The following is a 144,179-nucleotide window of genomic DNA, read 5'->3' on the forward strand; positions in this document are numbered from 1 at the left end:
TCAACAAAATATTTTCGCATTCGGAGGAGAAAGTTGGTGATTGGAATTTCGTGAGAAGTTTCCGTCGCGACGAAAAACACATTTCTTTTAATGATGTCGAGCCCAAATCCTGTATCATTTCTGTGACACTCTCTCCCATAATACAAAACGTGCTGCCCTTCCTTGAACTTTTTCGATGTACTCCGTCAGTCCTATCTGGTAAGGATCCCACAACGCGCGGCAGTATTCTAAAAGAGGGCGTACAAGCTAACTGTAGGCAATCTCCTTAGTAGAGCTGTTACATTTTCTAAATGTCCTGCTAATAAAACGCAGTCTTTGGTTAGCCTTCCCCACAACATTTTCCATATGTTCCTACAAATTTAAGTTGTTCACAATTGTAATATCTAGGTATTTAGTTGAATTTACGGCTTTTAGATTAGACTGATTTATGGTGTAACCGAAGTTTAACGAATTCCTTTTAGCACCCATGTTGATGACCTCACACTTTTCGTAATTTAGGGTCAACTGCCAATTTTCGCACCATTCAGATATCTTTTCTAAATCGTTTTGCAAGTTGTTTTGATCTTCTGATGACTTAATTAGTCGATGAACTACAGCATCATCTGCAAACAATTTAATACGGTCGCTCAGATCGTCTCCCAAATCGTTTATATAGATAAGGTTCAGCAAAGGGCCTATAAAACTACCTTGTCCGTGACACAATAACGACTCTTTTTCAAGACATCCAATGCGCAGGCGCTTAGAAATTACATACATTCATCGGGTGTAACGTTTAACAGAAGACGCACCGTATATGTACTTCTACCGAACACTTACAATGGCGTCAAAGCAGGAAGAGCGCGAGGCCCACGAAAAAGACAGGTGGAGGCGCATACGCCACAGCACGTGCTCTGCACGTCTTACGAGTGCCAGTAGTTGTCTCCGGTGGTGAGTGAGAAACTTTTCCAGTCGAGTTTAGTTTTCTTGTCTGCGTGTTTTTCCATTACATTTTGATTTCCCGTGGGCCCTCAAAGGAGCCCAGCTTTCACGAATTGTGGCGAACAAGCCTAGTTGTGTGATGTGACACGTTCCTTGTAAGACCCTTATATCTCTTTGGCGCCGACAAAGTTAACTAATTTGTCAGGTGTGCCGACGGCTTAAGGGCCCTATCACACTTCCTTGTGAACTGCGTAAATTACCTTTACATCTGTCGACTTTGTTCTGTTAAGAGCGACGTGCTGAGTTCTGGTTGCAAGGAAGTCTTGAGCACAGTCGCAAATACGGTCCGATACTTATTAAGCTCGTATTTCTCTTCAGTAAACGGCGGTGCGGAACGGTGTCAAATGCCTTCCTGAACCCAGGGAACATAGCATCAGCGTGAGCGCCGTTGTCCACTGCGATGTGGATCTCATGGAAGAACAGAGCGAACTGAGTTTCGCAAGATCTCTGTCTTCGGAATCCGTGCTGATTTTTACAGAGGTTCTTGAGTATAAAACATGGTGCATAATTCTACAACAGATTGACGTCAACGATATAGGCCTATAATTATGTGCATCTGATCTATGACCCTTCTTGTAAACGGGACTGACCAGCGCTTGTTTCCAGTAGCTAGGTAACTTCCGTTGCTCCAGCGAGCAACGATAAACTGCTACTAACACGGGAGCAAATTCCTTCGCATAATCTTTATAAAATCTTACAGGCAACTCATATGGTACTGATGTGCCTTTCCACTACCAAGCCATAATTACCCGTCTTACTAAATACCATTGAGCTTGTATGTTAATGTTGTAGCTATCTGTTGTGCATAGAACCAGTATTAATGACATTATTGAGACGACTGAGTTGAATAGATTCGAATATTTTGTACACACAGAGATCCAGCGCAAGCCCAGTAGCACGTGGAAGTCCGTGGACGAATAGTAATGAGCTCTTTTTAAATCATTCCACCACCTCCACCCACCCCTTTTCATCTGACGATTAAGCCTGAGATTTTTTTAAGCCCGTCGCAAGTGCTAAAGAATATTTCAACACAACCATCTTGGAATACGCCCCGTTCCCTACCTTTTTCATTGTGACTGCATTTTTGTCGAATTTAGCTCATCAAGAACGCTGCACGCAAGACTTTAATGCAGATGGGCGTTTTCAAATTGTGGAAGCTGTCAAGAGGCTGAACATCAGCGTTATCTGGCAGCGCGCTACCGTGTAACCCGATCGAAAGGGCAAGCGTCTCTAGCCGATAAGGAATGTATTGGCACTGTATAAGTAGGGGCTGGAACACTAACGGGGCCACACCGTGCGATCAGCTTTCCACAGCCTTTCAGGATGAGATTTGAAGCTGTCTTCGCAACTCTACTAGTGCTGTGCGCCATCTCATATTTACCAGGAAGCTTACAGAGATGTGCTGAAGGTAAGATACGGAAAATGGTGTAATTACAAATAAAGTAATGCTTCTGATAGGAAAATACGGCCGTGAATTGCTAGCAGATATTCCTGAGAAGCACAGATATCTCGCCTGTGTTATCATAGCCGAGCGGCCGCAGGATTCTGTTGCACCGAAATAGACAAATCAAGAATTTTAGAATTTCCTGAAGTTACTGGTTACATTTTTGGCCTCGTACAGCGGACTGATGCGACAAGAACTCGGAAAGTATCGGACCTTGTCCCACAGAATCGAATATGCGATCACAACATTATAGTTGTACACAGGCGAAATTATTTTGCACGTCTCCATGATTAATATTGGACGAATGTAGCCTCAGGTTCTCATATTTAAAAAGCCCACGATTCAGGAAATAGTCTGTCCGTTTTGCGCAGAGATGTTCCAGGGTTAACGCCATGCCGGAGTCATCAACTGATAAACGAAAATGCGTAACAAAATAAGATTTTATGGTTGTGATGAGATCAGTTCAGAGGCAATACTTTTCAGCATGCCCCAGCAGAGGTTGTTCATTTTAACTGAAGTTGGTGAAATACTACATCGGAGGTGGACGTCCAACGATACCACACTCGACCCGTCACCCCACCCATTGGGTAGGTAGTGGAGGACAGTTTTGAATTCTTCAACTGGGATTGCAAATTACGAATCTACGGCAACGTCTACAGACGTTTCATCTGAAACATTTTCTTCCTTTCGCCAGAGATGGCGCTGTAATCGGAAGAATAGAAAAGACCACACGATCGTAATTTACATACTACTCAATGGCACGTGGGATCCTACATCCTGGCTGCGGGCAGAGGCCAGGTACGTCTTTCGTAACTCATAATTGGAAGCGCCATTCGCAGCATTGTATTCCTCCGACATATAGAACAGGGGACTACTCGACTCACCACCGTGGCCGCGTACCGAACTACGACGCATCATAATAGACTGTACACTGCGACCCGAGCTCACGTATTGTGCAGACATAGAACATACGGCAGCATTTAACTCTTACAGTGCTTGTGCAGTGTTTATTGCCTGTTCACCTACGTATCAGCCGGAGAACAGACGTGCAAGTCGACGGCGAATGTCGCAACCACAGAAGAAGAAACTGAAATGATTCTGCTTTACGGAGAATGTAGGAGAAATTTTGAGATACTATTGCCTTGTATGCTGACCGTTTTCCAGAGAAAGCTCGCTCTCGTTCGTTCTTTTACAAGGTTCTGGAAGCCTTTATGTCTTAGAAGGTTCTAAACGCCTTTATGTCTTAGAAGGTTCTGAACGCCTTTATGTCTGATGGTGGCGTACAGACCGGCAAAAGGAAACGAAACAAATGTGTTACAGGAGAAGCTAATGAATTAGTTGCACTAAAGCAGTGCACCACAGCCCATTGATAAGCGCCTGGAAATTACTCCACCATTCCGGTGTGTCCGTAGGCAGTACTGTCACAATATTACATCGTTTTTAAGTATCATCCATGTCACTTGTCACTGCATCAAGAACTTCGTGTTGCCGATTTCTATACCGGGTAGTGTTTTGTGAATGGGCACATCAACAATTGCCAACGACCCCCACGCTCTTTGACGAGGTATTGTTTTCCGACGAATCTACATTCATAGATCATTAACTGGCATAACATGCATTAATGGGGTTGGGACGATCCTCACCGGTTACCAAAAGTTGACCATTAACGTCCATTGCCGATTACATAAGGTGTGGTATCATGAGGAACAAACTTATTGGTACATGACGGTAAAAAATAGCAACATCAAAAATAATTAAAGTAGAGTAATGACATTTCGGGAATACATTTGTCTAGGTGACATTTAACTGAATAGCGTTACAAGATTGGAACTTAATGTAGGAACGAGGTAAGTCATCGTAGATGTGAAATGCTGGTACATTAACAACCGATGTAACTGCCAGAATACTGAGTTCTACCATGAAAACGTGCATGTATTGTGTTCTACAAGTGCTGGATGTCAGTTTGTGGGCTGGAGTTAAATGTCTGTTGCACTTTTCGGTCGATACAGGGACGGTTATTGCTGTTCGTGGATGATGTCTCATATGTGCTCGATTGCTGACAGATCCAGTAGTCAAACAGGCAAAGACAATATGTCGACACGCTGCAGGGCATTTTGAGTTACAACAGCGTTTTGTGGACGAGAGTTTTCCTGACAGGAAGCACCCCACTGGAATGCTGTTGATGAATGTCAGCATGGCATTTCGAATGACAAGATGGACGTACAAATTTAGAGTCAAAGTGCACGGGGTAACCACAAGAGTTCTCCTGCTATCATACGATAACTTCATGTGTAGGTCCAATGTGTCTATTATAGTACGCTAACAGGTTGGTTGCAAGCCCTCAGCTGACCTCCTTCTAACTAACACAGGGCCATCAATAACAGTGAGGCTCGATCATCAACAGGAAACACAGCAGACCTGCACCCTGATCTCCAATGATCTTTCACTTGACACGACTGGAGTGGTTTGGGGTCCGTTGAATTCACGTTACATGGCGTCACGCTCGGAGCTGTCATTGAAGTAAACGATTTGTAAAAGTTTGTTGTGTCACTGCGGCGCCAGCTACTGTTAAAATTGCTGCTGCAGATGCAGAACGATGCCCCAGAACTGTACGCCGAACACTATGGTCTTCCCGCTCGATAGTACGGTGTGGACATTCGGAGCCTGGCCTTCTTGCGAACATACATTCTCGTTACAACCACTGGCAGTAGTTATATGCAGTGGCTACATCCTTGGCATGTGTTTCTGAAGTATCACAGAAGGAAGTTCCAGCTTCTCGTGGTCATGTTACACGATCTAGTTAACTCTGTCAGTTGTTGATAATGGAGTCTTTGTCACCTGAAAGGCATTCTTGACAAAGATCAACTCACCACGTCCAATCTCAAAAGTAATGATAGCTCGCGACCGTCACTGCGTGTATTTAAAGAAAAGCCGATTTGCATTCACATACAGGCGCTACTTGCCGTCAGTCTTTTGCGTCTGGTGCGAAATCTACGTCTTTCAGATGTAAAAAAAAAAGTCTACCAACTTTCATTTATTTCGCACAACTCCTTGATGTTGCGATTTTATGCGTCAGTACATATATAATGTTCAAAATCGATAGGAAGTAAGATATCGTAATATCTACTGACTTGACCTGCGTGTGTCGCGACGTCAGACAGTTTTAATTTTCAACGTCTTCTTGAAGCACACCTTTATTTCTCTGCAATTAAAACTGAAGTGTTTGACACTTGGTTCATAGAACTACTTCCACATTATTTATCTCTCTAATTCTCTAATACCACGTGGAAAAGATGAGCATCTAAACCTATCCGTGCGAACTTCTGATGCTTTGTTTTTCACGATGGTCACTGCTGTTTTTGTAGATGGGAGTCAACGGAAATGCTTTGTCATACGGAAGAGAAATCCGGTGATTGTGATTTCTAGATAGAATCTCGACATAACTAAAAACGTATTTTTTTAGTGGACCTGATCGTGAACCGATGGAAATAATTTAATCGCATTTTCTTTGCAAAAATTCCTTAAAAAATATCAGTTTTCTAGACCGATGAGCGTATCACCCGCTTGTTGGCATTGTCTCCTATTAGAAAAGGAAGATTACGTTTTAACGCCCCATAAATGACGAGATCTTGGATTGGCGAAGGAAGGGCAAAGTAACGACAGCGGGATTTGCCTCAAGTACTTTAGAGAAACCACGGAAAATGTTAACCTGGATGGGTGGATAACTTTTTTTATCTTCCCACTCCTGACTGCGCGCACGGTGTACCAACACTGCGTCCCTTAGCTTCCTTTTCTGTACCACAAAGCGGCTATGCAGTTGGACGCAACTTAATGTATGGGGAGAGTCATCGCTTCCTCTTCTGTTTATAGCTCACACTTAAGAGATCTGATTGCTCTCCTTCACAGTGCGATTATATGTAATCGTGATCATCTGAGAATGCATGATATGAGGCGAAACAGATATTAAGTGGCAGCTCTTCAGCAGTAAAATTTTGTATTACGTTAAGATAATTTTCAAGGGTGGCTGTGGCAGGAGATCTACTAGCGAGTATTGATTGAACAGAGACAAATAGGTAATTTAAAATGCTCGTTTGATGTATTAGCTTTTCTAAGGTTACACATGCCACGAATTGTAATTTATTTAGTTTCATAATCGGAAAATGCTCTTTCACGCACATATGTTGATCGAAATATTGTATCACACTTACAAACTCATTACGCAGATTTGGAAGATGTTGCTGAGAAAAAAAAAAAGTTGACGCCCTGTACAGTTTAATTTAAGAGGATTTGATTGTTAAGTGGGAGGAAATCACGTGAGGCATCAATCAGTTATATTTGCAATTTTACTGGGGCACTTTCTACTGAAATGACAAACGGTTTACAAAACAGCTTGAAAAAGGTATAAGATTTCCAGTGTCCTCGAAACGTTCAAACTACCCTTCTAACTCTTTCGAGGCCACAATGAGCTTTTCAGACCTCACGTATTCCTTAACGCCAATGAACTTCAGCGACTGAATTGTCTTTGTCAGAATCTGCTCCTTCTACATCGCGATTTTCTTTTTAAATACGTTCCCATCAAATAAGCTGTTACACACATTGCAGTGTCTCAGTGTGAGCAGTGTGTGGAATGTCGATTGTTAATTGTGAGATTTTGGTTGTGGTTGGTGCATACCTTTAGGAGGCACAATACTGAACTCTGGTGACCAACAGAGTGAGCAAAAAGCCACAAAAGATCATAAAATTAATTTAAAATAAGGATACTATCACGTAAAGGAAAACGTCTTATTTCAATTTATATTAAGGGGGGTGGCCTTATTAAGAATGAAACAAATGGGTTTCACACCATTGACACAGGCCTATTAACGGGAGAAAGGGTCTTCCAGCTAAGACTACAAACAAGTAATTGCTATAGAAATTCGTTTTATTATCTTTAAACATGAGAATCATGCCCTGATATTCATAAGGAACAATTGACAAACGGACAAGGGATTATCACTCTAAATTACAAACTTGGGACAGATCGATGGGAGTGATGAAACACAGTTACGTCTTGAACATTGAATAAATTGTCAACTGACAAGATCGCTAAAATCATTTATTCATACAGTGACCATTTTTGGCAATTCTCTGTCACCATCTTCGGATCTGCGAACGATGGGACCGAAAACGTTAGGATACCGCAGCTAACATAACAACACACATACTTGTAACCAAAATTTACAGTATGTAGTATACCAACTTAACTATGGTACATCATTACATATTCTTCTCCTTCGGTTCAGTAAGTGATGCTACACAATGTATGTACATGTTGATATCGTGAGCTCTAATAGAAGTTGGAAGGTCAATTTTAAAATAACAGCTATGTACACAGATATTACTACGCCGACCACAAGTGCTCACATTCATTACAATTTTCCAAGTGACAGATTTCAACCTAAACCTTCTCAGCGACACATAAAGGGAGCCGGAGATGGTCAAATCCAAAAAATTACGATTTTTTTTTTTGCTACCGAAAATTAATTGCAACACTCCTCTTTAATGTAAACTTTGAATTATTGTTCTACTCGCCCCAGAAGTGGAGTTATTACCATTTTCTCCCACGCCTGCAGAGGAAATGTGCGGCCGCTGAATGCATCTAACGCCCTCTCGTGACTTCCTGGCGAACTGCTTGGGATTTTCTCGGCCTGTTACGCATACAGCACCTTATGTTACGCATACAGCGAGTGTGCAAGGGTTGGCTACATTGTTTTCTGTGACAAATGAAGCGCTAAGAGCGCGGAACATCGTCTCTTTGCTGTTTACCGTTTCGAATTAATTCAGTATTGCGCCTGTTGTTGGTAGTATTATACTTCTTGTGTCAAGCATTGTTCTGGTTACGATGCCACGTTTTAGTAACCGTGTATATAAGAAGAGGAAGAACGTAGGGAAAAGAAAATTAACACTAATACCAAGTTGCGATACTACAATTACTGAAACAGTGCGTTCTTCTGCTAAGCAACACATGGCTGGCCATAGCCCTGTGACATCTTCTAGCAAGAAGCTGACTGGTGGAAGTGACAGATTTCGTGAATATGTTAGTGACAGCGATGATATTAACGAAGTACTGAATACTGGATTATTATCTTCTGTGCTGCAAGAAAGTGTTCTGTGCAAAATGTGTTCAAGTGTAGGAGTGGGACTAGAGATAACAAAGCACTTTGGTTTAGCTTGTGAGATGAAGATAATCTGTGCATGTTGCAAGTATCAAGTGACTTTCTACAGTTCACATGCCAGTCTCTTTGGTGAAAATGGACGATCTAGAGTGTTTGATGTGAATGTTCGAATTGTGTATGGTCTTCGATCCATTGGAAAAGGGTCTGCTGCTGGTAAACTGTTTTGTGGTATTATGAACTTGCCATCGCCTCCAAGCAAATATGGGTACTACTGTGAACTGGTAGGATCCTCTGTTGAAGATGTGGCATTGAAAACCATGAAGGAAGTAGTGGTGGAATCTGTAGAAATGAACGGTTGTTCTAGGGATTTGGTAGTGGCATTAGATGGTTCCTGGCAAAAGAGGGGTCATAAATCCCTGAATGGGGTTGTAACTGCTACTTGTGGTGATAGTGCAAAAGTGATAGATGTTGCAATATTATCAAAACATTGTAGGTGCAAAAATAAAATCAAAGGAGAGCACAGTGGAACCTGTGAGGCAAATTTTAGTGGATCAAGTGGAGCAATGGAAGTGGATGGAGTGCAACAAATTTTTGAATGTTCAGTTCCCAGATACAACGTTAGGTACAAATACTACCTTGGGGATGGTGACTCCAAAGGTTTCAAGACTATAGAGGAACTGAAACCATATGGAAATGAATTTGTAGTTCAAAAGTTGGAATGCATTGGGCATGTGCAAAAACGTATGGGTGCACGGCTTCGAAGGCTCCAACACACTTTGGGTTCAAGTAAGCTCAGTGATGGAAAGACAATAGGAGGGAGAGGCAGGCTTACTGATGAGGTGATTGAACGTCTACAGAGATACTATGGGTATGCTATAAGGCAAAATACTAGTAATGTTAGTGACATGCGAAAAGCAGCGTGGGCATTGTTCCTTCATACTGCCTCTTCCAATGAATACCCTCAACACAGCCTGTGCCCAAAAGATTCATGGTACAAATATACAGGGTTATTACAAATGATTGAAGCGATTTCACAGTTCTACAATAACTTTATTATTTGAGATATTTTCACAATGCTTTGCACACACATACAAAAACTCAAAAGGTTTTTTTGGGCATTCACAAATGTTCGATATGTGCCCCTTTAGTGATTCGGCAGACATCAAGCCGATAATCAAGTTCCTCCCACACTCGGCGCAGCATGTCCCCATCAATGAGTTCGAAAGCATCGTTGATGCGAGCTCGCAGTTCTGGCACGTTTCTTGGTAGAGGAGGTTTAAACACTGAATTTTTCACATAGCCCCACAGAAAGAAATCGCATGGGGTTAAGTCGGGAGAGCGTGGAGGCCATGACATGAATTGCTGATCATGATCTCCACTACGACCGATCCATTGGTTTTCCAATCTCCTGTTTAAGAAATGCCGATGGAAGTGGTGGAGCACCATCCTGTTGAAAGATGAAGTCGGCGCTGTCGGTCTCCAGTTGTGGCATGAGCCAATTTTCCAGCATGTCCAGATACACGTGTCCTGTAACGTTTTTTTCGCAGAAGAAAAAGGGGCCGTAAACCTTAAACCGTGAGATTGCACAAAACACGTTAACTTTTGGTGAATTGTGAGTTTTCTGCACGAATGCGTGAGGATTCTCTACCGCCCGGATTCGCACATTGCGTCTGTTCACTTCACCATTAAGAAAAAATGTTGCTTCATCACTGAAAACAAGTTTCGCACTGAACGCATCCTCTTCCATGAGCTGTTGCAACAGCGCCGAAAATTCAAAGCGTTTGACTTTGTCATCGGGTGTCAGGGCTTGTAGCAATTGTAAACGGTAAGGCTTCTGCTTTAGCCTTTTCCGTAAGATTTTCCAAACCGTCGGCTGTGGTACATTTAGCTCCCTGCTTGCTTTATTCGTCGACTTCCGCGGGCTACGCGTGAAACTTGCCCGCACGCGTTCAACCGATTCTTCGCTCACTGCAGGCCGACCCGTTGATTTCCCCTTACAGAGGCATCCAGAAGCTTTAAACTGCGCATACCATCGCCTAATGGAGTTAGCAGTTGGTGGATCTTTGTTGAACTTCGTCCTGAAGTGTTGTTGCACTGTTATGACTGACTGATGTGAGTGCATTTCAAGCACGACATACGCTTTCTCGGCTCCTGTCGCCATTTTGTCTCACTGCGCTCTCGAACGCTCTGGCGGCAGAAACCCGAAGTGCGGCTTCAGCCGAACAAAACTTTATGAGTTTTTCTACGTATCTGAAGTGTGTCGTGACCATATGTCAATGAATGGAGCCACAGTGAATTTATGAAATCATTTGTAATAGCCCTGAAATGCAAAAAAGGACTATGATCACAAACATGGTTTGCCAGCAGCTGTGATAAATGCATTAAAACCAATTTTTCATGACTTAGCACAGCCAGAATTGTTACACAAATGTCTACACGGAAAGACGCAGAATCCTAATGTGAGCGTAAACAATTTGATTTGGAAAGTGATTCCTAAATGGGTGTTTATAAGCATAAAAACACTGCACTTTGGCATTTATGATGCAATAGCAACCTACAACCAAGGGAACAGTGTGAAGTGTGAAGTTCTGAAGGCATTAGGATTTACAACTTGGGTGAACACTGTACAAGCACTAAGAAATATTGACAGAGAAAGGATAAGCGGAGCAGAAAGAAGAGAAAGGCACATGAAGTTCAAAAAATGGTTCAAATGGCTCTGAGCACTATGGGACTCAACTGCTGAGGTCATTAGTCCCCTAGAACTTAGAACTAGTTAAACCCAACCAACCTAAGGACATCACAAACATCCATGCCCAAGGCAGGATTCGAACCTGCGACCGTAGCGGTCTTGCGGTTCCAGACTGCAGCGCCTTTAACCGCACGGCCACTTCGGCCGGCTGCACATGAAGTATGATGGAACAACAGGCCAGAAAAGAAGACAGAAGAGGAAGCTTTTGGAGGATGAAGAAGAAGACCCTGATAATCCATCCTACAGTGCAGGAATGTATTGAGAAACTTTGATAGCCATTTCCCGCAAATTAGAATTTTTCGAATATAAGGAACATTTTCTAAAAATCCACTCAAGCTAGAGAGATGAAATCTTTATATAGCACTCCTAGTGGTCAAACTTGCATTGTAACACAGCCATTTGGCAATATGTTCAGTAGTTTCACTTCAGTTTAATTATAAAGCAATTATTTGTAAAAAAAATTTGGTAATTAATAAAAAAAATAATTAGAAGGAAACTAGAAAAGATAGTCCAAAATCCCTGTGACATAACTGCAATACTAAACCACTCTATATGTAGAAAAAATTCAAATTTTTCTATTTGGTAGTTTATTCATAAATATCCCTCAAACTTAGTGATTTTAACATGGGCAGCATAGGCACCTCCGGCTCCCCTTGCCGCATTCATTACAATTTTCCAAGTGACGGATCTCAGCCTAAACCTTCTCAGCGATACATAAGTATATCAGATGGCGCAGTGGTAGACAGTTCTATATTTTCACCTCCCATTAGATTAAGCCATGGATATACAATTCCATACAATTACAAATGCCTAAATTATTATCGTAATGTATACCCAAGTCAATTATCGACGTTTTGAAACAAAACTGTCTGTAAAATCATGCACAACATTCACGAAACGTAACTTACACAAAAACGTTTCTGGAACACTTAAGAAATTTTTTAAAATTAATATAAACTTTCTCAATAATTCCTGTGGTTTTGTATAAAGGAACATTTGCTAAAGAATTATTAAGAGTTTATAAAATGTTTTTAAAAATTTCTTAAGTGACATAGGAAAGCCTAAAGTGAAGTCATGACTTTCCAAAAGTGTATCGTGAAGTCTTTACAAAGCTCTGCAGCCAAGTATACTGTTTCAAATACTATAGTGTAGCGTTTTCCTTCTGTCTGCTCTGGAATTTTGGTATTGTTCGTCAGAGGAGGAAGTCGTCGGCTAATGTTGGCAAGATTGCAAGAACTGACCGGCAATACTCAAGTGAAGAAGTTTAACAATCTTCTACTCTCGTAGCTCTCGTAGATTTTCTCTAAGTTCAACCAGCAGTGCTCTTAAGTGTGGAGAAAGGCATAAAATCTCTCCTACTTCACGACATAATTCTGAAAAGGGCCTGTCCGATGCTCTACACGTAGCCACATTAGAAAGCGCAGTCTCTCCCTAAAAGACGACACTGCAACCCAATCAGAAGGCTGGACTCCGAAAGTTTTAAATGAACTTTTTAAATGAACTTTATTCCGGATCATCGTAACGAAAATTCAAACGGTCTTAGGGAATCGACATATGACTGGAGATATCTGATCTCACTAAAACCCTCCCATTCTTCTTCTGGCAGGAGAAAGTGTGTCCCTTGCCCCTCGCCGAGAGCACACTGGGGAACGAGAATGGATAGGAAAGCCAGCCTGGCTAGCTGCGGCTGCTCCTCTGCCCAGGGCTCTATATTTTTATGACAGTAAATTACTTTTTAAAGGGCTCTCAACTCGCGCAACCTTATTGTAAGCTTTCCACTCTTCTAAACCTCCATCGTATTATACAGGAAAAGGCAGAAAAACAAGCAGTGAAAAGAAATTAGTCACTGGCGACACTAATCTGGATCTGCAATTACGGAGCGGTGTAACTGAACGACTACTTAATGAAAGGAATTTGAATATCATCCCCTGAAATAATGTTACTGGACAGTTTCAGAGAATAATGGTTGCTTTCTATAATCACGGTGCAGGTTAGCTAGTTAGTAAGTTAATTAGTTTATGTTTCATGATCATTTTACGCAATAAATAAGCTGATGTGGAGAAAGTAATTTTTCATTCACATCACAAATTATTTTGTAAATATGGCTACATCCAGGACATATATAAGTCAATTTTTATTTTTTGTATTTTTTACTTATTTATTTTAAATATACACATGTGATCGAGTAATTTTAGTAATTCCTACACAACAGTTTCTACACATTACAAATTCTTCTACAGAATAAAATGAATTTTGAAGCAGAAACTTATTTAGAGGGTTTTCAAATTTTACTTTGCTAATTGTCAGATAATTTATATCACTGAGTTGATAATCAAAACTTTCATTTGCTGTAGTGTGCACCCAATTTTGTGCCAAAAAACCACTGTAATGTGCAGTAACTAATTACATTTTTCCTTATGGCATTGTAATTATGTACAGAATTGTTCCTTTTGAACTGCAGTGGATTATTTACAACCATTTTCATGAGGGAATAAATATACTGTGAAGAAGTAGTCAGAATGTCCCACTCCTTAAAAGATATCTATAAGATGATCGTGGGTAATCACCACATATTACTGTAAAGCACATTTTAGGAGAATCAGGACTTTATTTATTAACGCTCTTAGAATCACTGGGGTCAATGTGACCCCATAAGCAGACTGGAAACACATATCTACCTTGTTAGATGAACAATTGATTTCAAAATATATGACTTTCACCTTCTGAGACAATTGTATCCAGTAAGATTTTGTTAAGTTTTATATTTACAGTACATTAAAATCTATCCACGCTTTTTGTATTGATCGCCACTGTTATCACTATAAACCCATTATAAATTTGTTTTATTTCTTGTGTGTATTATTTATTAAACATTACTGTCACATTTAACAACTAGAAAGCATGGTTTATGTTGTTGTTGTTGTTGTGGTCTTCAGTCCTGAGACTGGTTTGATGCAGCTCTCCATGCTACTCTATCCTGTGCAAGCTTTTTCATCTCCCAGTATCTACTGCAACCTACGTCCTTCTGAATCTGCTTAGTGTATTCATTTCTTGGTCTCCCTCTACGATTTTTACCCTCCACGCTGCCCTCCAAAACTAAATTGGTGATCCCTTGATGCCTCAGAACATGTCCTACCAACCGATCCCTTCTTCTGGTCAAGTTGTGCCACAAATTTCTCTTCTCCCCAATCCTATTCAATACTTCCTCATTAGTTATGTGATCTACCCATCTAATCTTCAGCATTCTTCCGTAGCACCACATTTCGAAAGCTTCTATTCTCTTCTTGTCCAAACTATTTATCGTCCATGTTTCACTTCCATACATGGCTACACTCCATACGAATACTTTCAGAAATGACTTCCTGACACTTAAATCAATACTGGATGTTAACAAATTTCTCTTCTTCAGAAACGCTTTCCTTGCCATTGCCAGCCTACATTTTATATCCTCTCTACTTCGACCATCATCAGTTATTTTGCTCCCCAAATAGCAAAACTTCTTTACTACTTTAAGTGCCTCATTTCCTAATCTAATTCCCTCAGCATCACCCGACTTAATTAGACTACATTCCATTATCCTTGTTTTGCTTTTGTTGATGTTCATCTTATATCCTCCTTTCAAAACACTGTCCATTCCATTCAACTGCTCTTCCAAGTCCTTTGCTGTCTCTGACAGAATTACAATGTCATCGGCGAACCTCAAAGTTTTTATTCCTTCTCCATGAATTTTAATACCTACTCCCAATTTTTCTTTTGTTTCCTTTACTGCTTGCTCAATATACAGATTGAACAACATTGGGGAGAGGCTACAACCCTGTCTTACTCCCTTCCCAACCACTGCTTCCCTTTCACGTCCCTCGACTCTTATAACTGCCATCTGGTTTCTGTACAAATTGTAAATAGCCGTTCGCTCCCTGTATTTTACCCCTGCCACCTTTAGAATTTGAAAGAGAGTATTCCAGTCAACATTGTCAAAAGCTTTCTCTAAGTCTACAAATGCTAGAAATGTAGGTTTGCCTTTCCTTAATCTTTCTTCTAAGATAAGTCGTAAGGTCAGTATTGCCTCACGTGTTCCAGTGTTTCTACGGAATCCAAACTGATCTTCCCCGAGGTTGGCTTCTACCAGTTTTTCCATTCGTCTGTAAAGAATTCGTGTTAGTATTTTGCAGCTGTGACTTATTAAGCTGATAGTTCGGTAATTTTCACATCTGTCAACACCTGCTTTCTTTGGGATTGGAATTATTATATTCTTCTTGAAGTCTGAGGGTATTTCGCCTGTTTCATACATCTTGCTCACCAGATGGTAGAGTTTTGTCGGGACTGGCTCTCCCACGGCCGTCAAACTCTTCACGCAGTATCATATCTCCCATTTCATCTTCATCTACATCCTCTTCCATTTCCATAATATTGTCCTCAAGTACATCGCCCTTGTATAGACCCTCTATATACTCCTTCCACCTTTCTACTTTCCCTTCTTTGCTTAGAACTGGGTTTCCATCTGAGCTCTTGATATTCATACAAGTCGTTCTCTTATCTCCAAAGGTCTCTTTAATTTTCCTGTAGGCGGTATCTATCTTACCCCTAGTGAGATAGGCCTCTACATCCTTACATTTGTCCTCTAGCCATCCCTGCTTAGCCATTTATGTTAGCTCAATAAAATACTGCCAATATACCCTGTGTAAATTACTTGGGGTCTATATATTCCTGGTGCTACTCAGTGAGCCAAAAAATTCGGGTAGTGGAGGGGCTTTAGATGAGTTTCCTCAGAACATTATTCTTTATGATTTATTGAACAAAAATATTCAACATACTTTTGTTTATTTGCAATAATTATAATTGCAAATGTGGCTGAATTGAGTTGTTTTAGGCGTTCCAAAATATACTTTTTTCAGTTTTAATTCTCATCAATATGGACACCTAAGATTATTCAAATTTCCACCATATTTATTATTTCTCCACCATGTGTTACACTTATCATTTGTGTAGCACTTGTTGGTGGACAGAGCTGAATATGTTGTATCGTTTTGAAATTGAGAGTGAAACCATTCCCTGAATGATACTTTTAAGAAAACTGTTTATTTATTCTGTTCCTGTATGTATGCTTGGATTGATCACAATACTGGTGTCGTCTACAAAAAGAACTAATCCTGCTTACTGTACTTTAAACAGAAGACTGAGCATTGGGAAAGCCCATATATGATTTCTCCCTAGTCAGAATTGTGTCCCTTAACCATGCTGGTTTAACTAGTAAGTACAATGTTCTGCATTCTTTTGGGTGCATATGATATTATTCATATTTTAGCTGCACCATCATATCCATAACACATCAATTTATCGAGGAGAATACTATAATTCACACAGTCGAATGTCAGGTACATCATAGAAAGTACCAAGCAGCACTATCTTATTATTTAATGTTTGTGAAATTTGGTGGATGAACATACAACTGGCATTTGCAGTAGGACAGCTTTTCTGAAATCCAAACTTTGATTTGCTGAGGATATTATTTTTGTTCAGGTGTGATATTATATTCTCTAACACTTTGGAGAATGATGTCAGTGTACTTATTGACAGCTCTCCTATCACCTTTTTTGTACAGTGGTTTGACAACAGCATATTTCAGTTTCTCGGGAAAAGTGGCCTTTTTTAGTGATACAGACTGCATGTTAGATACGACTGGGCTTAATATATGGGGAAAAATCTAGTTTTCTATTGTCAGTGCATCATCAAAACCAGATGAGATTTATTTTCTTAATTTCAGAAGGAGAATCTGGTGATACATTCTTAAAACTTGATTTTATGTCAGTTTTCTCTTGAACTTTTCATCTGTTTTTAACAAATCGTTTGTTGTTCTTGTTGTGGTCTTCAGTCCTGATACTGCTTTGATGCAGCTCTCCATGCTACTCTATACTGTGCAAGCTTCTTCATCTCTCAGTAGCTACTGCAACCTACATCCTTCTGAATCTGCTTACTGTATTCATCTCTTGGTCTCCATCTACGATTTTTACCCTCCACGCTGCCCTACAATACTAATTGGTGATCCCTTGTTACCTCAGAACATGTCCTACACACCGATCCCTAATTTAGTGAAGTTGTATCACAAACTACTCTTCTCCCCAATTCTGTTCAATACCTCCTCATTAGTTATGTGATGTACCCATCTTATCTTCAGCATTCTTCTGTAGCATCACATTTCAAATGCTTCTATTCTCTTTTTGTCCAAACTATTTATTGTCAATCTTTCACTTCCATACATGGCTACACTCCATACAAATACTTTCAGTTACGACTTCCTTACACTTAAATCTCTATTTGATGTTAACAAATTTCTCTTCTTCATGAACGCTTTCCTTACCATTGCCCATCTTCATTTTATATCCTCTCTACTTCGACCATCATCAGTTATTTTGCTCCTCAAATATGAAAACTCCTTTACTGTTTTAAGTGTCTCATTTCCTAATCTAATTCCGGCAACATCACCCGACTTAATTTGACTACATTCCATTATCCCCGTTTTGCTTTTGTTGATGTTCATCTTATATCCTCGATTCAGGACACTGTCCATTCCGTTAGACTGCTCTTCCAAGTCCTTTGCTGTCTCTGACAGAATTACAATGTCATTGGCAAATCTCAAAGTTTTTATTTCTTCTCCACGGATTTTAATATATATTCCAAATCTTTCTTTTGTTTCCTATACTGCTTGTTCAATATACAGATTGACTAACATTGGGGAGAGGCTACAACCCGTTCCCAACCACAGCTTCCCTTTCATGCCCCTCTACTCTTATAATGTATGAGACAGGAAATATACCCTCAGACTTCAAGAAGAATACATCCGAAAAAAACATCCCAAATAAAGCAGGTGTTGACAGATGTGAAAATTACCAAACTATCAGCTTAATGAGTTACAGCTGCAAAATACTAACGCGAATTCTTTACAGATGAATGGAAAAACTGGTAGAAGCCGACCTCGGAGAGGATCAGTTTGGATTCTGTAGAAATATTGCAAAACGTGAGGCAATACTGACCCTACGACTTATAAGATGGTTTAAGGAAAGGCAAACCTACGTTTCTAGCATTTGTAGACTTAGAGAAGGCTTTTGACAATGTTGACTGGAATAATCTCTTTCAGATTCTGAAGGTGGCAGGGGCAAAATACAGGGAGCGAAAGGCTATTTACAATAAGTCGTTATTGAATGCATTTTCTACCTATCATTTGCCCTACCATTCTGTTTAATATTGAAGTTCCCCTGTTCTGTGGCCTGTTATTCCGTCCCTCGTTTCACTACAATCCATATAAACTTAAGTCTGTTGTCATAATTACTAATGTCTGGCATTATACGAATGTTTCTTGACCTTTTAATAACCTTCTTAGTAATTCTGAACAGTTTTTGTGGTGCAGGGTCTCTACTTCTCCTCGTCAACTCATACATTTCCCATTTCCTTCACAAGATACTTCAATCCTTCTAGTGATCAATGGCTTTTTACGTTTCTGATTACCTTACAGAGAAAGTTATCTTTTGAAACTGTTATCAAGTTATCATAGAATAGATTATATTTTGTGTTAGCGTCTGGTGATTATAAATTTCATGCCATTTCATCTCTTGTGAAGTATTCTTAAGAACATTTGTCCTGGCGTTATTATTCTCAGTGATTTCCACTGAGGAGTATCTATACTGTAAGGCACAGTGTTATTTATCCTATGTAACTATGCATGCTGTTCGTAGAGAGCAATTGTTACTGAGAAAACATTTATTTTCTTTAACTGAGCTTCAGTAAAGACAACATTATCAATTATGCCCCCACTCTTGCCCCCACTCTCTTTATCCATGTGTTGGAAAGTTAGTTGCTGAGACCAAATTGTAGGATTCAAATGAGGTTTCCAGATCATTTTTCCTACCAGAACCCTTTAGAAAATCTACACTCAGGTCACCCAAAACTAGTAACTGTTTGCCGCTTCCTAACAGACAAAATAGTAAGGAATCCAGTGTCCCAACAAACAATTAAAAATTTCTGAATGGTGATATTTATACAGTCACAGTTAAAATTGAGCTGCTTCTAACCACATATTTCTGTGTACTGATTACTACAGAATCTACTTGCCCCTATGTCTCTGAACTTATGTTGTGTTTTAATACAACAATTCCTCCATCTCTCATATTAGTTCTGCAGGTGTTGGCGAAACTGCTAGAGTGTAATCTTTCATATGCAACCTATCTAACCCATTTGTTATGTGATGCTCAGATAGGCCCAGGATATCTGTCTTTTCAGAGCTCTGTAAATTTTCAATACAGGAAGTACTTCTAGCTCATTACTTCATCCTCTCATATTTTGATGAAATAAACTAAAGTTACTTTTCTGTGCATTCTTAAGCATCTCATGGGACTCTTCTGTTATTTTGAATTTTTCCAGAAAGTTGCCTGGATCCTGATTCAACCCAAAACAGATACCTCTTCGACACCAGTAGCCACAGGGATCTTCCTTTGTGTGATGGTTGCCTTCTGCATGTAGCTCAGTCAACCTACCTTTCCCTCTTCTCTTCCCAATTATAGCAACAGTCAATGCACTCACAACAGCAAATGTTCTATTTTCATGTCTAATTAAATACTCAATCAACATTTTTATTCCACACTACTAGTGATGCCACAACTACTTTCAAAATCTTCATCTGTATGTACTTGTAGCAGTCTACATTAGTTCCCTGGTTTTGCCATTTTTTGATATAGATAATCGTTTACCGATATCTATGTCACACTAAACACAAAGTTGCACAAGTATGAGCAGTTACAGAAATTGTTTGCAGGATACCAATATCAGTTTTCTTTAATATAATTTAAACCTGTTCTATACTTGATTTACAGACTTCTACTTCCACACGATCATATGGTAACACTAGTTTCATAAGAATATGTTTTACATATGCTTTAATTGTTCAGAAAATATGTTCCTGTAATTGTTATTCGATTATCTTTCCACCGGTGCACTTTACTATATGATTATGATATAACAAAACTATGTTCATGTTCTTGTGTAAATATATTATATAATCTGACACTATATACTATGTAGCAGGTTATGGTCTGGACTGAATAATTTAGTTGAACCTGTAAAGTAAGTGGCGTGAACAGGGACATTTAAAGTAAATTGCAATGGGTAAACATTAATAACAACCCATCTTCTGTCAATGTTTGTGTGAATCTCTAAAGTCGCTGCCATCAAAAAAAGGATTATCAATGAATTATAGCATTAGGAAAGACCTAGATTAAACAGTAGTAAAAAGTATTCACACAAATGTGACTTTTGTGGAGGTTCTATAGCACCATGACTAGCCCTGGATTAACACTGCGACGATCCATGTGATCACTGAGTTGAGCAGGCTGCTGCTCACTGAAATGAAACCTCATATAAGTGAAATAACCGTAGCTACAATTGGAAGATGGGGATATACTAAACAGTCTGGCAGGAGAGGGAATGATAAAGTGACAGATTCTTACTAAAACTGCATGGGGTGCTACCATCAGATATCTTGCTCTCAGAGTAGCACTTGAAACCTTCGCCCACAATTACTAACTGGACGTATTCCAGTTTCAGTCTTCCCCTACAGTTTTGACCCTCTACAGCTCCATTATTCGATGATGTTGCAAACGATGTCCTATCATCCTGTCCCTTCTTCCTGTCAGTGTTGTCCATACATTCCTTTCCTCGCCAATTCTGCAGAGCACCTTCTCATTCGTCAACTTTTCAGTCCACTTAATTTTAATCATTCTTCTGTAGTACCACATTTCAAACTCTTAGATTCTTTTCCGTTCCGGTTTTCCAGGTATGCTATCTTTGCCAGCGCTAGTCAGTTTTTTATGTCCTTCTTGCTCCAGTCATCGTGGACTATTTTGCTGTCTAGGAAGCAAAATTCCTTAACTTCGTCTGTTTCGTGATCCCCAATTATGATATTAAATTTCTCGCTGGTCCCAATTCTGCTACTTCTCATTACTTTTGTCTTTCTTCGATTACGCTCAGTCCATACTCTACACTCATTAGACTGTTAATTTTCTACTCAACACATCCTGTAATTCTACTTCATTTTACTAAGGATATCCCAGGGAATGTTGCCACTGATATTCTTTCACCTCCCCCCTGCACTATGGACCTTGCCGAAGGTGGGGAGGCTTACGCGCCTCAGTGATACAGATAGCTGTACCGTATGTGCAACCACAGCGGAGTGGTATCTGTTGAGAGGCCAGAAAAACGTGTGGTTCCTGAAGAGGGGCAGCAGCCTTTTCAGTAGTTGCAGGGGCAACAGTCTGGATGATTGACTGATATGGCCTTGTAACACTAACCAAAACGGCCTTGATGCCTTGATGTGCTGGTACTGCGAACGGCTGAAAGCAAGGGGAAACTAGAGCCGTAATTTTTTTCCCGAGGGCATGCAGCTTTACTGTATACAATAATGATGGTGGCCTCTTGGGTAAAATATTCCGGAGGTAAAGTGGTCCCCCATTCGGATCTCAGGGCAGGGACTACTCAGGAGGACGTTGTTGTCAGGAAAAAGAAAACTTGCTTTCTATGGATCGGAGTGCGGACTGTCAGATCCCTTAATCGGGCAGGTCGGTTAGAAAATTTAAAAAGGTAAATAGATAGGTTAAAGTAAGATATAGTGGGAATTAGTGAAATTCGGTGGCAGGAGGAACAAGACTTCTGGTCAGATGAAACAGGTTTATAAATACAAAATCAAATATGGGTAATGCCGGAGTAGGTTTAATAATGAATAGAAAAAATAGGAATGCGGGTATAGTACTACAAACAGCACAGTGAACGCATTATTCTGGCGAAGATAGATACGAAGCCCACCCCTACCGCAATAGTACAAGTTTATATGCCAACTAGCACCGCAGATAACGAAGAGATTGATGAAATGTATGATAAGATAAAAGAAATTATTCAGATAGTGAAGAGAGACGAAAGTTTAATAGTCATGGGTGACTGGAACTCAACAGTAGGAAAAGGAAGAGAAGGAAACGTAGAAGGTGAATATGGAATGGGAGTGAGAAATGAAAGAGGAAGCCACCTGGTAGAATTTTGCACAGAGCATAACTTAATCATAGCTAACACTTGGTTCAAGAATCATAAAAGAAGGTTGTATACATGGAAGAGGCCTGGAGATACTGGAAGGTGTCAGATAGATTCTATAATGGTAAGACAAAGATTCAGGAACCAGGTTTTAAATTGTAAGACATTTCCAGGGGCAGATGTGAGCTCTGACCACAATGTATTGGTTATGAACTGTAGATTAAAACTACAGAAATTGCAAAAAGGTAGGAAATTGAGGCGATGGGACCTGGATAAACTGAAAGAACTAGAGGTTATAAAGCGCTTCAGGGAGAGCATTAGGGAACGATTGACAAGAATGGGGGAAAGAAATACAGTAGAAGAATGGGTAGTTTTGAGAGATGAAATAGTGAAGGCAGCAGAGGATCACGTAGGTAAAAAGACGAGGGCTAATAGAAATCCTTGGGTAACAGAAGAGATACTGAATTTAATTGATGAAAGGAGAAAATACAAAAATGCACTAAATGAAGCGGGCAAAAAGGAATACAAATGTCTCAAAAATGAGATCGACAGAAAGTGCAAAAGGGCTATGCAGCGATGGCTAGAGGACAAATGTAAGGGTGTAGAGGCACATCATATCAATAAGGGTAAGATAGATACTGCCTACAGGAAAATTAAAGAGAACTTTGCAGAAAAGAGGACGACTTGCATGAATATCAAGAGCACAGATGTAAACCCAGTTCTAAGAAAAGAAGGGAAAGCAGAAAGGTGGAAGGAGTATATAGAGGGTCTATACAAGGGCGATGTTCTTGACGACAATATTATAGAAATGGAAGAGAATGTGGATGAAGATGAAATGGGAGATATGATAGTGCGTGAAGAGTTGGACAGAGCACTGAAAGATCTAAGTCGAAACAAGGCCCCGGGAGTAGACAACATCCCATTAGAACGAATGACAGCCTTGGGAGAGCCAGGCCTAACAAAACTCTACCTTTTAGTGAGCAAGATGGATGAGACAGGAGAAATACCCTCAGACTTCAAGAAGAATACAATAATTCCAATCCCAAAGAAAGCAGGCGTTGACAGATGTGAAAATTACCGAACTATCAGTTTAATAAGCCACGGCTGCAAAATACTAACACGAATTCTTTACAGACGAATGGAAAAACTGGTAGAAGCCGACCTCGGGGAAGATCAGTTTGGATTCCGTAGAAATATTGGAATACGTGAGGCAATACTGACCCTACGACTTATCTTAGAAAATAGATTAAGGAAAGGCAAACCTACGTTTCTAGCATTTGTAGACTTAGAGAATGCTTTTGACGATGTTGAGTGGAATACTCTCTTTCAAATTCTGAAGGTGGCAGGGGTAAAATACAGGGAGAGAAAGGGAGAGAAAGGCTATTTACAACTTGTACAGAAACCAGATTTCAGTTACAATAGTCGAGGGGCATGAAAGGGAAGCAGTGGTTGGGAAGGGAGTGAGACAGTGTTGTAGCCTATCCCCGATGTTATTCAGTCCGTATATTGAGCAAGCAGTAATGGATACAAAAGAAAAGTTCGGAGTAGGTATTAATATCCATGGAGAGGAAATAAAAACTTTGAGGTTCGCCGATGACATTGTAGTTCTGTCAGAGACAGCAAAGGACATGGAAGAGCAGTTTAACGGAATGGACAGTGTCCTGAATCGATGATATAAGATGAACATCAACAAAAGCAAAACGGGGATAATGGAATGTAGTTGAATTAAATCGGGTGATGCTGCCGGAATTAGATTAGGAAATGAGACACTTAAAGTAGTAAAGGGGTTTTGATATTTGGGGAGTAAAATAAGTGATGATGGTCGAAGAAGAGAGGATATAAAATGTAGACTGGCAATGGCAAGGAAAGCGTTTCTGAAGAAGAGAAATTTGTTAACTTCGAGTATAGGATTAAGTTTCAGGAAGTCATCTCTGAAAGTATTTGTATGGAGTGTAGCCATGTATGGAAGTGAAACGTGGACGTTAAATTGTTTATACAAGAAGTGAACAGAAGCTTTTGAAATGTGGTGCTACAGAAGAATGCTGAAGATTAATTCGGTAGATCACATAACTAATGAGGAGGTACTGAAGATAATTGGGGAGAAGAGGAGATTGTGGCACAACTTGACTAGAAGGAGGGATCGGTTGGTAGGGCATATTCTGAGGCATCAAGGGATCACCAATTTAATATTGGAGGGCAGCGTGGAGGGTAAAAATCGTAGAGGGAGACCAAGGGATGAGTACACTAAACAGATTCAGAAGGATGTAGGTTGCAGTAGTTACTGGGAGATGAAGAAGCATGCACAAGATAGAGTAGCATGGAGAGCTGAATCAAACCAGTCTCTGGACTGAAGAACACAACAGCAACAACTGTTTCACCTTGAATTTCAATCCTACTCTTGAACTTCTCATTTCCGTCGTTCCCAGGCGTGTGGACTCAATAGTAGAAGGAAAAGACTATATCTCCGTCTTATACCCGTTTTAATTCGAGCACTTCGTTCTTGTTCTTCCACTCTTATTGTTCCCTCTTGGCTTTGCTACGTATTGTATTTTGCCTCTCGTTACGTATAGCTTATCCGTGTTTTTCTATTTCGAACGTCTTCGACCGTTGAGCGCTTTTCCCAGGTCGACATGTCCTATGAAAGGGTCTTGATTTTTCTTCAGTCTTGCTTCCATTACCCACTCCAACGTCATAACTGCCTCTCCAGTGCCCTTACCTTTCCTAAGGCCAGTTTGATTGTAATCTGACAATTCGTCAATATTTCCTTACTTCTGTATATCATTCTTGTCAGCAGCTTAGATGCATAAGGTGTGAAGCAGATCTTGCGTAAGTTGTTGCACCTATTTGCTCTTGCTATCTTCGGTATTGGGTGGATAATATTTTTCTGACAGTTGGATGGTAAGTCGCCAGTCTCATACATTCTATACACCAACATGAATACTTGTTTTGCTCCCATTTCCCTCAACGATTTCAAGAGTTGCGACGGTACGTTATCTATCCTTCTTTATTTGACCTTAAGTCTTTCAGAGCTCTTTCAAATTCTTACTCCAATACTGGATCCCCTACGTCTTTCTTATCAACTCCAATTTCTTCTTCTATTAAGTCATCAGACAAGTCGTCCACTATACACGGTGTTACAAAAAGGTACGGCCAGACTTTCTGGAAACATTGGCTCAAAATGGTTCAAATGGCTCTGAGCACTATGGGACTTAACTTCTGAGGTCATCAGTCCCCTAGAACTTAGAACTACTTAAACCTAACTAACCTAAGGACATCACACACATCCATGCCCAGGGCAGGATTCGAACCTGCGACCGTAGCGGTTCACGCGGTTCCAGACTGTAGCGCCTAGAACCGCACAGCCACCCCGACCGGCCAGGAAACATTCCTCACACACAAATAAACAAAAGATGTTATGTGGACATGTGTCCGGAAACGCTTAATTTCCATGTTAGAGCTCATTTTAGTTTTGGCCCCATGTTCTTCCACCTACGCTCAATGGAGCACATTATCATGATTTCATACGGGATACTCTACCTGTGCTGCTAGAACATGTGCCTTTACAAGTACGACGCAACATGTGGTTCATGCACGATGGAGCTCCTGCACATTTCAGTCGAAGTGTTCGTACGCTTCTCAACAACATATTCGGTGGCCGATGGATTGGTAGAGGCGGACCAATTCCATGGCCTCCACGCTCTCCTGACCTCAACCCTCTTGACTGTCATTTATGGGGCATTTGAAAGCTCTTGTTTACGCAACCCTGGTACCAAATGTAGAGACTCTTCGTGCTCGTATTGTGGACGGCTGTGATACAATACGCCATTCTCCAGGGCTGCATCAGCGCATCAGGGATTCCATGCGACGGAGGATGGATGCTTGTATCCTCGCTAACGGAGGACATTTTGAACATTTCCTGTAACAAAGTGTTTGAAGTCACGCTGGTACGTTCTGTTGCTGTGTGTTTCCATTCCATGATTAATGTGATTTGAAGAGAAGTAATAAAATGGGCTCTAACATGGGAAGTAAGCGTTTCCGGACACATGTCCACATAACATATTTTCTTTCTTTGTGTGTGAGGAATGTTTCCTGGAAGTTTGGCCGTACCTTTTTGTAATACCCTGTATAGACCTACAGTGTAATCGCACCACCTGTTCCCCCTTTCCTCTGCTTTAACAGTGGAATTTCCATTGCACTTGTACTTTTAATTTCGCCAAAGTACGTTCCGACTTTTCTGTAAACTGAATCAGTTCTTTCGACGAGCTTTTCTTTTTCGACCTCTTCTCAATTTTCCTGCGACCTTGGGTGCGCTTCACATCTCACTTATTTCATTCCTAGAATATTTGTATTGCGTTATTGCTGTGTTTCCCCAGTAATTTGTGTACTTCATCCGTTCGTCGATCAGTTGAAGTGTTTCCTATGTTACGCAACATTTTTTCAGAGTTACCTTCCTTATATGTATATTAGTCTGCTCCATGTCTGTGATTGCCTTTTTTAGAGATGTCCTTTCCACTGAACTGCATATTCTGGTCTTCCTTATAGCACTATCCTGAGCCTTAATGAATTTCAGAAGCGTCTCATCACCTTCACGATATCAGTGTCCCACTTCCTTCCACATTGGTTCTTATGTATGATTCTCTTAAAATTCAGTACGATCTTCATCTTTACTAAACGACGACCTGAGTATCTACTCCTAGGCACGCCTTACAATCCAATATTTGATTTCTGAGTCTCTATTTAAGCATGATGTAATCCAGCTGGAATCTTGCTGTGTCTCCAACTCTTTTTCAAGTAGAGCTCCTTCACTTGGGACTGTGACCAGAGTACTCCCTGTGGACATGTGGAATTTATTGAAGAATTAAGTGAGTCTTTGCTATCCCTCATTCCTGCTGCCTCTCCCGTATTCTTCCATAAGACTTTCCACTATCCTTCCACTACAGCCGCACTGCAGTCCATGGCTGTTAGATTTTTATCTCCCTTTAAAAATTGAATTGCTCGTTCAACATCCTCATAGACACGTTCTGTCTCTTCCAATTCTACTAGCCACATCAGCGTGTATACCTGAACTATTGTTGCTGCCGATTTTGACGAGAACAATGATATCACTTAAACTGTACACAGTAGGTCACCTTTCTATTCATAACGGTTCCTACTCTCGTTATGCCATTTTCTGCTGCTGTTGATATTACCTTATATTCATATGTCCTCAAAACTGTTTTCTTTCCATTTCATTCTGATAACCCCAGTATATCTAGACTGAACCTTTGCACTCCCCATTTTAACTTTTCTAGGTTTCCCACTACGTTTAAACGTCTGACAATACATGCTGTGGCTCGTAGAATGCTCTCTCTTTTTTGGCTATTGAATCATTTTCTCATAGTGAGCTTTTACTTGGCAGTCCCAACCCTGACATATGGATGGGTGCCAGTCCAGGATCTTCTGGGAATGAAGAGATCATCATGACACTTCTTCAACTACAGGGCACATGTCCCGCAGATGAAAATGATGTTTCTTTCATTCAGTGGTTTTCATTGTCTTATCACGACCTTCCCGTCGATCATCTCTGATTGTTCTGCCTTTTGGGAGAAATTGCTACACCAAGAGCAAGTGAGTGACCTGAAGCATTTTCTGCTCCTGTCCCGTCTCTGACAAGGCCGTTGGCAGAGCGAGAGGGCCTTCTTATGCCAAAAGTCTTCGGCCACCATTGATGACGATTTTTATTCAGAATTTAAGCAGTAGCTGGATTCAAACCCTATAACCACGACGTTTTCATTACTACTCAAAGTCGCTACCCATAGACGAGATCCTATAGAGCGAATGACAGCACTTTTGCCGAAATAATATCTGGCAACAGAAAATGATTATCAGATACATGATGTACGATTATCGTTTGTGGGAACCGATAATCAGGAATAACGAAGTGAATGAGAGAGGTATACCGAGTTGTTTGAACATATTCTCAATGCCCAAAAGAGCATTAACAGAAGAACAATATTCAAACTAATTCACAGTTTACCATAAAAAAGTTACACATACACACGACACAGACCCACTTAGACACATACACACACGGTGAAACACTTTCCCATTCCCAACCTCCCTCCATCCCTATCCTAATACCCAGCTCTACCCCACGCCTCTTGACTACACCGAAGAATAGCCCTAAAGCATGTAAACAAGATTATGCGCAGTACAGGTTATGTGCAAAGATGTGTTTAAGTGTGACACATCAATTGCAAGAAAGTGCATTATCTACATTTAGTACTAAGGTTGGAACTTAAATAGTGGTAACCATTTATTCACAGCCAATACAAAAGAGTTACATGTTTGCACCTGATACTATCCTCCAAAGTAGTCACCAGCGTTGCGTAGAAGCCGTTGCCAGCGATGTGGAAGGCGTAGTATACCGTTAACAGAGGCTAATCTGTTGATGGTGTGAATTGAGCGGTGTACTGCCTGTCGAATCTCTGGGACAATTCTGAAGCGAATGCTACAAAACCAAAACTGAAAGGCCAGTCCAACGAATGGCGTCATTATGGGTCGCTGCGAAGTTGAAAGTACGTCAGAGCCCCAGTATGGTGAAAGTTATGATGATTCTCGTGTACGACAGTGATGGTGTTATCCTAACACATTACGTTCCTTCACGGCAGACCGTCATTGCACAGTATTACTGCTTGTTTTTTGAGCATCACCTGCGACCAGCTTTGCGAGAGAAGCGGCGACATTTTCTGCACAACCCATCCATCATTTGGCACGACAATGAGCGGGCGCAAACAGCGCAAGCTGTGGGCTGCTCTGTTCGGTCGGCAAGACTACGAAGTACTGTACCATCCACCATACTCCCGGACTTAAGTCCTTGTGACTTTGGTTTCATTCCGAAGTTGAAGGAACCATTTCGTGGCATTCGCTTCAAAGCTGTTCCAGAGATTCGACAGGCAGTAGACAGCTCCATTCGCACCATGAACAGAAGAGGTTCTGCTAACGTTATACTACTCTTCCACATCGCCGGCAACGGACTCTACACAACGCTGGTGACTACTTTGAAGGACAGAAACAGGAGCAAACATGTAACTCTTTTGTGTAGGTTGTGAATGCATAGTTGCCACTATTCAAGTCCCAACCCTCGTATGTATACAGGAACAAATGGACGTATGAATATATAGAAATAAAAATATAGGTTTTAGTCTTACATTTTCTACGTTTATTTTTCAAACTAACGTATTTCAGCTTGTAATCACTTTGTTAACTTCAGACACGTTTTCATCATTTAACACTCCAATCGCTATGGTACATGTTTAAATTTATAGAAAAAGTTTTGTCCCGGACCAGTACAGTACCTAGATATTTGTGTGCCTGAAAGATACTAATACTTAATATGAAATTTTGATTAAGTTAGTCTTATTATACATGTAACATGGCTCCATTAACAATCATTAAAGAAATTACAGGAAGCGTACCAAATAAAGAACGTGTTCTTTTCAAAATGTGAAAACAAAATGTATTTAGAGAACTGTTTCGGTAATTTTTTTAATGAAATTTGCAGGCAACGTAGATACACACATGTCAGTTGGACAACTGAATGACGATGGGTGGTACGATTAGCTGTTAAATGGAGAACCCAAAGCAGAGACAAGTGATCCATCTGCGTCAACGACGTCTGATCCAGGGGAGACGACGACAGAAGATCCAGACGTGTCGACACCGCCGGACACGGCGGCAGCTCGGTGCTGACTGTGGGGGCGATACTCGTCACGCTGGTGGTCTCCTGGGGCCGGTAGGGGCGACCCCAGCGGTGGCGCGCTCTGTTGCCAGCTCTGCTCTCTCCATCACCACGAGCACCTGTGAAACCCTGATAACGCTACTTTCAGAACATTCATAGAAAGTCTCGTGCCCTCAATAAACCCTCTTGAATTCTGACCTGTATCTCTGCAGGCTCCTCAGGAAATCTTACACCTGCGCTTCATTTCAAATATTGTAAATAACTACTATTTAACGAAATATGTTTTTTATACATTAATGTCTACAGTCTTATAGGTGTGGCCACCTTTACTACACTTTTCAAGTGCCAGTCACTAACATTCTGATAGAACTGGTTTTCTTTCAAGGCATGTGAGGTGTGTGCCGCTTACCCTTGAAAATTAACGGATGAAATGACTTTTCCAACTTTTTATTTCTTTCTATTTCTATAGATTCCTTTTTTATGACACGAAAATTTCAATTCCATTAGTGCGACTAATTCAGCAGAATATGCGTGTGATTTCCACTGCAAGAAGTAAGGCAGGCTTGCTAATACTGTGCGTGACCTAGTCGCCTCACGCACTAAGCACACAACTGCATTCCAACTGAGAAGGGCGGAGGATAAGATGAAAGCTCACAGCCATAGATTTACAACTATGTAGCCACCACTAAAAAGAGACGTGTAGCTTCCTATGCTTGTTTAAACCGCTTTCAAGGAAAAATATAAACTGTGTAGTTCCCATTACCATACTATAATTCTTTATAATATTGATAATATTTCCCGCCATATCCCCTCTTTTCTCAGTTCAGTAATGGTATCACACACTGTAAATAAAAAAAAATCTATCTTTCTAAACTGAATTTATTTGTATGTATCAAACATGTATCACTTACTCATGTTAGGCATCTTGAATGGTATGTAATACAAAGAGAATTATTTAATTATACCCGTTTCGAAATGAGATTACTAGTGATTCATGGTTCATTTCAATGTCACTGTTTCAGTTTACAAATAAAAGATTGCAGTTTTTACATAAACTGATTTTTATGTGATGATACCTACATTTTCTTTTAAAAGTCATTTCCTACGTGTAGTACCTTTGGCCTCACACATAATGTAAACGCTTTAGCAATATCTGCCATGCATTGCCGTAATTTCAACCATCACTATTCTGCTTCCCTTATTCTCTAAACTACACTACCCACAGAGAGGATCAGCATTGCACTTCGCACTCTCAAAAGCTCTCTCCCCAAAACACAGGTCACTAACAGTCCCCAAATGATTAGAGAAATGGAAAATAGTAACTCCTTTGGGACTACTATTGAAATCGCTATACACAGAATGGGGTAGGACAAGGAAAACATAGAAGTGCAAACCCAGAATAGCAGATTCGTTTGTCATTTGAATGGTTACATTACTTTAAGCACCACATCAGAGCATGAATAAATAAATAGGATAATCACAAATATTTCTGACTGATGAGGGGAGGCTAATTAGTTGATTACAGCAATAATCTGCTTTAACGAATGATTTTACCTCAACAAGAGGCAAACATAGTACCTGAATAAATACAAACCAGCAAACAAAAGTTTCCTTTCCTTATAAACGAGAAAATGTTCAAAGGACAACAGCAAAGACATTTATTGTACTATTTAAAAAAACGTCACTTATGACCTTCAGAGGATTTTCGGAAAACTAATCACCTTTCTTTAATGAAACAGGCCCTCAACACAAGGGGGAAACCACTGCCAAAATGAGCATAAAATATACTGAAAATTTTTTCGAGTACCAAACCAACGAAATAGATAAAGGGTGTCGACACGTAAGGCAAGTGCAGTCCCAGTTTAGGCTCAAACCAGTAATTGTGGTTGAATGATTTGGGAGTATTATTGTAATGTAATAATCAAGACAGTACCCTGTGTTTAAATGAGTAGAAAAAACTTAGCTACCTGAAATTCATAACAAGGGTAATACAAACACAGTCTAAAGGAGATAAATAACTTGAAGTAAAACTTCAAATAAGGTTCCACAGATCAGAACATTAAGTGGTATTGCCTCTACTTAAATTAAAATTTATTAAATGGTTCAAATGGCTCTGAGCACTATGGGATTTAACATCTGAGGTCATCAGCCCCCTAGAACTTAGAACTACTTAAACCTAACTAACCTAAGGACATCACACACACCCATGCCCGAGGCAGGATTCGAACCTGCAAGCGTAGCGGTCGTGCGGTTCCAGACTGAAGCGCCTAGAACCGCTCGGCCACACCGGCCGGCAAAATGTATTACCAGGCAGCGCAAACCAGAGCGCGTAGGCAGCCACGAATGCACCTCAAAGGCAGCCAATGAACACCACGGCGGTGCGGAACTGGGACAACTCCCCACGGCCATTAGCTGCTGGAAACCAGGCCGCGAAGCTCAGAAGATTAAATAGGACTGTTAACAAAAACCACTTAGGTGAAACATAGGCCAAACAAACGTGTTAAGGAAATATTAATGACCACCTTCTCGACATGGTCAGCATAAGGCCTCTTAAAATGACGCCAAATTCAAATGTTTATCTTAAGCCAAGTTTACAAAATATTAAGAATACGTAGTAGTGGCGAAAGCAATGTCTCTTAAATCATTTAGCTGAACAAAATTTGATACAGAAAAACTTAACAAATGCCCAGAAAATAGCAGCCGATAGTAATTCAGCCAAAGCATACGGCAAGGTACCTTCTGTGAAGCAAAAAGTTAAGTAAGGAGAACGATTAGTTTATCTTTATGAGATGGCGTCTTACAAACAATGCTTCCTCCGTGGTCTTTGGACGTGGAAATGTACAACACAATTTTAGTGCATATATTAAATACAGGAAATTTCTGTTAAAAAAAAAAACAAAATATACAATAAAACATTGACTGCAAAATCCTTAAAACCCTCAATACCACAATTTAACCAGGAAAATTTTTACCATGGCTTATTGCCGACACGCTTTCCCAGAATACTGCGTCGCAAGAAAGCCAAGGGCCGAATCAGTGGGAAATTCTAACATTAAGATTGACCGCTGAATTTTGTCTTTCACACTGTGTATAGCAAATACAAGTATACTGCAATTAAGCTGTCACTGGTACACAGAAATCCCCAAAACAGGCACATTTATATATACAGCCAAATATTTTACTAATCAGAATAAATCTGAAGCAATATAGCCTTAGCTCAGATAATTATACTGAAACAAATGTTTCACTAAGCCACCAAATCAGGCAATAAAGGTAGGTGTATTGTAGCGTGAGAAATTCTGACCGTAAAGGCACAATGTGGCGGATATTTGATAATCCTGGAAACATCCAATGCGGCTCCCAGCACGCAGTCTCACACACCATGGAATACCAAAGCTGGCCGTCAGAGGATGCGAAAGGAAGAATTTCGTACTCAGCTCAGTGTCGTAACTGCGAATTCACCAGTTACACCAAGCGTTGATACAAACAGAGCTAATGGCCGACTAATCCCATATGTCCGGAACTCAATCCATAATGCCCTCAAGTCCGCTGCTACCCGCTGCCCCACCTACACTGCTCAAGGCCTATTTTAGGACTCGCTCTGCCATAGATAGTCAGCGTCAAGCTGCAATCTATTTGCACTGCCAATAGTAGTGCCAGTGAATAGGGCCTTAAATGAAGTCACGCGAAATCGATTGCGATCCCGCCATGGCTCAACCTCACCACTCAAAGCGAAATACTGCCTCATTTTCAGGATTTGAGGGAAAAAGAGGACAGGCTGATTAGTCTGTTTCACCTGATTAACATGAACATTAAAATTTCCACCAGTAGCTAGAATGCGAGTGAGTAAGTTGACAGGACACAAAATTCTAACAACGGAGCAATGACCCACAAACTGAAGAGCTAGTTTCCCAGTATTTCCATCATTCTGTTCCCCTCCCACGCTATAGTTCCGAACGAAAACCTTACCCCCATATTCCCTCGAAAGGGGTGTCTGCCTTGATTATAGCATCTACCCTGATGTCGATCGACTAAGTCAGTTTTCCTCGTAATCATTTCCCAGTATAGTTTAATCAGGCAGATACACTCAGGCAAAAGTCGTTTATATTCCACAGATTGGCAAGGGGAAATTAAGACGGTAGCAGAATAGAAGAAACGCTGGATCCACCTTAGATGCCTCATGCTGCTCCGAATTGATTCAAGGGAGACAAATAACTCACTTGGTCTGATGCCTTAAGATTCCGGTTAATCCCTCAGGAGGGCTGAGGCTGATAGGGGGTTGCCGTAATATGCTTAATTGCAATACTAAAACCAAAATGCTTAAACTCACTAGAAATAAAGGCGGGAGCATTATCACGCACAAGAGCCTTAGGTAGTCTAAACCAAGAAGAGATATTAGCAAGATGACGAATAGGGAGTGAAGCAGTGACTCCTCTGCTAGGAAGTAACTGAAAAGACCTAGAAAAACCATCCACTATTACTAGAATGTAATGATATCTCCCCCAGCCCAGGGAAGGGAATTTCTGTTGCGTTTACCATTTTTACACAATTCGCATTAGGAAGGCCAGGTAATATGACAATGCACCTTAGTAAGGGTCTTATGAAGACACAAATGACCACCCAACAATGAGGCAAGAGGGTAAACAAATCGTAGCCTCAGGTAACGTATCCATCTCACGACATAAAATACCATTTCTTAAAAACTAACCGGCAACAACATCCCAAACGAACACATGCTTTCTAACAAATCCCAAATTAAAATCCTGATCCTGCTCAATCGTGATATCCAAAAAGAGTTGAGGTATCTCAGTTAAAACATATAGACTGGTGAACCGGTCACCAATACACAGCCTTCAGGTTTTTGAGTGAGGTCATCAAACATGTGGCTACGCACATCAGCAGTCTAATTATTGGAGCACCTTATATGACAAACTCTGAAGGCACATGTACGAACGGTCCACCTTGCCACCCTGCCGGTCGTCCTAGGGCATGTCAAGAACGAAGGCTTTGTTGTCGGTCTCCAAGTCAAATTCCCTATGCTCGAGATAGAATTTAAATTTCTATAGAGAAAATAAGACATCCAATGGCTCTTACTCATAAACCGAGTGCTTAAGTTCCGGACCTGCTAATCTCCTCGAGGCAAAAGCTAAATGGCGCGGCACTGGAAGCATCAGTCTGCACTGTAACTCTCCAAAGTCCGGAGTAGCCAATACATGAGGGTTGTTGAGAGCAGTCTTAGTGGCTTCAAAGGGGGATTGTTGATTCTCCGCATAGACAAATTTTCCTCCCTTTTTAATCAGATTATGAAGAGGAACAGCAAATTGACCCAAATTAGGGACCAATTTCCGAAAATACTTTGGCATACCAATGAATCTGGCCACCCCTTTTTTATTCTTTGAGGGAAGAAATTTTCTCAGATAGGAAGTCCGTTCTTGATCAGCCCTAATGTTGTTGTCGTGGTCTTCAGTCCAAACACTGGTTTGGGCAGCTCTCCATGCTACTCTATCCTATGTGAGCCTCTTTATCTCTGAATAACTGCTGCGACGTACATCCTTCTGAACCTGCTTACTGTATTCATCTATTGATCTCCCTCTGCGATTTTTACCCTCCATACGTCCCTCCAGTACTACATTGGTGATCCCTTGATGTCTCAGAGTGTGTCCTATCAACCGAAACCTCCTTTTGGTCAAATTGTGCCATAAATTTCTTTTTTCCCGAGTTCTATTCAGTATCCTCTATTAGCTACGTGATCTGCCCATCTAATTCCCAACATTTTACTACAGCACCACATTTCAAAAGCTTCTATTTTCTTCTTGTCTATACTGTTTATCGCCTAGGTTCCGCTTCTATACATGGCTACACTCCACACACACACTTTCAGAAAAGACTTCCTAACTCTTAAACCTATATTCGACGTTAATAAATTTCTCATCTTCAGAAATGCTTGTTTTGCAGTTGCTAGTGTATATTCCACGTCCTGTCTACTTCGGCCATCATCACTTAATTTTCTGCCCAAATAGCAAAACTCTAGTCCTCAAATGCCGTAAAAGTAGGTCTGCCTTTCCTTAACCTATCTTACAAGCTAAGTCACAGTGTCCGCATTGCCTCGCATATTCCTATATTTCTCCGGAATCGAAACTCACCTTCCTCAAGGCCAGCTTCTGACAGTTTTTCCAATGTTCTGTAAAGAATTCGGATTAGTATTTTACAACCATGGCTTTTTAAACTGGTAGTTCGGTAATTTTCAAACCCTTCAGCAACTGATTCCATTGTAATTGGAATTATTACATACGTCGATTAGTATTTTACAACTATGGGTTTTTAAACTGGTAGTTTGGTAATTTTCAAACCCTTAAGCAACTGCTTCCATTTTAATTGGAATTATTACGTACGTCTTGAAGTCTGCGGGTATTTCGCATGTCTCATACGTAATGCACACCTGATTGAACAGTTTTGTCATGGCTGGCTCTCCGGAGGCTATCAGTAGTTCTGACGGATTATCGTCTACTCCCGGGGCCTTGTTTCGACTTAGACCTTACAGAGCTCAGTGAAATTATTCTCGTAGCATCTTACGTCCCATCTCATCTTCATTTCCTTCCACTTCCGTGTCTGTAATATTGCCTTCAAGGACATCTCCCTTGTATATACCTTCTATATACTGCTTCCACCTTCCAGCTTTCCCTTATTTGTTTAGAACTGGTTTTCCATCTGAGCATTTGATATTCATAAAGTTGCTTCTCTTTTCCCCATAGGCGTCTTTAATTTTTCCCTAATGAGATATGCCTCTAGATCCTTCCATTTGTTCTAGCCGTTCCTGGTTAGTCATTTTGCACTTCCTGTCAATCTGATTTCTTAAACCTTTGTATTCCCTTTCGCCCGCTTCACTTGCTGCATTTTTATACTTTCTCATTTCATCATTTAAATTCAATTTAAGGATATCTGCTAGGCCTTGTCTTTTTATATATTTGATCTTATGCTGCCTTCATTACTTCACCTCCCGAAGCTACCCATTCGTCTTCTACTGTATTCCTCTCCCCTGTTCTACTCAACCGTTGCCTAATGCTCTCTCTGAAACTCTCAGGAACCTCTGGGTCTTTCAACTGATCGTCGTCCCATCTCCTTAATTTCCTACCCTTTTCCAGTTTCTTCTGTTTTATTCTACAGTTCAAAAGGAATTTTAAAAAAAGTTCAAATCTGTCTGAAATCTTATGGGACTTAACTGCTAAGGTCATCAGTCCCTAAGGTTACACACTACTTAACCTAAATTATCCTACGGACATACACACACAACCATACCGGAGGGAGGACTCGAACCTCCGCCATGATCAGCAGCACAGTCCATAACTGCTGCGCCCAAGACCGCTCAGCTAATCCCGCGCGGCCACAAGGAATAAATTGTGCTCAGAGTCCACATCTGCCTCTAGAAATGTCTCACAGTTTAAAATATCGTTCATAATCTCTATTAACCTTATATAATTAATCCGAAACCTTTCGGTGCCTCCATGTCTGTTCCACGTTTACAGTCTTCTTGTGTCATTCTCACAACAAGTGTCAGACATGATAAAATTATGCTCGGTGCAAAACTCTACAAAGTGGCATCGTATTTCATTCCTTTCCCCCAGTCCATATTCATCTACTATTTACCTTCTCTTCTTTTTCCTACTATCGAATTCCAGTCCCCAACCACTATTAAGTTTTCGTCTCCTTTAACTATCTGCATATTTTCTTTTATCTGATCACACTTTCCTTCAATATCTTCATCATTTGTCGAAGTAGGTGGCATTTAAACTTGTAGTACTATGGTGGTTTTGGGCTTGATTTTGTGTTTATAACCCTGTACACACCCGTTCCTCCTGCCACCGAATTTCATTATCGCCGACTATATCTAACTTCAACCTATGCATTTCCGTTTATAAATTTTCTGAACTACCCGCCCGATTAAGGGATCTAGCATTCCACGTTCCGATCTTTAGAATTCCAGCTTTCTTTCTCTTGATGACGACATCCTCTTGAGTAGTTCCTGCCCGGAGAGCTGAAAAGGGAACTATTTTACCTCCAGAATATTTCACACAACAATATAGACCATATAGTAGAGCTGCACGCCCTCGTGAAAAATTACCATTGTATTTTAAGATCACCCAACACATGGTCCAAAAGTTGTGAAAGAAGTGCAACCCATTTAGCCATGCCAAATGGCAGTATATAAAATTCATACAGAATCCAATCCATACAAAAGCAGTAACGGGCGTAGACTCCTTGCTTAATGCAATCTGATAGTAAGTCTGATTTAAATCATGTACAGTAAAATAGCAAGCACCAGTAAACAATGTGAAATAATTATTGAGATCACGAAAGGGAACTGACTCCAAAATAACTTTTTCATTAGGGGCTCGATAATCGACTGCCGGCCTATAACCATCGCCCTCTCCGTTAGGTACGAGAAATATAGGTGAATCATACGGGGAAGTCGATCACCTAATCATCCCGCAGCATATCACTGGCTTTTCTTTTTAATATTCTCGTCTTAGGGGGTGAGAGACGACACGGACTATACAGTACCAGGATGTCGTCGGCCAGACGGATTTAGTATTAAATTAGGTCTGTTACTCCCAATATATTAGTCAATATATCGGCAAACAGTTGTAGAAGAGCCGTCTCATTCCGAAGGCTCTGCTTTCAAAGAACTGATATTACTGATAAAATGAGAAAAGGTCATTTCCTCAGACGGACGAAATCTAAAGAAAAAGGTATTGCTAGCAAAATCTAAAACCAAGCAAGTCTGTTGAATGAAATCACATCCAAACAACAAGGGAACAGACAAGTTTTTAATGAAAATGAACCTAAGAGGACAAGAAAAATCACAATTAGGTAAACTGGCGCGTACCTCACCCATCAGAGGCAACTCTTGCCATTGGTCACGCAACATCTCTAGGAAGAGGCGCATCTAGGAGGCATCCTACACAAATTACGAAACTTGGAATATCAACCATAGTAGAGGAAGGAAATGAAGCTTCCAGAATCTAGAAGTGCGTAAAGAAGTTCCTGGTTAAGCCCAATACAAACAAATGGAAGAGCACATTTATTAAGAGAGAGAATATGCGCAAAATGAGCCGGTAGTTTACTCGGTAGAGGCTTACGCCGCGCCTTATGGCATCAGATGTTAGGTGTAGCACCACGTCTAACCTGGAATTCGGGCACAACACTGCTACTGGCACCACACTGAAAACAACGTTTATCGGTTAATGAATCAGAAAGCAATTGCTGTTGATTACCATTACGGATACAAGGTTCAGACTGAAAACCTTACCCCAATATCGTCGCTCGTCTGAAAATGTAACTGCTTCAACAGCACCAATGAACTCATTTAACTCAGAAAAATTCGTGGGTTTGTTCGCAAATACAAAACGCGCCACATCTTCAGGTCGCATGCCTTTAAAAATGTTCGAAATAGAGTCATGTGCGGTAACCTTCCTATTCAAACCCGAAATAGCAATGTGAACACGCTCAAGATACTGACTCAATGTCTCGGTAGATGCTTGTACCTACGAATAGTGTACCCGCTCAAGTTCGTTATTGTACGAGTCCTGAGCTGACTTAGAGAACCTCTCCGACAAAGGATAAAGTAAGCAAAGTATCACAGAATGCGATGAGTGCAAGACATCAGCATGAAATTCAAATAGGACAAGTACTGACACCTGTCGAACTTCATCTAAGTAATCAACACATAAATCGGAAATACCACTAAACTATGATTGGGTTAAGTAATTTAGCAAATGCATCAGAGCCCAAACACACAAGACGTCGAGAATCGATCTGTTTTAAATCTAGTGAATGACTGTTGGCTGAACTACGTTGTTCTAAGCTATCCCCTTCACTACCATAATTCAGTGAACCACTCCTAACTTGTAGATCTTTCACTTGACTGACAGCTGCTTAAGCCTCCCTTTGCTGATCACTAAGCTTAAGATAATTGAAATCAGAAAGGCAGTTACTCGAATGAGCCAAATAGGCTTGGATCGTACACAATTGCCTCTAAGTAGGTTGACTGTCTTCCAAAGATTGCAAATTACAAGACACTTCTTCCAAAGCTACAGAAGCAGTAGAAATACCGGCACCTATCCCTCCAACGGTGTCAGGGGCAGCGTGGAAAGATTTATCCAGCGCTGCGCACAACCTGGCCGCCAGTTTCAGGACGCTGTCTTTCACAGAAACGCACCTTAACTTTAATTCATACTACCCGAAATTCATATTCCAAAGGCGATATACTCCTTTAAGTGAAACTTTAAATAGGATTCCACAGACCAGAACATTAAGAAATATAGCCACTATTTAAAATTTGTTAGTAGCCACGCAAACCAGCACTCTAAGGCAATCACGAACGCGCCTCAGACGCTGCCATTTAACACCAAGGCGATGCATAATAGCAACAATCCCTATCCACCCTCAGTCGCTGAAAAACAGGTCCCGAAGCTCAGAAGACTAAGCAGGGCTGTTAACAAACAAGCATACGCCAAACAAACAAGTTAAGCAAATATTAATGGCCTTCTTCTCGACAAGTGTCACCATAAGACCTCTTAACAGTTCGCCCAATTTCAAAAATTTGTCGTTAACCAAACTTACAAAATATCAAGAATCCATAGTATTGGAGAGGGTAACGTCTCTCTGGAAAACTTAATAAACGCCCAGAAAATAACATGTGACAGTAATTTAACCAAATCACATGGAAAGGAACCTTGTGCGAGCAAACAATGTAACGAAAATGACAGGCTTGCCTCTATGACGTGCTACTTAATAACTAGATCTTACAAGCAATACTTCCTTCCGTGGTATTTAGATGGAAATCTACAACACAGTTTTAACACATATATTAAATACAGGAAATTTCTGCAACAGCAGACGAAATATAAAATATAAATTACAGGCAAAATACTTAAAAACACTTAGGATCACAGTTTAACCTCCAAAAATTTTTCCATGGCTGATTGCCAAAACCGTTCCCAGAATATTACGGCACAAGGAAGCTAACGGCCATATCAATGGGAAAATCTAACACTAAGGTTAACCACTGAATTTAGTCTTTCACAATGCGTATAGCCAACACAAATACAATACAATGAAGCTCTTAGTGGTACTCAGATGTCCCCAATACCAGCACAATTATATATACTGCCAAATATTAGACTAATCAGGAATATAAATAAACTGAAATAATGGAGACTTAGCTCAGATAATTTACTGAAAGAAATATTTCAGAAAGCCATCAAGTTCAAGCAATAAAAGCAGGCGTATTGTAGTGTGAGAAATACTGACAATAAATGCACGATGTAGCAGATACGTGATAATCCAGGAAATATCCAGTGCGGCTACCAGCATCACACAGGTATTTTGAAGGAGGTTTTCTTTCGATCAGTTATTCCAATATGGTCTACAAATAAGGCACTTGTAATTCCTTGAGTGAAGACTAACTGTCCTTCCATTAGTTGAAGTTCTGTTAATCTTCTGATGAGTAAGAACTGAAAATGAGAGTTATGTAGATCTTGGTTACTCGTTGAAACTGTTCTCAGAGCCATCTTAGAAAATTTCACGTTCATTTCGACCATTTAAATCGACAGAAAATTGCAAACACAGCCATTACTTCAGACTTTTCTTTTGCAAGTTACGGATCGCTGGATGGTTGATTAAAAAGAAATCTGAAATCTACAGTATCTGTTTAAATCCTTGCCCAAGTTACGGAAAGTAGCAGTAACATTCTAGCAATAGTACAACAGCTCTTTACATTTCATTTGTCCAGTACAAACTAAAACATACCACAAATACATCGCCTAATTGCACGGTCTATGTATTACAGCGTAGTTACGCTACTAATTCTTGGACAAATATAATTATTAGTTTTAGGATCAGCAATTGCCATAATCCAAGTTTATGCCTTCTAAGTTTTAGAAACTCTGTATTTTAGAGAAGTATATTAAACGTGTGCTAACAACTCGCTCAAACCACCCATTTCATCGGTCACAGAGTCAGCCAATAGCAGCACAGAACGCTTACAGCCTAACCTTATTTTGCTACTGAACGTCTGGCATAAGAAGTCACTCTCGTCTGCCAACAGCCTTGTCAAAGGGGGTGGAGGAGCGGGCAGAGCATCCAGGTACTCTTTGGCCCTTGCGGTGGGAAACTGCCCCTACAAGGCACGAGAATTAGAGACGATCAAAGACAATATGATGCATAAGGTGATGGAATTCTCTGCATCAACGACACATAACGTGTATCCATAGGGTATGCTGTCTGAAATGAAAGACTTGTTATGATGACAACTTCTTTGGCAAAAATTGGGACTTAGCGCTGATTAGAGGCTCGGGGAGGAGACCAATGGGAAGTGACAATGAGAAAACGCTAGAATAACCGATGAATCTGCAACATTATACGAGGCGGGGCCTGAAATGTCAGATATTTGAACGTAGTGAGAAATCCACAAAATTTGAAAAGCGAAATGCAAAGTCACAGTCAAGACATATTGGGGAGGGGTGGCGGCGCATCCGGTGAAGTGAAATGGAAGGAAAATATGGATTTCTGGTCAGACGAGTGCCGCCCACAGCAGCTGAAAATGGTGTTACGGGAGGAATAGGAAAGTAGGTCATAGAGTGAGCTACTGAGAATAGATTAGTGATAGGGTTGTTCCTCATCAGCTTCGACAGCAAACCAAAACCTACAACAATAGTACAGGTAAATTCCAAGGTTGCAAACAACAGACGAAGAGACAGAGAATGTACATTAGGTTACTGAATTCACTATGTAAAGGGAAATGTAAATATAGTATCATGGGGGATAGGAAGACGGTCGTAAGAGAAGGAATGGAAGAAAACGTTACGGGACAATATTGGCTTGGCAGTAGGAATGAAAGATCAATCGAATTATGCATAAATTTTAGGTGGTGATAGCGAATACACTGTTCAAGAATCTCAGGAAGAGGAGGTATACTTGGAAAAAGATCTAACACTAGAGGATTCCAGCTGGATTACGGAATGGTCAGATAGAGATACTGGATTGCAAGGCGTAACCCAGGAGCAGACAGGGACTCGGTTGACAATTTAGTAATATTGAAGAGTGGTCTGTAGTTTAGGAGACTCATAGAGAAGAATCAGTGTGGACGAAAGTGCGATACTAAGGAACTGTAGAATGGTGAGACGAGTTTGAAGTTGTGGACAGTGCAGTAAGGAACACTACAGTAGGCAGCTGAAGGTTAGTGATCGTATATGAAAGGGCAATCATTGATGTTACAAGGGTACAAGGAAGATGAATCTGAAGACATATTTGGTAACTAGTCGCTGAAATAAGGAGATATAAAAATATTAAAGAAAATTTAAATACACTAGAGAGAAATAAGAAAGAAGCGCTGGGCAGTCAATGTGAAATAGCTGCAAAAAGACGTGAAGAAGTCGAACAAGAAATGATCGTCGGGAGAATAGACTCACCATAATTTAGAATAAAAAAAGCCCTCGCTAATGCTAACATTAAGAGGAAAGAGTGGACTGAAGGCTTTATGAGGGGAAGAACTTGTCTGATGGCTTAATATAAAACGAAATAGGAGTCGATAAAGAATACATGGGGGATCCAGTATTAGTCAGACAATAAAATGACTTGAGATCCAGTGATGCAGAAGGGACGGATCTAAATTTTTAAATGAATTGTGAGAAGTGGCATCTAAACAACTTTTCAAGTTGGTGCGTAGAAACTGTGAGACGACATATCATCAGACATTCAGAAAAAAAATCATCCGCACATAGCAAGGCCAAATAGGTGAGAAAACTACTGCAGAATCAGCTTAACAGCTCATGCTCCAAGCTGCTGACAAGAATAGTATACCGAAGAACGGAAAAGGAAATTGGGGATGTGTTAAGTGACGATGAGTTTGACTTTAGCTTTAAGAAACGCATAGGGTTATTGTAGCAACATTCTGTTCGATACATTGAAGTCGTTTGTGAAGTGCACATTTGGTCATGAAGATGTTATGCGCTTGGTGCATAAGTTAAGTAAATGGCTGTTTACGTTGCTGTCGCCCTCCCACTGAACTAAAACAGAAGAATATGTCGGAAATGTTCCGATTTCTCCCTTGGAACTTCATTTTCTAGTGTCCACAGCTCCAATCACTATCTGCAAATCACAATATATTAACTCAGATACGAACAGTGAACTAAAAAAAAAAATCGTGATCGGTAAATAAAACCATAGCAACAGGAATACCAACTTGCAGAGTAAAAACGCTACTAACTTACGGAACAGCCTTATGTAAATAGAAAGTAGTGTTGCCGGCCGGAGTGGCCGTGCGGTTCTAGGCGCTACAGTGTGGAACCGAGCGACAGCTACGGTCGCAGGTTCGAATCCTGGATGTGTGTTATGTCCTTAGGTTAGTTAGGTTTAATTAGTTCTAAGTTCTAGGCGACTGATGACATTAGAAGTTAAGACGCATAGTGCTCAGAGCCATTTGAACCATTTGAAAGTAGTCTTGTCGAATAACGAGTAACTTCAGAATTTTTGATGAAGGAAATTTAATTGCATTTGAAGAATTACTTTGTGCACCAGGACGCACACGACCCCCGGGCGTATAACACGTGGCACATTAACACACTTTCAGTGGAAGATTTAAAAGATATGGAGAAATGCTTAAGTTGTGACAATTCTATAAATTCCGCTACACTAAGCCTTGCAAAACGAAGCAGAAAATAGTCAAACATTTGTAACACGTTATCACTGAATACAAAACAGAAAATGACGCCTTGATATACAAATCAAGCAAGGCAGCGTCTTCCCATATGCGACCCATGTCTGTGTGCGCTCAAACTAAACATCCCCAGTGAAGCTTGCGGCGTGTTCGCTCCTGGTTGACCAGCCATAAGCGGCTCATCAAACTGCTTCCTCCTACACTCAAACCTAGTATTTCAAACAAGAGTCATGTTTTATGAGGTCGACTACTCGCTACATAACATATTTTTACAGTGTCTCAAATTTAGAATACACAGAATAAAATCACTTTTGATAGTTACTATAACTTTCAACAGGCTTTCCTTTAATTTTAAGGGAGGTTGTTTTCACTTCACTGTATTCTGAAGTTGTCCTTCCTATGGCCATTTCGTTTTCGAATAGGAAACTGCAGTGCCTGTTTCCGAAGAAGTGCGATGCAATGTTCCTTCGACACGCCCTGATGTACTAAGGAACAAGCACTGTGGCGACTATAACTGCTATGAAAGGCGTGAAATGTATTCCCAGTTGCGAATATAAACCACCTCCAGCTGTATAATGTAATGATGACAGTAAAAATTTATGGCGAACTGGGGCTCGAAACCGGATTTCCCACTTTAATTTTGTTTTGTTCCTTTTTTTAATTTTTTCATAAAATGACAAACTATGTTTTTCGCACCAAATGAAAAATATGCCTCCTCTTCTGCAATTAAGTCTTTTTTTGTTTGATCAGAAAAGACTGAAACTGAGTAGTGCAGTTGTTGCATCAAATTGGGAGCTAAATGCATGGAGGGGACTGACAGAACTTAGTACATAACTGATGACGCAGCAAAATAATGAATAAAGTATGTTGGTAAGAAAGCCATGAAATAAAATCGAATGATAGAATCCGTACCACCAGTAACGTGTGCATTGTGCCCTGGACTGGAAATAAAAACAGCCAAGTATCGTTCCTCAGTTAACATGAAAAATTAAAAAGGAGCAAATACCGCAGGACAGTGCAAATGGTCATGGAGAAACTCTCCCATAACTTTATCAAATGGTTCAAATGGCTCTAACCACTATGGGACTTAACATCTGAGGTCATCAGTCCCTAGACTTAAAACTACTTAAACCAAACTAACCTAAGTACAGTACACACATCCATGCCCGAGACAGGATTCGAACATGCGACCGTAGCAGCAACGCGGTCTGAAGCACCTAGAACAGCTCGGCCACAGCGGCCGGCTAACTTTATCATCCAGATATGACTTCTCATTCTGTCTAAGGAATATCCTACAGTGAATTGTGCACTGTTCTATCATCATCTTTTAATTCTACACTACTGGCCATTAAAACTGCTACACCAAGAAGAAGTGCAGATGATAAACGATTATTCATTGGACAAATATATTATACTAGAACTGACATGTGATTACACTTTCACTCAATCTGGGTGCATGGATCCTGAGAAATCACTACCCAGAACAACCACCTCTGGCCGTAATGTCGGCCTTGATACACCTGGGAATTGAGACAAACAGAGCTTGGATGGCATGGCACAGGTATACTTGCCCATGCGTGCAGCTTCAACACGATACCACAGTTCATCAGGAGCAGTGACTAGCGTATTGTGACGATCCAGTTGCTCGGCCACCATTGACCAGACGTTTTCAATTGGTGAGAGATCTGAAGAAGGTGCTGGCCAGGGCAGCAATCGAACATTCTCTGTATCCAGAAAGGCCCGTACAGGACCTGCAAAAAGCGGTCGTGCATTATCCTGCTGAAATGTAGGGTTTCGCAGGGATCGAATGAAGGGTAGAGCCACGGCTCATAACACATCTGAAATGTAACGTCCACTGTTCAAAGTGCCGTCAATGCGAACAGGAGGTGACCGAGACGTGTAACCAATGGCATCCCATACCATCACGCCGGGTGATACGCCATTATGTTGATGACGAATACACGCTTCCAATGTGCGTTCACCGCGATGTCGCCAAACACGGATGCGACCATCATAATGCTGTAAACAAAACCTGGATTCATCCGGAAAAATGACGTTTTGCCATTCGTGCACCCAGGTTCGTCGTTGAGTACACCATCGCAGGCGCTCCTGTCTGTGATGCAGCGTCAATGGTAACCGCAACCATGGTCTCCGAGCTGATAGTCCATGCTGCTGCAAACGTCGTCGAACTGTTCGTGCAGATGTTTTTTGTCTTGCAAACGTCTCCATCTGTTGACTCATGGATCGAAACGTGGCTGCACGATCCGTTACAGCCACGCGGATAAGATGCCTGTCATCTCGACTGCTAGTTATACGAGGGCGTTGGTATCCAGCACGGCGTTCCGTATTACCCTCCTGAACCCACCGATTCCATATTCTGCAAACAGTCATTGGATCTCGACCAACGCGAGCAAAAATGTCGCGATACGATAAACCGCAATCGCGATAGACTACAATCCGACCTTTCTCAAAGTCGAAAACGTGATGGTACGCATTTCTCCTCCTTACACGAGGCATCACAACAACGTTTCACCAGGCAACGCCGGTCAGCTGCTGTTTGTGTGTGAGAAATCGGTTGGAAACTTTCCTCATGTCAGCACGTTGTAGGTGTCGCCACCGGAGCCAGCCTCGTGTGAATGCTCTGAAGAGCTAATCATTTGCGTATCACAGCATCTTCATCCTGTCGGTTAAATTTCACGTCTGTAGCACGTCATCTTCTTGGTGTAGCAATTTTAATGGCCAGTACTGTAGCTTCTCCTGCCAGTGATGATCCAACTGCACAGAGGGTCCTGAAGTGCATTGCATGAATAACTGGAGACGTATTTTCTGGTAATAAATAATTCAAGAACACTCTTAATCGCAGGAGTGACACAAGCAGCAGCCGACCAATGGTGTAAACACCCAGAAGATGACCCCTACGTCGGGATGAAACCGGTTGGCGGTATTATAACAATAATAAATGCGATTAAGACTGTTCTTGAATTATTTATTAATCATACTAATCGCTGCTTCTCTCCACAACCATGTTGTCCAAAAAGTATTGTCTGTTCTTGAGTTACGTATGATTTTATACTGTCGGTCATGCACATATTTCTAGACGTCCAATGTGTTCTTAGGGCCGTCGTGAAAAAGAAAAAAAAAATACTCCGCGTGTCTGCAAAACCAGGATCAAAAATGGTTCAAATGGCTATGAGCACCATGGGACTTAACTTCTGAGGTCATCAGTCCCCTAGAACGTAGAACTACTTAACCTAACTAACCTGAGGACATCACACACATCCATGCCCGAGGCAGGATTCCAACCTGCAACCGTAGCGGTCACGCGGTGCCAGACTGTAGCGCCTAGAACCGCTCGGCCACTCCGGCCGGCGCAAAACCAGGTCACAACATTAGTGTGGGTAGGCTGGTAATGTGTCTCGTTCGGGAAGAATAGAGTTTTAGGTGCAACATGATTTAGTGTCACTCGAAGAAAGTACACGAACATTATTTTGCTTCACCAAACGTCACACTGCCACCTACGCGACTCAGCTAAGACGGTGTTCATCATTGTCTTGTAGTGAACAGCCGGTGCAAAGTGGTGAACCCGCCATGTGGATCGCGTGTAGCCTCGATCTGTTCATCTGCTTGCCGTTAACCGTAATAAACCACATCGCATTGACGGTGATGGCCAGTGTAACATGATGGATCGTCCACCTCACCACGTTCGAACACAAGTTCGGGTCAGAATGAGACTTTCACACTGCAGCGGGGCGTGCGCTGATATGAAACTTCGTGGCAGAGCACTTGCCCGCAAAAGGCAAAGGTCCCGAGTTCGAGTCTCGGTCCGGTACACAGTTTTAATCTGCCAGGAAGTTTCATATCAGCGCACACTCCACTGCAGAGTGAAAATATCATTCTGGAAACATCCCCCAGGCTGCGGCTAAGCCATGTCTCCGCAATATCCTTTCTTCCAGGAGTGCTAGTTCTGCAAGGTTCGCAGGAGAGCTTCTGTAAAGTTTGAGAGGTAGGAAGCGAGGTACTGGCAGAAGTGAGGACGGGGCGTGAGTCGTGCTTGGGTAGCTCAGATGGTAGAGCACTTGCCCGCGAAAGGCAAAGGTCCCGAGTTCGAGTCTCGGTCCGGCAAACAGTTTTAATCTCTCAGGACGTTTCACAAATTCGGGTGCTTTCTGTCAACCACGTTATTTGGCCACTCGCACTGCATAATACTATAGTCTGCCGGTGCCGTCGCTATTCGTGTCGCTGACAGCGCGAGTCGGACAAAACGAAGGTCTAAATAAAGGACACCGATGTTTGTACAGCGGTGCCGTTGTTTGACGAACGTGCTTACAAATAGAGCGGCCGCCCTCTCTCGGACATGGACAGGCTCAAGTCCTGCCCTATTCAGACATAGTGTAAGCAGGCTGCTTAGGTTTTTATGTTGGTAACGCCATGTAGCGCTCTATATGAAAATCACCGACTGTGCTGTGTGCATCTGTGGCTGGTTTGCATTGTTGGAATATTCGCCATTGCAGCGTTGGGCAGTTGGCTGTTAACAGCGCGTAGCGTTGCGCAGTTGGAGGTGAGCCGCCAGCAGTGGTGGATGTGGGAAGAGAGATGGCGGAGTTGCGCACGCTGTATTGCAGTAGTTCGAGTAACGAAGATTTTTGTGAGGTAAGTGATTTGTGAAAGGTATAGGTTATTGTTAGTCAGGGACATTCTTATGTAGGGATTTTTGAAAGTCAGATTGCGTTGCGCTAAAAATATTGTGTGTCAGTTTAGTGTTGATCAGAATAAGTAAAGAGCGAGAGGTCTGAGTACGTTCAGTTCTGCTCAGCTGTTTGAAAATCAAATAACGTAAGGGGTTTACCAGCACAGTCATTCAATAATTTTGCTAAGGGGTCGTTCAGTAGGATGAGAGCTCGTATGTTATCCTGAAAAGAATACCGGAACTCACAGAGGACCAAAAAGCGAGCTAACTTCATAGGCAGCCCTTAGTAGAATGTCCAGTGCCCGTACTTGATTTGCAGGCAATCCCTGTCCGAACATTTTGTAAAAGTCGTCTGTAGTTTTGAGCAGCGGGTGCGTCGTATATTGTCAGTAAAATCAACGCTGAGGCATTTCTTGGTCACTGAGCAGTAGGGGTGACACTGCCAATAGGCAGCATGACCACGATATTCACAGCCATTGCTTTGGAGATGTTTATACGACTACCCCAGACGATGCCATATGTAGCGACCCATTCCAGTGAGTTACCCGTATCGTCGCCGTTGCGGATCACAATCACCATGTTGTCCGCGCACGCTTTACATCGGGATGTGTGACATCGTAACATCGTACCCGTTAGTAGTTGCCGCAAGCCGCATAATAGTGGTTCGAGGGCCACAACGTAGAACACTGTAGAAAGAAAGCAGCCTTGCCGTACAGATCGACAAATCGTGAGGGTTGGCGAAGGCGTCCGTTGGCGATTACCTTAGAGTTCGTGCCACGGACGAGTCGCATCACCACGGTGATAAAAGGCTATGGATATCGCATATGTAGCTTTCAAATAAGACCCACGTGATAAAGGCTTAACTGAAGTCAACTGTCGCCAACGCACCCTTCAGACATGCCCTCTCTCCGCGATCAAGTCACGCTATTCATTGAGTGCAGTTTGAATGTTATTCTCATCTCCAACCGACGTTCGGTCGGTTGAAAATGTGTAAAATTTGGCGTATACGGGCTTCCAGCAGTCTAAGAAAGATCTTGAGGTCACAAGTCAGGAGCGTCAGCGGGCGGTAATCTTGTATCCGTGACCCACCGGACGGATTGTTGAATAGGTGTAATCATCCACTCCACAAAGGTCGCAGGGAGAGGCACGTCTGCAGATTTTAGTTCGCGAAGTTCGCGACAGATGTCCGTTCATCGGGTGGCCAATAAACGTTTAAATTTCAGGTGAAATTCTAAGGGAAGGCTGTCATTCCCCGTACACTTATTTGCAGCTCATTTACCAAAGGAATCTCTTGCAAAATTTCTTGCAGCAAATACACCTCCATTGCCGGGGTAACAGCGTAGAAGAATCAACTACTAATCCCAATGGATGAGGAGTCTGAGCTGAATAAAGCTATGAATAACAGTCGTGGAACGCATTGCCTACGTATTGTTGTGAGGACAGATGACGATAGTCCTACAGTCAGTTGACTGTATCAACGCTCGTCAGCGGCGTTTAGTTCACGGTCGTTCACTTTCTATTCTGAGTCCTAGATCAGGCTACCGCCACCGCTATGTGTCTTCGCGTACGGGCGATGGCTGAGCCTTAGCGCCGTAAGCTGCCGGAGATGGCGTCATGTGACCACAGTCCCGCCGTACCTTACAACAGAAGTGAACCGTACGTCAGCGCCAAGCTGCGTAATTTCGACCATACCTTATTAACGTTCGTCGCAAGGCCGGTTTAGGGTAGTCTAGCCACCAGCGCATCTTCGTAGGATGTGCACGGAGACGGATTACACACAAATGTCAAATATCCTCAATGGCTTGGCGGAAATCTGGATAAGCCAGGCGAGCGGCGTTTAACTTCTACTAATTCTGGCCAGTCCACACCTGTTGTCGACAAAGGGTGGTGGCCCGTATTTAGGCCGATTGGTTCAGACAGCCAATATTTTCCCAAGTGTCCACCATCTGCAGGTCCCGGATTAGGGTCCGAGTTCCAGGCACGGATTATGTCGAGGCATGTGGTCTCTAGACGCTAGGACGCAATCCAAGTCATCCCCGAACGTTTCATGGTCGTAGCGGCTATGGTAGAGCGGCACGACCTCTTCCGTAAAGAAACATAATCATTCTCGACGTCTGCCCGTTCCATTAGCTATGTATTTATTATTAAGCCTCATACTCAGAACTGTGAGTGCCATTCTTCGGGCCCTGTGGTACAGCGAATGTCGTCCGCCGCTGTACCTTCCTGTAGAAGTATAGCAACGCAGTAACCTTTGAGAGAGGCATGGGACACGCATGCGCTCTAGCCGTACATGCCTGGGAAGTCGTCGACGTATACTTCCTGGAGAAAGACTATACGATGCCAGCAGCGATCAATATGTCCTGAAGCAAGGATAACTTAGTGCGTGTCCGTATAGTGCTGACGTTAATAGTCGCCACACGATACGTTTGTAGTCTGTTCATAACACACGTGTTGGCCATCAGCACAACCGAAAGCAGTGTGGGCTCGTTACGTCAGGGTGTCTCACTGCGATCATAGACAGTAACAAGGGATCAACACTGATGGGATGAAATCACTCGCTTGGTGTCGACGCGACGTGTTATGAATCTTCTTCACAATTGTCCGCCCAATCGCCTTGGCGGTGGATGGGATATCTCAGCTGTGGCTCTTGGCACAACTCCGCCTGACTGGGGGGGTGGTAATTTGTGGGGGATATCTCCAAGCGATCCTGCCTTACAGAGCGGTTGTAAGGACTGAAGACGTCGATAATGCGATCTACAAGGTGTGGCGCGATAGCGACCTCTGTATCCCCGTCACCGCCGTCGAACTGTCCACACTCTTTTTCAGACGTTCGCAGCAGACAGTCGTCTGACGGAGCTCGCTGCCGTTTCTTGTGTCTCCACGGAGAACGCTGTTCGTAGACGTTTGTTCCAGTATCGAATGTGGGTAGATCTCTGCAACTGTTCTGTTCTCGGGAAGAGAGGATGTATCGGCACCACCTACGTGTCAGTGTACATCTTCTCATCTGCACCCCCCTGCAAAGTCAGCCGTTGAGTGTCTTCTGAATGGGGCGCCGTCATAGTGGATGAGTCCAGTACTTCTGACTCCACCATGTTCGTCCTGTCGGGAGCGTCTGCCTGATGAGTACGGTCGTCTTCGGATGGGGCGGCGTGCGTGTAACAGCCGCGTGGTTGAGGGGGAGGGTCGTGACCGTAGGAGAAGTCACAGTTTCACCAGTCGGGATATGAGTGGTCCGCTATTGTAGGCATGCCGACCCGTTATGATCTTCTTGGCCACAACCGGAGTAATTGGATGGTAAGTACACGGCTGTCCTTCGAACATAGTAATCGCCCTACTGCAGCCGATGACAAAGAAGAACGGCATGTATTTTGAAAGCTAAATTTTAATCTGTCGTACTCCGTTGACGATTGGGTATGTTGAAAAATTGGTCTACTTTTCGGCCATGTGGTTAACTACTTTGCCATAACGTTGGAAATCCGAGGTGATGCTGTCCGCTGGTACTTCGATCGGGAGTTCGTAATCTCGTAGCGTACAGAAGACGAGTTCCACGTGGTCGATAGGGCATGCCCCAGTACAGCTATCGGATTGTTTGAATTTGCGATTGTTCGTATTTGCACACACGATTCTGTTTCACAGATCTTCACTGACTAACTTGACGTAAACGACACTGCTCGCAATAGAGAGGTGGACACCGATTATGTCCTGCGAATCAGTGTTAACGTCAAACTTCCTGATAGATTAAAACTGTGTGGCGCACCGAGATTGGAACTCGGGACCTTTGCCTTTCACGGGCAAATGCTCTACCAACTGAGCTACCCAAGCACGACGCACGGCCCGTCCTCACAGCTTTAATTCCGCCAGTACCTCGTCACCTACCTTCCAAACTTCACAGAAGCTCTCCTGCGAAACTTGCAGAACTAGCACTCCTGGAAGAAAGGATGTTGCGGAGACATGGCTTAGCCACAGCCAAGGAATGTTTCTGGGATGAAATTTTCACTCTACAGCGGAGTGTGCGCTGATATGAAACTTCCTGGCAGATTAAAACTGTGTGCCGGACCGAGACTCGAACTCGGAACCTTGAAATTTCATTCGTACTTGTAAAGGCACATGTTCTAGCAGCACAGGTAGAGTATCCCGTATGAAATCATGATAACGTGCTCCATTGAGCGTAGGTGGAAGAACATGGAGCCCAATCAAGACAACACCAACAATGCCCCCAAACGTTCACAGAAAATCTGTATTGATGACGTGATTGCACAACTGGGTGCGGATTCTAGTCAGCCCACACATGTTGATTGTGAAAATTTACAATTTGATCACGTTGGAATGAAACCTCATCCGTAAAGAGAACATTTGCACTGAATTGAGGATTGACACATTGTTGGATGAACCATTCGCAGAAGTGTACCCTTGGAGGCCAATCAGCTGCTGACAGTGCCTGCACACGCTGTACATGGTACGGAAACAACTGGTTTTCCCGTAGCACTCTCCATACAGTGACGTGGTCAACGTTACCTTGTACAGCAGCAACTTCTCTGACGCTGACATCAGGGTTATCGTCAACTGCATGAAGAATTGCCTCGTCCACCTGCCACAGACTGCACACAGCACAGTCAGTGATTTTCATACAGAGCGCTACGTGGCGTTACCAACATAAAAACCTGAACAGACTGCTTACAAAACTACAGTCTTGGATGATGTTAGACTCTTTATTGTGTGACCACTATGTTCTTACCAGACTTATCTGATGTCAAATACAGTATTTCATGATAAATTAATTTTTATAACTTATTTATGATTACTGCCACCAACATGTTTATACGTCTTCCCAGACAATGTGTCGCCTTACATCGCCCTCAATGGCGGGAGAGATGAGCCCTAGGGCCACCCTTTATACATATACAGGCGTCATCATTGACCATTAATATCATTACTTTAGTACATTGTTTGTTTGTCTTTCATTCAATTTGTGCATATATGTTACACTATGCCCCTTTCGTAGGCAACAGTCTTGTCGCAGTGGATACACCGCTTCAGGTCAGATCACCGAAGTTGAGCGCTGTTGGGCTGGTTCAAATGGCTCTGAGCACTATGGGACTTAACTTCTGCGGTCATCAGTCCCCTAGAACTTAGAACTACTTAAAACTAACTAACCTAAGGACATCACGCGCTGCCACGCGCTGTTGCCATTTATCGGGGTGCACTCAGCGTCGTGATGCCAACTGAGGAGCTACTCGACCGAATAGTAGCTGTTCCGGTCAAAGGAAACCATCATAACGACCGGGAGTGCGTTGTGCTGACCATACGCCCCTCCTATCCGCATCTTCGTATGAGGATGACACGGCGGTCGGATGGTCCCTATGGGCCACTTATGGAGTGCATGCTGGTTGATACTCACTCTTTTTTCTTTGATTTATGATTGCATTTGTACCAATTATGACGTATGTAGTCTACTCATGCAGAAATTTATTGGGCCTGTACCACACCTATCTTACCCTAATCTGTGTACAGACCGACGCTAAATTCTAGAGGTAAGGAGGGATCAATGAAAGGTGGCAAACTTTATGGGCTATGCACTGGGGGTGTAACGCCCACATCAATCGCCACTTTGCATTTTTGAGTATTAATTAGGGCAGTAAAGGCGAATAGCTCGGAGATGACTAAGGGATCAACAATGAGAATGTACTGCACTGCTTTAAGTGCTAATAATTTTTGTGGATAGAGTTTCGTGCGGGATTGTACTCAGGGTGCTAGTGGCGGGAAGCCAGCAGGGTGAATTTTGCAACCTCCAGCACCCCAGGAGGTGGTTGTTGGCACTGCCAGTTCAATCTCCGGCGGCAGGGCTTTTATGCCATCCGACAGGCAGGCGTCACTTCCGGCAAAACACTGCAAGGCAAGTGGAATGTCTGTTCAAAGTGAATAACGAATGGAGACGCTGTTTCCCCCCCTCGGCGTGTCGCCCTGGGCTCACGAAATCGTCGCAGGCGACAATACCAGCAAAGAAAGTACCTCCACGAATCCCCCATTCCATATTTTTTTAAAGTGATACAGAGGAGGTGAATGTGTCCGGTTACACACTGGCGCCAAGATAGGGTCTGGAAATTTTTTCAACGGGCGGCGACTCCCACAGCTGACCGCGATTGGTCAGATCGACGTGACGTAAGCGATGTTTCCCGCGCACTCATTGGTGAAAAACAGTTGCGTTTGGACAGCCACAGCAGTGGAGCGGCACGCCGTACTAGACTTTTGGTAGAAATAGGTGACTTGCGTTTCAGGTCTGTTGGATATGGACACAGTACTCTGTACCGGACGATAATTGTGGAGTAGGTGTGTACCTTATCCGGAACTACGGATAATTTCGCGGAATTGTGTCGTATGTGTGCGCCGCTGTAGTTGCAGAGGCATCACACCTGGTTGGTATCACAAAACGATGAGAACAGCCGGCTGGGGAAGCTGTCGTGAAGCAGATTAGCAGAATAGGTAATTTACGCAGCTCCAGCAGTAACACGATCAGACTCATAGAAGTTAAACTGGTGGCCATTGAACGACTGAGCATCGCAGCACATTCTAACATTATTTCTATGATTTGATACTGATGGAAAGAACGTGGCCTAGAATCTTGTGCCCTCGTTCAGTTAGAGGAAAGTGCCAATCCACATTGATAGGTTTTATAGTTGTAGATTAGTGTTATATTCCTTCCTCTTTATTAAGATATTAATTAGTACACTCTCAAGAGGCATCACCTCATTAATTCAATTTGATAGTATATGTATTCGTTAAATGGAATTAATCTGATTATCTTTCCTGATATTTCAGACTACCTACATTGTCACACCAACCCTATCCTACAACCTAGTCAAAAATTTTGGTGGGGTTAACTTGATGTTAATAATTTACATCCATCACTACTTCCTATGAGACAAGCGACCTAACTCAATCTGATTCTTTAACAGTGGCCTGTACTGCATAGTCAAATGTTACTACGCGCACAAGAATAGGAATGGGGGGGTATTTCTAATTGAATTGCGAGTTCAGTAAATAGGTCATTTGCATATCGCCCCATGACAGCAAAGGAAACTCGGAGGTTGCTTCCCAAGGTACCCAAATCACAAATAAAAAATAATAAATTCTTTGTTCCTATGCAACAATATAAATAAAACCACCGAAGGGAGCGAAGCAATGTTAAGTTTTTAAAACCAAAATGAAATCATTATATCTGTATACCTTAGGCCGGTGTTATACTATCATATTTCTTTGTCAAAGCTGATGTGTCTAATATTTATGTCAAAAAAATCTGATGGTGTAATTGGGAACTTTGTCAGATCTCGCCTGTAGTCAAATAAATATGACCAAATCTAGGGCCTCACAGTAGATTTTGTTGTGTTGGCAGAAGAGCCAACACCGTGTTACTCGTGGAGGCCGAAAAGCACGCGATTTAGCTCACGCAGGTTGGCGTGAGGAGGGAAGGACTATACTTACGTGAGGTCTGGAACATGACAAGAAGTTAGAATTCAGAAAGCGGAATTAATTAGTTTGATACTTAACTTTAATCCATTAATGATGAACGTCGCTCTTGAAGGTACATGATTCACAATATCAATATCAATAGTAACTGAATATGGCGCCTTGCTAGATCGTAGCAAATGACGTAGCTGAAGGCTATGCTAAACTGTCGTCTCTGCAAATGAGAGCGTATGTAGGCAGTGAACCATCGCTAGCAAAGTCGGCTGTACAACTGGGGCAAGAGCTAGGGAGTCTCTCTAGACCTGCCGTGTGGCGGTGCTCGGTCTGCAATCACTGATAGTGGCGATACGCGGGTCCGACGTATACTAACGGACCGCGGCCGATTTAAAGGCTACCACCTAGCAAGTGTGGTGTCTGGCGGTGACACCACAGATTTCATCATAAAAGTCGTTCGTCTTCTGTTCAGTGCAATGTGAAATGTAATCGCTTGGATCGCTAGCGTCGCTACAGCTATTTTTCGTCTATGTAGTGTGTTTGCAAACAAGTCTTTAAAGTTGGTTTGTTCCTTCGACTCTTTTTTATTTTTTTTAATAAACTCGCTTCGACTGTGGTGGGGGTTAGCAAGGGGCACGGTGCGTGCTATTAATTATGTGTTCATGGGCAGGTGAAATATGTAGCAGGTGACTTCATGTCCACAATCGCAGCTACAGCTAACCATTTCTACATCAGGAAACATCCAAGCAGCTTTTTAACGAGGCGGAATAGAGGATGTGGTCACACTCTGAAACAAAAAATTCTTTCTTAGCTTTCCATCCTAGTTTGTCTATTTTTGAACTCTGTTTCCCACAAGTTAAAACGCGTTCATCTATTTCGTACCATGTATTAATTTTATATTTGCTGAAACACTAATTCCATTAATTAAATTTAAAATTTACAAATAGTTCTTCCTGCCCATGTAGTGTACAAAACTTTTATTTACCTTCACATATACCCCCTTCAGTACTTTATAAATCACTTCACATGTGTCTGGAATCATTTTGATAAACGTGCAATGTGATATTTGAGTGCTGTGTTGTAAACTAAAGCAGCTCTCTCATGTATTAAGAAACCGCGTGTTGCAAATACACACACAGTGCAATTTTGGTGCTAGAAACTGCAGCGCGTAATAACAAGATGTCGTCCCCATCTTGAAAACTGACGGAAAATATGACGGCAGTGTAATACCCCCTTATAGCGCCATGTCGAAGATTTTTGTCAAAGAAATTTGACGAATGTTTGATCTTATTTCTTTGTCAAAGAAATATGATATTGTAATTACGGCTATAGACAATTCACTATTAGTTTGTGTTCGTAAAGATAAGATTTTGGCGCTTAATTCTGCCTCTGGTGTAAATTTCTGAAAATATATTTGTCACTAAGCTAAAAAAACTAAAAGTGCCATCTGTTGGTTTTCTGGTTTACTGCGCTGTGATGATTAAATCCTGAACTTGTAAGCTAAACAGACGATTTTAGATACCTTTTCCTTCCGTGATCTGGTTTGGATGATTACTCTTAGTTACGCTCGAGACACCTGTGTAAACTCTATGAAAATTTGTCATGCAATTTTGGAGATCAGTGTATCCAGAGAAACAGACAAATACGACAGTTTTAGATAAAATTTTAAACCACTATATCTTTTTATTTCATCATTCAGTTTTGATTAAGTAAAGCCTGCATTTGGCCGAAGCTACACTCAATTTCCAGAATGAGATTTTCACTCTGCAGCGGAGTGTGCGCTGATATGAAACTTCCTGGCAGATTGAAACTGTGTGCCCGACCGAGACTCGAACTCGGGACCTTTGCCTTTCGCGGGCAAGTGCTCTACCAAGTTTGGAAGGTAGGAGACGAGATACTGGCAGAAGTAAAGCTGTGAGTACCGGACGTGAGTCGTGCATCGGTGGCTCAGATGGTAGAGCACTTACACTCAATTTACCTGCAAAAATCCCATAAAAATTTGTTTCGAATTTTTTGCAGATTAGTTAGTTCAAACAGACAAACAGACATACGTAACAGTTTTACATTTTATTACAGGCATAGAATAACACATGCAATACAACAACAAAGAAAAGCAAACATTCCTTTTGTGTGAAGTTATTAGTTATCAGTGTAGTGGCAGTTAATTCCATTTTTATTTTTGGAGCATTATTACATACAATAAACTTAACAGCTTAAAGACATCGTTACGAATTAGTTAAAATATTCCATTGGTAGCTCATTGCTAGAGTATATTTGAGCTAGGGTCTGAACCGAGTCTTTAGCTGTCCTCGGTCGCGCATCATCATTGAAGTCCACGTAGTAGAGTCCAAATTTGGCCCTGAAACAAAATAAGAGACAAATAACTCTCAAAGATAATCAAATCTCGCCGTTACCACGAAAGTAGACAAGAATCAAGTCAGTGAAGAAGTCTCAGAAACTGAGAGAAGGTCAATTTCTTCGCTAAGGTCGCCAAGATTCCCGATTACTGGTTTTGGTAAGCATCATTGCTGTCTTAAGACCTCGATGAGAGGTTATTACGTGTCTCCTGTACCAGCTGTACAAACACTCTTTCTAAAACATTGCCAGGTATGTGAGGGACGAGATGAACGACGCATCGACAAGTCAGGATTAAAACAACAGTATACAGAATAGTTTTAAACCTGACTTGCCAGCGCACCCCTCCTCTCATCCCTCACATACCTGGCAAGATTTTAGAAATAGTATTTGTACATCTGGTATAGGAGACATGTAATAAACTTTTATCGGCGTCTGAAGTTGGTAATCATGCTTACCGAACCCGGTAATAGAGGATTATTTACAAGTGATCTTGGCTATGAAGTTCTCCTTCTTTCAGGTAATTAATACAGATTGCTCCTTACCACTCAAGATGAGTAAATTAAAGACTCAAAAAGTTTTGTCCTGTGTATTAAGAAGAAAGAGGAAGGAAAGCGTGTTGCATAACCACGTCATAAAACTGCGGTTTAACAGAATATCGATGGAAATGTCGGTGTAAGTATCGAAGCAGACAGACAGAACTTACGTGTATCCCCATGACCACTCGAAATTGTCCATGAGGGTCCAGGCTGTGTAACCGAAGATATCGATGCCATCTTCGTTAATTGCCTTCAACATCTCCGCCATATAGCTCTGAAAGCAGTAGTGAGAAAATTCAACATATTTTCGTCGTTTTAAATGACATTTTTCCTTCTTAATGTAATACGACGTACTTTAAATTAATGAATATGAAGTTGAAAAGGAAAAAATAGTTGCGAAGAACTAAGAAAAGATTGTCATAAAGTTTTACGATCATAATTATACAGACAGTGGAGGAGTTCCTAGATAGTAGCGCACAGTATGTCATTCATAACAGAGAGTTATCTTCAAACACAAACAGGTGTACCCAAAGGGAGTATTGTAGGACCACTACTATTCACGATATATAGTGTATAGGTACAGATACTTCAGATATTTCTATTTGTACAGTCGTATTGCACCACTAGGTGGACTACACCTTTTAGCGTCCATGCATCCACCCTTCAACACCCGACCTGTTACCCATGAGAAAATAAACGTTAATGACTTGCACTTGCCAGATGTACTTGGAGGTACTAAACAACCGAAAAACATATAACCTGTAATTAGTAATATGCAAATGACGTAAGTGCTGATGTAATATTATTCGGTACACTATCCTCAGTCACAAATACAAAAATGTGCACTGATACCTTGTACATAAATGACCTAGAGGATAACATCAGTACTCCCGCGAGGTATTTTGCAGATGAATACAGCCAAGACGAAAAGCTATAAAACTGTAGCGAAATGCAGTCAGACCTGAGCAGGATCGACGCTTGATGCAGGGATTGGCAATTGACCCTCAATAATAACAATAATTAGACAGAAATACTCATTATTGTACAAAATACTTTATTCCGAGATTATATACGACCGGTTCCGCAATATTACAATCGCATATTGAGGGAAAGATTACAATAGCGCGAAACCGCTAACTTGTTATCTTCGAATAGAGTTTTTTCAGTCATCCGTCTTGTGACAGGTTTAATTTGACTTCCTCTGCGGTTTTTACCCACTTCTGCTCCAATTTTAACCACAGAAGTTATTCCGTGATGTCTTAACACGTGAACTACCATCTTGTCACCTCTTCTTGAAAGTGTTTTCCATATATTTCTTTCCTGCCAAATCTGCCAAACTCCTCATTGCATACGTTATCAGTCCACCTAATTTTAAACATTCTTCCTTAGCACCACATCTTAAATGCTTCGATTTTCTTCTCTTCCGGTTTACCGACAGTCCATGTTTCACTACCATACAACGTTGCGCTCCAGACGCACATTCTGGTTTCAAACCAACAGATTGCTGTTGACAATGAATAATCCATCTACTTCGTGACCACCAATCCTGATATTAGGTTCTTCGGTCCTCTCATTTCTGCTGCTTCTCATTACTTTCCTCTTCTTTCGACTTAGTTTCAGTCCATATTTTGTACTCATTAGACCGTTCATTCCATTCAACAGAGCCTGTATTTCTTCTTCAATTTCAATGAGCACTACAATGTTATTAGCGAATATTATCATTGACATCTTTTCACCTTGGATTTAAAATCCACTGTTGAGTTTTTCCATTATTTCCTCATTGCTTCTTCGATGGATAGATTGAACAGAATGGGTGAATAACTACATACCTGTCTTCAGCCCTTTTTAATTCAAGCACTTCGTTCTTGGTCTTCCACTCTTATTGCTCTCTTTTGGTTCCTGTACATATACTATATTACTCACATTTTCCTATAACTTAACCCCATTTTTCTCATAATTTCGAATATCTTGCACCATTTGACTTTGTCGAACGCTTTTTGCAGCTCGACAAACCCCTTGAAAGTGTCTTCATTGTTCTTTAGTCTTGCTTCCATCATCATCATCTGTAACGTCAGAACTGCCCTTTGGTGCCCATACCTTTCCTGAAGCCAATCTAATAGCCCGCTGACACATCCGCTATATTCTTTCCAATTCTTCTGTACATCATCCTAGTCTGCAACTGGGTGTATAACTGTTGAGCTACCGAGCGAGGTGGCGCAGTGGTTAGACACTGGACTCGCATTCGGGAGGACGACGGTTCAATCCCGCGTCCGGCCATCCTGATTTAGGTTTTCCGTGATTTCCCTAAATCATTCCAGGCAAATGCCGGGACGGTTCCTCTGAAAGGGCAAGGCCGACTTCCTTCCCTAATCCGATGAGACCGATGACCACGCTGTCTGGTCTCCTTCCCCAAACAACCAACCAACCAACTGTTGAGCTGATTGTACAATGGCTCAAAGCCAATCTAATAGCCCTCTAACACATCCGCTATATTCTTTCCAATTCTTCTGTACATCATCCTAGTCAGCAACTGGGTGTATAACTGTTGAGCTGATTGTACAACAGCTCTGGCACTTGTTAGCTCTTGTAATCTTCGGAATTGTGTGGATTATATTTTTCTGAAAATCAAATGATGTATCGCCAGACTAATGGATTGAACACACCAACGTGAATACTCATTTTATGTCCACTTCTCCCAGCGATTTTAGAAATTCTGATGAATGCTATACATCCCTTCTGCCTTATTTGATCTTAAGTCTTCCAGAGCTGTTCGAAATTCTGATTATTATACTGGATCCCCTACCTCTTCTATATCGACTCCTGTTTCTTCTTCTATCGTGTCCCCTTATAGACACCTTCAATGCACTCTTTCCACCTATCTGCTCTCTCCTCTGCTTTTAGAAGTGGAAATTCATTGCGCTCTTTAAGCTATCAGCCTTGCTTTTAATATGATCGAATGCCGTTTTGACTTTTCTGCATGTCGGATCAAACCTTCTGGCAATCATTTCTTTTTCGGCTTATTCACATTTTGCATGCACGCATTCTGCCTTAGTTTCTCTGCGCTTTCAATTTCTTTTATTCTTAAGTGGCTTGTATCACTGCATTCCTGAATTTCCCTGAGCGTATTAGTACTTCCTTCTTTCACTGATCAACTAAGTATTTCTCCTGTTATTCATTTTCCTTCTTTGTGCCTACGATTTTTTCCCAACTTCTGTGATTGCCATTTTTAGAGATGTCCATTTCTCTTCAAAGGATCTGCGCGCTGAGCTTTCCTTTGTGGAGTAGCCATAGCCATAAAGAAATTCAAGCGTACTTCTTCATTCCTTAGCTCTCCCGTATTCGACTTCTTTGCGCATTGATTCTTTCTGCCTAGTCTCTTGAACTTCAGTCTACGCTTCATCAATACTAAATTGTGATAAGAGTCTACATCCGCGCCTGGGTACTACTCACAAGCCAGTATCTGATTTCGGAATTTCTGCTTGACCATGATGTAATGTAATGAAATCTTCGAGTACCTTCTATACTTTTCCGAGTATACATCATCCTCTTGTGATTACTGAACATAGTATTTGTTGTTAGCAGCTGAAATTTATTGCAGAACTGAATTAGTCTTTCTCCTCTATCATTCCTAGTAGCAAACTCATATTCTCCTCTAACCCTTTCATATACTTCTTCCCCTAAAACTACATTACGACCCCCATGACTGTTACGTTTTCATCTTCCTTTACGTACTGAATTAAACGTTCAATAACCTCATATATTTTATCTGTTTATCTTTAGCCTGCGACGTCGGCTTATATACCTCAACTATCATTGTCGGTGTTTCTTTGTTGTCGATTCTGATGAGAACAACTCTAGCACTTAACTCGTCACAGGAAATCTTTCTCTGCCCTGCCTTTCTATTCATAACGCTTCCTGCTCCGTTATACCATCTGTTGACATTATGCTATACTAGAAGTCCCTGTCTTCTTTAAATTTGACTTCAGTGAACCCCCACTATATCTAGACTGGGCGTTAGTATTTTCAGTTTTATAACTCCCCTACCGCGTTCAAACTTCTGACATTTCACCCGCAGACTCGTAGAACGTTATCCTTTCGTTGTTTGTCCAGTGTCTTCCTGATGGTCGCCTCCCCCTCGGCAGTCCCCTCCCGGATACCCGAAGGGGAGCTCGTCCGGAATTTTTTGCCAATAGATAGATCATCTCAAAAGTTTTTCACTTACAGGCCACATGTCCTGTGGATACACGTTATAGGCCTTTAACGCAGTGGTTTCCATTCCCTTCTGCATGTCGTTGATCATTACTGATTCTTCCGCCTTTAGGGGCAGTTTCCCACCCATAGGGCAAGAGAGTCGCCTGAACCTCTATTCGCTCGTCCACCCTCCTTGACAACACCGTTAGATGAATCAGGATGACTTCCAATGCCGGAAGTCTTCGGCCGCCACTGCAGAAGATTTTTATTCAAACTTTAAGCTGTGGTCGGTAGCGAACCGGGGACCGAGACCATTTTGTTTACTAATGAAAGACGCTTCCCCTAGCCCAGTGGTTCCCAATAGGTGGTCCGCGGACACAGAGGGATCCGCAAGATGCTTTAAGAATAAAAATATATATTAAATATATTTCGTATGATAACAGATTTTTCGTTTTGGCCGCTTCCTGCATGAGCACAGCTTTAGCGAACGCCAACTTCTGCGTCTAGCTTCTTCCTAGAGTGTAAAGAGACCGGCAGTGAGCATGAGCAACTTCTTATTCATACGGAAGTAAGATGGCTTTCTCGAGGTAGGGTCTTGTCAAGATTTTTTGAACTTAGAGACGAGGTTTGTGTCTTCCTTCTTGACCCAAAGTACGCGGATTTTCTGATGAACTTCTCTTGGCTTTGCTCAGTTGCGTTCTTAGCTGATGTGTTTGAACACTTGAATATGTTATACTTGAGTTTGCAAGGAAAAAGTGTAGACATGTTCAAAGTTGAGGATAAGATTAGTGCTATGGTCAAAAAGTGTCAGATCTGGGCGTCAAGGATAGAAAATCACTAACTAACTTTTCTACTTTAAAACAATCCTTGGCGTCATCAGAGGAGAATTTGCCAGACCAGTCAAGATCATTTTAGCCGAGCATCTACGCAGCCTAGCCACCAATTTTAGATAGTATTTCCCTGAACCTGACCCTGACGACAGATGGATTCGGAATCCCTTCAGCTGTGAAGAAATAGACAAAATCCAACGCCTCACTGAATATGAGCAAGATCAACCTGTGGATCTGTCCAGATGTGGTACGATGATAAACATTTTCATCGGTGATAAAATTACAGACTTCTGGGCATCGGCACGGAAGGACTACAAGAAACTTGGAGATAAGGCGATGAAAAATATCCTTCCATTTGCTACCACATATCGGTGTCAGCAAGTAGTTTCTTCCACGTGTTTCATGAAAAACAAACACAGGAATCGGCTCGACATGCGGTCAGATTTCAGAGTGAAAGTTTCAAGTTTGGAACCTATTATTTCAGAAATAATGAACTCAAAGGTCAGATTGAACTCATCTCATTAAGAATTGAAAATAAATACTAACTGTATAATGATGGAGTACTCTGTTGTAACTGTATTTTTTCAAATAAATAATACCTTGTATGAAATTAGTGTTTTCTTATATTTCACACATGTCTACTCAATGCAATCTCAAGTGTAGAACACTTGAAAGACCAATACCCTCAGTTTAAATTTTTGCCTGTCATTTTCAGTTCATACTCAATTTTTATTTTTTAAGGAGTTTGTTATACTAAATACCCAGATTTGAAGAGAAAGATTTTGAGCAATGATCAGAAATTTAACAAAAACAATGATGGCTAAATGGTTCAAATGGCTCTGAGCTCTATGGGACTTAACTTCTGAGGTCATCAGTCCCCTAGAACTTACAACTACTTAAACCTAACTAACCTAAGGACATCACACACATCCTTGCCCGAGGCAGGATTCGAACCTGCGGCCGTAGCGGTCGAATGATGGCTAAATTGGAAATGTTTTAAACTCAATACTTTTTCTATAATGAATATGTCAATGTTTTTTCTAAGTACCAAATATAGAAAACGTAAAAAAAGAATCTTAATTTGGCTTTTTAGGTACTTGATACTGTGATATGACAAGGTACCAATCATGCTCGATGAGGGGGCCCTAGCCCATGGTTGCAAACTCATAAACAGCTAATATGGTTTCGAGAAGTTTTTTAGAAGATTTTAACAAAATGTTTAAAAGAACTTTTTAATAATATCATGTAGTTACAGCATGGTATAATAATCACTGGAAATGCATAAGGAGCGAGTTCTAGTGGAACGATAACATAAAATTAATAGCAGGTTATGTACATGGTTGACTGAGTTTCATTGGAAGAATCCGCAGGGAGTGTTGTCCACTCAGAAACAAAGTAGATTTTTTTTTATCTCAGACTAGCTTATTAAACACTGTTGTAATTTCAGACCTGCTTGCCGTCGTTTTCTGAACACATTAACTCGTGACTGCCTATGTGAGTGCCATCATACATCAATCATACCTAATTATAGAAGACTTAAGCTGTATTTGCTGTGGATAGGGAATTGTGTGGACTACCATTTTGCACTGAAATAAAATGTTGTTTGAGAGATAGCCCTTATATCGTATATGTAAGGTCTACAAGGTGATGGTGTAGAGAACGGCAGTTGACCTTTAACATAAAGAAATGTAATATTTTCCACATACGTATTTGAATATTAACAGTCACATCAATCTAAATGTATAAGATGCGTATTACAAACTGTAAGTCATTCACAGTATCCAACGGAAGTATGATTAAAGTTCTCCACCTGTCGGCAGGTCCCTTAGCCCATAGGACGGATGCGGATTATCCAAAGCTGAGCAGCGCGATTTGTCACTGGTTCGTGTAGGAGGGATGCGAGAGAGATACAAAGAGACGGACAGAGGGAGTGAGAGAGTTATCTATTTGCTCATCTGATTCCAGTGGCGGGCGCTACGAGATATGCTGTACAGGATGTGCTCAAAGTTTTTCCAAAATCAAAAAAAATTTTCCTGAGGAAGTATGTTAGATGCAGGTATGCTGTTTGTTGAAACAGCTAGCTTAAAGCATACAGTTTCTTTTTGTCTTTTTGGACACACTTTCACGTGTGATCCAACGATTGGCCGTAGAACGTATAGGGTGCTCAGTTTCTCTACATGTCTCTGCTTACACCTCTTCCGACACCGCCGTTAGAACATCGCTTATTCGTACCCTAAGAGTTTATGCAACAAAAACTGGTGAATCGAACGCCTTATGTTTAAGAAAAAATACAAAAGAAGTCAAGATGAGTTATGTCTGCTGAAACTGGTGGCCATGATGTTCGACCGTCTCCAGTGATCCTTCTGTTTGGAAAGGTTTCATCCAAGAAATGGCGAAAAATTTACATCCGGTGTGCACGGTCGTGTTGAAATACTACCCATTTTTGGAAGAGACAGTCCGCAGCTCGTGGTCGTGCGGTAGCGTTCTCGCTTCCCACGCCCGGGTTCCTGGGTTCGATTCCCGGCGGGGTCAGGAATTTTCTCTGCCTCGTGATGACTGGGTGATGTGTGATGTCCTTAGTTTAGTTAGGTTTAAGTAGTTCTAAATTCTAGGGGACTGATGACCATAGATGTTAAGTCCCATAGTGCTCAGAGCCATTTGCAAGAGATAAAGAAATTAGATGCTTTCAGAATACATGCAGAGGTAAATCCACAAAAAATTGGTGAGTTAGGTAACCAACAAACCGTGCCGCTGTATCTAGCATAGTTACATAAATATAAATTTCTGTAATCCTTCCGGTGCACCACAATGAGGTTTACTCTTGAAATTGCGAAAGTGTGCATGCTAGCTGTACATCTCAAACTATTTGACTATCTTTGTTCCCGTAGTGCATGATGGACTTCCATACAGTAGAAATTTTATTCATGGCTGTCAGTCAGCAGCCGGAAACCACGTTTTAAGAACAGAAATATTCTGTTGTCAGATGCGCAAATTTTTTATTAAATTAACTTCTTGACCAATTTCGGCACATTAATTTGCCATCCTCAGAAGATATTACAATTAAGCTTACATCGGAAAGAAATCGTCAAGCAAATTCTGGAAGATGGAGTCCTTCGTTAAAATAATATGTGATATCTTAGTGTCGGTTGCGCGTGTTCTCACATTTTCAACAGGACTCATACTTTCTTTAAGCACGGAACAAAGCGAAAAATTAAATATATTGGGAAAGCAGTTCAAAGAAAAGAGCATCATACGTTATCTATAGCCTCAGCGAATTTCGAGTACATCATTACTGTTACTCCCAGCTTCAGTTTGCAACATTCTTGGTGGGTGATTCTTCCTAAAGATCCTCCTATGCTTCCTCCGAGTTTATGTGTCGTCGTGGTTACGCCTTTCAGCCAGTATATTATTCTGCTGTAATGTGCAGATATCTCGTCATATCTCCAGCATTTTTACAAGTATCCCCCCTCCCCCAGCGATTCTGAGAAATGTGTTAACTACTACTAGCAGAAATTTACACCGAACCTCACTGAGTATTTCTTATTTCCCACAGTTGTTGCCGACACCGTATTATCCCACAGCGCTGTTATCTGCTACTTCACCTATTACAGTGTTCAAGCCTCCGATTATTAGATTTTCGTATCCATGTAAGTGATGAGATACGGTATCAGTTCCTTCATACACACTTTGTATGTAGCAGTCTTCTGTTTGTGACTACGCATGTATATCTGTACTACTGTTGTTGGTTTTGGTGTGGATTCGACACTGATCAGGAAAATCCTCGATGAAATTTGTGGCCGGCCGTGGCGTCCGAGCTACGCGCTACAGTCTGGAACCGCGCGACCGCTACGGTCGCAGGTTCGAATCCTGCCTCGGGCATGGATGTGTGTGATGTCCTTAGGTTAGTTAGGTTTAATTAGTTCTAAGTTCTACGGAACTGATGGCCTCAGAAGTTAAGTCCCATAGTGCTCAGAGCCATTTGAACCATTTGATGAAATTTGTACACTCCTCGTTCAACTTGTTATTTACTGTATACCGAATCCTCCTCCCATAGTAAAATTTTTGAACTGGTTTATTAACCTGTGATGGTATGTCTTTCCATTCTTACCATTTCACTTTACTGTCTGCAAATAGATATGAAATCTACGTTAGTATATCCTTACTACATTCAGACTTTGTAAATTTCACTACCACTCTCGTTGAACCACACCCTATTTTGATTTTTATTCTTTTAGTAGGCACTTCTTCCTTTGAAATTCCCTGTGGGAGATAAGAATAGTGAATGGGGCTTTACAATGGAATCGATTGCCACTGGAGAGGCCACCGCGTTACTTTTTAAATTATAGACATGATTTCCTGTGGTTACAACATGTATCCTTAACTGAGTGCCTCCTCATGAAATTGATTCTGATTATTTCGTTTTTGTAGGCAGTTTTATAATCCACGACCGCCAGAATCGCCTTCTGATCCTCCGCCCTCTTTGACAATGCCGTTCACAGAACGACGATGGCTCCTTTTACTCTACCATGGTTGAAGATTTTTATTTATATTGTAAGCAGTAGCTGTGTTCGAACCCGACACGCAGGACCTGTGGATTAGTAATCGAAGATACCATCCCTATATGACGATGAAAGTATTATAATAAAAACGGTCTGTAAGGATAAGTTACAGAACAGAAGAAAATATTTTGAATCGAGCAATTACTTACGGTAATATAGTTGGTACGGTTCACATCGTTCCACTCGCCATTGTCTGAATATCCATTCTCCGTAACAAATATGGGATATCCTGGGTATTCATTAGCAATCCAGTTGAGAAGCTTACGGAATCCCCAGGGAGCCACCTGTTCAAGGAAAAACAGGAGAAATTTTTGCTAAAGTAAATTTATTACATTACTTAAGATACAGAAAATCAATAATCTTACAATGAAACCCAAAAGACATCTAAGTAGGCTCTCATATATTGTTCACCAAGTGAAACACAAACAGATGGAGGTAACTAGAACCAAATTTTACTGGCGTCTCAGGAAAAACAAAAAGTAAGTTCTCTTTTACTTGCATTAGTTCACAACTAAATAAGTATCAAGGAACGTACTGTAAATAGCTAAAACTGTTCAATACTCACCCCGTGACAATAACTCCGCGTAGTCTATGGAGCGTCTAGATTTTAATGTCATTTACATTCTTTATATGGCATTTGAACAGGGCGTAAGGGATTGTAGTGAAGGATAGGCGATTGCAAACTGAAACGAGCGGCATTATCCTATTAATCTAAGCAGTCCAATTTAGCGTTCCATTAACATGCAATCATCGCAGAGTGTGTCTGTTAACTTCCTCTAAAGCTTGGTAATATATAACCCGTTGGTGGCACATATTTCGGTTACGAACTTTTCCTTATTATGTCGTCTGCTGAAGGGAATTGTACCACTGGTGCAGTTGACCTTCTGTACACTATCCTAGGTTTAATACATATTAATTTTCATCAGAAGGAATTACCGCCAGTTCACGGCTTTGAACATTTCGTGAGAATAAGGAAAACTTTGTAACGTACTCACTTCACTTACGTGTAGAACTGTTTTCCTTAAGCCAATAATTTTAATAATGGAAGCCCTGATAGATTTTATTTCAGTCCATTACAACGACGTAAATTAATGTACCTAATTTCTTTACAAATTGCAACAATGCTCTAAAGGAGGAATTATCCCTCATGCTATAAATAATGTATGCTGGAGAGAATGCCTGCCACAAATACCACTCTGGTCTGTAAATGAGTAAACATTTGGAGTGTAAAATGTTATGATCTGATGACTACGGCCTCGTGTCTGAACTTCGTTGTATCACGCACCATAAATTTCTATTTCTGCAATATTTTTGTAATGAACGCTGAAGAAAGCACCTCAGCAGGCATCTAAAACGCATATTTCTGGATGAACGCTGTAATGTTTATTGAGGAGTCATCTTGGTTACACGACTAACAGAAATAGCCATTTTCGAGTATTTAAGCAGAGAAGTGCCATAGTCATAAAATGGTACCTAAATTACAATGCATACTACCATTAGCGATGGTTATAGCACAAGTGCTGTTCCTCGTTATAGGTCACAAACGATGCATTTTAGACTAACTCTCGCACCCAAATATACGCTGGAACTGAATAACAGACTGTTGCTGATTCTTGACGAATCATCTAACAAATACATACACTTACACTGTCTCAGAACTTAATGAAAATATTTCTAATCTCCCATTTCGACTACGATTTTCGGGATGTTTCCTTTGATCATGAAGTAAATGCTGGAACAGAACTTTAGCTTCCAAACATTCTTATTTGGGATTCCTTCTGCCCCCCAGTTACAGCCCGTTGAGATATATGGTTGAAAAGATGAAGTCCTACAACACCCCAGCTTGCGGTTATGAGTTGAGAATAAGAGATGTAAACAAAATAAATACATATATACTAAGATGGTATCTGTTCTTTCGGACATGTCCGAAAGAACAGATAATTATAATGAAATTGCAATGAAATTACAATGTCCGAAAGAACAGCTACCATGTTAGTATATATATAGTTAAGGCTCACCGGCCACTTGACCATCTTCTTCCTCTGTGCTAATGCACAAACAGTGCCCGAACACTTACGGGAATCGGCAACGCGCTGCGAGTAATGAGTATAATAGGCGGGGGCACTACGAATGTAGTGCGGGACAATACGTTGAGAATGTGGGTTTCGCAGGAGGCGTGCCAGAGATAAATCCCTGCAGTGGCGCTATCCTCTGTGTCCTCGGTGGCTCAGATGGATAGAGCGTCTGCCATGTAAGCAGGAGATCCCGGGTTCGAGTCCCGGTCGGGGCACACATTTTCGTCTGTCCCCGTCGACGTATGTCAATGCCTGTAAGCACATGAGGGTGTTCATTTCATTGTAATTTCAAAAGAAATACGTTGATGACATCAGACTGTTTGATTCAAGTACAGAACAAATTTCAACAGCGAGTGTAACAACTTAATTAGGCAAATTTAAAGAAAGTCCTAAAAATCAGTTATATTAAGAGTACAATAACTTATAGCGACCATATAGGAAGGGAAATTGCATAAATTAATAATGAATTCAAGGAACAAAGTTGAGTTCCATCTCACTCCCCCTCTCTGTCACGCGGCGGCCCGCCATCGGGTGCAAGTTTCTTCAGGTGCAGCCACTGAGGCGACTTGTGTGTCGCCGATGATGAGCACAATACAACACCCGGTCGCTGATTGGAGAATATCCCCAATCCTGCTAGGAATCGAACCCAGGCCGCTTCGGTTGGCATTAAACCTGGATTTTCCCGCATATAACGAGGAAAACGAAACGTTCCATAGTTCTCCGCGATGCCGTGGTGTCGCGCGAAGTCTCAAGCTCATCTGCAATTCCATGCAATACATACGCTCCTAGCGATTTGCTGAGAGAGATATTCACCATGTGACGTTTTTCACCGTTTGTTACGAAGGAAATTTTTATGAATGAGCCCGAGTCAGTGTTGAGTACTGCTACACTCACAAAACGGTCATCATAATACTCGTTAGCCACGATGCGTGTGATTGTCACTACTCCAGCTCCAATGATACAGGGTGACAATCATTGAACTACATGAAATAAAATTGTCGTAACATCTGAACGGTTTATATTAGGGCGTACAAACTGCATGGTTGGCCGCGGGGCATGATGGCAATTAGTTTTCGCTGTATGGTTTGGGTTAGGGACGAATCCCACCTTCATTTGGTTTTGTTCGTCAAGAATCAAAACTGGGGTATTTGGAGGACTGAGAATCCGCATTTCGCGATAGAGACGTCTCACGGTGACTTCCGAACGGTACGTGAAGGTTGTGGAAGATGATTTAATCCCCATTGTCCAAAGTGACCCATATTTCGACAAGATGTGGTTCATGCAAGACGGATCTCGACCCGTTCGAAGTAGGATTGTGTTTTGATGTCCTGGAGGAGCACTTTGGGGACCGCATACTGGCTCTGGGGGACCCAGAGGCCAATGGCGTGGGCCTCGATTGGCCGTTATACTCTCCGGATCTGAACACATGCGACTCCTTTTTGCGGGGCTATATTAAAGACAAGGTGTACAGCAATAACGGTTTGTATTATGGTGTTCCAACTGCATGGTTGGCCGCGGGGCATGATGGCAATTGGTAAGCGCTGTATGGTTTGGTTCATTTCTGAGGTGAAAACAGCCATTCAGGAAGTGATCGACAGCACACCTGTTCCGACACTCCAGCGGGCCATGCAGAACTTCGCTATTCGTCTGCGCCACATCATCGCCAATCATGACAGGCATGTCGAACATGTCATAACCTAAATCCGAAAATCTGTAGTGACGTTTACATGTTGAATAAAGTGTATGCATGCCTTAGCTTGTAAATAATTTACGTTTTTTTCACATAGTCAATAATTGTCACCCTGTAAGTGCCCTGTACCAATACAACCGTATTCGGAAATATTCCGAGGGAATATCAATGGACTGGTAAAGGTAAACAGCTAACAGTTAATACATCACTTCCCTGCTATTCCCCTGGGATTCTACGCAAAGCAAATCAGTGTAACAGTTGATTGAAATGTAGGTTTACAGCAATTCCAGAATCAGTTTTCCACCCATAAGGACGCAGTTTATTAATTTTATTCAGCCCACTTCAGATTCGTCTCTTCCCAATCAATACCTACAGCGATCTACTATCTCTGCGACTTAATACGTGGTCACAATACTGACATAAAAAAGAGTAAACCTGATCAGAATTACACGCTTCTGCACCATAATGCACATAAGATCTTTTCAGTGTGGAAGTATCGACCAAAGTGAATCATCAACTTTTGACTTCAGAAGGCTACACGAAAATATATACTCTATAAGCTACTCTACAGTAAGTAGCAGAATGCTCTTCGCAACACTATGAACTAAACAGACGAGTCGCGAGTTCGCACGTTTGGAAATGACGCAATATTTTGAGGGTACCGACGCTCCGATGCATTTGCAGACTATGGAAGGTGTAGTTCAGTGAAGTTTTGGGGTTTTTTGCGTACGATGACTTGTGTTCACTCATTTAGGTTATAGTGCCACGAACCAGGATGTTTGTTTCAACGTCCCCCGTGGCAAAGTATTTTTCTTGCTTTTGCTATTGATGATGAATGGTCTTCGAAGATGACAACAGCCGAAATCAAATGCCTGCATGCAGAAATTCCTGGTTTGAGGAACTCCCAAGCACGCTATGGCACTGCGACTGTCCCACTAAACCATTCGATCATAATATGTTCGAGAATGTATGGAAATATATGTAACAGGGGATAGCAAGTAACAGTCAACATATCACAGTCTGGTACCTAATGATCAATGAGTTTTGCGTACAAGGTGGGCAGCAATCTGCGGCTATTTGCTGATGACGTTGTGTTGTACGGTAAGGTGTCTACGTTGAATGACTGTAGGAAGATGTGCAAGACGTCGTAGACAAAATTTATAGGTGGTGTGATGATTGGCAGCTAGCTCTAATATGGAAAAATTTAAGTTATGCAGATGAGAAGGAAGAACAAACCTATAGTATTCGGATACAGCATCATTAGTGCCTTGCTTGACCCAGTGGAGTCCTCTAAGTATCTGAGAGTAACGTTGCAGAGCCATATGAAATGTAACGAGCATGTGAGAACTTTGAATGAGAGAAATTTAGGAAAGTGAGGTTCACCGGTAAGGGCCGGCTGGGGTGGCCGAGCGGTTCTAGGCGCTACAGTCTGGAACCGCGCGAGAGCTACGGTCGCAGGTTCGAATCCTACCTCGGGCATGGATGTGTGTGATGTCCTTAGGTCAGTTAGGTTTAAGTAGTTCTAAGTTCTAGGGAACTGATGACCTTAGAAGTTAAGTCCCATAGTGCTCAGAGCCATTTGAACCATTTCACCAGTAAGGGAAACCACATATAGGACAGTGGTGTGGCCCATTCTCGAGTATTGCTCGAGTAGTTGGGATCCGTACTAGGTCGAACTGAAGATAGACATCGAAGCAATTCAGAGGCGGGCTGCTACGATTGATGTCGGTTGTTTCGAACAACACGTAAATATTACGGAAATGCTTCAGGAACTCAAATGGAGGGGAGAAGCCATTCTTTTCAAGAAACTCTACTGAAAACATTTAGAGAACCCGCATTTAAAGTTGACTGCCGAACGATTGTACTGCCTCCAACATACATTGCGGGTAAGCACCACCAAGATGAGATACGAGAAGTTACGGCTCTTGTGGAGGCATATAGACAATCACTTTTCCCTGGCTTTATTTAAGAGTGGAACAGGAAAGGAAATGACTTGTAGTGTACCAGGTACCCTTCGCTACGCAATGTACGGTGGCTTGCGGAGTATCCATGTAGATGCAGAGTGGCTTCAACTAGATGCAGCATGCTTCAAGGAACTTGTCGACTCTCTTGATATCCCAGCTTAGGACTCTATAAAGGCTAGGATGTTACATCGTCTTAGTGTGGTGCTCCTGGAAATTAATTTCTCTCCAGTGTTCTTAGATTCTCTTTCTTACAAACTTATTTCTCCTTGACAGTTTAGGTCTTGTAATACAGCTACCCCACAAGTGCTTGAAAGTAGCTCGATATTCTAGTAACTGACATGTCACTGTCATCAAAATTAGCCACCCTTGGAACTGTTCACTGCAGTCTACTGGTGATTCGTAGTTAACCACCAAATCTCCATTTGCAACTGTTGAACATCTTTTACATCGTTTCCACAGCTATTAGTCTTGTATGTTACCATCGTTGGTGGTTTATAGGCAACACAGGTACTCAAAGTAAGTGTAAGGTACGAATTATTTTATAGGCTGACATTACAAGGACTTGAATATTTCGGAGATAATTATTTTAAGCAAACAAGTTCCTAATGAAGCACGAGGAAGAGCACTAGAACAGTTGTTATGATGAGCTATCAAGCTAATGCAGTAATGAGAGCACGAGGTCACTTCACTCCTTAAATATTCCGAAAATAAATGGCAATGACCTGAAACACAATATCTTAATCTGCTCTGTAATAAATTTTTTGTGTCATCAGTTTTCTAGCTGGTTCGATGGGGCCCGCCACGATTTCCACTCCTGCGCCACGTCTTCATCTGAGAGTGGCAGTTGTACTCAGCATCACTATATATTTGTTGGGGATATAACAAATATATGTCTTCCTTTACTGTTTTGTTTTTTATGGCTTCCTCTTGTTCCGTGACTGCTGTTCTATCATTCTTTCCTTTCTCTTTGTTATAGTTTTCCACATATTCCTCCCACTGATGATTCTGCGTAGAGCCATTTGAGTTCTTATCCTCTCAGTCCAGTTCACTTTCAGCACCCTTCGTAACATCACTTCACTAACACTTTAATTCTCTTTTTTTTCGTTTTTCCCTCAGTGCAAGATTGACTTTCATGCAATGTTGTGCAATAGACATAGATCCTCAGAAATGTCTTCCTCAGATGAAACACTGCTCGATGCTAGTCTTCTTTCAACGAAGAATGTTTTGTTTGCCTTGCCAATCTGCTTCTTAATTCATCCGTGCAGAATTTTTTAACATCAGTTACATTCTTCCCAGGTTTGATGTTAGGTTTACACATAATTGGTTTTCCTACCCACCATTACTTTTTTCTTTCTTTCGTTTACTCTCAATTTACTTTCTGGACTCATGTGCCCGTTCATACTGTTCAACAAGTCTTTTAACTACCACTCACTTTCACTAAGGATAATGTCGTTATGCATCTTATGATTGCTATCGTGTCACATTGAACTTTAATCCCACTCCTTAACCTTCCTTTTATTTCCATCATTGCTTCCCCGATGTACAGGTTGTAGGGAAGAATGCATGCATGCATTACCAATTTTTAATCTGGATACTTGCCTTTGGTCGTCCATTTTGATTGTTCCCTACTCCTGCATGTATTATCCGCTTTCACCTATAGCTTATACCCATTTTTCTGAAAATCGTTATACTTTCTCAAACTGTTTTTATTTTGCAGACAAATCCCATCAGAGTCTCTGGACTCTTCTTGAGCCTTACTCCCATTGTCAAGCATGTCAGAACTGCTTCATCCGTGCCTTTAAATCACCAAAGAAAGGATAACGTTCTACGAGTCGGGGCGTGGAATGTCAGAAGCTTGAATGCGGTAGGGTAGCTAGAAAATAGGAAAAGTGAAATGCAGAGACTCGATTTAGGTATAGCAGGGATCAGTGAAGTGAAATGCAAGAATTTTTGGTCAGATGAGTATAGGATAATATCAACAACAGAAGAAAACATGGTTCAAATGGCTCTGAGCACTATGGGCCTCAACTTCTCAGGTCATCAGTCCCCTTGAACTTAGAACTACTTAAACCTAACTGACCTAAGGACATCACACACATCCATCCCCGAGGCAGGATTCGGACCTGCGACCGTAGCGGTCGCGCGGTTCCAGTCTGTAGCGCCTAGAACCGCTCGGCCACCCCAGCCGGCAACAGCAGAAGAAATTGGTATAATGTGAGTAGGATTCATTATGAATAGGAAGGTCGGGCAGAGACTGTTTTAGTGTGAACAGTTCATTGATAGGGTTGTTCTTATCACAATCGACATACTGGCAACAATAGTTCAGACACACATGCTAACGTCGCAAACTGAAGATGAAGAGACTGAGAGAGTATATATATTGCAATGGCAATATGAGGATATTGAAAGGGTAATACCATACCTAAAGGGAGATGAAAATCTAACAGTCATGGGGGAGTGGAATGCAGTTGTAGGGGAAGGAGTAGAAGAAAAGGTTACAAGATAATGAGAGAGGAGAAAGACGAATTGAGTTCTGTAATAAGTTGCAGCTTGTAATAGCGAATATTCTGTTCAAGAATCACAAGAAGAAGAGGTATACATGGAAAAGGCCATGTGATACGGGAAGATTTTAGTTACATTACATCATGATCAGACAGAGAGTCCGAAATCAGATTCTGGATTTTGGATTTTAAGGAGTATCCAGGAATGGATCACAATGTAGTAGTGATGAAGAGTAACCCGAAGATTAAGAGATTAGTCAGGAAGAATCAATACTCAAAGAAGTGGGATACGAAAGTATTAAGAAATAACGCGATACGCTTGAAGTTCTCTAAAGCTGTAGGCAAGCAATAAAAAGTACTCCAGTAGGCAAAACATCTGAAGAGGAATGGACATCTCTAAAAATGGCAATCAGAAGCTGTGCCGCGCGGGGTAGCCGTGCGGTCAAAGGCGTCTTGCACGGTTCGCGCGGCTCCCCCCGTCCGAGATTCGAGTCCTCCCTCGGGCATGGACGTGTGTGTTCTCCTTAGTGTAAGCTAGTTTAAGTTAGATTAAGTAGTGTGTAAGCCTAGGGACCGATGACCTCAGCAGTTTGCTCCCATAGTCCTTACCACAAATTTCCAATTTACAGAAGCTGGAAAGAAAAACATATATACAAAGAAGGTAACTGCAAGGAAACCAATGGTAACAGAAGAAATACTTCAGGTGATCGATAAACGTTGGAAGTACAAAAACGTTCAGGGAAATTTAGGAAACTGAAATAGAAGTTGCTCAGGAATGAAATAAACAGGAAGTGCAGGAAAGCTAAGACAAAATGGCTGCAAGAAAACTGTGAAGAAATCGAAAAAGAAATGATAGTCTTAAGGACTGACTCAGCTTGTAGGAAAGTGAAAACAACGTTCGGTGAAATTAAAATCAAAGGTGGAAAGATTAACAGTGCAATGGGAATTCCTCTGCTAAATGCAAAGGACAGAGCGGATAGGTGGAAAGAGTTTATTGAAGGCCTCTATGAGGGTGGAGATTTGGATGATGTGATAGAACAAGAAACAGAAGTCGATTCAAAAGAGATGGGGGATCCGGTATTAGAATCAGAATTTAAGAGAGCTTTGCAGAATTTAAGATCAAATAAGGAAGAAGGGATCGACAACATTCCATTAGAATTTCTAAAATCATTAGGGAAAGTGACTACAAAAGGACTATTCACGTTGGTGTGTAGAATGTATAGGTGTGGCAATATAACGTCTGACTTTCGGAAAAATATCATCCACAGAATTCCGAAGACTGCAAGAGCAGACAAGTGCGACAATTAACGCACAGTCAGATTAACAACTCATGCATCCAAGCTGCTGACAAGAATAATACACAGAAGAATGGAAAAGAAAATTAAGGATGTGTTAGATGATCCGTTTGGCTTAGGAAAGGTAAAGGCACCAGAGAGGCAATTCTGACGTTGCGGCTGATAATAGAAGAAAGACTAAAAAAAAATCAAGACACGTTCATAGGATTTGTCGAGCTGGAAAAAGCGTTTGACAATGTAAAATGGTGCAAGATATTCGAATTTCTGAGAAAAGTGGTGCTAAGCTATTGGGAGAGTCGGGTAATATACGATATGCACAAGAACCAAGAGGGAATAATGAGAGTGGACGACCAAGAACGAAATGCTCGGATTAAGAAGGGTGTAAGACAGGGATGTAGTCTTACGACCCTACTGTTCAATCTGTACATCGAAGAATCAGTGATGGAAATAAGGGAAAGGCTCAGGAGTGGAATTAAAATCCAAGAAGAAAGCATGTCGATGATACGATTCGCTGATGACATTGCTATCCTGAGTGGAAGTGAAGAACAGTTATATGACTTGCTGAATGGAATGAACAGTCTAATGAGTACAGAATATGGACTGAAAGTAAATCGAAGAAAGACGAAAGTAATGAGAAGTAGTAGAAATGAGAACAGCGAGAAGACATCAGGATTGATGGTCACGAATTAGATGAAATTAAGGAATTCTACTACCTTGGCAGCAAAATAAGGAATGACGGACGGAGGAAGAAGGACATCAAAAACAGACCAGTACTGGGAAACAGGGCTTTCCTGGCCAAGAGAAGTGTAATAGTATCAAACATTTGCCTTAATTTGAGGAAGAAATTTCTGAGAATATACGCACAGCATTGTGTTCTAGTGAAAGGTGGACCGTGGAAAAATCGGAACAGAAGAGAACCGAAGGATTTGAGATGTGATGCTACAAACGAAAGTTGAAAATTAGGCAGATTGATAAGGTAAGGAACTAGGAGGTTCTGCGCAGGATCGGAGAGGAAAGGAGTATGTGGAAAACACTGACAAGGAGAAGGAACAGGATGATAGGACATCTGTTAAGACATCATGGACTGACTTCCATGGTATTTGATGGAGCTGTAGAAGGCAAAAACTGTAGAGGAAGATAGAGACTGGAATACATCCAGCAGATAATCGAGGACGTAGGTTGCTAGTCTGATATGAAGTGGTTGGCACAGGAGAGAAGTTCGTGGCGGGCCGCATCAAAACAGTCAGAAGACTGATGACTCAAGAAATAAGTAAATAAAACAAAGAGCCGGAGCAGCTATTAAATGGTCCTGTATTGACGACCTGTTTTCCAACTTATAGCTGCATCCTCAGGTATATGTAACCAATGCATATAAAATCAAGATCAATGTAAGATGGACGACCCAACATTCCCTCGATTTGTCTCAGAGCGTTCAGTTGTCCATTTAACCCTGATCTGGATTTTATATTAATTGATGATGTATACCCGAGAATGCAGCTACAAGCTGCGAAGACGTTTGTTACAATAAGTAATTGTTTAACAGCTATTGCTGATCTTCATTTGTCAAGATGTAAATAAGTAATAGCTGCATGTTCAGCTGACTTTTACAGATAACTTGTTTTGTATGTCCGTTGTTCTTATTAGTGGTTTGTGCAAGTTCGGCCGTTCACTTACATAATAAAATGGAACACTTACAGTCGTTCTCACGATGTTATTTAGTATATTGCCACCAGTTTCGGTGCTTCAGTACACCATCTCCAGGCCTTAACTGATGCTGAGGGGGTTAACTCCAATCGTATACATCATTCATCTATGGGCAACATCTATGAACTGGTTTTACATACTACCTGTAAGAAATACCAAGTTGTATACGACTGGAGATAAGAAGATGGTGTATTGAAGCACCGAAACTGGTAGCCATGCAAGAAATAAGATCGTGAGGTGTTCCATTTTATTATATTTACTGACATAGGTCCACATTGTAGTATTCTCGAGAGACAATCCACTGCATTCCGCGAATATTTGTTACTGTTACGAAGAAGACATTTTTATAAAGTATGAAGTATTGCTACTGTTGGATATTAAACGTAGTCGTGTACACACGTGAATCAACTGTCCCTACATCTTCCTCCAATGACATAATAACTGTCTGCTTGAATGTAAAACGGCAAAGTAGGCAGTTGTACGCTAAGTGATAAATATATGACCGATCTAGTGTTTCTATAACATCAAATAACCTGCTTTGTCCTCTAGACTGCGGCATGGAGATGCCACTATCTGTGTCTTTGAGACTACAACAGCCATATAAAGAGAAGAAGAGAGGAATATTGAACATCCCGTCAATGATAGCGTCGTTAGACAAGGAGCACATTCACGGGGAGGATGGGAAAAAGAGTGAGCAGCGTCAAGGCCTTTCTTGCATTTGCCTTAAGAGGTGTAGGGAAATCACGGAACATACAGAACTGGATGGGCAGGCGGATATTTGATGGGTCCTACTCTCGAATACGAGTCCCTTTTCTGGCTGGGCCGTACTGCTAGGTTATTTAACGGTAAGTTCGATCAACATACGGGTATTACGGAAATATTGGGTGATCTCAAATGAGAATCTCAGCAAGGTTGAAGACGTTCTCCTCGCAAAAGACTTTTCAGGATATTTAGACAACTGGCATTTGTTACATATTGTAAAACTGTTCTACTATCACCAAAATACACTCGCGCGAGGACCGCGAAGGCAAAATAAAAGATATCATGTTCGTACTAAAGTTCCGTTTTCCAGTGGGAAACAAAAGGAAATGACGTGGTACAAGACACCCCCGTCTTGCATCATATAGTGGCTTGTGGAGTTGTATGTAGACGCACGAGCGGGGTTAAATATGTAATGCTGCACAGTTTTTTCCTTGGTCAGTTTCGATTGAAAAGCTGCGCAATTTGCTGTGGGACATTGTGGAATATCCCGCTTTACCATCTATAGTTTCATAAATTCCCGATAGGATGATGCACTACGCGTAGATTTCGAAATGTCGTCTGTAACGGAGATGCTTTCCATGTCGCTGAATTTCTTTTGGTGGAAAACCAGAGCATCGCAGATATTCATAGGCGCTTCAGAGACCTGGCCGTGAAAGAAAGCACGGTGAGTCGTTGGGCGAAGTGTCTGTTACTATCGCAACAATGTCGCACAAGCCTACTCGATCTCCCACGTGCCGACAGGCCGCACACAGGTGTGACTCCTGCTTTGTTGGAACGTGTGGACATTCTCATTCTAGGTGATCAACGAATCACAGTAAAATACCTCATTGCATAGCTTAATGCCTCTATTGGTAGAACTGACACACACGTCCACCAGCTGAGGTAACCATAGTTGTGTGCCCTCTGAGTTCCTCACCGCGTAACAGAAGACCGTAAACAGTAACGAAGCACCGTCTGTTTAGCGCAGTGTAGGCTGCACTCGTCGGCTGATGTGGCCGAGCGGTTCTATGCGCTTCATTCTGGAAACGTGCGACCGCTGCGGTCGCAGGTTGGAATCCTGCCTCGGGCATGGATGTGTATGATGTCCTTAGGTTAGTTAGGTTTAAGTAGTTCTAAGTTCTAGGGGACTGATGACCTCAGATGTAAAGTGCTCAGAGCCATTTTTAGGCTAGCCTCTGCGGGAAGAAGTGCGTGGATAATGGGGAGCCTATTCTTGCGGCAAGATGTTGGCTCCGACGTCGACCAGTAGAGTGGAACCATGCAGTCGTGTATGTCCTCCCAATAAGGTAGCAAAGGCGGCGTAATGCCATCGGACTGAAGGAATGGTTTTTTGGCCGAAAGCGTGGGGAATAATATGGTGAGTTGGAATTTTGAATAAAACAAACCTACTTTCAGAAACAAATGTCATGCACTGCTTATTGGATCCCGCTCGTAGATGTACTGCGCCATCTGGTTCAGTGCTTGTAGGTAACATTTTACTAAAGTATTTAGTTCTGTTACCGTTGGATTTTAAAACCTGGTCTCTAGGTAGTTTAGTTTGCAAAACACGCTTCATTCGAGACGATATTACAAACATCCACAACACATGTTTGGGCTGATGAAAACCACATGCTTCCTTTGATATGGCAGAGACATACTATTTCAGTTTTAGCTTCCATGTGTCCTATTTCACCTGAAGAGTGACAAAATATCTATCTGCTTGTTGCACGACGCAAACTATTTTACCCATCGTTCACATGACACTCATAAACGTGGTTGAAGAATTTACAGACAACCGTGCGACAACATTAATTACCTATAGAGTAATGTCAGTTTAATAGATTTAAAATAAAAAAGTAAGAAAACAGCATACCACTAGCCACTCAGTGGCGGCGTGAGGGAGAGACTGGTTGAGGTACAGCTCAACGCCAGTGTCATACTCCTTGGACGGAACGGCACCAACCACTTTATTCCTGGCGTGCGATGTGGCGTAGTGGTTGAGACCGAAGAAGTCGGACGTTCCTGTAGATCACAATGAGGTTGTTGCATCACACTAGAGGTCACACGCGTACATCAGTAACTGTGTAGTAATTTTATACACTTGTATGGAAACCGGATACACTACACGAATACATAATCTGTACAGTGTGTCTTTCCTAAAGTCGTCAAGCTTGTTTTTTTCTGGTTTTTCGCCAGATATTTGCAATTTAGTTTTTGCGATGTTTAGCTGTAGTCAGCTGCCTATCAAGTCTTTCGTACGATGCACAGCGCTGACAGAAAGTCTGGGTTTGTTTACAGTTACGAGCAAAATGAATTTTAAAGTGGGATTTTAGTGTCGATTCGAATGAGCGGTTTCACATTACGATAGTACAACACTCATTTTAGCAATACGTTTTAAACACGAAAACACGAAAAATAAACAGCAATTCAGCAGCGACTCAGTTGCGGTTGCAGTCAGCGCGGACCAGGGTGGCGTTCTCACTGCTGGAGTACTGATTATTCTTCGTGTTTTACTACTTCTATTAACACATGTTGATAAAACGAATATCGCACTGGACTAATTTGGACCAATGAATAGAATGGACACGTGAAATTCCGCTTTAAGAAAACACTTCGCTCCTAACGGGAAACAGACAAACAGTTTCTGTGGACACTGATCGTTGCATGAAAGACGTGATCGGCAGTATTTAATATATATAGCCCGTTTTTCATTTTAAAATGTATATGGGACCACGAAAACCACTGCAAATGCTACAAGTGGACAGGGCGCTTGCTGTTCTCTCGATAATAGTGTCGTGACATTAACAGTGGTTAATAATGGCACACCTGCACTTGCGCGTACGTCATATCGGGGAAACAGTTGACTTTGGGATCTGTGTTTATTAGGATTATTTGCTTGCTTTATTATTGTCCACCCGCCCCTTTCGTTTACTCCTATAATATTTTGCGGCTGATTTCTGAAAAATTACCGTAAGTACAAGTCAGCCTATTCCTAACGAACTGTTTTACGATCTAAAAAGTAAGTCAAAACGTAAATAACTTAATTACAGACCACTGATGATGCTTTAACTTAATAAAGCGAAACTCGCCTGGTGAAAAAATCACATATTTTTGCAGTTGCAACGACAGAACAAAAATGCCCTCAAGAATTATAAAGCAACTATGTACACAGTGACCACACAAACGAAGAATTTACGAGACGATTAGGCACGCTGTCAGAAAGTGCATCTGTAAGACAATGGATTGTGGACAATAACACATCTGGAATGGGTTGGCCTGCGCATAGTCCCAACATGAACCCCCTGTGACACCTTTGAGATGAGTTAGCACGTCGACTTTTCTCCAGACCCCAAAGTGCAGCAAGACTGCCTTCTACAATTTCGTCTCATGATGAAGGACGAGCTGCCATTCCTCCAGGTCATTGAAAGTTTTATCAACTGAATTCAAGTGTGCATAGAGGCGAAGGGTAGATACATCTCACATTAGACTGACGTGACGAAAGTTGTGAAACACTTCCTAATATCGTGTCGGACCTCCTATTGCTCGGCGTAGTGCAACGATTCGACGTGGGCTGGACCCCTCTGTAGCCTTTCATAATTGAGTAAGTATCCCTGCTACAGGATGTTGTGCACGAACTGACTTCTCGATTATGTCCCATAAATATTGGATGTGATTCACGTCGGGTGATCTGGATGGTCAAAATATTCTCTCGAATTGTCCGGAATGCTCATCAAACAAACGTGAAAAATTCTGACACATTGTCATCCACAAAAATTCCATCCTTCAACGGCTGCAATTGGTCTCCAAGTAGCCGAACATAACCATTTGCCGCCGGTGATCGGTTCAGTTGGACCCAGTCCATTCCAAGTAAATACGGCCATACCATTATGGAGCCACCACCAGCTTGCACAGTATCTTGTTGACAACTGGGGTCCATGGCTTCGTGGGGTCTGCGCCACACTCGAATCCCACCATCAACTGAAATCAGGACTCACATGACCGGGCCACGATTTTCCATTCGCCTAGGGTCCAACAGATATGATCACAATCCCAGGAGAGGCGCTGCAGGCCATGTGGAGGTGTTACTAACGGCACTGCTGCCAAAGTCCATTATCGCCAGATCCCGCCGTACTGTCCTAACAGATCCGTTTGTCGTACGTCCAACATTGATTTCACTCAGTGTTGCTTGTCTGTTAGCACTGGCAACTGTAAGCAAACGCCGCTACTCTCGATCGTTAACTGAAGGCCGTCGGCCTCTGCGTTTACCGTCGTGACGGGTACTGCCTGAAATTCGGTATTCTCGGCACAGCCGTGGCTCTGTGGATCTCGGAATGCTGAATTTCCTAACGATTTCCGAAAAGGAATGTTCCACGCGTCTAGCTCCAACTACCATTCAAAGTCTCATAATTCCCGTCGTGTGGCCACAATCACGTCGAAAAGCTTTTCACATGGACCACCAGAGTACAACTTGAATGCCTTGGGAACGCGACATTATCGCCATCTGTATATGTGCATATCACTATCCTATGACTTCCATCACCTCAGTATATTGTCCAGTAATAGGTATCCGGATAGTTTTGATCAGATAGGGTATATCAATATCAGCACTGATACACAGTTCTAGCTGTAAACGCACGCACCGCGTAATTACGAAGCAGCAAGCTCACCTTTGATGTAGGCGACCTCATCGGCGGTGAAAGAGGGCAGCCTGGAACGTGGTCTTCCCTCTGCAGCGCTGTTGGCGTCTATCCGCTGCCGCATCACCGGAGGGTAGTCGCCGTCCGAGCTGAAGATGGGGTGCGCGAACTCTCCCAGCTGCGTCAGGAGGAGACACCATTATGAATATCAGAAGCTAATCGATACTTGCTCTCAGCTTTATTGTAAATACAACGCCAATGAGACGACAACGTTCAGCTTGTCATTAAAAACTCGTTGTTAAAACATTTTTTTTTTGTTACCTCTGAAACTGCGTGAAATCATGTCGTCCAATCAGAAACTGAAGAGATGATACCAGAGATAACACCAGTTAATAACTATATAATCCTGTTGTACGTAATAACAAATCAAGCGCTGAACAAAAAGGAATAAAATGCGCATTAAAAATTAAGCGTCACATGAGGTTGAACGCTCTAATGATGCCTTTCCCTGGTTTTCCATAAGATGAGATCACATGGTGGAGAAGCACTAGAAACTTTTAATGTACGAGTATATACGAAGACTGAAGCAGAAGCAAAACAATCTATACCGAGGTCAGGATTCGAAACTGCGTCTCCTGCTCCCTTGGCAGATGAGCTAAACACTGCGCCACCCTGGCATAGTGGCTTTGCACATCTACGCAGTTTACAATGGCATGACTCCCTCCTCAATTCAAATTTCCATTCAGGCTTCAGCCAACTCCGTATTTCCCCTAAACTCAAACAGCATTGGTGAGACTCTGCAACTATACTGGAACAGCACCTCAGCATGGAATGAAATGGGGGATCTTTCTTGATGCCCAAGTCTAGATGGTTTTATCATATGAGACAATACAGAAAAGGAAGCAATAAGATAACTGAAATACACTCACAAATTCAAGCACTCTTACTGGTATATATCCGTGATGTAACACCGCGAATCCAATTAAATTCGTTGTTCCGTCAGTCTTTGTACTGTAAGTGAAGGGTAAGGGATTCCCAGACCATTCTTCTGAGGTCACAGCATAACTGGCATCTCCTCGTCTGGCTATATGAAGAGACTATAAACATCAAGGTGAGTTGTGTGAACCTTATGTTTTCCCCAGCATATACGCAGTTCCAGTTGTTTAACAGAATGAATCAAACGGTTTTACAATGGGCTACACATTGTGAAACGATGAAAAATGTATAATCCATAGATACTGGGATTAGATGTACTTTGGTTCCACAGATCTACAGTGAAGGGACCCTCAAAGGTGAAGAGTATGTCATGAAACTCGAAACGCACAATGTATTTTACAAAAAAAAAAGTAAGTATACAATAACTGAGGTGCATGTAACTATTCATAGGGTTTCATTAAATGAACAACGTTTATATGAAGTTCCGGTCTGGTTCGACATAACAGTGCAACTAAATACATTGTGTGTGTCAGTGTATGTGTGTGTGTGCGCGCACTCGCCCGAGTGTGTGTGTGTGTTTGTGTGTGTGTAAGATGGCTAAAACGTACATTATCGGAACGTATTTATCATGGATACCACGAGGCAGCGCAATCACCGCGATGAAAGGGCCTTGCTCCAAATCGTCCAGAAAATAATGTTCCTGCAAAATCTCCATCTGAAGGTGAGTCTGCAGTGGCTCTAAAACTAGTTACTGTTGCAATAAATTTCATTAAATTCAACAAGCTAGTGGTGGCATATTACACCCACATAAATTGTCAATTTAAATCACAGTTACAGTTCACCATTCACAATGGACATAATGAATGTCTCCTTTTGCTCTCATGGTCATTTCATAGTCTTTATACGCAAAAAATTAATATGTAGCGCAATTATTCTTGGCGTGTACTCTTTCAGATTTTAATCGTAAGCCTCTCGGTATCGCACAGCGCCTCTCTTGTAGCTTTGTTGCTGGAGTTTGATCTGACGCACTCAGGCTTGTTATGGGAATTCGTGACTCGACCACCTGCTCCCCTTTAGATATTTCCAGTTTTCCTCTTTGATTCTTTCCAGTGGCTACGGTGCTTCCATTTTACTGGTATGCTCCTCTCAAAGATGTTCTTAAAATGTCTTCGCAGCTTGGAGAGATACTTCATGGACCTACGTTTATAGAGATGAGGCTCACGAATGAGACTACTACAAGTCTGGGTTGACATTAGTCTCAGTATGTAGCTGTTCATGGGAGCATTGCTCTCGATCTTCCAGTGTCCACCCCTCTCTGAAAGGATACGCACAGTCGTCATATTTCACTTTGAGACAGTAATAAGGAATTAAACTCTAACACGGATACTTTCGTGTTTGGCTTCCATCCTGTTTTGAGGCAGTGTCAAGTGATTGCAAATATTCATGATTTTCACTGAAATCATCTTCAGGAATTAAAACTAGTGACAAAAAGACAGGGGCAGCAGAGTTAAGAAGTTTCTAGACGACACACTATCTTTTGGTGGGCGTGACAGGCTATCACGGCTGAGAAATTTGCATTTTTACAGCGCTGCGGCAACATAGTTTTAATTTCGCGCTTTTCTGTACATATTTGGATTGTTTCACTGGACAGATTGTTAAGCAAGTCATACAGTGACGTAACTCGTTAGTCACATGTCGCTAAGCGACGGAAAATATAGGTATTGCTGTTTTACTTCTGAAATTTTCTGAACGGAGGAACTGGGTGATTGAAGTCTGGAGTACTGAGCTCGTTAAATTTCCCGTTACTGGAACATGGTGAGAAACGCCTATTGCAAGCTTAGGACGTTGGTTGGCCGAGGAGTGGGTTTTAGAGGGCGGGGTAACGTAAGTCACCTTTCCAGAGCGGTGTGGAATTGAAGTGGTCGGTGGTGGTAGTCACAAACGCCGTTGGCGTTTCCTAGAAATACACGCAGAGAAACAGCCACCGCCAAACTATTGTATGCAGTGTAAGAACAAGCTGCATTTTACTCCCAGACGAATTTACAGTCAATTGGTGTGAAAGCCCGTCCAGTACCAAAACCTACAGGGCTTTTGGAGGAAATTCTGTGGCCTTCCCTTGTGATTTTAAATGTGAAGAGAAATTCTCGAAGGTCACGATGTCAAAACTCGGGATTCCTCCCCTCCACCTGCAGTGGGTAGGAGTAGAGAAGAACATAGGAGAGGTCAATCAGAGTGGCGTTCAGTGACGTAGCGTTCGCCGTTCTGGTGACGTCTCGTCGCGGAGATACCACGAGGTGTCCCTCCTAACAAGGCGCTTCTTTCGCTATTATTTTTTATTGACTATGGGGGGGTCAGCATTTGCACTGATTTTGCTCTGGGTAACTCACGATTTTCGTATTTATTTTACGACGCGTATCTCCTTTTTGTAGTGGACTTCTTGTATTGGGGTTGCCAGTGTATCTTCTCCAGTATAATTGCATTTGTGTACTGCTCAGATTTTGAAAGATTATTGGCTTGTTGAGTATCAGTCTTCCATATAGCATTCAGATGTCTTCAGAATTTGTTCATTCAGTATAGGCAGGAATTTAGTCTCATGACTAGATATTTATTTCTATTTGCAAATCCATGCACAGTGATTTCATTATCGATGACAAAGTGAATTGTTAGTATAATTTCCCTTGATCTGTGAATCGCATTATTTTTTAATCAATAAGTGAAGGACTAAATTTAACGAATATAAGCGTATTTCTGTTCTACAACAATTTGATGAGGCGCTAAATAGATATCATACGGCTCTATGCGCTTGAACTGTGCAGTTGCTGCGTCGGCGTTGCGGTGTAAAACAAGTATCATTATCCGTAACATTTTTTGATTAACCAGGAAAGATAAGTGTTTCATTCCTTTCGTTTATGAATTTTGGGGGTTTATTTGTTGGTAATTAAACATCACCTGCATCTGCAATAAGCATCGTGAGTAGTTATCATTGATAGTCTCGTTCTGTGGTGTTGTACATCTACAAGGTGTCGAACAGCTCGTAGAATTAATCTTGTGCAGATGCCGCATCTCTGACAAGCAGCTTGTGCTCACAACTGCCGAACACCAGACCGCTCACAGGAACCACTTAAATACCATAATAATACAATACTATTGCAAGACAGACTTTGCGGCATATCAGGTACACACTGATGTTAATACTAAGAACATACCAGATGGGGTTTAGTATTTGGTATTGGTATTTAACTGTAGATAGGTAGGCCAATGACAGTCATAAATGCTGAGAGAACGCGCAAGAAAATTCCGTCAGTCACTAGCTAATTGCAGAAGCCCAGACAGGCGAAGGATAGGGGAGTAAATCGGCATGTTATCCTACCTATTTACAAGTATGGTGAATCACATCCCTTCAGATCCACTGTCTTCTAAATCACCTGACAGGTTTGCTACGAAAATCCCTCGCTGCACGGATAAAGTAAAGCAGATAATTGTACGCCACGAACATCCTAGGCTTCTGCTAAGCATCGGAATGTACCGATGAAAATTCGCGTTCCTAGGGAGTGTGTCCGATTCTTTTTTGGTTCTCAAGAAATTTCTCGATCACATGTCATTATCGATACATCCCATCACTAATTAGTAGCAAAAGGGGATTTTTATTAAAGTACTGAACTGCGTGTTTCCTTAAATGGTACGCCACAGTGCGGCTTCAGAATCCATCATATGAATGTGTGGGTCTGTAATAGCGCGGGACTTGAGAATTGGTGTCTGAACGGTGCTGCGTGTAGTTTCATATCTCACATGGCAGCTCTCTGTGTGCGTCAGTCTGCAAATATAAATGACAATATCCTTGCATCCTGTAGCTAAAACGAGGAAATTGTAACTATACCTGGAACTGCAGAGAGCGTTCGGAGGCCTCTTGGTCTTCTGCGGAGTCGGTTGACGGCTCAAACCAGTTGCTGTCCAGTGTGATGCCAACATAACCTGTAACATTTGACTCGTTTGTAGAATGTTTGGCAGAGAGAGAATGGATTAATCAGGTTTGATGATGAACGAAACGACCTGAGAAATCGGTTCTATACTCTGTGTACAAATCACTGTTCCCATCACTACAGAGCTTGACGAAACACAGCAATATATAGTCAACCGCACAAACAAAAACGAAGTGTACCTGTGTGCAAAGATCGCAAAGGAGACATAAATATTTAGTCACACATCACACGAGGTATCAAGGGTTAAGGATTGAAGTTTTAGAACTACTGAAATACGACTGGTTCTCATGCAGTGGGTGCTGGGATATGTTAGATAAACCTATATATTGTCCTCGTCATCTTCAGGGAAGTCGCGGTTTGGATGGTGGTCCGTAGCACACGTCACGGACTGACGTTAGTCTTCTTCGTCGCGCTGTGCGCCGCGGAGGCGTGACGACACGTGGGTTTTCAATGCGGGCGCGGTTCGCAAATTCCGGTTGTTGATGTCAGCGGTCCTGTAGTCGCGTTGCAGACGAGTTATTGAATCTCTGCTGAACCGAAAACAGCACTTTGTTGTACGTATCTACTGAACAAAAGTAGCAATTTATTGTTCACTACTGGGGTAACGAAGGGTACAAAGCGATGGAGGCGCACCATTCCAAGAATGGTAAACGATTATATTTACAAGTCACTATCACTTACATCAGTGTCCTGTAATAAGTATGGAAACAACTTCAGATTCAATGCTTTATAGCGCTTACGAATCATCACGTCAATCTTGAGGCAACCATAGCGACTGATACAAAGGATTCCAGAATGAAATTTTCAGTCTGGAGCGAAGATTGCGCTGCTATGAAACTTCCTGGCAGACTAAATTTACGTGCTGGACTGAGACTCGAACTCGGGACCATTGTCTTTCGCGGGAAAGTGGTCTACTATCTGAGCTACCCAAGCACGACTCACGACCTGTGTTCGCAGCTATAATTCCGTCAGTACCTCGTCTCCTACCTTCCAAACTCCACAGAAGCTCTCCTGCAGACCTTGAGAACTAGTACTCCTGGAAGAAAGGATGTTGCGGAGACATGGCTTAGCCACAGCCTGGGGAATTTTTCCAGAATGGAATTTTCACTATGCAATGGAATGTGCGCTGGTGTGAAACTGCCTGGCAGATTAAAACTGTGTGCCGGACCGAGAATGGAACTCGGGACCTTTGCCTTTCGCGGGCAAGTGTTCTGCCATGTTAGAGATCGTTGCATTCTCAGCTCTCACTCTGGCCAAAATCCCGTGCAGAAGAGCCAGTGAGACCCTTCCTTTAACCTGACCCGTGTCAGGTAGAAACTGACCTCCCAAGAAAGAAATTTAGTCTACATGTGAAATCGGATAGTGAAGGCTGTGCTTAATTTATACGCGTGCGAGACTTATACTCACCTTGCTGCGTCGCCTTATACTGGTCCTGGTACAGATGGTAGACCCGTGCGTGCGACTTGAGGACGGTGTGTGCCGTGAGGTAGTCACCGATTCCTGGGTTCGGCATACTGGGAGCGTGCGAATACATGTTGGCGTAGCCGTAGCAAAACGCAGCCGGCTCATTGAACGTGATCCACCACTTTACCTGTGCACAAAAGAGCAGCCCCACTGAGCGTTACGAGTTTCGTATCAGGAAGCGACTGAACTACACAAGCAGATGTTTAGTGAATTACCTGAATGCTAAAAATGCAGCAGCGAAAGCAACAGAATTAATGATTTGGAACAACGCAGTAGAAGAAGTGGTATGACCTTTACAAACATAAGATCCATAATGCTAATCAATCGCCTTCCCTAGTACCGCACGAACAGAGAGGCCCAAATACAAAGACTAATGAAAGTATCCATGCATTTTTTGGAAATATTGGAGAATAGCCACCAAATGCACGTTATGTGAAATATGTGTAAGAAGGACTATAAGACCAACAACGAAGGGCTTCAATTAAAAGAGGTGCAAGGCAGAGAAGCAATGTTCAGTCTGTACAAAAAACAAGAAAGTAAGGAAATAAAAGAAAATTTTTCGAGTGGGATTAAAATGCAGAGTGAAATGAACTCAATGCAACATTTGTTGATGTTACTTCTAACTTAAATGAAAGTGAGGAAGAATTATAGGAAGCCTGGAATGAACAGACATCTGAGCACAAAATATGAATTAAGGGTAAACCGAAGAAAGACGAAAGTAATGAGGAGTAACGTAGATGACAGTGGCGCTGAACGTAGTATTAGTATTGGTGGCCTTGAAGTACACGTAGTGAAGGAATTCTGCTACTTTAGAGGCAAAATAATTCTTGTTGGACAGGGCAAGGAGGTGATTAAAAGAAAAACAGCACAGGAAAAGAAGGCATTTCTTGGATAAAAGATGTCTACTAGTTTATGAAACACAGGCATTATTCTAAGAAAGAGAATTCTGAATATGTGTGTTTGCTACACAGCATTCCATGGAAATTAAATTCAGCCTGAGAATAACGCAAATGAGGAGAATGGAACCGTTTGTAGATTTGATGCTATAGAAAGATGTTGAAACTTAAGAGGACTGATACGAAATGAGGATGTTCCCCGTGGAATCGGTGAGGTAGCTTCATTGAAAAAATTCATTTCATTAGATAATTAACAATAAATTACATTAGACTATCTGCACTCTATATAATGAAGACTTAATATTGTTGACGTATTTTTTAATTTATGAAATATCCGTGTCATGTTATCTTGTCCCTAAGCTTATTTGTTTAACCCTGTGGTGCCGTTGTCCACAGCACTGGAAAGCTGTTAATGTCGCTTCTTTGGTGTTTTTAATCAGTTTTGAACACGGCTGCTTGGTTTAGTGACCGTTTATAAATTAAAATTCAAACAAATGAGCCCTCGGCCACAATGTTTTAGTCTTATTTACCAGGTTTGACCACTTCTAAGAGGGCTTTCATCAGAATTTAGACATTTAAAGGGATCTATAACATAATTACAAATTTATGGGAAGAAAAAAAAATTTTATATAAAAAAATTTAAGTACTGACTAACAATACAAGACAGAGACGGTACTTACATGTCACGTATAAAATAAATAACATACCAGAAGGGCTTTAGTCACAAAAATTTGGAAAGGAATACCTAAATTCTGATGAAGGCACTCTTGGAAGTGTTGAAACCTGGTAAATAAGACAAAAAATTGTGACCGAGGGCTCATTTATTTCAATTTAAATTTTTAATCGTCCTGAGGGCTGCAAATATTGGCAGAGCACAGCACACAGTAGAGAATATTCACTGGAGTGAACTGCGTGCATTTTCAGCGTCAGGAATGATTAATAACGCCAAGGAAGCGACATTAACGTCTACTGCAGTGGACAAGTGCACCATCGGTTTAGTAGTCTGGAGGATGGCTGTCTGTAACGTGACTCTAGTGTCGCCAGGGTGCTGTCTGATTTTGCCTCAGTTATTTGCCACTATATTCAATTTGTGCAGTTGTCTGATTTGTATGTTTTGACAAGATACGTTGTGTCTACGTCTTTCATATACCATGTTGATAAGCAAGCCAACTGCTTTTCTTGCTATACTAATGTGTTTATTTGGAACCGTGTTTCGGCTTACTGGGAATAACTGAATAGCGTCCACGAGAGAGACTTGTGCTCAGTAAACCAAACATTAGTTACAGAAAGACTTTGAACAGACGTCCGCCCCCGCTAGCTGAATGGTTAGAGTGACAGATTGTCAATCCTCTGGGCCCGGGTTCGATTCCCGGCTGGGTCGGGGAATATTCTCCGCCCAGGGACTGGGTGTTGTGCTGTCCTCATCATCATCCTCATCGACTGCAGGTCGCCGAAGTGGCGTCACATTGAAAGAACGGTCTGCCCGACGGGGGGCCCTAGCCATACGATTAAATAGATGAATTTGAACAGATGTAAATCTTTGGCCATAATATTAAGTACGAAATATCGAATCGACCTCTCATCACTCTTGTTATGAGCCAAGCGCGTTCAGTTAGCGCTGTTTGGTCGGAAACTGACATTTTGGGGCCGTGGCTGCTTACGAAATACATACCCATTCTTGCAGAAAATAAAACAGCGACCATCAAATCAACCCCTTTTAACCAAACAACAATTTCATTACGTAACGAAAACACTTGTGTGAATATACAAAATGTATGAACGTTGCACTGAAAATTGTAAGGAACAACCACTGTAATGTATAATGGCAGTTCAACTGCGGTACCAGGTTATGGAAAAGAATATGATCACTGAAACTGACTTCTTCACGTGATATCATGGCCAATAGATTCTGTTTGTGTTGACAGAATCATTGTTTTTAACGTTTGGATTTCCACACAGTATAGTCTCTTGTGGATGCTATTCAGTTGTTTCCTTATGATGAACCAATAAGACGGAAACCGTTTCAAAATGAACAAAGTAGTAGTAGAAAGCCACAGTTCGTTTGTTTTAAATATGGAATTGCTTCACCAAGAAGTGGCCGAAAAACCCATTAATATTTTTCATATTTCTTCGCTGATATTAACGATGCATAATGCTGTTTCCTATCCAGTTGTTAATATCGTATTAAACTGACGGAACAAATCGCAACCCCAAAAAGTGATTAATGTAGATCAATTATATTTCGACAATTAATCTGTCTAGGTCACATATTTCAGGGATTAACATTACAAAATCACAGGTTAACGTAAGCGCGAGATAACCCATTGCAAATGTGTAAAGCTGTTACGTTAATAACCGTTGTAGTCGCCAGAATGCTGAATGCAACCATGCAAGCGTGCATGCATTGTGTTCTACAGGTGCTGAATGTAAATTTGCGGGATGGAGTTCCATGTCTGTTGGAGTTGGTCTGTCAATACAGGGACATTTAATGCTGTTTTTAAATGACGCTGGAATGTCGTTCGATTATGCCCCGTATGTGCTCGATTGAAGACAGAACTGGTGATCGTGCTGACCAGTTTAATACGTAGACACTCCTTACAGCTTTTTGGATTACAACAGCCATATGTGGACGTAAATTCCCGTTGGGAATCCCTGCTGGAATGCTGTTCATGGATGGCACAACCGGTGCAATCGCCATATTAACGTACAAATGTGCAGTCAGGGCGCTCGGGAGAAGCACGTAAGAGCGGGGTGGCGCAGTGGTTAGCACGCTGGACTCGCATTCGGGAGGACGACGGTTCAATCCCGCGTCCGGCCATCCTGATTTAGGTTTCCCGTGATTTCCCTAAATCGCTCCAGGCAAATGCCGGGATGGTTCCTTTGAAAGGGCACGGCCGACTTCCTTACCCGTCCTTCCATGATCCGACGAGACCGATGACCTCGCTGTTTGGTCTCTTCCTCCAAACAACCCAACCTAACCCAAGCATCCCAAATTGTCCTCGCGAATTGACACTGGCAGACAGAAGCACGTGAGTGCTCCTACTACCATACGAAATGGCAACCCTGACTGTAACTGCCGTTGTAGGTCCAGTCTGTCTAGCACACGAACAGTTTGCTTGCGGGCCTTCAAGTGGCGTCCTTCTAACCAACACTCGGCCATAACTGGTACAAAAATCAGCAAAAAACGCAAAAGACCTCCACCCTGTAGTGCAATGAGCTCTCACTTGACCCCACTGAAGTCCACATTGCGGTGGTTTGGGGACAGCGCCATCCACGCTTCAGGCTGTCTAGCTCGCAGCTGCCCTTGAAGTAACGTATTTTTAACAGTGTCACTGCTGTGGCAATTACTGCTAAAGTTACTGCTAAAATTTGTGCTGCAGATTCATTACGATGCGCCAGAGCCCTACGCCGAAGACGATTGGCCGGCCGGAGTGGCCGAGCGGTTCTAGGCGCTGGAGTCTCGAACCGCTGGACCGCTACGGTCACAGGTTCGACTCCTGCCTCGGGCATGGATGTGTGTGATGTCCTTAGGTTGGTTAGGTTTAAGTAGTTCTAAGTTCTAGGGGACTGATGACCTCAGAAGTTAAGTCCCATAGTGCTCAGAGCCCTTTTTTTTTTTTTTTTTTTTTTTTTTTTTAAGACTGTTGTCTTCCCTCTCGGTAGCGGTAGTTCCAGGTTGGCCGTCCGGAACCCGGTGCTCTTGCGACCGTACATTCGCGTGAGCACCGCTGCCAGCTATCATGTACAGTGGCTACTATCCTGCCAAGTCGTTCTGGAATATAGCAGAAAGAAAACTCCGTTTCTAGTAACCATGTTACATGACCTCGTTCAAACTCAGTGAGGTAACGATAATGGCGTTTCTGTCGCCTTGAAGGCATTCTTCGGTAACATCAATTCACTTTGTCCAGTATGAAAAGCAACTAACGCTCACGACCGTTACAGCGTTTCTTTAAAGCAAACCTAATTTGCATTCTCACAGCGACGCTGGGAGCACCATTCTTATGCGACTGACGCCAAATGTGAACATATCATTTTTAAGATGTAAAAACACGCCTACCAAATTTCGTTTAGGTCGCTCAACTCCTCCTTGATGTTGCGACTTTTTTCCGTTACTATACTTCCTTCTCTCATGTTTTACCTTTTTGACATGACGTCATGATAGCGAGTCATCAGGGAAAACTGTAAAATGATGTAACTGTTATCTTGACAAAAATTCTGTGTGTAAATGCTAAAACTGGTCGTTCACCTCTATATGGACTTTACGTCCTATATTGTATGAAAATGTTACCCTGTCTCCAAAGTTATCGAACAGCACTCTTGCGTACTCGACGAAGTAGTCAGCCACAACGGGGTTTGGCCATCCCCCGATGTACTGCAACATCTGGGGGAGGTCCCAATGGTACATCGTCACCTGAAAAAACGTGCCAAATGGAAATATGTTTGCTTTCTCTAAGTTCCATAGCTTACGAATGTAATATAAAAGGTACTTACTGGAACTAAAATTCTAAGAACGGTCTCAACTTAGCTGTATACCTGTGTTACTGAGACGATTCTGTATTTTATTATTTATCGTACGATTTTACAAGTACTCAAAAGTATCTACAATCAAATGGAAATGTCCAAATGTGACAACCCGTCCAGAGCACTCTGAGTCACTCAGTGTAGAGTCCTCATATCAGCGTCAATGCTCACAGTGGGCATTCCTTATGAATATGTTCTATTATGTAATTCTACAGGCTTTCGTGGCCGTTGTCACTGAAGTTAAAATCTTCTGGGTTATTAGGCCGCGTCATATTTCTACTAACGCGATCGACGTTTCGATCCCTCTGATGCGATCTTCCTCAGGATCCTATGGTGTCCACTTCTGCTAGAACACTGTTGAGATCGACGTTCTAGCAGTAGTGGACGCCATAGAATCCTGAGGAAGATCCCAGCAGAGGGGTCGAAACGTCCAGCATTTTAGTAGAAATACGATGCGGTCTAACAACGCAGAAGATTTTAACTTCAATGTTCTATTGTTTGCTACTCCAAGCCGCCGTCGCAGTCAACAGATCAACGGAAACCCGACTTCTTCTGGCCTTCATTCTGTGTACCTTGTATATCCATGAAATGCCAGACAAGGACTTCATGAAAATCTCGCATGCAGAAGACTTACTCCCAGAGTAAAGACCTTATGCAGTGTGAGAATGTGCTGATAAGCAATCTGACGAAACTGAGTGATTACTTCAATAAATGATGACATATTTGAAACCGAAATATAACTGTTACTGCGTTTCACCTAAGTAATATGGAAGCTTAAAGGAAGCAACAAATGACTTCGACGTAATCGAAGTAGCGCAAAACTACACAGCCCTTTGTACCTAGGAGTCACTCTAGGTCGGTTCGTGACATTGAAGCAGCATAAGTAAGAAACTTGGCTCACTAGTGAATCTACTTCACGAGATTGCCGGAAGCAGTTGGGGTGCGTACGCCCGTATTTACGCTCTTCTACTGCTGGATATTTCGCTCCTCTGTAGGGAAACAGCAATAGGGGTAAGAACGCCCATATTCTACGGGATTCGCGTAGAATATTAGTGCACAGTGTATATCAGAAAACGTTTGGTGTTGTTGAAAAACGCTGCAGGTGTAAGGAACAATAACACACGTGCTGTACGATAATCATCAAATGCATTCGCAACTGCGAATAAGGACAACCATCAGCTATAGAATGGAATGGCGACAATGAAAATCTGTGCCGGGCTGGGACTCGAATACGGATATCCCGCTTATAGCGAACGGTCGCCTGAGCATTTGGGTATCCATCCATGACGTCGTCAACCATGCGTGTACGACCTGTACTCGAACATCAGTTATGTGTATTCCCGAACGGGTCAGACGTTGTTCTTGAAAGTCGCTTGGCCGGAATAGGCAGAGATATACTATATTGCAGTGCCTGTGTTATTCTGACTCCGATGCAAAGTTCCTTTGGATATGCATTAATGTCCAAAGGGACAGGAAGCTGACTATAGAATTACCGAGTGTAATGCGGCCCTTTCGTGCAGCTGACTCTATTTAGCACTAATGAAAGACATCCCCGACGAGAAAGATTATTCTAGCAACATACACAATGGCTTTCTTTTCAGTTCTGTAACATATTTCAGCATTTTAGTACAAAGTAAGAGGCTTTCTTTTCAGTTCTGTAACATATTTCTGCATTTTAGTACAAAGTAAGAGAATGATCGTTTCTTGACAGTTATGTGTTACTGAAAAATTATGTGTTGTGAGGACTCCCAGATCAATTTGTCTTCCCCTAATGCCCAGAGAGCATCAGACTAGTTGAGTCATTCCTGTCCTTGTCAGATACGGACGACGAGATCAATATTTTCTTAATAAGTATTTAGACCGTAACTAGTACTAGAAGTGATCGACACATTTTCGCTGAGGTTGGTGGTGGAGATCATGTGAAGGACATTGGTTTTGAGTATACACTTTTGGATATCATACGTTTGAGCTGCTCGAAGAGGCCTAATTATACACTCCTGGAAATGGAAAAAAGAACACATTGACACTGGTGTGTCAGACCCACCATACTTGCTCCGGACACTGCGAGAGGGCTGTACAAGCAATGATCACACGCACGGCACAGCGGACACACCAGGAACAGCGGTGTTGGCCGTCGAATGGCGCTAGCTGCGCAGCATTTGTGCACCGCCGCCGTCAGTGTCAGCCAGTTTGCCGTGGCATACGGAGCTCCATCGCAGTCTTTAACACTGGTAGCATGCCGCGACAGCGTGGACGTGACCCGTATGTGCAGTTGACGGACTTTGAGCGAGGGCGTATAGTGGGCATGCGGGAGGCCGGGTGGACGCACCGCCGAATTGCTCAACACGTGGGGCGTGAGGTCTCCACAGTACATCGATGTTGTCGCCAGTGGTCGGCGGAAGGTGCACGTGCCCGTCGACCTGGGACCGGACCGCAGCGACACACGGATGCACACCAAGACCGTAGGATCCTACGCAGTGCCGTAGGGGACCGCACCGCCACTTCCCAGCAAATTAGGGACACTGTTGCTCCTGGGGTATCGGCGAGGACCATTCGCAACCGTCTCCATGAAGCTGGGCTACGGTCCCGCACACCGTTAGGCCGTCTTCCGCTCACGCCCCAACATCGTGCAGCCCGCCTCCAGTGGTGTCGCGACAGGCGTGAATGGAGGGACGAATGGATACGTGTCGTCTTCAGCGATGAGAGTCGCTTCTGCCTTGGTGCCAATGATGGTCGTATGCGTGTTTGGCGCCGTGCAGGTGAGCGCCACAATCAGGACTGCATACGACCGAGGCACACAGGGCCAACACCCGGCATCATGGTGTGGGGAGCGATCTCCTACACTGGCCGTACACCACTGGTGATCGTCGAGGGGACACTGAATAGTGCACGGTACATCCAAACCGTCATCGAACCCATCGTTCTACCATTTCTAGACCGGCAAGGGAACTTGCTGTTCCAACAGGACAATGCACGTCCGCATGTATCCCGCGCCACCCAACGTGCTCTAGAAGGTGTAAGTCAACTACCCTGGCCACCAAGATCTCCGGATCTGTCCCCCATTGAGCATGTTTGGGACTGGATGAAGCGTCGTCTCACGCGGTCTGCACGTCCAGCACGAACGCTGGTCCAACTGAGGCGCCAGGTGGAAATGGCATGACAAGCCGTTCCACAGGACTACATCCAGCATCTATACGATCGTCTCCATGGGAGAATAGCAGCCTGCATTGCTGCGAAAGGTGGATATACACTGTACTAGTGCCGACATTGTGCATGCTCTGTTGCCTGTGTCTATGTGCCTGTGGTTCTGTCAGTGTGATCATGTGATGTATCTGACCCCAGGAATGTGTCAATAAAGTTTCCCCTTCCTGGGACAATGAATTCACGGTGTTCTTATTTCAATTTCCAGGAGTGTAACTTCCTTTCACTGAGTAATATAACAAGAAGATCTGTAAACACGGTGTCACAAATAAAAATATTTGTACAAATTTCTCTGTTAAAAATTCGGGCTTTGAGTTTGATCACCCACTCTGTAAGAGTAATGCCAGCGTCACAAATGAAAAACTGTATGATGAGCTAAGGTGTTAGTTTTCCTCGTTGTTACTGCACCACCTACGGATTTTATTCATGTATCTGACAATATATGTTTTTCCCAATGCCATAATTCACATGCGTGCGATATCTCATACCTTCACTATTTCTCATATCTTTTTATTTCATTAGTTTATCTGTTTAAAGAGATGAGATGATGATATTCAGGCCCACTAATCGATCTGACCAGATTTCTATTCATATAATACTTTTTACGTCACAGTTACTTAAATAATTATAAATAGTAACAGATGTGTCAGTAATATACTTGAAAAGCTGATTCAAAACAATTTCCCATGTATCTAAGACATTTGTATTTCGGATAGATCGAAGTCATTTGTAGAATAACATTGTTAAGAAATAATAACAATAACAACATGTACAGCTGATAATAATAATACTAATAATAATTGAAACAATAATGACAACATGGCATCGTGAGTGCTAAAACAGAAGACTTCACCCAGACAGCAGCAGATAGTGATTCTCTGAAATGTGAAAGATCAGGTGGAAAAAGAGTACTATGCAGTAAGGTGTGCATTCAGACCTCACTGGTGATTTAATGGGGCACAAGTTGTCTTTGGAGACAGAGATATCATTCTCTACTACGAGTGAGAATCTATTCCGGTTCTTGCTACTTTTTACAGAAAACATCGAAAGTTAATGTATCTCCTGAACTGGACTTCGATTCAGAACCTTCTTGTAGACAACCTTGCAGGTAGGGTAACCACAGACACGGGTAGTCTTCTTGGGGATTAATAAACCGCTTCAGCTGTATGTAGTTCTTTATAATTGAATCACTACCTGTTTCGTGGCACTAAAGCCCCATGTTCAGGTGACCATACGACTAAAACATTAGAGCGGAAAAGCTCGGAACCTTTTTACACAACATTCGTTGTCAGTCAGAACAAAACATCGCTAACGGTCGGTATGAGTATGACAGAGCACGCGGCCGCGTCCCCTGTTTGTGATTCGGTAGACATCGGGAAGCGGACCCGTCTACTATATTGGAATCCGACTGTTTTATTCAATGACATAACGGCTTTCAGCGGTGTTTTGTTCTGACAACGAATGTTGGGTAAAAAGATTTCGAGATTTTCCACTCTAATATTTTAGTTTATGTTCACCTGAAGGAGTGGCTTTTAGTGTCACGAAACCGTTAGTGATCCAATAAGAAAGGAATAAATACAGCGGAAGCCAAGACGCATTCTAGCAGAGGTAAGATAAATTATTTACATTCCAGAGATACTGTATGCAAACATAAGAGTGAGTTTCCACAGTTTCATTCCGTCATTCAGAGATGATGAGATGGATAATTTATAATTAAAACACAACGGGAACATAATGTGTAACGGATTTCATTTGGTATGTTTCAAGTGGCTTAAGACTGAATATTACATAGATGCTTCTCAAGAAACACATAAAATTAAGGACGTCATTAAAAGAATTCGAAACAAAGAATGGAACTACTGGTAGCAGCGAGGGACAAGGCTCCCATCTGCCAGTAGCTCTAGTGAATTCTGCGTAGACCTGTAGCACCATGTACTTATATTTCTGTAAATTGCCCTATTTCAAGTATGATGTAGCTGCGAACTCAATATGATTTCTATTGATCTGATGGAATTACATTTTTGTGGAAACATATGAGCTTCAACTTTATCTTCAATAAAGATAGAATCTGAACCGATGAATTATAACTGTTACTAGTGCAAGAACTTTAACGCAGCTCCCCAGCTTACTGGACAGACGTGCTAACCACTACATCACCATAGCAATGTGGCTATCACAGCTGCTCTGACTCACCTACTCCACTTCCCTCCATAATACGAACTTCAGTTCACATCTTCAGCCCATTTCCCCCATTCTTAATCGTCAGTATTGTCGAGGCTCTCATACCCTGGAATAGCACCCCAGCTTTTGTATGTAGTAAACAGCAGAGCTGAGGTCACGTCCCGCCTATGGTACAAATTTTATTTCACTGCTTTAGCTTCTGTCCTTATCGGAGATAACGTTGAGACTCACTTGTCTCCAGGAAAATGTAATTCAATCAGATCAACAGATCACCTATGCTTGAGTTACAGGTAAGATTCCCTATTAGGTACAAAGGCGGAATGCTATTCCAATGTCTGAAAGTCTCGGCAATATTGACTGTTTAAGAAGGTGAAATGGGCTGAAAGTGTGGAGTGAAATATGTATTAGGGCGGGCACTGGAGGAGGATAGCCCATACATCAGTGGCAGCCACGGTGCTACGGTAGTTTAGTGAACATCTGCCTAGTGAGCAGGAGATCCCGGTTCATGTCCTGGTCGTCGCAATAACTTTAATTCATTCTTCAGCTTCTGTCCTTGTCGAAAATAATACAATTTTTGCCCTTGGATTAAAAAGGAAATATGCCTTATTGTTAGTTCTTCGAACACTTACCAGAGGTGTGATCCCGTTCTGCAGCAACAAGTTGATGAGGTTGTTGTAGTAGTTGATACCTGCTTGGTTGATGTTGTCAACGTCTCCACTCGGTAAGATCCTCGACCACGAGATGGAAAAGCGGTACGTGTTTGCCTGTGCAGATTGTAATGAGTCACGTATGAGAAGCATTTATAATTTTTTCCTTATTTTATTTTTAAGGTATCTAATCATTAGAATCACTCTAGTTTCGCCATTACAGATGTATATCTAAATAATAGTTTAATGTGTAAATAAGCCTTTTTGTAACAAGGGGAAGGGGTTGTGAAGTCGAGATGGCTTTATTTCGTGAACACTTCAGTGTGAACCTTAACAACACGTACAGCCGATGGACAAAAATAGCATCACTTCAATAACTTTGACGGTCAAGGCAATCCTTAATGATGTTTTCGTAAGTGTTACAGACACAAAGCACTAATTTGCATCTAAAATAATGAGTGTGCGATACGAATATGAACTGCACACACACACACACACACACACACACACACACACACACACACACAAGCACACACAAACGCCGAACTCAAGTACGCGTACGCAATTACATATGACGTTACCGCCAGGCGAATGCCGAAATCGGTAACCCTCTGCCCGCTTCCACCTCTCCTGATAAATAGCTGAAAAGAGTAGGAGTCTAGAAGACGTCGTTTCTAAAATAGTCAACTCTATTTCTTGGAGTATGAAAAAAGAGCTGCGAATAAATTGTGTGTGTGTGGGGGGGGGGGGGGGGAGGGGGGGGGAGTTTGTGAACTAATAGCAGTATCAACACTCTACCATGATAGGCACAAGGTGTGGAGAAGGACCACGATTTATCCTGAGTTATGATTATGTGGTACCTGTTGCAGTCACATACAGCCATATGCTCGAATGCTACATCAAGATTTCCACAGTATCTTATAGAAGACAACACCACCTAAAATTGATGAACAATTCAACTGGAATTACAAACTTCAATTCAAAATCGTCGTATACCAGCTCCATCAGCCATTGTGGATGCAATACCTCAGATTACAGCCACGAAGTAAAAACCCGACAGTAAGCGGAGGCTTACACCTATGTGGCGAACTGAGGCGAAAAGCTATTAGGTTAAAAGTATGTATTGATCTTCTCTATTTGAAACTAAAGGCTAACTTGTTACTTAATAAATCCGAAGTTATTATTATTGTTATTTCTGCCGTTAACACCAAACGCATCGCTCGATTAACATTCTTCCTCTATTAGTCATTTCATCCTTGACGTTAATTGTGTAGCAAATTCCACAAATATTCAAAATCATTTATAACAATTTCAATAATTATCAACCTATAATTTTAGGCACACTGATTACTTCCAAATTTTATGGCACCTGATGTCCATTATAATTCGGCGTACGCGTGAACCTACTATGATCTCTACCTTATTTATTACTGGCCAAGAGCTGCTTCCATCGCATTGATTTCAAAACTTGTGAACACCATATGTTACTGCATATACTTATGGACTGCCACTTATCCATATTTACTTGGAGCCTTGTGAGGTCATATGCTATTAAACGTTTGGATATTTAAAAACCATTTTGTCGCACAGTAAGCGTAGTAGCATTAGTGGGTGACCCCATATAATGTCCCTGAAGTGTAACTATGTGAAATCTGTTTTCTCAATTTTCACATTCAGCGAACTGTTTTCAACCTCCGGAAACAATAAGGTATCAGTACAAGAGTCGTTCTTTGCAATAACTTAATTGGTTATGTTAAGTTATGTATACTTAACGGATTTAAATACGAAAATTACTTGCAAAACGAGTTTAGATGAATACACAGTCTACTTTTAAAAAATCCAATCCGCTTTTATACAAGATCACAGTATGCTATTGAGCGCAGTAGGTCATGGAATTTGTAATATTAGCACTGTCACTATCACGATCCTATAGTGTGGTTGATATGTGATAATTTATTGCTGAATGAATTTCTTTCAACGGCAATCATTTTTATTCCATGAAGTGACCAGCTTGGCCCCCTACTCGAAACCCCGAGAGAGAATACCTGTCGATAATGAGACTACGTTTGAAGCCCATTTCGGGACTTTTAAGTTGATGGAACAGCCGAAGTAACGAGTGGCACAAAGCTTTTGACAACCCACTGCCTACCTCGTAGAATCACTGGATCGCTGTGTTGGCAACACTTTCGCGCAGTATTTTAGTAACAAAAACCAAGTATATCGGGGTGCATAACAGCTACGAAACTGGCCAAGTCTCTTGTTGCAGAGATAGCAGCACGGCAGTGGGATTTACCTCCTATGGTGCCTATAGAAACAGTGGCGTGATGGACCGTGTTAATGCGTAGTCTTACCCAGACGCACGGGTAAAATGACCGCCCAGCATCCTGTGATCCACTTACTAGATAACTAACATGATGACGGAGGTGACAGTAGAACTTTTGGTTTGGTCACCACGTTGGTGCGGGCGTGGAGAGGCCCCATCTCAAAATATAGCACCAGTATTAACACCCTACGGCCAGATGTTACTTTCACAATACTTAACTGTAATATAATTTGCTGCTTTTAGAATTCTTATCAGTTCGAACATAAGGTGTCCATCTGGAATAGTGTTTCATCCTTTATTGATTACGAGGCATGTGATAAACAACTTTTTCTTATTTTCAACAGGATTTCTCAATCCGTTAGCATAGCTACTTTCCTGTTTTTTTCCCTAATCCGAAGTAAGCAGATTACGCAACATCCCACAGATACTTGCGAAGAAATCCTCACTGGCTATTCTGAGCCACAGACGTAGCTTGTTTCAGTAGAGCACTTTATAAATGATTAACAGTATGATTCTATTTTCAACGCTATCGCGAATGATTTTCATTTAATTTGATAACACTATCCATTTAACTATTTGAACATCGCTTCGATTACTTCACGTACAAATCAATTGTTATGACAGTAACCTATGTGAACAACATTGGCAAGTGATATAACCATCTCGCTTTAATCGTTTCAAATAATATTGTCTTATACTATATTTCTTTACGGGAAAAGAACAGATAAATTTTTTGTGGCCTTCAGTTCAAAGGATAGTTTGTTGAAACTCATCCTGCCTAAGCCTCTTCATCTCTTCATAAGTACGGCAACGTAGATCCTCTGGAGCCTTGTTACTGTAGTCAGACCTCCGTCTCACCCTACATATTTTACCCCGACACTTCTCTCCATTAACGTACTTGATGAAATATTAGTTCGGCCGAAGCACAAAATCAGTAGTGCACCGCCTAAATCGGTTGCCTGTAAGTGCTGAACGTCTATGTAGAACAGTGAACTGTCCAATACATGAATAACATTGAACACCAGATGATCAAATCCAAGCATGTGGGTGGTAGCCGAACATTTTCCTCGCAGTCGCGAGAAGGGACCTTTTAATTTATGTTTTGCTCGGAGTATTCCAGATGACGCGCAATGTGACCTGCAATGTAGTCAATATGCGTAAACGACGCATCATATTGGGTCAGCAACAGTTTCAAATTACTCACTGACGACTCCATTGCCTATCTATTTCAGGCTTATCCCGAACGTCTGCCTTACTGTAGCTATGTTGTAGTATATTAAGCGAGATGTGAATGACAAAAAGGAACTGACGCCCAGGGAAACGGTGCGAATCGATTAATTGCTTTTGCGAAAAGTTTTAATTGGGCTGAAATTAATGCTCATCTAATGGCACCATTTCTATATGCTCCATTTGGATATATGCGTGCAAAAATATGCACAAAAACACGTTCTTCTGGGACACTTATGATGCGCGCCACTTCTCTACTTTAAACTCGTACGAATCGATTCAGGCTCTTCACGAAAGTAGATAAATATATAGCGTCCAATTCCTTGTCGAAATACGGTGATTTAAAGTTGAGCTACAAGTACCACGTAAAATTCATTCTTCAGTGAACTGAATGTGCTGAAAAGGTTTAAAGTAAATCAAATTAATACAAATGCTTTCTACGATAAAATAGAAAACTCACTATCAAAAACCTAGCTTCATTAGGATTTTACGTGCAAAAAACGCTTTTTGTGTAAGTTTTTTTATGCTCGCCGATTCTATGTTTCAAACTTGTGCGAATCAGTTCAAGTTTTTTAAGAAGGTAGGCAAATTGACGTTATTACTGCTCGTCCTGTTGTTTTGTGAAAGCTTTATCCGATGCACGATACAGGCAACACAGTTCGAAAGACGATAAAAGATCCTACACCAGACCAGTCGTAGATTCTCTTGTTTTCAAATTTGCCACAGTTTTCCAGTTTTCCCACAGTCCGTGTTTCACCACCATACAATACTGTTCGACAAACGTACTGAAATTTCTTCCTCAAATTAAGGCCTCTGTTTGATGCTAGGAGACTTCACTTGGCTAGGAATGTCCTTTTTGTCAGTGCTAGTCTGCTTCTTACGTCTTTTTTGCTCCGTCCGTCATGTCTTATTGTGCTGCCTAGGTAGCAGAATTCCTTAACTTCTTCTACACCTTGATCAGCAATCCATATATTAAGTTTCTGGCTATTCTCATTTCTGTTACTTCTCAATACTTTCGTTTTTCTTCGATTTATTTTAAATTCATATTCTGTTCTCATTAGACTGTTCGTTCTATTCAGCCTACCCTGTTATTGACACAGAGGTTAGCAACGTTATTGCGAATCGTATTGATGATATCCTTTCACATGACATTTAATTTCACTCTTGAAATAGTCTTTTATTTCCGTCATCGCTTCTTCGACGTATAGTTTGAACAGTAGAAATGAAAGACTACATCCCAGTCTTACACCATTTTTAATCTGAGCACTTTGTTCTTGGTCATCCACTCTTATTGTTCCTGTACATGTTGGATATCACCCTTCTTTCCCTATACCATATCCCTGTTTTTCTCATAATTTCGAATATCTTGCACCATTTGACATTATCGGACACTTTTTTCAGGTCAAGAAATCTTATGAATGTGTCTTGATTTTTCCTTAGTCTTTGTTCCACTATTAACCACAACGTCAGAATAGGCTGTCTGGCATCATTACCTTTCCTAAAGCCAGACTGATTATCATCTTGTCATTCTCCTATATGTGATTGTTGTCAGTAGCTTAGGTGCATGGGCAGTTAAGCTGATTATGCGGTAATTTTCTGGTCTCTCCTCTGCATTTCACATTGAGAATTCCAGTTCCACTCTTATTGTTACCGATCTTGCTTTTAATTTCACAGATGTATGTCTTGATTTTTCTATATGCTGGCTCAATCTTTCCGACAACAATTTTTTTTCGATTTCGTCACATTTTTCGTGCAGTCATTTAGCCTGAGCTTCCCTACACTTCCTATTTATTTCATTCTCAAGTGACTTATATTTCTGTTGCCTGCTTCTCTCTGAAAATTATTGTACTTCCTTCTTTCATCGGTTAAATGAAAAATTTCTTCTGTTACTCACGGTTTCCTCGCAGTTATCTTCTTTGTACCCCTGTTTTTCTTTCTATCTTCTGTGATTGCCCTGTTTAGAGATGTCCATTCCTCTTCAACTGAACTGGCCACTGAACAAGTCATTATTAAAGTATGTACAGCCTCAGACAACTTCCAGCGTTTATTACTTAGTATTTCCGTACCCCACGTCTTTGTCCATCTATTCTTCCTTACTATTCTCTTAAACTTCAACCTTCTCGTCATAAGAAGTAAGTTGTGATCTCAATGTGTACTCGATACTGGGTACGCCTTACAGTGCAGTATCTGATTTCGGAATCTCTGCCTGACGAAGATGTGATCTGACTGAGATCTTCCCGTATCTCACGGCCTTTTCAACTACATCACATTCTCTTGTGATTCTTGAACTGAATATTTGTTCGAACTAGTTGAAAATTTTGCAGAACTCAGTTAGACCCTCTCCTCTCCCATTGCTTGTAGCATGTCCATACTCTTCTGTAACCATTTCTTCCACTTCTTCCCGTACAACCACTTTCTCTCTTTTAAGTATTTCAGAGTCTCCATGCTAGGATCTCAGTAGATCGGTGTACCCCTTACGACAGCGTGGCAGGGCTGCCCAGATAATTTCATTGATAATCTTTGGAATAAAAGTTTCCTTGTTACCACGAATGTCTACTGGGTAAGTTCAGAAAATAGAGATAAGAGGAAGACTGCTACAGTTATTGTGACTCTATAGCATATATCACGTAGATAAGAGTAAGTTACTGATGTTTAAGATACATACCGTGCCTCATAATATTTATCTTATTCAATACGCGCATGGGAAAAGGTACAATATGGTTAACTGTGTGTGTTGACTCTTCAGAAGGGCATGTAATACGCCATCGAGAGGTAAAACAGGGGTTTTAGACAGATATCTTCTACATTGGTATCGAAGTCGATGAAACAAGTATTAAGAAAAGTGTGATAATGGATGACAAAAAAAAAAGAAACAATGTGCGTCTAGTTCGGCCGGCCTGAAATATGGCATATGCCTCACACCTGTCACAACATAACCTCATGGCGAGTTCTCGTGGTGCTGCAAGAAATCGCCAGTACTCGTACCTTACGAAACTTTTCTGAGTTATGCCTACAACGTAAGGGTAATGTTTTAACCATCGAGACTCTTAGTGGTTGAAACAAAATTCTCATGAGTGAAGTCAAATTCCATTTTCTTCTTCAGAGTAACAGTCACAGTCCAATACGAGGTATTTGTTGATATCGATAATTGTAGTACTGCTCAGCGACCGTTTATCAATTTATACTTACTTTCAAGTTCTTGAGGGCCTCAACGTCCTCTGCATACTTGTGGTATGAATCACACGCCACGTCTCCGTTATCCCAATTTGCGGCATAGTCCGGGTGCTCGTGCAACATATGGTCCCATATGTTCTCACCTTTGCCTGTAAGCAAACACATGGAACGTCCGAATAAAGGCAAACAAAACAACTCTACCAGTGCAGGAAGATGGAGGTGTTACAACACAAGACAAATGCAACGAAAGGTGAAGAGTAAAATATGCAAGACTGACATGATATACAGTTACAGGAGCACATAAAGAGCAGAGTAACACAGGCAAATAATAGCGGGAATTCGTGGACACTTCGTGTTAGCCTTAATGAGGAATAAATTGTGTGAATGTACGTTTGGAGCGTATACATCTATGGATGTGAATCATGGACTGCGAGAATCGAAGGATTTGATATGGGATGCTATTAAAGCCTGTTGAAATTTGAATGTGCTGATGAGATACGAAATGAGGAGGTTCTCCACAGAATCAGTGGGAAACTCTGACAGGGAGAAGGAACAGGACGACATTATATGAGTTAAGACATAAGGAAATGACTTCTACGGAATAAGAGTGAGCTGTCATGTAAAAATAATTTCATTCCATCTTGGTGTTGTGGTACAGAAATCTTCTCTTTCTCCAATTTAAAAAAGCAGTCGCTGGTTGCACAGTGATCTTTATTAGCTTAAGAGTTAATAAAGAACATTGTGCAACTTACGATTGTTTTTAAATAGTAAACTGTGGGGTATAAAACTGTAGAAGGTGAACTATATTGGAATATATCAAACAAACAATTGAAATCGCTTTGTGTACTGCTGAGGAGGCTGCCACAGGAAGACACGTCATTGAGGCCAGCATAAAACTGATCTTAAGACTGATGACTCTTCCGCCACTTCTCACCAAATAAGACAAACTGAATTCGTGAAGCCTGAAATTGTCAGGGGGAGACGGCGATCTCACTGTGGTTTATCAAATACAAGAATTTTAAAGTAATAAACTTTTAATGCCTACACCGCAAAATTTCCTATTATAATTAAAGTACGATAACTAGTAATGAACAACCATCTCCAGATCGTTCAAATTGCAAAAATCAGTGAAATACACTGGGGAACACCATTATCCGTTACCATGCAAAGACATGCATTCGTAAATACGAATGGAATGACAGAACGTATTTAAAAAACATCACCGTGAGCAAGCCACATTGCAGACCGTAATCGCGCAGTATGACGACAGTAAAAGAAAACGGGCAGTTGCATGAGTAAAAATTGTATCGAAAGCTCATTATGCAAAGGAACCTTTGCATATACTGTTCTCAGTCTAACACCTGCTGCACTATTGCAAATTATGAGTGAAAACTGGAGACGTAACGGTTCCAAAACCGGAACCGTTGCCTATATTGCTCTCATACTAATAATTGCTAAACTGTTGTAAATAACAAGTTTTGAAATTATTTTTCCTCGTGCAACTAGTCATTTTCCTTTATCGTCGCCATCCTGCAAGATTATGGACTAGATAGTGGCTTGTTTCCTGTGATATCTTTACACTACGTACTGTCATTGTCTTCGTATTTATGAATGTTTTCCAATGTGATTTATCGCTTTTTTACATTTTCCGAAGATGATTTTACATGAGAACCGAAACTAATTATCTTACTTCAGCTCTAATTTGAAAATTACGGTCTAAGCATTAAAAGTTTTCTACTGCGAACAAATTTTTTATTTGTGAAACTAAATTCTTTGAAATGAGGTTTCTCCGTTATTTAGAAGGATTGCAAGATGAACATTGATATTAGCAATTAAAGGTCGAGTCAGTTACAGGAGATATATAAGCTGAAGTGATTACGTCCACACTGTGGAAGGTAATAGAATCACTGAGTTGCGCTGCAGTATGATCCCAGAGTGAAACGAGTTGCTGGTGTTAACAGTTCTGAAGCGCAACAGGTCGATAGGTAATGTCATTCCATGATGTCAAACCATGATATCGATGACGATGACGATGATAATGATGATAATGATGATGATGCATATCGTTCGTATTTGCAGTGTGCCAGAACACAGTGATGTCGATAAAATTATACCCAGGGTGATCGAGGTTACAGAATCACTTCAGGAGTATTTGGAGAACATAGACAGGGCCTCATGTTGAGAAGCGGTTCTCATTTTATCATGAAAAAGACCTTTTTTTCTTTCCGTAGATGATTTCCGTGAGATACTGGCCGTCTTCACAATTTGTGAGAATTGATAAGGTACATTCAAAATTAAACGAATAGGAGGTTGTAAAATGAAACAACACTGTTGCTTACGAAAGAGGGTGTGGTCCGTATAAAAATATTTAGGCCCCAAACTTGCCGCTAGAGAGACATGGATACACTCCCACGTGACGACAGAACGAGCACGTACACGCATCAACCTTCACTGCGGTCAGTCGTGCTGGAAACAATGGAGGCCTGAGAAGGAAAGCAAAGGGGAGTAGTGCGTTTCCTAACAGCGCAAGCAGTGCGGCGAACGGAAATTCAACAATCAAGGGCAGAAGTGTACGAAGAGCACTCCACATCTGTTGCACGGGTGAAGACATGGCACACGTGATACGTGGAAGGACGGACGTCGTTGGCGAATGAAGCACAATCTGGAAGACCACGCCCCATTACCAATACCACTGTCCAGCGCGTGGAAGCCCCGATTGTCGGTGAGTTAAACGTGGGAGCCACGGCCCCAGAGATGGGATGGAGTGTCGGAAATGCAATTAACACACAGTTCTCTGCCTACGCTTGTGTAACCCAGGAATTTCCGTTCCCCGCAATCCTCTCGCTGTAAGGAAACGCACTAAACCCCTTTGCTCTTCTTTTGAAGCCTCAATTTCGCTGTTTATAGAACTACTGATCCAGCAGACGGTCGACATGTGCACGAGCTCCCTCTGTCGTCGCGTAGGTCTGCGCCCATGTCCGTCTAGCGGCGAGTTTGGAGCTTCATCGCTCTTATAGGGACCACATAATCCCCCGTAGATAATAGCATTATGAGCCATTCAGTGGTTTTAATTTTACAGCTTCTAGCTCGTCTATTTTTCAATGCATCTTATACAATATTACGTAAGTATAAACGAGTGTCCTAACAGTGCAAGTAGGAGCTACTACACTGTAGGTATAATAGATACGAGATTTGTGTTTCGGTCAGGTTGGTTTCACCCTTTACTGATGTGCCATAAAATATGAGCGAGCTACTTTCGTCTCTTGGACAGTGCAGACGTGTCATTAAGTATTCCTTGATTTTCTTCCTGAAACTGATGGTCGGTACGCGGTTCTGATTAAGCATAACAGCGCAATCAGGTTAGTGCACTGCATAAAGCCGAAAAGTAGCATTCCAGCTACAACACCTGAATGGTCACCAGGAATGGACGGTGGCCATTATAGCGTTGGAGGCGGCCTGCCGCAACAGAAAGATGTTTGTAATGGATGATTGTTTTCACAGTGCCTGCACGGTTATCTACTTCCCGCTGTGATTTTTCAGTATTGTCGAAGACTTCATTCGCTTCACAACTGGAATTCAGTTCCGTGTGGAGATTCTTTGTTGAGAGTAGTTCATTGCTAATAGTACTGCTACAAATTTGGTACAAGGGCGTGAGTAGTCTGCCGTTTCATTTTCAGCAGTTGAATACGAGTGTCTGTATTCAGCCAGGACCACTTGCATTGGAAATGAAATGAACGTTTGGCGTCATTGGCCGGGAGGCCCCTTACGGGGCAGGTCCGGCCGCCTTGGTGCAGGTCTTATTACATTCGACGCCACATTGGGCGACCTGCGCGCCGGATGATGAAGACAAAACAAAATCCAGTCCCTGAGCGGAGAAAATCCCCAACCCAGCCGGGAATCGAACCCGGGCCCATTATGACGGCAGTCCGTCACGCTGACCACTCAGCTCTCGGGGCGGACACCACTTGCATTGAAGGATATCAAGATGTCCAAAACACATGTTGAAATGTAGTAGAAGATAGTCTGCAGTTAGAGTCTCAAAAAAGAGCTGATATTTATTCTAACAGGAATTAGAATATTTGTGGAAGATGGACCCGCATTTGTGAATTTTGACCAAAATGCGGTTATTTAAATCCGGCAGTGCTTAGACCATTTTTTTAAAAATGTAGCTTATTCCGGGCGGGGTGCACTCAGCCTCGTGATGCCAATTGAGGAGCTACTCCACCGAATAGTAGCGGTTCCGGTCAAAGAAAACCATCGTAACGACTGGGAGAGCGCTGTGCTGACCACACGCCCCTCCTATCCGCATTCTCAACTGAGGTTGACACGGCGGTCGGATGGTCCCGATAGCCCACTTGTGGCCTGAAGACGGAGTGCATTTATTCGGGGCGGCGACTTGTTGAAGTATGTAACCAGTGAGTCCACCACTTCACATCAGAAAGGAAACAAAATCTCGAAGCTGTAGCTGGAAGCCATGGCCTTGCATCAAAAAATGCGAAGTCGATTTCATCTGCCGTAAAACATACAACCAGAATTTCTGCCATACAGAAAGGATTCTTCACATCAGTTACCTCGAAGAGGATGAAACTGTCCAAGGTTTGATGATAAGATAAATGAAAAAAATAAATGGTGAGACTGAACTGAAAAATAAAATGAGAACATCTTTCTTCAGAAAGCTGAGCCTGTCCTGGCAGGATCATTAGCGATAGTATCTATCGGATTATCCAGCTAATAGTGAAATTTGACACCCGCCACCAAGTAAAGTAGTTCATGGTTTGAAAAGATTTCGAGTTCGATGAAGTTTACTTGTACACGTATATATAACAGAGCGTCCAAAAACGAAATTCGTGTATGACAGCTTCTCGCTGCAAAAGTCTTGGAGTTGGCTGACCTCAAACCTGATTTTATGTTTTTAACTTATGAAAAACAGGTATTCCCTGTAAGGTGGAGAGCTTGTCCCCTTGGTTTCGAATGTTTCGAAAGTTGCAGGCCTTGTTATTGAATCATAAAAATCCGTTTCTAACATTTCTGATATCGCAGACTACTGACAGAAAACATTAGGAACAGCTTTGAGAAACTACGAAAATGATGGTTTTGTCAGTAAAGGCTGCAAGAGTCTCGAGCTATGTACCCCTCCAGCCATATTCGCACACTGTATTTCTGTTCCACTTTATTCAGTTCTCGATATTTTAGTCCCTCTACTGGGATTACCTTCAGGGTTCCACTGGCGTTCCTGGGTGCCTAAAATATGACGCGGCTTAACGACTCGGAAGAATTTACCATCAATGACAACACGCACGAAAGCTGACAGATTTATGAAAAGAAATAAAAAAAATGGCATCTCCTTGGTTCATCACGCTTACACCGTGCGCAAGTTTCTCTAGACTTGGTAATAGCCTCAGTTCTTCAGGTATGTCATACGAGGCTGAAGCTACTCATTGATGATTAGATTCCTTGAAGATACCAGATAATCCCAGACATATTTGTGAGATTCAGACCAGCAGCTTTACATGCAAATGATGCAACACTTCTCGTAAACTTTGGACAGTCTGCATTCAAACATGAAAAAATCGGGCAACTTTAGTCATGGATTCACTGACGCATCCTTTCTCTGAAACTCTCACGCTCAGTCGAGGTCAAACATGGAACTTATGAGTGCATGGATGATGTCACCTTGGAAGACGGGAGTATCCCAGAGTACAGCTCATTATGGATATGTATAGGAAAGGTTACGGCACCGAGATTGTTAAAGAGTACATGCTGGTTAATTTTTCGGCAACCTGAGTGAGTGACTCAAGTCATGGTAGGAATACCCTTCGAAGTACCACGTTCACTCTGAACCACACCCTCCACACATTTCGGATTAAACGCATCTTTCGGTCGTCTGAGCACTTGGCGCCTTCCATCATGTGAAAAAATGAAAAATCGAGACTCGTTCGACGACACTGCACGTTTTCATTCAGCTACTATTTTGTCTCTTTGTTGACTGTCCCATTGTACACATGCAGCTTTATGTGATGCGGTGAACAATGGCATTTTGCGACGTAGCAGGCTCCAACTTTCCATTAAACGCATTTCCGTTCACAATGTTCGCTCAGAAACCGGTTGATATGCACTTGGATTGGCTGAGAGCAGCATTTCCTGGCACAGGACTATGTTTCCTGTCGGTATTTTTACAGTTACCGTTCTTAAGTAGCATTACATGCAAACGGTTCACCACTTGTCGTAGACACGTGTGACAGTCTGCATTCAAACACAAAGAAGTCGAGGATCTTCAGTCACGCGTTCACAGGCCCATTTTTTTCTTCAAAACTGTTACTCTCGATCTGGGTATGCACTTGGCACATGTAGAGCACGAGCAGGCTGGATCATAACCTACCCCTATCGCGGGCAAGTGCTCTAAGGAGTCGATTATTCCAGCACGACTCATGAGCCGCCCAGTACCTCTCTCTTACTTTGCAATCTTTTTTTAAGGTTTTCTCCTACACGGCTTGCAGTGCTAGCGCTACCAGAAGATACTGAGGAAATGACTTTCAGATATTTTAGGGGATTGTTTTCAGACTGACTTTTGACTTAGCACCAGAGTGTGTTGAGTATGGCTGGATACGGCAGCACGTCGAGCAGTTTCCCGCCAGTCCCATCCGCCACGCAGTTTTAATGTGCTTGGTACCTTAAGATTCATGCATATCCCATCGTACAATGGAAAAGCAGTCTGGGTATTTGGACACCCGTATGTAATGCGAAACATAATAGGATATGTCACGAGAGGTAGACCTGCCAGCATGTAAAGAAGCGTTAACAGCAGACTAGTTCTGTCAGGAGAACTCAGTGATTGTGAACGAGGATTGAATAACAAATCCATCACAGACATTTCAACCCACAGCGGAACTCATTCACTGACAGTCGAGCATTGCGGAGCGTGGTTGTAAAAATCGCATGAAATCAGTGAAAGTAATCATTCGTGAGCTCTAATGTACCATCCGCAGTCCAAATTGCACAACGACCGTGGATATGGTTTAAAGGGATACAATAGCGCCTCTCAAAAGCCCCACATTTCTGCACTCAGTAGTGCGTGATGCTTAGGTGGTGTAAACATCGACTCCACTAAACTGTGGATGACTGGATACGACTGACCTGGAGTGTTGAATAGCCGCTATACCCTGTGGAGGTCCGGTGGAAGAGTTTGGACATGACGATTGCCTGGAGAACTTAGCCTACCGTCATCTGCACTGGCAGCAGTGAAATACGGAGAAGGTGGTGTTGCGGTATGGGAGTGTTTTCGTGGGTAGAGAGCGGTCCGCTTCTGGTGCTTAAGAAAACGCCAAATGCAGAATAATACGAATACTTTTCACAGCATTGTATACTGCTCACGGTAGAGGAACAGTTACGAGACGATGTTTACGTAACATGACAATGTATCGTCATAGAGGAGCATCTGTGAGGCATTGAATTGTAGGTAATGACGTTCATGAAATTTAGTGGCCCCGACCCAACGGAATAGCTTTGGAATGAATTGTAACGTCGACTTCACTCTAGACGCTAGCGTCCAAAGTCAGTATCCTCCCTGGTTTCGGCTCTTGCGGAAGAATTGTTTGCCTTTACTCCGAAGTTATTCAGACATCTCATTGAAAGTCTCCCCAGTATTGTTGCCTGGATACCTTTTATTTACATATTTAACCTGATGCGGTGAAAGTCATCAGGCCTTCTCCTGCATCGGACTGTGGTTTCTCACATACAACATCTTTTCTACATCATATTTCCCTAAGAATTACAATTGTAATACAACAAATAATATTGAAATGTCTGAAGTGATAATGTGAGTAAACAGTATTACGAACTAATAAAGTTAGTTCTGGCAGTACTTGTAGTACTGAAGCTAGTACCACTAATTGTGATAACAGTATAATAATAATAATGTCAATAATGACAGTGGCAAAAAAAATGAATCTATAGATGTACAAGATAGATGTTTCGTGTTGTAGCGAGTACTGCGGAAAGGAAATTTAAGGAGACTTAGCCACTTAAGATTACTAGGGAAAGAGGAAGATCTGGTTGGAGAAAACGATGTACAAGGGTTATGAGCGCGTAAGGGAGAATGGTAATCCATATTGTTACTTTAGTAGATGTATCACTAATTGTCTTTTGAAGGTGGAGATATTATTCAGTCCACTAATAAGATGCGAGGGGACATTCCAGAGTCAAGTTCCTGGCAATGACAAGAACTTCGAGAAAGTGACTGAACGATGGAGCGGGACAGAGTGGATAGTGCTGTGATGGGACGGGTATTTCTGCCTTGTCGTTAAGGCCGAAGAGAGATATGAGGAACAGTGTACGTTCCGAAGACGGTGGAGAAGACAGCGGTCGTGGATAGCTCTGATCTTGTCTGCACACAGACTAGCTGTGCATATGATGGTGAAATAAAATCAAAGAGTCGAACCTTAAAGATATAGCGAACACAGCCCTTTATAAACAGTTCCAGGCGCAGCGAACTTCCCTGACAAAGGAATTGCAGGGTAACATCGCTGAGATCAATAATTGGAAGTATAATTATATGTAGAAATTTCTTTTACAGTTCAACAAGGATTAGCTTTTTATATTTCTGTAACGTTTGGAGAGATGGTGATGCCTTTTGCACATTGTAGTTGCGTGCTTAGTCCAATTCAATGGTCCACTCGCATTACTGCTGCTAGATTCTTTGCTGAAGGAGAGGAGTTGGTATTTGTCCCATTTACGATTAAAGATGGTAGGAATTACTGATAAGTGTGGCTAATGAGACTAGAATGTTAAAATTCATGGTGAAACCTTCAGCTGTCATTTATTTTGCACAATTAGCTACCAGTTTCGGTCAATGGCCGTTATCAAGCTCTGGAGGTAGGAGAGAGCCTGATGACTTTCACAGCATCAGGTTAAATATTTAAATAAAAGCTATCCAGGCACCGGTAGGAAAGTTACACCATGATTTGAAGTAATTTGCTCTTTTAAGGCCAGCTTAGCAAGTAAACACTTTCTCACAATAATAACTCTGTACGATGGTTTTCTTTAAGAAGCATGTCCTCATCGACAGCTAATAACACACTCAATGACCAATGAGTGTGTCTAGGTATAGTTTGAGCTGTGCCCTGTGCCCATTGTGATTCTGCGCACAGGTCGGTATTGAGATTCTCAATATCTGTCTCCAGATTTACTGGTTTTGCTAGAAGATTCAATTGGGTGCCATCAACGAACATTGCAGTACGACAAAATTGAAGACTCATCATTTACATACAACGAAAAGAGCAGAGGACCTAACAGCGAACCCTGGGGGACGCCTGATACCTTTGATCATGTAGTGTACATACCACCGATAACTGTGACGTCAGCGGTGGAAAGTCGCGTGACCTCTCAGCACAAGGTCTCTCCAAGGAGCTCACTGTTCTCTTATATGGGGATAACTTATTCATACAGTGGTGTAAGTTGCAACACCACTGAGAATCATTATTGGTGTGAAATGCCGCGTGAAGCCGTGGGCTAACTAGTGGCCACTCACCGTCCTCGTTCCAGGCACCCTCGATCTGGTAAGCTGCCGTAGCTGCGCCGAACATGAAGCCGTCGGGGAACGTGTTGACCGCGTCTGCCCGCTTGATGCGGATGGCCGACCGGTTGCCCACGGCGGCCGCTTGGGCCACCACGAGCCCGGCGGCGAGCAGCAGCAGAGTCCTCGTCGGCACCATCGCTCTCTTTGCCCGGAAGCCCCAGTGCGCTTATTCCTGCATCGGCTACCGTTTATAGCTTGTGGCAACCACAGCTTTCCCGATAACCCTGGCAGCGGCGATTGGTCCAGCGCTATCTAATTATAGGTTGTAGCGTCCGCATGCTCACTCTGACAACCGTATCTCTAGCTATTCATCTTTTGACTAAATCCCATTAATCCTATTTGTGTGTACGTGGTGGTTAGGGACGGAGAAAAGGCGGCTTTGTAAGTAATTTCTTTTTACTTAGTGCGTGCGTTTTCCAGTTGTATCCCTATGTACAAAAAATACATGGAAGATCTTCGTCCCCGCCCTGGTGTATAACACATATACACACCAATTTACGAAACTAGCTACAGTTAACGTGTTCTCACAACAAATAGGTGGGAAAATTTGCGAGACATATTACAAGAACGTAGCTAACAAAAGTTAGCGAACCAGTGTTGACAGCAGAAATAACAGAGGAATAAATAGTTGCGGTAAGAATTGTGGTGGGCAATATGTTAGTAGGTTGATTTGGGTGCAGGGACGAAACAATGGGGTCATCCGTTCCACTGGATTAGGGAAGGAAATCACCGTGCCGTTTCAAGGGAACCATCATGGCATTTTCCTGAAGCGATTTAGGGAAATCTTGGAAAATCTAAATCCGGATGGCCGGAGGCGGGTTTGAACCGTCGTCATCTCCAATGCGAGTCCTAACATGTATGAACAGGTGAAATACCCTCACATTTCAAGAACGTAATAATTCAAATTCCTAAACAATCAGGTGGTGACAGATGAGAACATTACCTAGCTATCACTTTGATAAATCATGGTTGCAAAATACTGGCACGAATTCCTTGCATAAGAATGGGAAAACTGGTAGAAGCCGACCTCTGGAAAGATCAGTTTGGTTTCTGGACAAAAGGGAGGAAAACATGACACAACACTGTCTCTGAGACTTAAATAAAGGTTAAGGAAAGGAAAACCTACATTTATACCATTTGTAGACTTAGAGAAAGTTTTTAACAATGTTGACTGGAGTACTCCCTTCGAAATCCTGGAAGTATCAGGCTTAAATACAGGAAGCGAAAGGCTGTTTACAACTTTCACAGAAACCAGACGACAGCTATGTGAGTCAAGGGGCATGAAAGGGAAGCAGTGGTTGAAAAAGGAGTGAGGCAGCAGTAAAGCCGTAAAGGGAAACAATGGAAAATTTGAAGAACGAATTAACGTTCATAGAGAAGAAATATAAACTCTGAGTTTAGCCGATGGCATTTTAATTCTGCCAGAGACAGAAAAGGACCTGAAAGGGCAGTTGAACAGATTGTCTTGAAAGGAGTATATGAGAGCAAATCGAAAATACTGAAATGTGATCGAATATTTCAGGTGATGTTGAGGGAGTTAGATTAAGAAAAAGTTGTAAATGAGTTTTATTATTTCGACAGCAAAGCCACTGACGAAGTACAGAGGATATAAAACGTAGACTGGCAATCACAAGAAAAGCATTTCTGAAGAAAAGAAGTTTATTAACTTCGAATATAGATATTGTAGGAAGTCTTTTCTAAAGGCATTTGTATGGCGTGTAACCATCAAACTGAAACATGATAAACAGATTAAAAAAGAAGAGAACAGAGACCTTTGGAACGTTGGGGTACAGAAGAATGCTGAATTTTAGATAGTAGATCGCTTTACTAATGAGAAGGCACTGAAAAGAAATTTGTGGTTAAACTTGACTAATAGAATGAATCGGTTGATAGGACACTTTCTGAGACATCAAGGGGTCACGAAGTGAAGTGAATCTCAGAGGGCCAGGGGTGAAAACAGTAGAGGGAGGCCAAGACATGAGAGGTCAATAGATGAATACATTTAGCAGATTCAGAAGGATGTAGGGTGCAGTAGTTCTTCGGAGATGAAGGGGCTTGCATAGGACGTAGTAGCATGGAGAGTTGCATCAAACCAGCCTTAAGACTGAAGACCAAGACAACAACAACGAAGATAGTCTGACATTAACATACTACAGAAATATCCAAACACCAATAGTTTCATTTTAGGCTCAACAATTCATTTAATATACTATACAGGGTTATCCCGTTACGATGCTCCAAACTTTCAGGTACTGGATGGTTGTAATTTAAGTGCAGCTACTCACAGAGGTCCAGTGTGGACTGTTATTATCACATGGCAACGAAACTTGTTTAAATTCTAATGCTTTAATGCCGAATTGGTTTACACTGGGGAAAACTAATACCAATTTTGGCCACCAGGTGCAAATCGTTAGGAGCTTTATAGCCAGGGTCCTCCAAACAGTTTGGGATTTTGACGGTATAACGAGCCAATTGGATATACTCGTAATTTGGCGTAATATCTCTCAAGGAGGAACAAGACTTCTGGTCAGGTGACTACAGGGTTATAAACACAAAGTCAAATAGGGGTAATGCAGGAGTAGGTTTAATAATGAATAGGAAAATAGGAATTCGGGTAAGCTACTACAAACAGCATAGTGAACGCATTATTGTGGCCAAGATAGATACGAAGCCCACACCTACTACAGTAGTACACGTTTATATGCCAAATAGCTCTGCAGATGACGAAGAAATTGAAGAAATGTATGATGAAATAAAAGAAATTATTCAGATAGTGAAGGGAGACGAAAATTTAATAGTCATGGGTGGCTGGAATTCGAGTGTAGGAAAAGGGAGAGAAGGAAACGTAGTAGGTGAATATGGATTGGGGCTAAGAAATGAAAGAGGAAGCCGCCTGAAAGAGTTTTGCACAGAGCACAACTTAATCATAGCTAACACTTGGTTTAAGAATCATGATAGAAGGTTGTATACATGGAAGAACCCTGGAGATACTAAAAGGTATCAGATAGATTATATAATGGTAAGACAGAGATTTAGGAACCAGGTTTTAAATTGTAAGACATTTCCAGGGGCAGATGTGGACTCTGACCACAATCTATTGGTTATGACCTGTAGATTAAAACTGAAGAGACTCCAAAAAGGTGGGAATTTAAGGAGATGGGACCTGGATAAACTGAAAGAACCAGAGGTTGTACAGTGTTTCAGGGAGAGCATAAGGGAACAATTGAAAGGAATGGGGGAAAGAAATACAGTAGAAGAAAAATGGGTAGCTCTGAGGGATGAAGTAGTGAAGGCAGCAGACGATCAAGTAGGTAAAAAGAAGAGGGTTAGTAGAAATCCTTGGGTAACAGAAGAAATATTGAATTTAATTGATGAAAGGAGAAAATATAAAAATGCGGTAAATGAAGCAGGCAAAAAGGAATACAAACGTCTCAAAAATGAGATCGTCAGGAAGTGCAAAATGGCTAAGCAGGGATGGCTAGAGGACAAATGTAAGGATGTAGAGGCTTATCTCACTAGGGGTAAGATAGATACTGCCTACAGGAAAATTAAAGAGACCTTTGGAGATAAGAAAACCACATGTATGAACATCAAGAGCTCAGATGGAAACCCAGTTCTAAGCAAAGAAGGGAAAGCAGAAAGGTGGAAGGAGTATATAGAGGGTCTATACAAGGGCGATGCACTTGAGGACAATTTTATGGAAATGGAAGAGGATGTAGATGAAGATGAAATGGGAGATACGATACTGCGTGAAGAGTTTGACAGAGCACTGAAGGACCTGAGTCGAAACAAGGCCCCCGGAGTAGACAACATTCCATTGGAACTACTGACGGCCTTGCGAGAGCCAGTCCTGACAAAACTCTACCATCTGGTGAGCAAGATGTATGAAACAGGCGAAATACCCTCAGACTTCAAGAAGAATATAATAATTCCAATCCCAAAGAAAGCAGGTGTTGACAGATGTGAAAATTACCGAACGATCAGTTTAATAAGCCACAGCTGCAAAGTACTAACACGAATTCTTTACAGAAGAATGGAAAAACTAGTAGAAGCTGACCTAGGGGAAGATCAGATTGGATTCCGTAGAAATACTGGAACACGTGAGGCAATACTGACCTTACGACTTATCTTAGAAGAAAGATTAAGGAAAGGCAAACCTACGTTTCTAGCATTTGTAGACTTAGAGAAAGCTTTTGACAATGTTGACTGGAATACTCTCTTTCAATTTCTAAAGGTGGCAGGGGTAAAATACAGGGAGCGAAAGGCTATTTACAACTTGTACAGAAACCAGATGTCAGTTATAAGAGTTGAGGGACATGAAAGGGAAGCAGTGGTTGGGAAGGGAGTAAGACAGGGTTGTAGCCTCTCCCCGATGTTATTCAGTCTGTATATTGAGCAAGCAGTAAAGGAAACAAAAGAAAAATTTGGAGTAGGTATTAAAATCCATGGAGAAAAAATAAAAACTTTGAGGTTCGCCCATGACATTGTAATTCTGTCAGAGACAGCAAAGGACTTGGAAGAGCAGTTGAACGGAATGGATGGTGTCTTGAAAGGAGGATATAAGATGAACATCAACAAAAGCAAAACGAGGATAATGGAATGTAGTCGAGTTAAGTCGGGTGATGCTGAGGGTATTAGATTAGGAAATGAGACACTTAAAGTAGTAAAGGAGTTTTGCTACTTGGGGAGCAAAATAACTGATGATGGACGAAGTAGAGAGGATATAAAATGTAGACTGGCAATGGCAAGGAAAGCGTCTCTGAAGAAGAGAAATTTGTTAACATCGAGTATAGATTTAAGTGTCAGGAAGTTATTTCTGAAAGTATTTGTATGGAGTGTAGCCATGTATGGAAGTGAAACATGGACGGTAAATAGTTTGGACAAGAAGAGAATAGAAGCTTTTGAAATGTGGTGCTACAGAAGAATGCTGAAGATTAGATGGGTAGATCACATAACTAATGAGGAAGTATTGAATAGGATTGGGGAGAAGAGAAGTTTGTGGCACAACTTGACCAGAAGAAGGGATCGGTTGGTAGGACATGTTCTGAGGCATCAAGGGATCACCAATTTAGTATTTGAGGGCAGCGTGGAGGGTAAAAATCATAGGGGGAGACCAAGAGATGAATACACTAAGCAGATTCAGAAGGATGTAGGTTGCAGTAGGTACTGGGAGATGAAGAAGCTTGCACAGGAGAGAGTAGCATGGAGAGCTGCATCAAACCAGTCTCAGGTCTGAAGACCACAACAACATCTCTCAAGAGGGTAACCAACAGCTTTATCAATCAATGCCAAGCCGATTAACTGCTTGCGTAAGGGCCAGAGACGGATCATCGCGTTATTGACTTTCTCAGTTTGTGGAGCTCTTTCTCTTGAATAAATCATCCAATTTTTCTGAAACTGTTATCATTTGTTTGTCTGTACATGTACATCACATCTGCCGAGTTCCGTCCCATTCGGTTAATTCCTTCGTGCTGCTACTTTCGTTTTGTCTCTGTGCGTGTTTGCTCAATGAAATTCGACATAGTTAACCTGGAGCACTCGATCTTTTTGAAACACACTACATATGTTCACAAGTGTATAGATTGCGTTTGGCAGATAAATTACACATAAGAGATTTTATTTCGAGATATTATTTCTAAGGATTCATCTTAAGAACTAAAGACTAATTTTCTTGTTAGAGAAAGTAAAAGTCAAGTCATCATAAAGAGTTCATTGTGGTCTTTGATTGACTGTTGTCATTTTAAGTGACTTAAGGATCATTAATTACCTTTTTGCGAAACTAACAAGTCTTTATCAAGCATTTGTTTTGGTCGATGTAAGTGACTACTTGTTTTCCTTTCGCAACAAGAAAAATTCTGTGCTGGATCATTAGAGACAAAGCTGTTAGCTGTAATATTTCAACCAAATAAGATTAATATGTTTGTTAATAAAAGAGATTCTTACATTCGGTCTTATTTCTGTGAGGCCACCATAACGAACAAAGGACTTCCCAAAAAAATAACAATAGCAAGATTTACACAAGCTAATATACGTCCTAATACCTAATACCTTTTGAGAAACAGCTTGAATGTACCTAAACGTCCACAAATATTTTCTTTGGACTTAAATGAGTCCGCAGTCGAAGATCAAATAACGTCCCATTCATGAGATGCAGCCTCCCCTTCAATAATTCCTTGATTTGCAAGATGACACAAGGGCAGTATTACTTTGTATAGGTGACTTGCTACAGCTGTACACACCTGATGGTTATAAAAATACTTTTATTCAGGCACAAGGGAATTTTATTAATCTGATCAGGGATACGGAATATCCTCAAAATAAGACAGAACTTATGACGTCAAAACAGTGGAAGTGTCTGTGATACTATCCGTATGTCTCAATAGAAGTAAGGGACTCGACAAATTCTTGTACATTAAAGGTATCCTCGCGTACTACATGGGCACAGATGATCTGGAGGTTGCGCTGAATATGATGCACAGTCTTGCCAGTGGTGACTGTTCATCGACACTACGTCTCGGAGTAGAAACTTTATGCACCATGGTAACAAGTTTCCTTTCATTCCTATTACGTATGTTAACGACAAAAAAAGGGACATTTACAGTTATAAAAAACATTCTGATACAAGTACGTTGCTTCAGTTCAAATGATAGAGCACAGCAATCAGTCATCTTTCCCTTACAGGTTTTATTTGGCAAATCAAGATTTTTGGTAGTCCCTATCCATTATCAAGGCATTTCGTAGTGTCAATGCATGTTGCAGTACGTTAGTCCTCTGCTGTTCGTGCTTCTGACAGAAGCCTGAAGCCCGAAGAACAGGTGACTGACGTAGTAAAACATGATACTATGAAATACATTGATAATAGCTAGGCACTACCAGAAATCTAGATTTGCCGAATAAAACCTGCAAGGAAAAGATGACTGATTGCTGTGCTCTATCATTTGAAAGTCATAAAACAGTCGTTGAGTGCACCCACGTTCCTAATGGAAGGTAACCTGATATGCTGTTTCAAATAGCAAGGGACAATTGTGAGGATTTTTCAAGTTACAGTAATATTACGGCTACAGCTGGGCTGTTGTTCCCTATGTGGTAAATGACAAGGTGAAAACTTCGCTAGTTACAAACACTATTCGCAGAAAAGATGGTCTAAGATGCAGTCGTTTACTCTAGAAATGAAATGTTGTGCATGAGTACATGTTGTGCATAAGTCACTGATAGAGCTAAGTAAAGTTTTCCCTCGACACAGTATATAAGAACGGGGCTTACGAAGACTATTATAAAAGTTTTATATCTAAATTCACATCCGTCAGAAGTACCGCGGCTCAGCGTCGATGAAGCATGTGTATTTATCAGTTCACAGATCAGATAACTTTCTAAAGACGTTCAGTTGGAATTAGTGTTAAATGGAAAGGTGAAAATAACGTGTAAATCCTTTAAGAATGTTTTCTGAGAAACTCCGATAGAGAAAATTTCAAGCAACTTGTAGATGATTTGATGCACCTGTATCAACAGCTGCAATGTAATACTTGCAGATTTCCTAACAATAAACAAGTCTGCAGGCTTTCGTGATCTTTGTCCATTGCTGTAGGACCTTGTACAGTACTAGACATCTGTCAGTATCTTCCACAGAATTGTTCTAGTCTCCCCAGACGGCTCAGTGTACAGCCGTGCTCAAAAGTATCCGAACGACCTGAATTGCATTTTGCCTGATTCGCATGCAACCCACATAAAGCAGCTGTCTAGCAGGTCCTCTAATCGCTCTTTGGTACAGTCGTTTGACTATTGAAAATTGCTCCAACAAGTCACCACTGGAAAACTCGGATCTGTAACGCAATAATTCAAGATGTAATACCACGATACTACAAATATCAGGGAACACCTTATCACAGATAACACTGTCCTTAAGGCTTGTAAGCTCACATTCATTGCAATAAATGACATGCCTGAAATGTTACCAACCTCATTATTACGTCAGATAGGTAATGCACGTAGTAAGTTCGTCGTGTTCATGATTTCCTCCTCAAAGTAACATACCGTACTTGTTATTTAACACAAAATGACATTAAAAATTCAAGTTATTCACGAGCCGCTAGTAGAGAATGTGTGCGAACATCAAATGACACGACGAACCGTCTCGTTCTGCATTTGGATTCAAACCCAAGTCATGCAGACTAAGGTTTCGTGACTGAGGGAAACTAACAGTCATTCCTGACTAGGCATACAGAGAGTGACATACCTGACAGTATCAGTTAGCAAATATCAACTTTAAATTACAAAATGTAATCATTTTTAACGGACGCGAATTCCTACCCAGCATCTATTGTCCCTGTTTACGAACTACGAGAGATGTTAAATATTGCTTCTTCACAAGTAACTTACTTGAAATGCCGTGATTTAAAGCTTTGTGTTGGACAGGGATTCGAACCCAGAACCTAATTGGATTGTTATCGAAGCACAATCAACTGTGACATCTCGGATTTTCTCGGCAGTAGCTACATGTTTTAACTGAAATGACGAGACGAAACATTAATTTTTACCTTCTCAGGACTCCAACCCGGATCCTATCGCTGTTATATTCTCCAGAATACGAACGTTAAATATGGGTTTGTTACATCAGCAGCGGCATGTGACCATGTTTGAACTAGAAATAATGTGACGTAGTGTTCAGTGCTGACTGCGAACCGAACCCCACACATACCGTTGTTGACTACACACAAAGAGACATCAGCTACAGAATTTTTCTCCACTAACACCTCGAGATGACATCCTTGAACTTACAGTGATCTCTCAAATGGTTCTGTGTCTCACCGGGGGTAAAAAATGTCAGAGATCGTTAGTGTTGACAACAAATGAAAATGCATTAAACATTGAAATTATTATCCACAAGCAGATAGTTGTTCTCATGCTAGAGCTCGATAATACATAATGAAAACTTTAGTGCCGGGCCAGCATTCCAACCCATTCACGCGCAATATGTGGAGATGTTGAGGAATCTGCAGTTTTGAACAAACAACAAATTGTAGTCCAGCTGTATTGTCACGAAGGGATCAAATTCCGCGTTAAGGGCGGTCTGAGTAGCATTCCAAGTTCAGAACCAATTTTATCGACATACAGAAGCTCAAATAAAAGATGGAATAGGGGTCCTGTGACCCGACATAGCGTTTGTTTCGTCACTAGATTTAAATAACTAGTATAAGAAAGGTTGCTGGTGATAGAATTCCCACATTTCGCCACTCCGGACTTTATTGTGGTTCAACCTAACGTCTACTTGGTAGAGAAGGAATATCATGTTTAATGTGAATAACAGACCACAATGCCATTGTACCATCTTCACTTGGCGTAGCCAGAAGGGAATAGAATCTGTCTCTCCCCATTAAAAATTATGGGCAGAAATTGGAATCGAACGCGGACCCTCATCTTAGGATCGTATGATCAATCCAGCAGACCACGAAATCATCTCCTGTATGACTCATTTTTCTATCATAACACTGTTGCGGCACACTCGATGAGAATTCTGACACACAGGCCCCCTGTAGTGGTTTGCAGCATGTTCAGTACATTCATTTACTTAACTGACCGAATCGCCACGAACTAGCTGCCTCGGCTACCCAGTCCATACATTCGACTCTATTTTGTCATCACCGAAATAAAATCATGTAACTGCCACCTACACAGAACTGCCAACAGTGTAGGATGCAGGAATATAAATAGGATGTGTCCCTTTCCATTTGAGCTACTCTATTGAGCAATCTGCTTTTTCAAAATGTCCTGCAGTGCACAAGAAAAGCTGTAACTGTCTGCCTCTGAGAAGTCTAGATCCGGCCATGTGCATTATCTCACAGCACTGTGGAATGCGGGAATTCTGGAGGAACTGTTGTTGACTTCTGGAAGAGCTGTAGCTAGATGACAGCTAGTAGCGTCACGGTGAGTATCACGTACCGTAGTTAAGACGTCGCGAGTTCTACTACATTCGCTGCTACATTTTTTACAATGCAGTTCTGCTGTCTGCTGAAGTTACCAATTTAATAGAAATTTGAACATAATTCCCTTCAATTCTCAACCCAAAATAACAGCTTGTGGAAAAAAGGCTAACGTCTGCGACATTTTGTTCTTTTCAGGTTTAATAGATGGCCAAGCAGCAGATGCATCTCGGAACTTTTGTATTATGTATGGGGAGAGCGCATCATGCCAAAATAGTCAGAAAAGTACTTTCTACATTAGCTGTCGTCTCGTAGTGGCCTTTTATTCTTCTTCAAACCTTGTTTGACAGTTTTAACTCAGGACAAATTTTCTATATGCATGTAATCAATAAACTGCATGTGCAATGTCAGACTGTTATAGATAACTTCAGAGAATTACCATATACCGTTGATGATTATTTCCTCTCTCATGTTTAGTATTTTTTTAACAACACTAAAAGAAACCTTACGAAAATTGTGAACTGTATTATAAGAAATGAAATAAAACTACCCACAATAACCTTATGCCAAAAGTCTGTTTTGATAAAACTGAGTATCTGTACACAAGCGTGTAAATTACTACTCACTTATATTTCGATTTTTTTTCTTTCTTTCTTTTTGGTTTGCAAATGTAGCAATTCATAAATAAAGTTATGTATTCCTAGAGACCCTAAATTTGCTTGTCAGCAGCGGAAAGAGGCGTTACCTGTTGTGCAGCATTGTAAGTTTTCATCATTGCACTATGAGCTGAAAGTATTTTCTTGCGATTTCCTTATCGATGTTTGATATGACTGCTTGTAGCTCTTTCACAGAACGGGTAAAAAAGTTGCATTCAGCGAACATTCAGCGAACCATAACAGACGCTTTTCCAGAGGTCAGCGCGTCACCACACAGATAGCGAAGAGGTATGTGGTGTGCATTCCTCTTACGAGGCCGATAGTGGCTAGAACTCGTAAACCGCTATTCAAAGGACAAGTTCAGTTCCGATTTACAAATGCAACGACTTTTCTGGGCTGAAAACCGTAAATTTACAACCTTTTGTTACACCTCAAGCGATAATAACTTAGATTATTCAATGGAAATGACAGAAAAATCAAGTGAACTTTGAGGCTTTTTTCCGTGCACACCAGGAAGTAATTCGTCGATCACAGAGTTGCCAAATATACCTTGCCTTGTTGCCAAATCTCAGTTACAGTACTAGCAGGAAGAAGATGAACCAATGTGATCCTACAGCGGGCTGGGAAGTGACCATAATCGGCCTCTCAAAGACGCGGCTGCTACGGCCTGGAAAACGTAATGCGTCTGATTCGCATTTCTGTAACCAGGTTTAGGGACTGGAGCGTAGTTACTAATAATACTCAGAACTGAATGAATACTAAGCATCGTAAATCAGTAACTGTCTTAGGTGTTTTTATATTTCTTTCGTAACTGTACTCAAAACTAAGAAACCCATTCACGGACGTTTTCGTGCCTTACCGATAGTCGAGCACACCAAACAAATAAAAGAAAAAAAGGATGTGTGTGTGTGTATCTGTGTGTTTGTGTGTGTGTGTGTGTGTGTGTGTGTGTGTGTGTGTGTGAGAGAGAGAGAGAGAGAGAGAGAGAGAGAGAGAGAGAAATAAAGATAAGAAAGAATGAGAGAGAGGGTAAAAAATTGTTGTAAAGAAATTGAATATCGGTATGTAAAGAAATCTTTGATTAAAGTAACACATACCACGAATTGTCTTATTCATGATCTATGTAACAAGTATTAATCCAATCTAATCTAATCATATCATATAGATGTCTAGGCATGAAGAGTCATGAATTACCGAAATTTTCACCAATATCAGTAACCAAATCTAAACTTGAAAGTAAAAGACAGGAGTTTTTGTAATAAACCGGGACACCTATCAAGACCATTTCATCCCTGTTAACTAACCACGAAAGATGTCTGATATACTTCCACTCAGAAGCAACAAAGTGTGTATGCTTTTAAAGATGAAGTGCATGGTATGAAGTTCTGTGACGGAGGTATGAACCCAACACGTAATCGGATTGTTAACTAAGTAAAATCAAATGTTACGTATCGTTTTTTCTTACCAGCTGCTAGGTGTTTGAATCTAAAATAAGGATACAAATTTTTGTGCCTGAGCCACAATCGAACAGTACTCCTATCGTTCTTCTTTATCGTCCACGAATATAGCTAAAGTATCAACTACTTACTCACCAACAGTAAGATGTGTGCGTGTAGGACCAGAAATTGTTGGCAACACATGAACAGACATTAAAAATACACGTTAATTTTCACTAGCAGGCTGGTGTGCACGTGATAGGGCTTGAAATGAAATTATGAATATTTTTGTACAGGATCAGGAATCGGACTTACATACTTACCTATGGAGGAGACCAAGAGAGGACTGCAATCTTGGAAAAAGGAACGCAATGATTGAACTATATTGTTCCGAGAGATTCAGGTCCTCGAATGAGGAGATACGAATACGAATCATAGTCCAGCACCAAATTTTTCTACGTCTCTAGTTCAATCAAATACAAGTAAAATAAGAGCCCTGTTCCTTTGAATGGCTATCTGTTCATCAAATAAAATAAAATTTTGTAATGTAAGTAAGTTTACTGGCGACAGTATTTATATTTACAATGACCTCCGCCTACGTCATTTCCCAGAGCAAACCGGCTCTGTCCACTTGGAAATGGAGGAACGTGATGTTTAATGCGGATTCTGGATTATTACGTCTCTCTCTTGAGGTTACCAGAGGTACAGTAAATCTGTTTGTGCCTCTTAAAAGTAAATGCCTGAACCCACGCATTTCACTTGTGATAGTTCGTTCCACCAGACCATCGTGGCCACATTTCCCAGCCCCAGGAGTGTGCTGCAACGGATGATGTGCTTAGCTTACAAAATTAGTCACGGTGGAAAAATGCGAGTCTAATAAATGATTAAGTAGAAGCAAGCCACTAACGCGGAGATTATGCTATTCTCACGTCAGCAGGATGCAAAGACTCTTCTAGGCATCATAGCCTCGATGTGAAGCCATTTTGAAATTTTCACTAATTCAGGAAATTTCTTAGTTCGAGAAAATCAACAGTGAAGTGTGAAGTTACCCGATAATTCAATTATTACCGTCATTATTACTATCATTTTCTTCATACTGCTGCTGGAACACATGTGCTTGAAGACCATTTAATGCCTTTTGGTCATTATGGAAGAAGTTTCCCAAGAACAGGTTCTTTCCCTGTCTACGGAATCCTTTTCATGTTAATATCAAACATCAGCAATTACTCGTAGATTGCATTAAAACTAAAGTAATTGATGAAGACGTTACTTGATAACAAAAACGCGCTGCTTTTCTTCATTTACTTGCGCCTAGAAATGGCTGTCGAATACTGTCAAACCAGAAGCCAAGGGATCTTACCGCCTTCCGAAATACGTCGCTGTCAGTTCTTCCATATGATTTGGTCGACGTGACCTGTTTCAAGTTGTGTATGACAGAGAATGATTTAGAAAATCAATTGTTTTCCTTTGCAATAAACAGAGAGATTTTCATTCTACGCTATCCAATTTCAAAATTTCTGAATGTTAGCTCAAATTTAATTTTTCGCTTCTATAATGTAGGAAAGTATTTCACAGTTGCAAAACCCGCATCCGACTCATTGTCCTTACACTTAGTCGCTGACCATAAATTCTTGCTCAGAGTGACGCCAGTTTAAGTAACCCAATGTAGCGAAGACTGTTTCCCAGTGCTCTTTCTCATCGGAAAATATGCAATTCACTCATTGGGCTCCATGAGTACACTGTAACAGTAATTTCCGTGTGTATGCAATGCATACGGATTGTAGAATTCAGTGGTGCTCTCTCCTCCACTTCTGTATACAATATGCCTGACCTAAACGGGCCCTTTATCATTACAGGCCCTGGGCGGTGCAACATCATACTGACAACAGTAATGTGCTTATACTGACCACCTCGCTGTTCGTCTTACCTGATTTTGTAATCATTTAAGTAAAACAACATGACCTTCTTTTGGGAGACATTTCGTCCCCCTTTTCCTCGTGTGAAATTTGTCAGTAAGCTTTTTGCCTTCCAACCAGCGAAATGCGGCAGAGTACTGCCGGTAAAAGATTCACAAACCACGAGTTAGTGCCGTTAAGACGATTTCTTTAAACATTGGCGTAGCTGAAGGAATTTAGTTTCTTCTTAAATCGTCTTATGCAGCAACGTTCACAGATATCTCAAATAGGAAAAGCTCTTTATCCAGGTACGAAGAATGTAAAACAAACTTCCCACAGTTCGTGTCAGGTTGATCTTTTCGTCTAATAGCACTGCGTAAGTATTTTGTCTAAGAGGTATCACAAGTAGTGTTCCTGTAGCTGTGGCAATCATTGGTTGAAAAAGAGTTTAACACCAGGGGGTACAGTACTGCTAAATATTCAAAATGATTTTCAACCTAAGTCTGAGTTCATCCACAAACTGAGGCGTATTTATAATATTGAAGCTAGACTGTGAATCCTTGTCTTCCTTCAGTGGGCATCGGAAGGCCTTTACACACACGTATACAATAAAATGATGCCTTGCAGAAAATAAAGGCGATACGCGTATGACACTAAATTTGTGTTTTATTCAGTTGCTGTCAGACGGTCCATAAGTAAAAATTATCAATATACCGTAATACAACTTACTTGTGTCGAGCTACCAAGAGATTTTGATGTGTAAAGGTTTTCTCTTGATTTAGTTACACAATTTTTCTGGAAATTCGCAGCCTCATAAAATAAATCAGAAAAAATCTCGCACCCGCTGTCCCGTACCACTGTTTGGACTGACGACTCATTGAGCCGTTGCGACACGAGATATGGGCGGTACCAAGGGACTACGGACACACTGCTAACAGCACGCCACTCTAATCATGGTGTTTGTCGCTCTGCCTCATATTGCATCGTGAAAGGTAATAAAAGTTCTCACTTATGTGAAGAATAGCATTTCTTTAGCCATGAAATTGAATTTTCTGTCTCAGTGTCTTAGATTATATGAGGATTATATAGCACGAGTCATTCAAATGGAAAGGGAATATCAAGTACATTTAGCGAGTCAATTCAGTACCACTCGCGGAAGTGATTGCACTGTCGCAGTGTTACCAAACGTTTGTGACGATGTTGCCAGTTCTCAGCTGTGCTGGAAACAGCTCTGTATCGTTGTAGAAGGAGAATCCCGTGCTCGTTTCATAGGAAGATACAGAGAGGAGGCGCGGAGTTTGGTTAATATGCAGCGTTTTCTCCTACCCGTTGTGTCAAACATTCAGGTGTGCAATCTTCCATCACGATTACAGTTTCCCACAAAATATATACGATTAAAACACTTACCTTGTTACTTTGTGGCAAAAGATTATTTCAGTACAATAAAAAGTCTTTGGAAATCAACTACAAACACTTTGCACCTCGAAATCGATTGCATGTATGTGCAGTCTTGTGATTATAGAAGCAGAATTTAATGAATTGCACGAGAATGTAGAAAAATGTTGGTGCGAATGTAAGCTGTAAGAAACATAGTTAACTAATTATTCTGTACCACGTAATAATCAATTCATTTGAAAATCCAGAAGAGAATAAACTAAAAATTATGCCCATTAAGACAGAAACTAAAGTGCAGATGCGGGCACTGTGCACATCTGCGCTTTTTCATCTTCAGATCTATACATATAATGTATACTAACCAGGGTATTCATTACTTTCGTAATGTTTCCCCCTTGTTTAGTCTTCTAGTGATGAATTGCATCCACACCCATGAGTCTGATTGTTTCGTTGTATCCTTCCATCTACTATCTTTGTGTGTTATTGTTCGGTGTTCAAAAAGCAAAATATTATGCTTGCTCCCACGAGGTATTAAAACGAGGTCCCAAAAAGGCTAACTAATTATAATCAAAACACAGTGTGACGCCAATTTATCTGTCGTCATGGTGTTAAGTCGAGAGAAATAGTTTCGTGTTATTGCCTGCATCACCGGCATCCCGTTGTCGTCTTCTCTTACTGAGATTTTCATATTACCCTGAACACAAGATGCCGAGATAAATGTGTATATTCTCTGTGACGAAACATCCCATATTCCATTTATCCTGATCCATTCGCTACATGCATCGGCAGCAACGAGTGATAGGGAAGCTGTTGTGAGGTGACGAATAACAATAAAAATGATAGTAATAACTCATCAGTAATCAAGGGTGTTACTGCATTACAGACGATTAACAAAATAACCATGAAAAGCTGAGTGTTTAATTGGCCCACTGCATAGGTGTTCTTACCACTTTGTTACTGAATTCTGTTCTGGTTGTTTGCAGAGAGAAAAGAAAGAACCCTGTAGCCACACATATCGCTGGTACAACGAGATATTACCTATCAACTATCCTTGCTTTACATCACGAGACGAACATGGCGTCACCGAGCTGATATTTGAAATACATTACTGTTTTCTCTCTCTGTCTCTCTTTTTTATTTTTGTTTTTATTTTCTGAGGAAAGCATCAAGAAGCGCGAATAATAAGCAAGTAGGCATATAACCTGTTAACTGTTATTTTCACTGGGATACATAATGTAAAAACACAATTTTTAAGTGTATTATTGCGTAATTGCAGTTATAGACAGTCTATTCGTGAGCTTGCTCGCATTCAGTGGGGTGAAACCTATCACAGAAGCAAGCAAAACACAAATATTTCTTACACCACGCACATCACACAAACGAAATCTCGCTGCACTGACGTATTGTCCGATATATTGCAGGGGAAAAGAACTCTGATTCATGTTGATAAATACAGCGCTATCAGATATCAATTTGGATGCGTACCAAGTGTATAAAAGTATATCTTGAAATACGCAGAAAGTCGCATGGAGGTATTCGATTGAAACATAGCCATGACCAAGAATGTAACTGGGGTCGACAGCATCGTCATCTGCCACCTTGACAACTCGAACGGTGACAGTGCTCGGCCGGTTACTTACTTTTACTGGTATCAAAGCTACAGCATGAAAGCACAAAAATGTTAATAACCCGAAGATCATTAACTTTAGTACCCATAGAAAGTAAAGTAGTCATCAGTTGGAAGAGTAGTTTGAACACCACAGTGCTTTAATAGGCACGGTCTTGTTGGAGGTGGTATGCCGTTGCTTCCCCCCGACCTTTGAGTTGACTTACCTAGCCAGTTAATAAGGGAACCAACAGTTAAACGTGGCTTTCGGACCACAGTGCAACTCGGCATTTTTCACATCAACAAAAGCTGCCTGACGGGAAATAAGTGTAAAATGGCCCATAAAAATCGTGGACTTAACGAGGAATTGAACCTGAGACCTTCGCATCCGTTCTGTAGCTCTTTATCACTTTGCCGCTATGCAGCTACTACTGTGGTTTCTTATTAGCATTAAAATTAAGAATCTCTCTTTTGTGCCTTGCGTTGGCACCTGCGCGTTCCTTAGGAGACATTACTTTTGGGATTACCCTCCTTCCGATGCCCACTCAAGGAAGACAAGGATTCACAGTCTAGCTTCAATATTATAAATACGCCTCAGTTTGTGGATGAACTCAGACTTAGGTTGAAAATCATTTTGAATATTTAGCAGTACTGTACCCCCTGGTGTTAAACTCTTTTCAACCAATGATTGCCACAGCTACAGGAACACTACTTGTGATACCTCTTAGACAAAATACTTACACAGTGCTATTAGACGAAAAGATCAACCTGACACGAACTGTGGGAAGTTTGTTTTACATTCTTCGTACCTGGATAAAGAGCTTTTCCTATTTGAGATATCTGTGAACGTTGCTGCATAAGACGATTTAAGAAGAAACTAAATTCCTTCAGCTACGCCAATGTTTAAAGAAATCGTCTTAACGGCACTAACTCGTGGTTTGTGAATCGTTTACCGGCAGTACTCTGCCGCATTTCGCTGGTTGGAAGGCAAAAAGCTTACTGACAAATTTCACACGAGGAAAAGGGGGACGAAATGTCTCCCAATGGAAGGTCATGTTGTTTTACTTAAATGATTACAAAATCAGGTAAGACGAACAGTGAGGTGGTCAGTATAAGCACATTACTGTTGTCAGTATGATGTTGCACCGCCCAGGGCCTGTAATGATAAAGGGCCCGTTTAGGTCAGGCATATTGTATACAGAAGTGGAGGAGAGAGCACCACTGAATTCTACAATCCGTATGCATTGCATACACACGGAAATTACTGTTACAGTGTACTCATGGAGCCCAATAAGTGAATTGCATATTTTCCGATGAGAAAGAGCACTGGGAAACAGTCTTCGCTACATTGGGTTACTTAAACTGGCGTCACTCTGAGCAAGAATTTATGGTCAGCGACTAAGTGTAAGGACAATGAGTCGGATGCGGGTTTTGCAACTGTGAAATACTTTCCTACATTATAGAAGCGAAAAATTAAATTTGAGCTAACATTCAGAAATTTTGAAATTGGATAGCGTAGAATGAAAATCTCTCTGTTTATTGCAAAGGAAAACAATTGATTTTCTAAATCATTCTCTGTCATACACAACTTGAAACAGGTCACGTCGACCAAATCATATGGAAGAACTGACAGCGACGTATTTCGGAAGGCGGTAAGATCCCTTGGCTTCTGGTTTGACAGTATTCGACAGCCATTTCTAGGCGCAAGTAAATGAAGAAAAGCAGCGCGTTTTTGTTATCAAGTAACGTCTTCATCAATTACTTTAGTTTTAATGCAATCTACGAGTAATTGCTGATGTTTGATATTAACATGAAAAGGATTCCGTAGACAGGGAAAGAACCTGTTCTTGGGAAACTTCTTCCATAATGACCAAAAGGCATTAAATGGTCTTCAAGCACATGTGTTCCAGCAGCAGTATGAAGAAAATGATAGTAATAATGACGGTAATAATTGAATTATCGGGTAACTTCACACTTCACTGTTGATTTTCTCGAACTAAGAAATTTCCTGAATTAGTGAAAATTTCAAAATGGCTTCACATCGAGGCTATGATGCCTAGAAGAGTCTTTGCATCCTGCTGACGTGAGAATAGCATAATCTCCGCGTTAGTGGCTTGCTTCTACTTAATCATTTATTAGACTCGCATTTTTCCACCGTGACTAATTTTGTAAGCTAAGCACATCATCCGTTGCAGCACACTCCTGGGGCTGGGAAATGTGGCCACGATGGTCTGGTGGAACGAACTATCACAAGTGAAATGCGTGGGTTCAGGCATTTACTTTTAAGAGGCACAAACAGATTTACTGTACCTCTGGTAACCTCAAGAGAGAGACGTAATAATCCAGAATCCGCATTAAACATCACGTTCCTCCATTTCCAAGTGGACAGAGCCGGTTTGCTCTGGGAAATGACGTAGGCGGAGGTCATTGTAAATATAAATACTGTCGCCAGTAAACTTACTTACATTACAAAATTTTATTTTATTTGATGAACAGATAGCCATTCAAAGGAACAGGGCTCTTATTTTACTTGTATTTGATTGAACTAGAGACGTAGAAAAATTTGGTGCTGGACTATGATTCGTATTCGTATCTCCTCATTCGAGGACCTGAATCTCTCGGAACAATATAGTTCAATCATTGCGTTCCTTTTTCCAAGATTGCAGTCCTCTCTTGGTCTCCTCCATAGGTAAGTATGTAAGTCCGATTCCTGATCCTGTACAAAAATATTCATAATTTCATTTCAAGCCCTATCACGTGCACACCAGCCTGCTAGTGAAAATTAACGTGTATTTTTAATGTCTGTTCATGTGTTGCCAACAATTTCTGGTCCTACACGCACACATCTTACTGTTGGTGAGTAAGTAGTTGATACTTTAGCTATATTCGTGGACGATAAAGAAGAAAGATAGGAGTACTGTTCGATTGTGGCTCAGGCACAAAAATTTGTATCCTTATTTTAGATTCAAACACCTAGCAGCTGGTAAGAAAAAACGATACGTAACATTTGATTTTACTTAGTTAACAATCCGATTACGTGTTGGGTTCATACCTCCGTCACAGAACTTCATACCATGCACTTCATCTTTAAAAGCATACACACTTTGTTGCTTCTGAGTGGAAGTATATCAGACATCTTTCGTGGTTAGTTAACAGGGATGAAATGGTCTTGATAGGTGTCCCGGTTTATTACAAAAACTCCTGTCTTTTACTTTCAAGTTTAGATTTGGTTACTGATATTGGTGAAAATTTCGGTAATTCATGACTCTTCATGCCTAGACATCTATATGATATGATTAGATTAGATTGGATTAATACTTGTTACATAGATCATGAATAAGACAATTCGTGGTATGTGTTACTTTAATCAAAGATTTCTTTACATACCGATATTCAATTTCTTTACAACAATTTTTTACCCTCTCTCTCATTCTTTCTTATCTTTATTTCTCTCTCTCTCTCTCTCTCTCTCTCTCTCTCTCTCTCTCTCTCTCACACACACACACACACACACACACACACACACAAACACACAGATACACACACACACATCCTTTTTTTCTTTTATTTGTTTGGTGTGCTCGACTATCGGTAAGGCACGAAAACGTCCGTGAATGGGTTTCTTAGTTTTGAGTACAGTTACGAAAGAAATATAAAAACACCTAAGACAGTTACTGATTTACGATGCTTAGTATTCATTCAGTTCTGAGTATTATTAGTAACTACGCTCCAGTCCCTAAACCTGGTTACAGAAATGCGAATCAGACGCATTACGTTTTCCAGGCCGTAGCAGCCGCGTCTTTGAGAGGCCGATTATGGTCACTTCCCAGCCCGCTGTAGGATCACATTGGTTCATCTTCTTCCTGCTAGTACTGTAACTGAGATTTGGCAACAAGGCAAGGTATATTTGGCAACTCTGTGATCGACGAATTACTTCCTGGTGTGCACGGAAAAAAGCCTCAAAGTTCACTTGATTTTTCTGTCATTTCCATTGAATAATCTAAGTTATTATCGCTTGAGGTGTAACAAAAGGTTGTAAATTTACGGTTTTCAGCCCAGAAAAGTCGTTGCATTTGTAAATCGGAACTGAACTTGTCCTTTGAATAGCGGTTTACGAGTTCTAGCCACTATCGGCCTCGTAAGAGGAATGCACACCACATACCTCTTCGCTATCTGTGTGGTGACGCGCTGACCTCTGGAAAAGCGTCTGTTATGGTTCGCTGAATGTTCGCTGAATGCAACTTTTTTACCCGTTCTGTGAAAGAGCTACAAGCAGTCATATCAAACATCGATAAGGAAATCGCAAGAAAATACTTTCAGCTCATAGTGCAATGATGAAAACTTACAATGCTGCACAACAGGTAACGCCTCTTTCCGCTGCTGACAAGCAAATTTAGGGTCTCTAGGAATACATAACTTTATTTATGAATTGCTACATTTGCAAACCAAAAAGAAAGAAAGAAAAAAAATCGAAATATAAGTGAGTAGTAATTTACACGCTTGTGTACAGATACTCAGTTTTATCAAAACAGACTTTCGGCATAAGGTTATTGTGGGTAGTTTTATTTCATTTCTTATAATACAGTTCACAATTTTCGTAAGGTTTCTTTTAGTGTTGTTAAAAAAATACTAAACATGAGAGAGGAAATAATCATCAACGGTATATGGTAATTCTCTGAAGTTATCTATAACAGTCTGACATTGCACATGCAGTTTATTGATTACATGCATATAGAAAATTTGTCCTGAGTTAAAACTGTCAAACAAGGTTTGAAGAAGAATAAAAGGCCACTACGAGACGACAGCTAATGTAGAAAGTACTTTTCTGACTATTTTGGCATGATGCGCTCTCCCCATACATAATACAAAAGTTCCGAGATGCATCTGCTGCTTGGCCATCTATTAAACCTGAAAAGAACAAAATGTCGCAGACGTTAGCCTTTTTTCCACAAGCTGTTATTTTGGGTTGAGAATTGAAGGGAATTATGTTCAAATTTCTATTAAATTGGTAACTTCAGCAGACAGCAGAACTGCATTGTAAAAAATGTAGCAGCGAATGTAGTAGAACTCGCGACGTCTTAACTACGGTACGTGATACTCACCGTGACGCTACTAGCTGTCATCTAGCTACAGCTCTTCCAGAAGTCAACAACAGTTCCTCCAGAATTCCCGCATTCCACAGTGTTGTGAGATAATGCACATGGCCGGATCTAGACTTCTCAGAGGCAGACAGTTACAGCTTTTCTTGTGCACTGCAGGACATTTTGAAAAAGCAGATTGCTCAATAGAGTAGCTCAAATGGAAAGGGACACATCCTATTTATATTCCTGCATCCTACACTGTTGGCAGTTCTGTGTAGGTGGCAGTTACATGATTTTATTTCGGTGATGACAAAATAGAGTCGAATGTATGGACTGGGTAGCCGAGGCAGCTAGTTCGTGGCGATTCGGTCAATTAAGTAAATGAATGTACTGAACATGCTGCAAACCACTACAGGGGGCCTGTGTGTCAGAATTCTCATCGAGTGTGCCGCAACAGTGTTATGATAGAAAAATGAGTCATACAGGAGATGATTTCGTGGTCTGCTGGATTGATCATACGATCCTAAGATGAGGGTCCGGGTTCGATTCCAATTGCTGCCCATAATTTTTAATGGGGAGAGACAGATTCTATTCCCTTCTGGCTACGCCAAGTGAAGATGGTACAATGGCATTGTGGTCTGAAATTCACTTTAAACATGATATTCCTTCTCTACCAAGTAGACGTTAGGTTGAACCACAATAAAGTCCGGAGTGGCGAAATGTGGGAATTCTATCACCAGCAACCTTTCTTATACTAGTTATTTATATCTAGTGACGAAACAAACGCTATGTCGGGTCACAGGACCCCTATTCCATCTTTTATTTGAGCTTCTGTATGTCGATAAAATTGGTTCTGAACTTTGAATGCTACTCAGACCGCCCTTAACGCGGAATTTGATCCCTTCGTGACAATACAGCTGGACTACAATTTGTTGTTTGTTCAAAACTGCAGATTCCTCAACATCTCCACATATTGCGCGTGAATGGGTTGGAATGCTGGCCCGGCACTAAAGTTTTCATTATGCATTATCAAGCTCTAGCATGAGAATAACTATCTGCTTGTGGATAATAATTTCAATGTTTAATGCATTTTCATTTGTTGTCAACACTAACGATATCTGACATTTTTGACTCCCAGTGAGACACAGAAACATCTGAGAGATCACTGTAAGTTCAAGGATGTTATTCCGAGCTGCTGGTGTAGAAAAATTCTGTATCTGATGTCTCTTTGTGTGTAGTCAACAACGGTATGTGTGGGGTTCGGTTCCCAGTCAGCACTGAACACTTCGCCATATTATTTCTAGTTCAAACATGGTCACATGCCGCTGCTGATGTAACAATCCCATATTTAACGTTCGTTTTCTGGAGAATATAACAGCGATAGGTTCCGGGTTGGAGTCTTGGGAAGGAAAAAGTTAGTGTTTCGTCTCGTCACTTCAGTTAAAACATGTAGCTACTGCCGAGAAAATCCGAGATGTCACAGTTGATTGTGCTTCGATAACAATCCAATTAGGTTCTGGGTTCGAATCCCTGTCCAACACAAAGCTTTAAATCACGGCATTTCAAGTAAGTTACTTGTGAAGAAGCAATATTTAACATCTCTCGTAGTTCGTAAACAGGGACAATAGATGCTGGGTAGGAATTCGCGTCCGTTAAAAATGATTACATTATGTAATTTAAAGTTGATATTTGCTAACTGATACTGTCAGGTATGTCACTCGCTGTATGCCTAATCAGGAATGACTGTTAGTTTCCCTCAGTCACGAAACCTTAGTTTGCATGACCTGGGTTTGAATCCAAATGCAGAACGAGACGGTTCGTCGTGTCATATTCTCAACTAGCTGCTCGCGAATAAAATTTTTAATGTCATTTTGTGTTAAATAACAAGTACGGTATGCTACTCTGAAGAGGAAATAATGAACACGACGAACTTACTACGTGCATTACCTATCTGACGTAATAATGAGAGTGGTAAATAAATGTGAGCTTACAAGCCTTAAGGACAGTGTTATCTGTG

General features: G+C 41.5%; 1 protein-coding gene and 1 non-coding gene across 2 annotated transcripts; one reads left to right on the forward strand and one right to left on the reverse strand.

Annotated features, from left to right (window-relative positions):
- Positions 1-59,203: 59,203 nt before the first annotated feature.
- On the reverse strand, positions 59,204-120,312 carry LOC124805600 (myrosinase 1-like). Its single transcript, XM_047266167.1, has 11 exons — positions 120,129-120,312; positions 110,618-110,751; positions 103,861-103,995; positions 97,617-97,739; positions 92,376-92,559; positions 90,866-90,960; positions 86,083-86,230; positions 83,289-83,437; positions 69,595-69,729; positions 60,033-60,139; positions 59,204-59,330 (listed from the first exon to the last, which is right to left on the reverse strand). The coding sequence occupies exons 1-11, from the start codon at positions 120,310-120,312 to the stop codon at positions 59,204-59,206; spliced, it is 1,521 nt and encodes a 506-aa protein (XP_047122123.1).
- Trnat-ugu lies at positions 71,662-71,735 on the forward strand. The gene has a single exon. It is a non-coding gene; the product is annotated as a tRNA-Thr (tRNA).
- Positions 120,313-144,179: the final 23,867 nt, after the last annotated feature.

Source organism: Schistocerca piceifrons, chromosome 7, assembly GCF_021461385.2.
Source record: "Schistocerca piceifrons isolate TAMUIC-IGC-003096 chromosome 7, iqSchPice1.1, whole genome shotgun sequence".
Classification (NCBI taxonomy): Eukaryota; Metazoa; Arthropoda; class Insecta; order Orthoptera; family Acrididae; genus Schistocerca; species Schistocerca piceifrons.

What these genes read in the sequence shown, in the direction of transcription:
- LOC124805600 (XM_047266167.1), bottom strand. Translation starts at nt 120,312, where the DNA reads ATGGTGCCGACGAGGACTCTGCTGCTGCTCGCCGCCGGGCTCGTGGTG. An exon ending in GGGTGCCTGGAACGAGGACG is followed by an intron (nt 110,752 to 120,128) that starts GTGAGTGGCCAC and finishes GTTTGCTTACAG; the next exon opens with GCAAAGGTGAGAACATATGG. An exon ending in AACGCTCTCTGCAGTTCCAG is followed by an intron (nt 86,231 to 90,865) that starts GTATAGTTACAA and finishes CTCCTGACGCAG; the next exon opens with CTGGGAGAGTTCGCGCACCC.